A 143,203-nucleotide genomic window follows, 5' to 3' on the forward strand; every position below is an offset into this window, starting at 1 on the left:
TTTTTATTTTTTTATTTTTTGGAGGGGCAAGGCTTTTCACCTCAATGCTCAAACTTTGGACTTGCTCTGTCTACCGTATGCGTGTTACACACATATATGCTTCCTACCTAAGAAATGTTTCTATTGAAGTCTATGCATCGGTATCTTTCCCTACTTCTATATATATATACACTACATTTTCACCACGTGTTTTGCATGCGATTGAAATAATTTCTTAAATATTTATATATAGCGTTGCAGAATTTGTTATAGAAAATGTTTTATTTTTTGGTTTAATAATTTTATGGTTTAGTATTTTATTTTAATTTTTGTAATTTATATTTTTAGACCAAATTTTATTTATGCTTTACAAATAAACTACAGAACAAATAAATTTTGATTGTTTAATTTTTATGTTTTCATTAATAACTTATATATATATATATGTATAATTTCCCCTCTGTGGGTTTAAAGTTTTGTATTTTTACGAGGGCAAATTTATTATTTTGAACTTGCCTGGCCAACAGTGAAAAATATACATCAGTAATAAAAATGTTAAACTGCATATTTTTTTAGGGCTAAAGATAGGTGTGTTTCCTGAAGTGAATTCAAGAGAAATATATAATAGATCTATTTAATTAGTTGAATAACAAATATTCCTGAAGTGTGATTACACGTTTATATTTGCTGACTTTCAATTTCTACTATTGATCCAATTGATAAAATCATACATATTTCTGAACAAAAAAATATAAAAAAAAAATTTAATTAAAATCAGACAGGAAGATCAAAAGAATATGGTATCAGTCATAAGTTTTTCACAAATTTAGTATCACAAGTCCTATCTCACATGATATTTAATTATGTCATCACAAATAAACCACAATATTGCATGCCATTATGAATAATTCATTCATTTTCAAATGCAACATTTTTCATAAATTAGAAATAGAAATAGCATTTTTAAAATCCAAATTAGACCCAAAAAAAAAGTTTTCGGGAACTTAATTATAATCAAATAATCCCTTAAATATTACTGACTATCCCTTGGTATTAGTCAATGAAACAATTAGAAAGTACCACTTAATGTACATTTAAGAATTATATTTTCAGTAAAAATGTCTGATACAATACATGTACTTTTTGCCTACACAACCGGCTAGTTAACTATAAAGCACTTTTCCTTTTGTATGGCATATGGGATCAGCAGAAATTTTAGCTGCCACTTATACTACTTTCAATTTTCTCTCAACTATAGAAACCTAACTTAAACATAGTTAAATACCAATGACAAGATATAGACTAATTCAACCACCTTTTCAAGCCAAAGTGAAGATGAAGCAGACATGGATACATGTCGTACAATCCTCATTATTTGCTTGGTGCAAGTGTTGCAAGTTTTAAGCCACCGGAGGGCGGGGTACATGATCTTGTGTATCTCTATTTGCGTGTGCATCTATAGTTATGCTATTGATTCTAAATATTGGAAATTCTTATGAAAGCTTGTCAAATATCATATAGAAGAAAAAAACACCAAACAATAATAATATGGAATTTAAATAAGAAAAAGAAATACAAGTATAATTGTCGTTTTAGCAATTAATTTAACAACAAAAATTTGCCAAACTAAATTTAGTTACACAATAAACAATTAGACTTTGCATGTGCACAATTGCCACTCAACTGTACGCAGATATATTGTTTTATCCAGATCTAATTAAAACCTTCAGAAAATATTACTACACTTTAATAATAAATCCAAATGTAGTATCATTCAGCCCTATATTTTACTACAAGAAAATATAGTTAGATTTCCCACTATGATGAAAAAAATAAAACGAACTATAGATTTAACTTATGTCCAGCTACCATATTTAACAATTGATCATGCTCAGTGGAATGCCATTATAGATTTACAATTGTGCTTAAATGATGGCAAAAGACTCCACTCATAGTTACAACCTCTAATGTCATCTAGCAACTTCATTTTCTAAGAAGCTGCAGCATGATTTCCATGAAAAACATTGAGTCCCCTACAAGTACTCCACTTGAAAGCTATTGCAAAATATATGCATGTCCACCTAACCTTATGGCATGTGTTTCTATTGACTATCTCTAATTTGTTTAGAAAGACATCACTTAATCCGTGGAGTCCAAGTATATACATCTGAGTTTTGACATTTTGCTATACCATACATTATGCTTATATATAAATGAGAAAACTAATTTTTGAGAGAAATTAAAATAAATTATTTCATTAAAAGAAGGGAAAAAAAAAAAAATATATATATATATATATATCCTATCCAATTGCACATTTGCAGTCTCTAGTTAAATCAATAATAACCTGCATTTCGTCTATGCTGTTTTTCTTTACAAGTTTCTGCTTCTCATCATCAGTTAGCATTTAGTGTTTTGGCTTCAACACATGCTTGTTGTCACGGTCCTACATTTTACGCAGCGGAAATAGACCGTGCGGCGCCAAGACTCTCTAGTCATGGCCAGCGTTTTCACTATCCGAGTTCATATATCGACCCATCTGATACCAATTGTATGCTCATGTGGTTCCCATAGCCATCATGGCTCATGTCGCTCAGCAAGCTAGCCCGATGGCCTCGCGCCCACTCGGTAGCTTGTTACTCAATCTTGTGCCAAGATCTAGCCAGCAACCCATCTCTTCACTCGGGCCTTGGTCCATGTACATCTCGAATAGCATCCGACCCTAGGGCATGCACACCAGCATCGTGTCAACATGCCACCCAGGGTAGCAACACAAGATTGGAAGCCCATATACGAATGTCACCCGATGGCACGGTGTCGCCCCGTCCGTGCCTATTTAACTTCCAACCCTCGTGAGCGAGGCAGAACCCGAGCCCCCGCTCACTAGCACATTTGCCACAGCCTTGTAACAAAGGCCTACGTGTGTTCTTGGCATAGCCGATAGAAAACGGCATAGCGAATGCTACACTTAGCCTCTGACACAGGAGTGACGCGCAATACCAGCTCGTAGCGCCTACCGGTACTGTCCTCGGGACTCCCTGTCCCTCGGAGACATAAGACCACCTCCGTGGCACTTTATGTCCGCCCCATGGCTTGCCGTCGCCCATGGGAGGCTCGCTTAGCCCAAGCTCGAAGCCGGAGCCGGGGGCCGTGGAGAGCCAGACACGGACCACCCCCCTAAAAAGCTTATTGAGCCATTTCCTTTCTGGCACCCATAGATATCACTTTGTGCGAGGAATCATAATGGGGTTTTCTCTAGCAAACCTTCACATCTTGGCTTGCCATTCGATATGCACCATCCTAGTGACATTCTTAAGAACTTCCCACGGCCCGGGATCGAATATCCCGACCTTCAAATATTTACGAAAATGCCACTAGGCCATTCCAAAGGTGCGGACCGTCACACTTGTGATATTCCCAAGCAAGTCAGTAATCTGACAAAGAAAATCATATTTCAGAAGCATCACATCCACAACCTCATCAAATTCACAAATAAAATGATCATCAAAACTATTTGATTGACTAAGCATAACAATTCCCCCATAAATGATTCTCTTAGTTTATTTTTACAACGTAAATTGACAACTGCCAACTTAAAAAGAAAATTTAAGCTTAATTTGCTAGTCAATAACAGACCCAACATGATAACAAACAAAAATATTTTCTTAAAACAGTAAAATTATTATCCACAGGGAAAAAATGCAATCCATAATTGACATCCAGGAAACAAACCTGAAAATTTTCCACTTTACATGGGAGAATATCCAAAAAGCTTTCTGTGCCAGATTTGTCAATTGGTTTTGCAAAATTAAAATAAATCCAATTACATTGTCTCTATGACAATCTGAGATGCAGTACTATGGACGTTGTTAACTTTCAGCACACCATGCCCACAAAAAATGACCCTCATCTGCAATCAAGACAATGAATAACTCAGTTTCTAACAGGGTCAAAGATTACATAGTATTAATAAGCAGATAGCAGCAAGGAAGAGCCCATTGAGAATCATCACAAGACTATTCCTATGATGCTTTTTCATGGCTGGCAGGACTTAAGGAAACACAAGATTTCTTGGAGAATACCAGATACTCATCCAAAGGATTACCGTTCTGAATCTATTTAAAACAAGTTAAATAGATTAATGATAAATCTCCCACTTTAGTAGGCTCCCAGATGCATCATATAGTTATATGCATCAAAACTGCTTTGAAAAACACATATACAACCCCTATTTATTGTTTTAAGCCTGTGTATTCGATCCTTAAAACTAAAGTTACCAAACCCAAACAGCATTAGACCTATGATTTATCCACCCCTTAATCAATTGATATAGGACCAGAAAATGAAGATGATTCAGCACATATATCCTCAGCGAATAATTCAGGATGGGAAATCTACCCCTTCACTTCAACCACATCGCCTGGTTTTAAGCTTGCAAGATGCTGACTCATTTTACCTTCTGGGTACACCTGCAAGCAGCGTAATAGATATGAATTCTTCGAAAGAAATAATCTTAACAACTGGACTTGTTAAGTGCATCACCACGCGCATACCTTAATTAATAGGTCAAAATATCCCTTCGCATCTGGATCTGATATTGTAGCGTACCTGTATATGCAAACAAAAAAATTGTTCCACAAAGTGACATTGAGGGGGAGAACAATCAACAACTTGTTTAGTAAAATCATAATCTCGACTTAAAGATTCAAGTTATATATTGTAGTGGAATCAGTAACCAATAACTTTATAATGAAAGAACATAGAACATGCATGAAGATAAAATTAATAAAAAATGAATATGCAGTTAGAAGGATAAACATAAACCTCCACATATATGAGCCAAAAAAAAAAAAAAAAAATACTAAACTTCTGATGATTTACAATTTCAAACAATCCAGTACAAAAATGAGAAAAACTACTTCAAGAAAGCGCATGTGCATTCGAAGAAAGAGACATACGGACACACAATATATTTAGGCTTCCCTTCAGCAACTTGTCCCAGTGGAGCCCTGCAGTTACTAGAACAACCATAAACAGAGAATAATGGTATAGACTCCTTGCAACTAGGAATTTGAGAACAACATTACTAACAAAAACAGAAGAGTATACCTTGTAAGGAGGCATGAAACAATACCTAAACCCAACTTGGCGGTGTGATCAAATGAAAATCTACATTATGAGTAATATAGAATATTAGTTACTTTGGTGACTGAACTAACTTCTGAAGCTTTAAAATTATATTCGGATATCCTGCCAAAAACTTGAAAAGGTTGGTTAGTCAATGGTGCTATTGATCATATCTGAATGCCTTTTCACAGTTGTGACACATTATTGCATGAATATTTTGTTTGGGCATCTGTAACAATGTCCTATATCAACCAACCACTCATGCAACAACTACCCAACATTTAGATACGAAGTATAAATTATTCAGTGTCTTAAAGCAAGGGTCGCTTCAACAACAATTATATCAAGTAACCAAGTAGAAAACTACACCAATTCCAGATTAAATCATGACATGAGCAAAGAAAAAGTTTTTCATCTAATGAAAAAAGCAAAATTATATACTTAGGTCAAAATGTTGCATGCAAAGTATAAGAAGCAGATTTTTTTCGAAATAGGAAAAGCATTTTCAAAACCAATGTAATGCACACGGGATTAATTTACTTCAATAATTTCTTTCTGGGTCCTCCTATTTCTTCTCAAGTGGTAAGATTTTATTAACGATAAAATCTAAAAACAAACCCAGCACTCCCAACAACCTAAAGCGCAATGTACCAGTAATCAAACAAGTATTGAGCTTCAAAATAGTCATCTGTAGCAAAACTTAAAAAAAATAAAATAAAATCAGCACGAACATACTCATTTTTTCTTCATACATTAAAATCGAGAAAAATAAACACCCATTATCCAAGAAACCCAAATGGGCAAGCCACAAACCCGACTTACAATCACTTTTCTCAATCATCAACAAATCATTTCAGTTATGGAACTACCCTACCTTGCCTCAAACAATGAAAAAGAAGAAAAATCCAGATAAAATCAGCAGGCAAAAATTACCATATCAGGTGAGGAAACATAGTATAGATAAGAGATTCCACCAGAAACTGCTGCAAGTGCTCTGAAAGGAATTCTATAACCGGACTTGGGGTTGGCTCCCAACTGCATTGGCGAATGCTACGGCAGTAGCTTTAGCGAGTCTCTGAAAGAATGTCGCCATTTTTTTGTTTTTTTTTTTGGGCCAACGTTAGAAATCAGCAATAGAACAAAAGCTCAAGCCCAGCAACAATGAATTTACGAAAAGGTTTTCGGCTATGGAGCTTTTTCGTTTCCACTGCCCCTTTGGGGACAAAGAGTGGAGATTAATATATGCTACAGCAAGTCTTTGTTAAATCTTTCAAAGATCTCTTACGTGGATGTTCGTTAAGTCAGCTGGGTGTTGATGATATGCTAATAGAAAACGGCCACATCATTTGAGTTCCATGTGGGAGCCACAGCTGAATCTTGACTCTGATATACAGTTGATCTTCCCTAATTTTTGTTGGGCTTGATGACCTAAGCACAACCAAACTTTTCTCGCTCAACATTAGGCCGTGCAGGCCCATTATATGGATGCTTCTTTCAGAAGGTCACGAAGCTTCCAGTGCTTCTATGTAAGAAATTGGATGACTTCAATGTTTGCTAATGATTCATCAACAATAATAATAGTCCATTTCAAAGAAAGAAAAAAAGAAAGGCAGACCATATGATAGTATTTTACTTCTCTATCCAGTTTTCAATAGACATCTACAAAGTCCATTTTTTAATTTCTTCATGAAATAACAGGCAATAGAGCAATAGTTTGTAGATCTGCTAAAGGAAATTTAATCTTTTGGTTATGGTATTTGGCAAAGTCCATTTTGTTCAATTAATAAGATTTCTTTATTATGCAAATAGATAATATTTGAGATGTAGACTTGTAATTAACCTTTCCCAAATCCAGTTGGGCTTAATTTGGGCTTGGTGACCCAAACATATGACACAGGATAAAGATTATCCAACCAAACTTTACCACAAGTTAGGCCCAGGACGCTCTTTGTATGGTTGGATCAAACATTGGTGGAATGAGAACTCTAGTATCTGGTCTATTCCACCGTTTTGCTGATACAACGAGGTATGGTTCCATTCATACGATAAATTTAGATGCACAAACATTAATTTTTATTTTAATTTTTACTATTTTTCTCAATTATTTATATTTAATTTACTTATAAATTTAATTTAATACACATCACATTTTATTATCCTTAATTCTCTTTTAATTAAATTGATACATTATACTATAGTTTTAATTCTCAAATCCCAATTATTTTCAACAATCTCTTCTAATATTTATTTTGATGTGCAATAATTAAAAAGGCTTGAGCCTACAATCATATTCATTTATCAGTTTGCTCCTTTGGTCCCCTTCAATCAGTTGCTTTTTCAACTTTCTTTTTTTTTTTTTTTTTTTTCAATTTTTCTACAAAAACAAGAATAAATCCAAAAGGGAGAAAATTGTTTTATTGGATTTTGAGTTTTTCATCTTCAATATAGTCTCTCGGATTAGTTTATCTGCAATTTTTTTCTATGATTTTGGTAAAAAAATTAATAATATAGTGTAAGAAAATTTTTATCAAGATAATTATTTCTATGATTCAATTGATAATTCCATGGCCCATACCAGCATTGGAATTCTATTCTCATTCCTCTTTCTATTTCATTTCATTCTCCCTTCCATTTTACATATCAAATACCATCTTAGATTTTAAAAGAATCAACTATAAATATACTAAATAAAGAATTAACTTCTATTGTGTTAAAGAAAAAATCAATAAAGTCTTTGGCAACTTGTATTAACAAAATACTGTAAGGTGTAAAATTACAAATTTGTTTGTTGACTTATTAAATTGTATTGCAATAAATTTTTACAATAATTAGAATGGACATACCATATATATATATATATATATAAGTAAATATTTGGATATTGGATAATGATAAAATATATATATATATATATATATATATATATATTTATATCTACATAATATATAAAAGAAGAAAACTTTGTACCACGTCAGCATACTTTTTTTTTCAAATTATCTCCAAAATCATCTTTTCTATTTTAGTTTTATTTTATTTATTTATTTGTTTAATATTTTATATTTTATAGTTGTACCCAATTATATATAAAATCAATTTTTGTTTTCAAATAAATTTTAAATAAATAAAATATTTTATTTACCAAATAAGTTAAATACGTAAAATGTATTTACATATATATAGTTTCCTTAATTAAGCATATTTTAAATATTTTACATATACAAATATAGTTATATGGAAATTAATAAATATATCTTTTTTATATAAAAAAATATAATATCATACATAATAATTGTTAAACATAGTAAAATAAGATTTACATTAATTCATTTAAATTTGAATTTGAATTTTATAGATAAAAAAATTAAATAGGTAAATATTTTATAATTTAAATTTCATAAACAATTTATCGTATAAGGTAAAAATGTGTATATAGGATAAATAATAATAAATAAATAAATCATTAAATTACGTTATGAGTATTTAATATATGGAAATTAATTATTTGCAAGGAATCAAAAAATATATTTGAATTTGAATTCAAATTCTATAAATAGAAAACATTTGAATTTAAATTAAATTATATAAATACATTTAAATTTAAATTTAAATTTCACAAATGGAAAAATGGGATAGTAAAATTCTATATATGGAAACAAATAGATAGGTAAACATTTTTTACTTTGAATTCTATAATTAAATAGTATTATATATAGAGATCAAATTTATTGTTATTAACAAATTTTTATAGTATAGATTGAAAAAAAAAAAAAAGAACAATCCAAATATATTTATCAACAATAAAATTTGTAAATAAGTTTTCAAGTATAACTAATTGTTACAAATTATTTTTAAAATCTATTTATTATGGTTACATATGCCGTGCATCGCATAAGGATAGATGTTAATAATATATAAAAGAAGAAGATTGAGTGTTACGTTTCAGCATATTATCATTATAATTTCCCTTCAAAATTACTTTTCTAAAAATATCGATAACCATATATTAAATACAATAAAAAGTGATAGATTATTATACTTACAAAATTGCAAACTCAATCTTTTATTATAAATATTATTATTATAATATTATATATGTTTTTTATTTTTATATATAGAATGAAGGAACAAAAATATATATTTTTATTATTATAATAATTTTATGACATAAAATGTATTTGTATAGATATTGTTTGCTTAATTAAACATTTTTAAAATATTTTTACATAGATAAATATGGTTATATAGAAATTAATAAAGATATCTTTTTATTTGGATATAAAAATATAGTATTATAAATAATAATTGTTAAATATAGGAAAATAAGATTTATTTTTATAATATCATAAAATATATTTGCACATATATTGTTTCCTTAATTAAACATATTTTAAATAGTTTTACATATATAAATATGGATATATGAAAATTAATAAATATATGTTTATATTTGGATATAAAAAGATATAATATCATAAATAATAATTGTTAAACATAGCTAAATAAAATTTATATTCAAAATAAATTATTTGATCTTATATTATTTACCAATTAATATATATTTTTATTATTATATTATAATATTATATTATTAATTGAAAAAGTATGAGATTTTTTATTTTTATAGTTGTACTCAAAAATATGGAAAATCAAATTTTGTTTTGAAAAAAAATTAAAATAACCAATTTTTTATTAATATTGATAACAATATATATATATATATATATATATATATTCTGATACGTGGTTAATATGAATACTTAAGTTTCCCTCCCAAAACATAAAAAAAAAAAAATTCATTAATTATTACTCGGTTGTCAAACAATCATGATGGGATTTTATCATATCAAATATGGATATATTTGATTTTATTTATTTTTGATAAAATTAACTGTGAAATTAATGAAATGAATATCTGATTTTGAATATTTTATATAGAAAATTGATTCTTATTGTTTATATTTGATTTTATTTAGTTTTGGTAAAATTGATTGTGAAAACAATGGAGTAAATATTAGATTGTGGATATTTAATATAGAAAATAGTTTAATATTGTATATATTTGATTTTATTTAATTTTGGCAAAATTAATTGTAAAATTATGAAATGAATATTTGATTATAGACATTTCATAAAGTAAATCAATTGGTATTTTATATCACAATAATATGTACATATATATATATATATATATATATAATATTTTATATAAACTGCACTATGATAAGATTATTTGTAGTTATTTACGTAAGCATTATATGAAAAATAATAAAGATATATATAATTTTTTCATGAAAAAATTACATAAATAATGTATTATTTTATTAGTGGAAAAAATTTGAAATATTATTTTCAAGATATAATAGTTAAAAAAAAAAATCATCTTCTTTTTATTATTTATGATTTTATTAAAATATTAATCAGTACCAAATAAAACAACATGAAATTTTTTACCTTTATTTGTTGTATTCAAAAATATATATTTTTATTGTTATAATATTATATAATTAATTGAGAAAGTATAAATTTTATTATCTTTTATGGTTGTATCCAAATATATATGAAATCAATTTTTGTTTTGAAACAAATTTTAAATAAATAATAAATATATTTATAATATTATATATATATATATAAAGAAAATTTTATTATAATGAATATTATCATACACATTAAATATAGGTCATAATCAAATTATATATAATATTAAAATAAAATACATACAACACATTATATGTTATATATAATTTGATTATGATCTATATCATAATGAACCACTTGACACATATAGTATGTATATACACCTCTTTTTAAATCTAAATTATTATTAGTTAGGTTATAATAATAATAATAAATATAATTAAATTATATTATAAAAATTTAACATAGGAAAATTAGTTATTTGGAAAGAATAAAAAATTACATTTACATTTGAATTTGAATTCTATATATGGAAATATTACATAAATAAATTTGAATTTGAATTAAATTATATAAATACGTTTGAATTTGAATTTTAAAATTAGAAAAAATTAAATAGATAAACATTTTTTAATTTGAATTCCATAAATAATTTACCTTATAAGGTAAAAATGTATTTATAAAATAAATAATAATAATAACAATAATAACAATAATAATAATTATTATTAGTATTATTAAATTACATTATGAGTATTTAATATATAGAAATTAATTATTTACAATGAATCAAAAAATACATTAGAATTTGAATTTAAATTCTATAAATGAAAAATGTTATTTAAATACATTTGAATTGAATTAAATTATATAAATGTATTTGAATTTAAATTTAAATTCCATAGATGGAAAAAATTAGATAGAAAAATTTCACACATGAAAAAAATTATATAGGTAAATATTTTTGAATTTGAATTCCATAATTGAACAATATTATATATAGAAGTCAAATTATAGTTATTAACAAACTTTTATTGTATAGATTCAAAAAAAAAATTCAAATATATTTATTAACATTAAAACTTTTAAATAAGTTTTTAAAGATATTTAATTATTATAAAGTATTTTTAAAATTATCTATTATGATTACACATGTCGTGTGTCACACAGAAATGAATGCTAGTCGGGATATTATATTATTATAATATATATTATGGGAAAATAATGTAAATCCCTCTCAATTTCGATACAATATTATTGACCCCTCAAAATCATCATCTTCGCCTAATTTATTTTGTTAAATTTAATGGTTAAAGGTCAATTCGATAAATTTATTTATGGTTGATATGAAAAATGAAAAGAAATTGGATGCTTTTATTTATTTAATTATTTTATTGCTTTGAGACTTTTTCCCCCCATGATTTTATAACCTACAATTTACACTTGGAATGTTGAGAAGCTACTTCTATTATATGGTGCTTGTATCTATCAATGGTGGATTATCTCAAGTTTCCATTCTTTTTTCTTCCTTCTTTTTGGTTAAATTTCTCATCTGTGGTAATAGAAAAATATTTGGATTTAGAAGAGGTGCTGTGTTGCTTTGAGAATTCTAACCTCTTTTTGTATATTAAAGGGGAGCAACCTAGTTTAGTGTTAGTATTCTGGAGGTGTGTTAATGAAATGTAGTAGTTGCATCACATTTAGAGTGATGAAATTCTATCAGTAAAAGTTTTGAAATGTTCCTGTTTATAGTGAAATATTTATCCTGCATGAAATATTTATCCTGCAACTTTTATTCCTTGGGGCCTTGGGTTTGGAGGCTGAAAAATTTCATGTATGTACATTGTTTGGTGTCAACTAAGGGTGGGCTCGGTGCGGGTGGTTCGGTTTTATGGGTTTTTTTTAAACCGAATTGACCAATTTGGTTTGAATTGGGTAGATAACCAAACCGAACTGAACTCCATATGCAATCCAAAAACCTACCGAACCGACCATCTTTGGTCGGTTTGGACCTCGTGTTGGGTTGGGTTAGATTCGCGGTTTGGGTCGGATTGGGTTCGCAGATTGGGCTGGTTTGGACCTCGGCCCAAATTGTATATATTTCAAATTATATATATTTTTGGACCAAAATTGTATAATATTTTACTGGAGAGGAGAAGAGACGAGTGCACTTATGCTGGTGCTGGCTGCTCCTAGGGCTTCATGAGAGGGATTGGGCTTACAAAGTTTTGGGCTTACAAATCTGGAGGAAACTTTTGGGCTTATAAATGTTAATAAAAATAACTTTTAATGCTATATTAGTATATTTATATATAAAAATAAAATAAAATATTAGTTTATTGATGATCGGTTTGGTTTGGGTTGGGTTGGGTTGGATAAAATTTCATCCAACCTGCAATCCGAACCGACCATTTCGGTTTTTTTTTTTATATTTAACCGAACCAAACCAATTAATGAGTTAAAACCAACCCAAACCAAACCAAATATGTCGGTTTGGTCGGTTTGGTCGGTCTAGTTCGGTTTTTGCCCATCCCTAGTGTCCACATGCCAAGGCAGACTAGATATAGTGTAGTAATGTTTTTGACATGGTTCTGAATTAAATACCAAATTAATTATCTTGTGTTTGGTACACATCAACTGGACTATTATTGTAATTATTTAATATATATTCTTTTAAAATATAAAATTTATATTATATATTTTTATTAGAATCAAAGTTTATTTTTAATATTTACCCCCAAAAATTATGTCATACATTTCTTTAAACAAATCAATTAAAATTAAATTATAATCTGGTAAGCAACAAATAATAATAAAATAAAAATAAAAATGCTAAACATTATACTTAACTAAGATTATACAAGTACAAACAACAATAAAAAGGTACCCAAGCCACAAAATAAATTTCGTGCTAACCCAAATTATGCTAATTAGAGATCATGGAGATTGTTCTTCTAAGTCAGAAGATCTAACAGATCATGGAGATTGATTTTAATACTGCTAACCCAAAATATATGCCACGTAGAGACACAGCAGAAGGCTGACAGATAGATACATTACATAATCTAATATTCATAGTGTATATATAAAATTAGAACCCCCCAAAAGCATAGAAAAAGAAGTATAGGTTTTAAATAAACAATAAATTTGCTGCATATTTCTACAATTATATATTTATATCAATTCAATCAGTGTTGGAATAGGAACTACCTTTTTAGCCATTGGATGACAATAGTTTGTGAAGTCCAATATATCATTTTTAACCTATCCTGACGGATATGTATATATGTATATATATATATATATATTGCAGCCTAATTCAACGGTATATATGCATCTTCCCTAAATGTAACTTGTGGGAATGAATACTACTGTATAAATAATGATTCACAAGTCCATGAAAATAATATAGGGGTTTTTGGGTGCTGTCTTGCTTTTTTATTAAATAATAATTGTTTCTTTCCTAAGTTAATATTTGGATGGTGTCTTCCATATCACAATCCCAATTTCCCTAGGCATATGATTAACTCAATTCTCTTGTATTCCAAATTAAATTACACAACAAACAAAGGGAAAATCATCCTAAAAGCTATATATATATCTCAGCAAGCAATTTGATAATGTATCAAGCATTGTAGAAAACGATTGATCACGGTATATATGCTATGAAAACTTAATTAATTTATATAGTTTGCAAGGGTATTAATTAAAGAGAAAATTAACAAGGAAAAGAAAAAGGTAGTTGACTGAAATTGAAATTTATGAAGAGATTGTGTAATCCAATGCAGTTTGGTGAAAATGATCCACGCAAGGAATGGCCATTAAAGAGTAAAATTGATCCTAAGATCTTCGGTCCACAGGAATCAAGAAGCACTGCATAATAAAGCAAGAGATCAAAGGCGTTAAAGAGTTAAAAAACCAGATGATCAAAATCACATATAGGAAGCAATAATGGCAGAAGAAACAATCAGAACACCCATATTAGAACAAACCTTTGAAAAATAGAGAGAAGATCTTGCGAGAGAGAAGCATCCCGAGAGAGAGTGCGAATCCGAGAGAGATCGGCGTGGGTGTGAAGATCAGGAAAATTAGTCGAGACTGGAGAGAGAGGGGATGGTTTTATGAGTGGGTTGACTTGAGCAAGCGAATCAGGCTGTGAGCCATAAGTGGGTCAGATTAGTCTCACAAATCCTTCACTATTCCAACAAGTCTTGAAGCAATTGTCCCATTTAAATCTTGCATTACCAATCACCGTATTAGGACTAATCTTGTCGTACCGTGGCCACTCTCGTGAAACAAGCACATCTTTTTTTAAACTTTTTTTAAAGAAAGCCTTTTTTGTTTCTTGGATTTAATTCTTTTGTTGCCTTAGCTTTTGTAGATATCATGGAAAATTAAAATAATATTTACCATTTCAATGGCTATTTGAATTAGTTATGTTGTCTGTATCGTTGCTGATAAATTTGTTTTATTGACATTTAGATTGATTGAAGGTATGTTGGCCTTATCAATTAGAAATTTTTTAAATAAATTAACAATTGAAATTATATAAAGCTTTGGATGAGTATTCAAAAGTCTAATATTTTTGACATATCAGTATTTCTAACTTCTTTTTTTAAAAATTATTTATCAAAATTATGGCTCTGAACTCGAATCTCGTACTTGACTTCAAGTTGGAGAAAAGAAGAAAATGTACAAACAATAAGGTTCCTAGACTATTATATCGCTAAGCTTTGAAAATCTTATTATTTTATGGTATAATCTTCAAATTATTAAAATGGGAAGTCGAGTTTGGACATGAAATTGATAAGAAGAGTTTTTATCAAAAAAATAATAATAATAAAAAACTTTAATTTTACACCTTGAAATTTTATTATTTTATTTGAGCTTTGAAAATTTTTATCTTTTATATGATAAAGATAAATAAGAAGAGTGGTGTTATTGCCAAAGTATTTGTTTTTTTTATCAAAAAAAGTAATAATAAACTTTAATTTTAAGCTTTGAAAATTTTATTTATTTGTTTAAGAAAAAGTTGTACAATAAGGATCGGAAGAAGAGTGATGTTATTGCCACAAGTGTTTGGTTTTAAAAAAAAAAATTTAATTTTAAGGGCTTTGAAAATTTTATTATTTTATTTAAACTTTGAAAGTTTTACTCTGTTGTTGGTTTTATAAGCTTTCTTTTATTAATTGTATATTTTGTTGGTTGTATAAACATTGAAAATTTTATTCTAGTGTTATTGGTGGTTTAAGATGGTGTTATTAACACAAGTATTTGGTTTTATTAAAAAAAAATTTAATTTTAAGGACCTTGAAAATTTCATTCTTTTTTTAAGCTTTGAAAATTTTATTCTTTTGTTTGGTTATATAAGCTTCTTTTATTAATTATGCATTTTTGTCAGTTATGTAAACATTAAAAATTATATTCTACTGTTATTGTTGGTTTAAAAGTTGTGTTATTATCACAAGTATTTGGTCTTATAAAAAAAAAAAAAAAACTTTAATTTTAGTGTTATTGTTGACATTTATATTGACTTTATCTAGGTTTGCTTTTGAGGCTTGAGACATATACTTATAAAATTTGATTAAGTGCTTTGAAAATTTTATTCTTTTGTTGGTTTTGTAAGTTTTTTTTATTAATTATGTATTTTATTGGTTGTATAAACATTGAAAATTTTATTCTGATGTTATTGTTGGTTTAAGAGTGGCCTTATTGCCACAAGTATTTGATTTTATCAAAAAAAAAAAAAAAAACCTTAATTTTAGTGTTATTATTAGCACTTGTATTGGCTTTCTCTATGTTTGCTTTTGAGGCTAGTGACGTATACTTATAAAATTTTATTCTCGTGCTATTGTTGGTTTAAAATTGGTGTTATTGTCACAAATATTAGGTTTTATCCAAAAAAAAAAAATTCTTTAATTTTAATTTCAATGTTATTGTTGACATTTGTATTGGCTTTCTCTAGGCTTGCTTTTAAGGCTTGAGACATATAAAATTTTATTTTGGTTTATTGTTGGTTTAAGAGTGGCGTTATTGGCACAAGTAATTGGTTTTATAACAAAAAAAAAATTTTAATTTTAATTTTATTGTTATTGTTGATGTTTGTATTTTTTGGTTGACTAATCAGTATTCTAGACATTGAACAGGTAGCACAATATTGTAGTTTACCCCTGTTACCGCTTTATGTGCTTGTTATGATCTTGAACAAAAAACTTGATGCTAGATTTTTTGCAAGTATACAGGTCGCATAAGTAATAAAGTGATAAGTGAGTATCGTTTTCTCAAAGATTGATGTTCGAAATTTTACTAAGTAGCACAATTAATGATTAATTCTTTTTATTTAGGCACCCAATTTGACTAAAAACTAGTTCAAACGTAAATTAAAACTAATATGAAAGTTATACTAAAGTAGTAAGACAAGAAATCAAGATAAACAACACACACAAGTAATGAAAATGACAAATATTGACTTCCCTCTTATTCTTCATATATTGAACTTGATTTGGGTGATTGGGTTTCTAATTACATCCAATTCCCTATCTTTAGAAAAATTAGTATCAATAGATAATTAGTAGAAATTAAAAAAAAATCCTTAAATTAATCTAAAAACCCATTTGTCTTCATCCTTTCACCATTGTCAAGTGTTTTATAGACATGATTCAAGTAACAGAATCAAGTTACTGAGCAGCTAGGGGTAGAAGATTTACAAGTCAATTACAATAAAATGTTGACATCATTTGTTTCTTTCTCAAGGTATGTTCAAGGAAAGGAACATCCCCTCAGGGGAACTCCTTTGGAACTAGCCCCGCATGGAAACCTTGAAGGGAACCGAGTTAGTTGTTACAGGAGTTTAGTAATAAATAGAAGAATGTACTTTTACATGAGTGAACCACGGATGTGGGGCACAAATGATATCTTCTATATTCTACTTGAAAGTGACTCATGGGAGAATGAATCTCGAACATCTAAATTGTTCTTCACACCTGCGGTTAGAGCTTATAATAGGATATTTACCATAACCTTATAGTCTGTAGATTCTTTAAGTCTTAATTTCTTATTAATTAAATATGGGGGTAAAATTTCCTCTAAACGAGTCAATTGAAGATGAGGGCATTCGTTCATCCTGTAACAGAAGAAATAAACTATAAAAAATAGTGAAGTGACCCTTGATACGGGGCACTAATGTCCTCTTCTAATTTCCACAGTTAATCTTAGTATGAGGAAGTTCATGTCATTTGTATTGACTTTCTTTTGGCTTGCTTTTGAGGCTTGAGAGATATACTTATAAAATTTTATTTGAGTGTTATTATTGGTTTAAGAGTGGTGTTATTGCCACAAGTATTTGGTTTTATAAAAAAAACAAAAAAGAAAAATTTTAATTTTAATTTTAACATCAAGTATTTGGTTTTATTAAAAAAAAATTAGTATTATTGTTGGCATTTGTATTGTTGGTTGACTAGTTGATATTCTAGACAAATTGGTATTGTAGGTTGGCCACTTGCTTGACATACATTGCTTGAGACATATGCATTCTATAGTATTATTGTTGGTTTAAGAGTGGTGTTATTGCCGTATTTGGTTTTATCAAAAAAATAAAAACTAAAAAACTTTAATTTTAATTTTGATACCAAGTATTTGGTTTTATATAAAAAAAAATTTGGTTTTATAAAAAAGAAAACTTTAATTTTAATTTTAACACCCAATATTTTGTTTTATTAAAAAAAAACTCTAATTTTAATTTTTTTTAGTGTTATTGTTGGCATTTGTATTGTGACCACATGAGACATATTTTATTACAGATTACTTTTTATAGATACATTAGATTACTTTGACATATGTATTACTACTTTTGATGTATGCATTATATGCATTATAGATTGACATATGCATTATAGATTGCTTTTTATAAAACTCTTTATAGATGCATTACATTACTTTTGACATATGCATATATATTTGGTTTTATTTATAAAAAAAAACTTTAATTTTAATTTTAACATCAAGTATTGGTTTTATTAAAAAAAAAATTTAATTTTAATCTTAACAACGACTATTTGGTTTTCCCAAAAAAAAAAAAAAATAGTGTTATTGTTAGCATTTGCATTGTTGATTGACTAATTGGTATTCTAGGCTTGACAGTTTGGATTTTATGATGACATGAGACATATACATTACTAATTGCTAGATTGACATATGCATTATTACTTTTGACATAAAAATACATTAGATTACTTTTGACATGCAAAATATTTATTATAGATTACAACATGAGGCCTTTGGTTATGAGGCATTTGGTTACTAGATTGCGACAATTTTAATTTTTGTTACTTTGTGATATGAGGTTTTGGTGAGACCTTTTGCTGGATTATAACAATTTTAATTTTTGTTACTTTGTGAGATGAGGTCTTTTGCTATACATTTTTTTGACATTTTTGACATTTTAACAGCAAGTATTAGTTTTATTAAAAAAAAAAATGGTTTTATCAAAAAAACTTTAATTTTAATTTTAACACAAGTATTTCATTTTATATATATAAAAAAAACTTCATTTTAATTTTAACACCAGCTATTTGGTTTTATAAAAAATAAATAAATAAATAATTTAGTGTTATTGTTAGCACTTGCGTTGTTAATTGACTAATTGGTATTCTATGCTTGGCTATTTGGATTTTGTGACGACATGAGATATATATATATTACTAATTGCTAGATTGCAAAATGGGGTCTTTGGTTAATGCATTATAGATTACGACATGAGCCCTTTGATTGATATTCTAGGCTTGGCTGTTTGAATTTTGTGACTATTTGAATTTTGTGATAACACGAGACAAATACTAGTTGGTTGCCTTTGAAGGTGTTTGGTTAATGCATTATAGATTGGGACATGAGGCTTTTTTTGACATTTTCGACATTTTAACAGCAAGTAGTCGTTTTATAAAAAAAAAAAAATTGGTTTTATCAAAAAAACTTTAATTTTAATTTTAACGCAAGTATTTGGTTTTATTAAAAAAAAAACTTTAATTTTAATTTTAACACCAACTATTTGGTTTTACCAAAAAAATAATAATAATAATAATAATTTAGTGTTATTGTTAGCATTTGCATTGTTGATTAACTAATTGGTATTCTAGGCTTGGCTGTTTGGATTTTGTAACCAAATGAGATATATACATTATTGATTGCTAGATTGTGAAATGAGGCCTTTGGTTAATACATTATAGATTGTGACATGAGCCATTTGGTTGGTATTGTACACTTGGCTATTTGAATTTTGTGACCACATGAGACAAATACACTTTGATTGCCTTTGGAGGTGTTTGGTTAATGCATTATAGATTACGACATGAGCCCTTTGATTGGTATTCTAGGCTTGGCTGTTTGAATTTTGTGACTATTTGAATTTTGTGATAACACGAGACAAATACACTTTGGTTTCCTTTGAAGGTGTTTGGTTAATGCATTATAGATTGGGACATGAGGCTTTTTTTGACATTTTCGACATTTTAACAGCAAGTAGTCGTTTTATAAAAAAAAAAATTGGTTTTATCAAAAAAACTTTAATTTTAATTTTAACGCAAGTATTTGGTTTTATTAAAAAAAAACTTTAATTTTAATTTTAACACCAACTATTTGGTTTTACCAAAAAAATAATAATAATAATAATAATTTAGTGTTATTGTTAGCATTTGCATTGTTGATTAACTAATTGGTATTCTAGGCTTGGCTGTTTGGATTTTGTAACCAAATGAGATATATACATTATTGATTGCTAGATTGTGAAATGAGGCCTTTGGTTAATACATTATAGATTGTGACATGAGCCATTTGGTTGGTATTGTACACTTGGCTATTTGAATTTTGTGACCACATGAGACAAATACACTTTGATTGCCTTTGGAGGTGTTTGGTTAATGCATTATAGATTGCGGCATGAGGCTTGAGGCGGTTAATGCATTATAAATTGCGACATGAGGCTTTTTTTGACATTTTCGACATTTTAACACCAACTACTCGTTTTATAAAAAATAAATTGGTTTTATCAAAAAAACTTTAATTTTAATTTTAATACAAGTATTTGGTTTTATTAAAAAAACAAAGACTTTAATTTTAATTTTAACACTAACTATTTGGTTTTATAAAAAAAATAATATTAATTTAGTGTTATTGTTAGCATTTGCATTGTTGATTAACTAATTGGTATTCTAGGTTGGGCTGTTTGGATTTTGTGACCACATTAGACATATACATTACTGATTGCTAGATTGCGAAACGAGATCATTGGTGAATGCATTATAGATTGCGATATGGGCCGTTTGATTGATATTCTACATTTGACTGTTTGAATTTTGTGACACATGAGACATATACTTTGGTTGCCTTTGGAGGTGTTTGGTTAATGCATTATAGATTGCAACATGAGACTTTTTTTTTTAATATATATTTTTGACATTATAAAACTAAATATTGGTTTTATTAAAAAAAAAAAATTGGTTTTACCAAAAAAACTTTAATTTTAATTTTAACACAAGTATGGTTTTATAAAAAAAAATTAATTTTAATTTTAAAAACCAATTTAATTTTAATTTTAACACCAACTATTTGGTTTTATCAAAAAAAAAATAAATAAATAAATAAATTAGTGTTTTTGTTAGCATGTAACATCCCACATCGGTTGGAAAGGGAAACGAAGCATGCCATATAAGTGGGTGTGGATACATTTCCCTTGCGAAGCCTTTTGTGATCCCACCGTGTACCGGGGTCGCAGAGCAAAACCGTGCGGGCTAGGTCCAAAGCGGACAATATCGCATACGGGTGGTCTGGGCTGTTACAGTGGTATCAGAGCCAGTACCCGGATCGGTGTGCCAGCGAGGACGCTGGGCCCTAAGGAGGGAGGATTGTAACATCCCACATCGGTTGAAAAGGGGAACGAAGCATGCCATATAAGTGGGTGTGGATACCTTTCCCTTGCGAGGCCTTTTGTGGACCCACCGTGTACCGAGGTTGCAGAGCAAAACCGTACGGGCTGGACCCATAGCGGACAATATCACATGCGGGTGGTCTGGGCTGTTACATAACATTTGCATTGTTGATGAACTAATTGGTATTTTAGGCTTGGCTGACGACATGAGACATATACATTACTGATTGTTAGATTGCGAAATAAGGCCTTTGGTTAATGCATTATAGATTGCGACATGAGCTCTTAAGCTTGGCTGTTTGAATTTTGTGACGATATGAGACATATACTCTTTGGTTGCCTTTGGAGGTGTTTGGTTAATGCTTTATAGATTGCTACATGAGGCTTGAGGCGGTTAATGCATTATAGCTTGCGACATGAGGCTTTTTTTGACATTTTTGACATTTTAACACCAAGTAGTTGTTTTATTAAAAAAAAAAGGAAAAATTGGTTTTATAAAAAAAACTTTAATTTTAATTTTAACACAAGTATTTGGTTTTAAAAAAAAAATTTAATTTTAATTTGAAAAACAAATTTAATTTTAATTTTAACACCAACTATTTGGTTTTATAAAAAAAAAAAAATGAGTGTTATTGTTAACATTTGCATTTTTGATTAACTAATTGATATTTTAGGCTTGGTTGACGATATGAGACATATACATTACTGGCTAATGACATGAGACATATACATTCATGACGCCTTTGGTTAATGCATTAGCCCTTTGGTTGGTATTCTATGCTTTACTGTTTGAATTTTATGACGACATGAGACATATACACTTTGGTTGCCTTTGGAGGTGTCTGGTTAATGCATTATAGATTGCAACATTATGCTTTTTTTTTGTTGACATTTTTGACATTTTAACACCAAGTATTGGTTTTATAAAAAAAAAAAAATGGTTTTATCAAAAAAAACTTTAATTTTAATTTTAACACAAGTATTTGGTTTTATAAAAAAAAAAATTGAATTTTAATTTTAAAAACCAATTTAATTTTAATTTTAACACCAATTATTTGGTTTTATGAAAAAAAAAATTAATTTAGTGTTATTGTTAGCATTTGCATTGTTGATTAACTAATTGGTATTTTAGGCTTGGCTAACGACATGAGACATATACATTATTGATTGCTAGATTGCGAAGTGAGGCATTTGGTTAATTCATTATAGATTGCGACATGAGCTCTTAGGCTTGACTGTTTTAATTTTGTGACGACATGAGACATATACACTGGTGTTACCTTTGGAGGTGCTTGGTTAATGCATTATAGATTGTGATATAAGGCTTGGGGTGGTTAATGCATTATAGATTGCGATATGAGTTTTTTTTTTTTTTTTTTTGACATTTATGACATTTTAACACCAAGTATTGGTTTTATAAAAAAAAAAAAATTGGTTTTATCCAAAAAACTTTAATTTTAATTTTAACACAAGTATTTGGTTTTATTAAAAAAAAATTTAATTTTAATTTTAAAAACAATTTTAATTTTAATTTTAATACCAACTATTTGGTTTTATCCAAAAAAAGAAAGAAAGTAATTTAGTATTATTGTTAGCATTTACATTATTGATTAACTAGTTGGTATTTTAGGCTTGGCTGATGACATGAGACATATACAATATTGGCTGACAACATGAGACATATAAATTAATGAATCTTTTTTCGCCATGAGACATATACATGGTTAGTGGCACTGCTACATGAGACATATTAATCTGCCTTCTTTTTTGGCCATGATGAATCTTTTGGTTTTAATTTACCTTCTTTTTTATCTTAATCTGCCTTCTTTTTTGGCCATGATGAATCTTTTGGACATGATGAATGTTTTGGTTTTCTTTTTTGGCTGAATTTGTCTTCTTTTTTGGCCATGATGAATCTTTTGGTTTTAATCTGCCTTCTTTTTTATATTAATCTGCCTTCTTTATACATGGTTAGTGGCACTGCTACATGAGACATATTAATCTGCTTTCTTTTTTGGCCATGATGAATCTTTTGGTTTTAATCTGCCTTCTTTTTTGGCCATGATGAATCAGTGGCACTGCTACATGAGACATATTAATCTGCCTTCTTTTTTGGCCTATTTTGCATTCTGACATATTATGATGCAATTACAAATATTTTTGGGTGTAGGTCCTTTTGACTACATGAGACATATTAATCTGCCTTCCTTTTTGGCCATGATGAATCCTTGGCCATGATGGATCTTTTGTGCCTTCTTTTTCGGCCATGATGGATTAGTGGCACTGCTACATGAGACATATTAATTTGCCTTTTTTTTGGGCCTATTTTGCATTCTGACATATTATGATGCAATTACAAATATTTTTGGGTATAGGTCCTTTTGACTACGTGAGACATATTAATAAAATATTTTTGGGTGTAGGTCGTTTTGACTACCTTATCATAGGTCCTTATATTAATCTGCCTTCTTTTCCTTATCATATGTCCTTTTGGGTTTTAATCTGCCTTCGTTCCCTTCTCATAGGTCCTTTTGACTAATATTTTTTGTGTAGGTCCATGATGCAATCACAAAGAGCTATTTAGGTCCCACCAGATATACATTCATCAATTGCAAGATTCAAGTCCACGTGTGTAAAAGAAGTGTTGATTATTATATATTATCTAACCATCTCATCTCCAAGTGATAATGATATGGGATGTTCACTGGCTTTGTCAATATTCACTGATAATGCAGTCCACCCCCATTGGCCTATATATGCACGTGCATATGGCCTTCAAGGGAGAATCATTAACCTGAAAAAAAAAAAAAAAAAAAATGGCAGTTCTTTCGAAAGAAGTGTCAGAAACTGATTACAAATCTAGGTTTTCAGTTCCTACTGAGTTTCATTGTCTTATAAACGGTTGTCATGGTGGAGCAGAGATTGCTGTTAGAGCGTATGACACAGGGTTTAGCTACGATTTTGTCCTATCGGTTCGAAATGGAGCGGGGCAGATATACCAGAAGCCCGTGTTTCAGCAAAGGGGGTGGCAAAGGTTTGTGAAAGAGAACGGAGTGCTAACTGGGGATACCATCACTTTCTGGAAAGACCAGCAAACTGAAGAATTCATGATCCGCTCAGTCCGACCGTTTAAAAATTATATGTGACGATCATGTGAATGACTCTATATAGGTAAACAAACAAAACAAGTATATTGTCCATTTGTCCTAATCCTGACATGTATGGGTTATGTTGTTGGAGTGTGTTTCAAAATCAGGTTTGGGATTTTTGTTTTACAGTTATTTGTTTCAAATGTTATAGGCGAGTACTGTTCCTAGCCTGCTAGCTAGCAGTATCGTTTATTTTCGGTATAAATATATATATATATATATATATAGATAGATATTGTCTCCGTCTTGCTTTCTGTATTAATTTAAATGAAAAGTATGCTGGGAATGGACGAAGTGGGTTGTTTAATTTGTTCCATTTTGGTCCTCTTCCTTTCAATTTTTTATCTGCTTATATAGTACATTTGTTAATTTGAGAAAGTAAATAACGATTGAGTTTTTCTTTTTTAATTTATTTGTTCGGAAAATACTTGAGTGAAATTTCATAGCATACGGATATTCAATCACGTGAACGACGTTATTGGCACTATCCATATGCATGCTTGGATGATGTCACACTCACACCATATGATACAAATCTAACAAACCTTGAAAGCCACCAATCCTCATATTTGAAGCTGAAGAATAGAAGATACTTAGTCCAGCTGAAGAATGAAAACTCATAAACGAGAAGGGAAGAACAGAGATAAAATATGTAAATTTATTGTATTAAACTGAATTCTTGCTTAAAACTGATCTGGTAAATTCGTAATCAAAGATATAAATTTATAGCTAAGTTTGATGAACAACTTCATGTATTACAGTAGATTAACAGAATTACTAAGACGTCATGTGAATCTTGTAAGCTGACGTGTCTTCTAGTTATAGTTCCAGCCAACCCGCACGACAGATTAATTTGCTGAGAGAGCGAACTTCGACAGAAACCCCCTTCGCTCCGCAAGAAGTTACATACATGTATATAATATTACATATATATATATATATATATATAGGGAAATGCTAGATGCATCGCAGGAAATACTTTAAATAGTTCCAAAATTTTTAAATTCCTATAACACCCTTATGGTATCACGTGCCTTCAGTTATCTCCTGTAATCGTAGATTCACTTTTCCCTTTCACTTGACATATCTCCATCTTCCATCTTCACCTGCTTTTCCGTTGATTGATGAGATCTCTCTATGGCAAAATAAGAAACCAACTGAAAGTCAGTAGAGCATATATAAGTTTCTACTAAAAAGACATCAATCAGACGTCAAATTTTAAGAATTCACTTTCCTTTCTTTCCATAGAGTTTCTCGGCTACCAAAAGAACCACTAAGAGGGGGAGAGAGATAGAGAGAGAGAGAGAGAGAGAGAGAGAGAGAGAGAGAGAGAGAGAGAGAGAGAGAGATTACAAGAAGATCAAGGATGTAATCAGATAGGTGAGGAACATCTTCGAGAACGTAGCCAGCAGGACCGGCAACGACGTTAGGCTCGAAATTGATGGGAATTCCCATGCTAGCCTTGGAATTTTCTCTGGGGGTGAAATTGGCAATCGAGTTGGAAAACAAGTAATGCTTGTGATTGGGAATTATATCAGGGAAAGAGTTTGTAGAATCGAAGCAGCGAAAATTGGGATTGGTAATTCTAGCAGAGCTTGAAACGGTGGACGGGCAAGGTGAGGAGGAAGAAAAAATAAAAATAAATAAATAAATATATAAATAAGGATATTTTGGTCTTTTAAAATTTTATGAGACTGTGTAGAATTTATTTTGAATTGCAAAAAGAATTTATTATGAGACTGTCTTTCATCCAAAAATTTTGAACTAATTTTCGTCTAATTCCTAGACATGTATTTTTATTTATGCATATAACCATATTTGGTTGTGTTGTTCCGAATAAAAATTTATTAAATATTTCTAAATCAGAAAATTACTAATATATATGTGTGTGTGTGTGTGTATATATATATATATATATTAATAAGCTAGCGAGCTCGATTGTTATATAGGTATCATATAGGATTAGTACGAGAAATATTGACAGAAAAAGAAAGAATAAAAGGGTAAGATTATTTTTGGCTCATATATGTTGCCCAATTATAGTGTGGTAAAGAAGTTGAGAAGACCCACGTTGAAGAATTCCAATTATAAATAGATAAATTTAACAAAAAAAAAATAATAATCCGGAAAAACAGCGAGGTGAATAAAAAAGATGGCCAAAATCAACAATAATATTAATAAATTAATAAATTAAAAAAAAAAAAAAAGGGTGAACGAAAGAAAGTGAGGTAGAAGTTTGAAAATTCATGATAAGCCAAAATGGAAGTATCAGGTTAGGGATCTGAACATGCCAAGATTCGATTGCCATTAAAAAATCCAAGCTCAAAGCTGCAAAATGAAAACTGAGAGTATGCGAGAGGTGAGTGCATTTTTGTTTTTTTTTTTTTTTTTGGGGGGGGGGGTGAAGCAAGAAGAGGAATTTTTTTTTTTTTTTTAATTTATAAAAGTCTTTGTAGAAAAATAAAACAAAATTTTCATTTAAATAAAACGCTGGATTTAACAAGTTTGATAATCAAAAGCTAACGGTCATTTGAATTTAAAAATAAAAAATAAAAAAATTTCTTTCACTCAAACGACCAACCAAATTGGCATATACTTTTGTATATGTATATGTGTATATATATATTAGGAAAATAAGAAAAAATTGAAAAAAAAAAAAAAAAAGCATAAACTTGCATCAAAGAAAAATTAAGGTAGGAATTCGACAAACCAAAGTGGTCTAGAATCCTAGTTTACTCCAGGATTTCAACATCTTTAGCTGGGTCGGCATGGTTGGAGGAGATAACCTTACTACCTAGTTTGAGACCCCTAGCACGAACAAATTATTTCCCAGCTAGCTTGTACAGTATTTTATTTTTTATTTTTTTTTATTTTTTGTGGGGGAGGGGAAGCTTTTCACCTCAATGCTCAAACTTTGGACTTTTTTTTTTGCTGGAAAGACGAGTTCATTAACCAAAACCCAGAAAAGCTTACACAAAAAGTGAGGTGGTTGAAGAAACACACTCCCAGGAAACCAGACTCGAAAACACACTAGGGAGGCAGTTACTATCTATAAGACCAAAATCATTATTCCTACTACACCACTGCCCAACAAAATGCGCTAAGAAATTATGCTTTCTAGGGGATCAATTAAAACCAACTTCAGTAAAACTGTTTTTCAGCAGAAGAATTTCCTTAAAGACGCCCTCAATCATCCAGTGTAACTTTTGAGAATCATTGTTCAACAAGCTCACAATGACTCTCCTAGCATCAGATTCACTCCAAATGTAGGACCGGCTATCCTCCTTAGCTTTTAACAGCCCTTGTAAAATACCAAAAGTTTCAGCTAACTCTGGATTATCGGAATGAAAAGGAAAGCTCCATATTTTTAGAAGTTCGCCCTCGGCATTTCTAGCAACAACGGCTACTGTTGTGGTTCTCTGACCACTTTAGAGAAGAAATATGAGAAGAAAATAAAAGAATTCTATTAATCTCTTAAAAATAGAATACAAAAAATAAAAACTTCTCTCATGGAGGATTCTCTCGTGGAACCTCTCTCTGCACTCTCCAATTCTCTCTGGAATTGCTCACTCTTCTCTCAAGTTCTCTCTGGAACTTAAACAACTCTCTCTCTTGGAGTTTTCTCTCAATTCTCCTCACTTGGGAGGATTGAGATTACTCTCTTGGCTTAATTTTCATGGAACGGTAAGGAGCCTATTTATAGGCTTACAAGGCCACAATTTTCAACATCTTAGCCCACAATTGTTGATCGGTGCAGCAATGGTGTCAACAATGGTGGCTGTCAACAATGGTGGCTGTGGTTGGTGCGGTTGGTGTGGTTGGTGAGGTTGTGGGTTGGTGCGGCTGGACTTCACAATTCTCCCCCTCCAGCCGCATTTAAAACTGATGGTCATCTGCCATCTATTCCAGCTATGTCTCTGCATAGCTTCAGCTTCTCTTGAGCAACAACTTTTGTTAGCATATCTGCTGGATTCTCTTTTGTGTGGATCTTCATCAGTTTCAGCAACTGTTGATCTATTACTTCGCGTATCCAATGATAGCGAATGTCAATGTGCTTTGTACGGGAATGATACATTGAGTTTTTGCTCAAATCCATGGCACTTTGGTTATCACAATGTATCTTGTAGTCTTCTTGCTTGATGCCCAATTCTGTGAGAAAACGCTTTAACCACAACATTTCCTTACCCGCTTCCGCTGCGGCAATGTACTCTGCTTCAGTAGTGGATAAAGCAACACACTTCTGCAATCTTGACTGCCATGACACAGCTCCCCCTGCAAAAGTGTAGAGATAACCTGATGTAGACTTTCTATTATCAGGGTCTCCGGCCATATCTGCATCTGTATAGCCTTCTAAGATTGGATCACCTCCCCCGTAGCACAAGCACAGCTTCGATGTACCTTTAAGATACCTGAGAATCCATTTGACTGCTTCCCAGTGTTTCTTTCCAGGATTTGAAAGAAATCTGCTCACAACACCTACTGCATGAGCAATGTCTGGTCTGGTACACACCATTGCATACATCAGACTTCCTACCGCTGAAGAATATGGTACTGAAGCCATCTCCTCTATCTCTTCTTTGGATGAGGGGCACAATCTCTTACTCAACTTGAAATGATTTGCAAGTGGAATGCTGACCGGTTTGGCTTTATCCATGTTGAATCTCTTTATCACCCGTTCAACATACTTCTCTTGAGATAGCCATAACCTTCTATTCTTCCTGTCTCGGATTATTTGCATTCCCAAAATTTGTTGAGCTGGTCCTAAGTCTTTCATATCAAAAATATCAAAAGACTTAGACAATTCTTTCTTCAGCTTACTAATCTTCATTGCATCTTGTCCAACGATCAACATGTCGTCCACATATAGCAAAAGTGCAATGAAGTTTCCACCTGAAAATTTTTTAATATAAACACACTGGTCTGCTGCAGTCCTTTTATAGCCTTGACTCACCATAAACGAGTCAAACTTCTTATACCATTGTCTTGGTGCTTGCTTGAGGCCATACAAGCTCTTCTTTAGCTTGCATACGAGGTTTTCTTTCCCTGAAACCTCAAATCCTTCTGGCTGCTCCATGTAGATTTCTTCATGTAAATCACCGTGAAGAAATGCTGTCTTCACATCCATCTGCTCAAGTTCTAGGTTTAGACTTGCTACTAAACCAAAAATGACTCGAATTGAAGTCATTTTTACCACTGATGAAAAAATCTCATCAAAGTCAATTCCTTTCTTCTGAAGAAATCCTTTGACCACCAATCGGGCTTTGTGTTTCACCACCCTTCCGCTGCCATCTTTCTTGAGCTTGAACACCCATTTATTCTTTAGTGCCTTCTTTCCTGTTGGAAGCTCAACCAACTCATAAGTATGATTTTTCTGCAAGGATTCCATCTCATCTTGCATTGCTTGCAGCCACTTTTCCTTCTCTTGATGAGAAACAGCTTCCTGGAAACTCTCTGGCTCCCCTTCTTCAGTAAGCAGAATATACTCAGATTCTGGAAATCTCTTTGATGGAATTCGGCCTCGCTCAGATCTCCGAACTTGTAAACCACTGGTTTCAGGAGGTGTACCATCATCTGATCGCTGTGATGGCCCTGCAGCTGCTTGAGAGGATTGAGTCTCCCCCTGCTCAATATCCCCTTCTTCCTCCTGGTCTGCTTCTGGTATATCTTCATGCACCTCATTATCCTCTGTGGCTATTTGTGCTGGTGCTGGATTAGGACAAAAATTCTCGGCACTAGAACTACAATTAGGAGACATTCTGGGCTTTTCAATGTCTTCCATTTTCTGGTTTTCATGGAATGCTACATCCCTGCTTCTAATAACCTTCTTGGTTTTCGGGTCCCATAACCTGTATCCGAATTCTTCATCTCCATATCCTATAAAGATGCATGGAGTAGATCTTGCATCGAGCTTCTGTCTGAGCTCCTTGGATACATGTACATAAGCTAAACAACCAAACACTCTTAAATGAGAGTAGGAGGGAATCTTACCCGACCACACTTTCTCCGGAATTTCAAAATTCAACGGTACTGACGGTGATCTGTTGATTAAATAGCAGGCGGCACGAACAGCTTCTCCCCAGAATGGCTTTGGCAGCTTAGCCATACTGATCATACTTCTGACCTTTTCCATAATGGTTCGGTTCATTCTTTCGGCTATTCCATTATGTTGTGGGGTGCGAGGGACCGTCTTCTCATGTCGAATGCCGTGTCTTCTGCAGTAGGCATCGAACTCTTTGGAAGTATACTCGCCTCCATTATCTGAGCGGAGACATTTCAGCTTCTTTCCTGTTTCACGCTCTACCATGGTATGAAACAGTTTGAAGTAATCCAGTACCTGGTCCTTTGTCTTCAAGAAATATACCCACACCTTCCGTGAAGCATCATCAATGAAGGTCAGGAAATACTTGTTGCCACCTAATGATTCCACCTCCATGGGACCACAAACATCAGAGTGCACCAGACTAAGCAACTCTGATCTTCTCAATGCAGAGGAACTGAAGGAGACTCTATGTTGCTTACCAAACAAGCAGTGATTACAAGGATCTAGCGCAGCATCCTTGCAAACAGTGATAAGCTTCTTCCTTGCCAAAGTGGACAATCCTTTTTCACTCATGTGACCGAGTCTCTGGTGCCACAGATTTTGAGACGCCTCTCCTTCTGCAATATTGAGGCTGTCTGCACATATCTTCACATGAGTCTTGTACAACGTTCCACAAATATGTCCTCGGGCGACAACTATGGCACCTTTCGTCATTTTCCATGTGCCTTTGCTGAAGTAGTTGTCATAGCCTTTCTTGTTTAAGGCTGCTCCCGAAAGTAGATTAAGCCGAAGGTCTGGAACATGACGGACATCCTTCAAAGTGATTGTACAACCAACATTCGTTTTTATCTGAATATCACCAGTTCCCATAATCTTTGCGAAACTGGAATTTCCCATCTTTACCGTACCAAAGTCTCCTGCTTTGTACGTTTTGAAGAAATCTCTATGTGGAGTGACATGGTAGGATGCTGCAGTATCGACTACCCACTCAACATCTTGGGTTGATATATGAAGGCATGTCTCTTCTTCGGTGGAGCAGAGCGCCACTTCTCCTGTACAAGTGACTAGTGTCTCTCCATCCTTCTTCGGCTGATTACCTTGGAGTCTCTGCTTTCTCAACAACTTTCTGCAGTTCTTCTTCATGTGACCCTCCAGGCCACAATGATAGCACTTATACGATGATTTTCTGCCGTCTGTAGATCTGCCTCTGCTCTTGCTCCTGCCTCTCCCCCTATCTCGACCACCTCTTTGCTGTCTTCCTCTCTCTGTGACGAGGGCATGTGACTGATCCATGCCAATGTCCTTTCTCCTGGCCTCTTCATTAAATAGGGCATCCTTAACCATAGACAGAGTAAGTTTGCCATTCGGGGCCGAATTGCTGAGAGAGACTACCAATGTCTCCCAACTGTCTGGAAGAGAGCTTAGAAGTAGGAGGGCCTGATCCTCATCCCCTAGTTGGTAATCCACAGCAGATAGTTGATTTACCAAGCTCTGGAACTCACTGGTATGCTCGGCTACAGAAGTTCTACTCTGTAATGTGAGATGTACCAATCGCTTAAGCAACAGGGCTTTGTTCCGAGCAGTCTTGCCTGGTACATGTCCTCCAATTTTGTCCAGAGGGCATATGCATCCGTTTCCTTTGCTACATGATGGAAGACACTGTGGTCGATCCATTGCCTGATCTGACCGATCGTTTTCTTGTTTAATTTCTTCCATTCTGCTACTTTGCTGGGATCGGGGTTTTCGCCTTTAGCTTCTATAGGATCAAACAGATCCTTACAATTGAGGAGATCTTCCATCCGAGGTCTCCAAAGTGTATAATTTGTGGCAGTGAGCTTAACCATAGCTCCCGAAGATGATTCTTCCATTGACATTATGGCTTGACCAAAAATGGAGCTGAATTTGGCAAAACGGAGTTAACCGTTGCGTTCGGAACGGCCGAAAATGGTGGACTTGACTCTTCCGGGGTCAAAATATAATTACCAGAAATTTTGAGGCAAAAATGTAATTTCACAAAATTTCTGGGTCAACCTGCAAATACAGAAACTATAGGGGTCAATATGTAATTTCCAATAGTTTAGGGGCTGCACCGTAATTTCAGAAAACTACAGGGGTCAATCTGTAATTTCCAATAACTCAGGGGCTATTCCGTAATTTCCGAAACTTCAGGGGCCGTTCCGTAATTTCAGAAAATATTGCTGACGTGGCAGATGGTGCTGACGTGGCACCACGTGGCAGATGACGTGGCAGATGACGTGGCTGACGACGTGTCGCTGGCGTGGTAGATGACGTGGCAGGGGTTCGCTGACGTGGCTGATGACGTGGCTGCTGACGTGGTCGTCTTCAACCTCCAGACGGCGCGTGCGGCGCGTGGGCGCGTGAACAGTTGCAGAAAAATTTCAGTCGGCGCGTGCGGGCGCGTGGGACGTCCGTTTTCTCTCCGGCGAACTTCGTTGTTCTCCTCTCGTCGGGTACTTTCACCTGGGATTGTCAAATTAATTATTTGAGCAACTTTCCGAAACACCAACTTGAAGAACAGTGGCTCTGTTTCTTCAAATTTTGAACCCAAGCTCTCGATCTGGGGCTCTGATACCACTTGTTGTGGTTCTCTGACCACTTTAGAGAAGAAATATGAGAAGAAAATAAAAGAATTCTATTAATCTCTTAAAAATAGAATACAAAAAATAAAAACTTCTCTCATGGAGGATTCTCTCGTGGAACCTCTCTCTGCACTCTCCAATTCTCTCTGGAATTGCTCACTCTTCTCTCAAGTTCTCTCTGGAACTTAAACAACTCTCTCTCTTGGAGTTTTCTCTCAATTCTCCTCACTTGGGAGGATTGAGATTGCTCTCTTGGCTTAATTTTCATGGAACGGTAAGGAGCCTATTTATAGGCTTACAAGGCCACAATTTTCAACATCTTAGCCCACAATTGTTGATCGGTGCAGCAATGGTGTCAACAATGGTGGCTGTCAACAATGGTGGCTGTGGTTGGTGCGGTTGGTGTGGTTGGTGAGGTTGTGGGTTGGTGCGGCTGGACTTCACAGCTACCACACTACCGTCCTCTCTAACTACTGCATCTGAATTAATTCTGATAAAGTGCTGGGGGATTCTGTGCAAAGCTTACTCAGGGACAAGTACATCTAAGTTGACCATATCAGTTCTTTCAATAGCCGCCTTGGCCTCCCTGAACCTGAAATTTAACAGCTCCATTGTGGTTTCTAACCTAAAAGTCTTGTTTTCGAAAACAGAACTATTTCTAATCTTCCAAATATGGCCTAGAATAAGAGAGCCATAAAGGAAAAAGTTTTCAACATCATTTGGGTGGACCAGCAGGGTTCTACCAGGATCAGCAAGCATAGCCAATTTTTCTTCTAAGGAAAGGTCTGCAAACTCATCCCACCTTATGCTCCAAGGTATCACGAACCAAATTGCTCTAGCCACCTGGCAGTGGAAGAAAAGGTGGTTGTCGGACTCTAGAATGTTACAACCATGTACACACGTTGGCATATTGACTGTTATGCTCCTAGAGAGCAAATTTGAGACAGTTAAGAGCCCTTGGTTTGACAGCTTCCAAAGGAAAAATTTTAATCTTTCATGCAATTTTGATTTCCAGAAGTGTTTCCACCAATATGATTCAGAGCAATCCTTCCAAAATTCCAGCTCGAAGGCCGATTTAACCGAAAACCTGCCATTCCTATTTCCCAACCACACTAACTTGTCTTCCAGGTTACTATTAGTAGTTGGGATCCTTTTGATGTTCTCCACCGAGGTGGTATCAAAGAGGGATTGTAGTTTCTCCTCGGTCCAATCTCCATTAGACATCCTTAGATCCTCAACCAATCCACATTCCTGATTGCTCGCACCAAGAGGTGTCGGTTTAAAATTTGGCATAGACGAAATCCAAGGATCTTCCCATATACTTATATTATCTCCTCTGCCAACTCTATAACAGAGCCCATTCATAATAAGCTTCCTTGAATGCAATACGCTCTTCCAAGACCAAGATGCATTCTTTCGACTATTACACCTCAGGAAACTACTGCCAACAAAGTATTTAGAGTTCAGTGCCTTGGCCCACTGTCTTCCCGAGTCTGTAACAAGGTGTCAACCAAGCTTGCTGAGGAGAGCCACATTCATATCCTTCAGCCTTCTGAAGCCTAACCCACCTGAATATTTTGGCTTGCACACTCTTTTCCAAGAAACTTTGGACTTGCTCTGTCTGCTGTATGCGTGTTACACACGTATATGCTAGCTACCTAAGAAATGTTTCTATTGAAGTCTATGCATCGGTATCTTTCCCTACGTCTATATATATACACTAGATTTTCACCACGTGTTTTGCATGCGATTGAAATAATTTCTTAAATATTTACATATACCTTTGCAGAATTTGTTATAGAAAATGTTTTATTTTTTGGTTTAATAATTTTATGGTTTAGTATTTTATTTTAATTTTTGTAATTTATATTTTTAGACCAAATTTTATTTATGCTTTACAAATAAACTACAGAACAAATAAATTTTGATTGTTTAATTTTTATGTTTTCATTAATAACTTATATATATATATATATATATATATATATGTATAATTTCCCCTCTGTGGGTTTAAAGTTTTGTATTTTTACGAGGGCAAATTTATTTTTTTGAACTTGCCTGGCCAACAGTGAAAAATATACATCAGTAATAAAAATGTTAAACTGCATATTTTTTTAGGGCTAAAGACAGGTGTGTTTCCTGAAGTGAATTCAAGAGAGATATATAATAGCTCTATTTAATTAGTTGAATAACAAATATTCCTGAAGTGTGATTACACGTTTATCTTTGCTGGCTCTCAATTTCTAGTATTGATCCAATTGATAAAATCATACATATTCCTGAAGTGTGATTACACGTTTATCTTTGCTGGCTCTCAATTTCTAGTATTGATCCAATTGATAAAATCATACATATTTCTGAACAAAAAAATATAAAAAAAAATAAATTTAATTAAAATTGGACAGGAAGATCAAAAGAATATGGTATCGTTCATAATTTTTTCACAAATTTAGTATCACAGGTCCTATCTCACACGATATCTAATTATATCATCACAAATAAACCACAATATTGCATGCCATTTTGAATAATTCATTCATTTTCAAATGCAACATTTTTCATAAATTAGAAATAGAAATAGCATTTTTAAAATCCAAATTAGACCAAAAAAAAAAAAAAAATTGTTTTCAGGAACTTAATTATAATCAAATAATCTCACTTCTTTGCGGAATCTACATTAAATATTACTGACTATCCCTTGCGATTAGTTAATGAAACAATTAGAAACTACTACTTAATGTACATTTAAGAATTATATTTTCAGAAAAAATGTCTGATACAATACATGTACTTTTTGCCTACGCAACCGACTAGTCAACTATAAAGCACTTTTCCTTTTGTATGGCATATGGGATCAGCAGAAATTTTAGCTGCCACTTATACTACTTTCAATTTTCTCTCAACTATAGAAACCTAACTTAAACATAGTTGAAGACCAATGACAAGATATAGACTAATTCAACCACCTTTTCAAGCCAAAGTGAAGATGAAGCAGACATGGATACATGTTGTATAATCCTCATTATTTGCTTGGTGTAAGTGTTGCAAGTTTTAAGCCACCGGAGGGCGGGGTACATGATCTTGTGTATCTCTATTTTCATGTGCATCTATAGTTATGCTATTGATTCTAAATATTAGAAATTCTTATGAACGCTTGTCAAACATCATAGACAAAAAAAACACCAAACAATATTAATATGAAATTTATATAAGAAAAAGAAGTACAAGTATAATTGTCTTTTTAGCAATTAATTTAACCACAAAAATTTGCCAAATTAAATTTAGTTACACAATAAACAACTAGACTTTGCATGTGCACCATTGCAACACAACTGTACGCAGATATATTGTTTTATCCAGATCTAATTAAAACCTTCAGAAAATATTACTACACTTTAATAATAAATCCAAATGTAGTATCATTCAGCCCAATATTTTACTACAAGAAAATATAGTTCGATGTCCCACTATAATGAAAAAAATAAAACGAACTATAAATTTAACATACGTCCAGCTACCATATTTAACAAACCCAATGCATCAGTTGATCATGCTCAGCGGAATGCCATTATAGATTTACAATTGTGCTCAAATGATGGCAAAAGACCCCACTCATAATTACAACCTCTAATGTCATCTAGCAACTTCTTTTTCTAAGAAGCTGCAGCATGACTTCCATGAAAAACATTGAGCCCCCTACAAGTACTCCACTTGAAAGCTGTTGCAAAATAAATGCATGTCTACCTAACCTTATGGCATGCGTTTCTATTGACTATCTCTAATTTGTTTAGACAGACATCACTTAATCCATGGAGTCCAAGTATATACATCTGAGTTTTGACATTTTGCTATACCATACATTATGCTTATATATAAATGAGAAAACTAATTTTTGAGAGAAATCAAAATAAATTATTTCATTAAAAAAAAAAAAGAAAAAGAAAAAAAAAGCCTATCCAATTGCACATTTGTAGTCTTTAATTAAATCAATAACCTGCATTTCTGCTATGCTGTTTTTCTTTACAAGTTTCTGCTTCTCATCATCAGTTAGCATTCAGTGTTTTGGCTTCAACACATGCTTATGATATTCACAAGCAAGTCAGTAATCTGACAAAAAGAAAATCATAGTTCAGAAGCATCACATCCACAACCTCATCAAATTCACAAATAAAATGATCATCAAAATTACTTGACTGATTAAGCATAACAATTCCCACATAAATGATTCTCTTAGTTTATTTTTAAGGTAAATTGACAACTGCCAACTTAAAAAGAAAATTTAAGCATAATTTGCTAGTCAATAACAGACTCAACATGATAACGAACAAAAACATTTTCTTAAAACAGTAAAATTATTATCCACAGGGCAAAAAATGCAATACATAATTGACATCCAGGAAACAAACCTGAAAATTTTCCACTTTACATGGGAGAATGTCCAAAGCTTTCTGTCAGATTTGTCAATTGGTTTTGCAAAATTAAAATAAACCCAATTAAATTGTCTCTATGACAATCTGAGATGCAGTACTGTGGACGTTGTTAACTTTCAGCACACCAAAAATGACCCTCATCTGCAATCAAGACAATCAATAACTCAGTTTCTAACAGGGTCAAAGATTACATAGTATTAATAAGCAGATAGCAGCAAGGAAGAGCCCATTGAGAATCATCACAAGACTATTCCTATTATGCTTTTTCATGGCTGGCAGGACTTAAGGAAACACAAGATTCCTTCGAGAATACCAGACACTCATCCAAAGGATTACTGTTCTGAATCTATTTAAAACAAGTTAAATAGATTAATCATAAATCTCCCACTTTAGTATTCTCCCAGATGCATCATATAGTTATATGCATGAAAACTGCTTTGAAAAACACATATACAACCCCTATTCATTCTTTTAAGCCTGTGTATTCGATCCTTAAAACTAAAGTTACCAAACCCAACCAGCATTAGACCTCTGATTTATCCCCCCTTAATCAATTGACATAGGACCAGGATTGATGAATAAAGATGATTCAGCGCATATATCCTCAGCCAATAATTCAGGATGGGAAATCTACACCCTTCACTTCAACCACATCGCCTGGTTTTAAGCTTGCAAAATGCTGACTCATTTTTCCTTCTGGGTACAACTGCAAGCAGCATAATAGATTCTTCGAAAGAATAATCTTAACAACTGGACTTGTTAAGTGCATCACCATGCGCATACCTTAATTAATAAGTCAAAATATCCCTTTGCATCTGGATCTGATATTGTAGTGTACCTGTATATGTAAACAAAAAATTGTTCCACAAGGTGACATTAAGGGGGAGAACAATCAACAACTTGTTTAGTAAAATCATAATCTCAACTTAAAGATTCAAGTTATACATTGTAGTGGAATCAATAACCAATAACTTTATAATGAAAGAACATAGAACATGCATGAAGATAAAACTAATGAAAAACGAACATGTTGTTAGAAGGATAAATACAAACCTCCACATATATGAGCAAAAAAAAAAAAAAAAAAAAAAAAAATTTCTAAACTTCTGATGATTTACAATTTCAAACAATCCAGTACAAAAATGAGAAAAACTACTTAAAGAAACCGCATGTGCATTTGAAGAAAGAGACATACGGACAGACAATATATTTAGGCTTCCCTTCAACAACTTGTCACAGTGGAGCCCTGCAGTTACAAGAACAACCATAAACAGAGAATAATGGTATAGACTCCTTGCAACTAGGAATTTGAGAACAACATTACTAATAAAACAGAAGAGTATACCTTGTAAGGAGGCATGAAACAATATCCAAACCCAACTTGGCGGTGTGATCCAATGAAAATCTACATTATGAGTAATATAGAATATTAGTTACTTTGTTTACTGAACTAACTTCTGAATCTTTAAAACTATATTCGGATATCCTGTCAAAAACTTGAAAAGGTTGGTTAGTCAATGGTACTATTGATCACATCTGAATGCTTTTTCACAGTTGGGACACATTATTGCATGAATATTTGTTTGGGCATCTGTAACAATGTCCTATATCAACCAACCACTCATGCAACAACTATCCAAGATTTAGATACTAAGTATAAATTATTCAGTGTCTTAAAATAAGGGTCGCTTCAACAACAATTATGGAGAACACCAAGTAACCCAGTACAAAACTACACCAATTCCAGATTAAATCATGACATGAGCAAAGAAAATGTTTTTCATCTTATGAAAAAAGCAAAATTATATACTTAGGTCAAAATGTTGCATGTGAAGTATAAGAAGCAGATTTTTTTCGAAATTGGAAAAGCATTTTCAAAACCAATGTAATGCACACGGGATTAATTTACTTCAATAATTTCTTTCTGGGTCCTTCTATTTCTTCTCAAGTGATAAGATTTTATTAACGATAAAATCTAAAAACAAACCCAGCACTCCCAACAACCTAATGCGCAATGTACCAGTAATCAAACAAGTATTGAGCTTCAAAATAGTCATATGTAGCAAAACTTAAAAAAATAAAATAAAATAAAATCAGCACGAACATACTCATTTTTCTTCATACATTAAAATCGAGAAAAACAAACACCTATTATCCAAGAAACCCAAATGGGCAAGCCACAAACCCGACTTACAATCACTTTTCTCAATCATCAACAAATCATTTCAGCTATGGAACTACCCTACATTGCCTCAAACAATGAAAAAGAAGAAAAACCCAGATAAAATCAGCAGGCAAAAATTACCATATCAGGTGAGGAAACATAGTATAGATAAGAGATTCCACCACAAACTGCTGCAAGTGCTCTGAAAGGAATTCTATAACCGGACTTGGGTTGGCTCCCAAATGCATTGGCGAATGCTACCGCAGTAGCTTTAGAGAGTCTCTGAAAGAATGTCGCCATTTTTTTTATTTTTATTTTTTGGGGCCACGTTAGAAATCAGCAATAGAACAATAGCTTAAGCCCAGCAACAATGAATTTACAAAAGTGTTTTCGGCTATGGTGCTTTTTCGTTTCCCCTTTCCATGGGGGCAAAAAGTGCAGATTAATATATGCTACAGAAAGTCTGTGTTAAATCTTTCTAAGATCTCTTGCGTGGTGTTCGTTATTGTTTGAAAAGTCAGCTGCGTGTCGATGATATGCTAATAGAAAACGGCCACGTCATTTATGTTCCATGTGGGAGCCACAGCTGGATCCTGACTCTGATATATAGTTGATCTTCCCTAATTCTTTGGGTTTGATTTGGGCTTGATGACCTAAGCACAACCAAACTTTTCTAGCTCAACGTTAGGCCGTGCAGGCCCATTATATGGATGCTTCTTTCAGAAGGTCACGAAACTTCTAGTGCTTCTATGTAAGAAATTGGATAACTTTAATGTTTGCTAATGATTCATAAATGATAATAATAGTCCATCTCAAAGAAATAAAAAAAGAAAGGCAGACCATAAGATGGTATTTTACTTTCTTATCCAGTTTTCAATAGACACCTACAAAGTCCATTTTTTAATTTCTTCATGAAATAAGAGGCAATAGAGCAATAATGTGTAGATCTGCTAAAGAAATGGTGAATTGGCAATTGGAAAGGAGGAATAGGGCTTATTTCATTTAAGTACTTTTACCTTTCTTTTGTAGTCAAGTTTTCTTTCTTCAAGAGCATCTTCTTGCTAAGCTTAAGGAAATTTCTTTCTGGTGGAAATGCAGCGGGGCGGTAGGCTCTCTATCAACAACAGGGGGGTTGTTCCCCTTTGTCAACTCCTTACCTGTGTCATTGACAAAGGCAACCGAGGCTAACCAAAGGTACCAGCATCCTTTTTTTTTTTTTTTTTTTTTTTTTTTTTCTTTTGGCTAAGAGGTCCGTAGGTTGTACACTAGCCACGGTGAACCCTCAGACGACCTATCTAAGATTAGGGGGGACATCCTCAATAGTGGTGACCCTTTCACTCTTCCACGAACTGATACATGTACCGAATGCTCATACAGGAAAATTGACTCCTGGGTCTGGAACTTGGGGGGTTGCTCCGAGAAAAAAAGGTGTTGTTCGCCTTGTAGACAGAGGAGATATAGAAAGTGTCCCGTGCGTGATTCATAAGATTCTATAGCAGCACCAGTATATATATATTTTTCACTTAGCCTGCCTCTCCCATGACTTTCCAGACCAACCACCGAAAACATGGTCACACCATGGGCACCAATAGAAAGCGAACCCTCGGTCTGTCGAACCACCGCTAACCTTGTCGTGAACAGGTTTCCGAGTCACTAAAAGAGAGCAGCTCCCCTCCCTACACTAATAGATAGGCCTCCCCCAGTCTCTTTGAGAAATGGCAGCTATGTTTGGTGCCTCCTTCTTCACTCCGGGGGCTTTTAGTAGTCAGCTTCCTCCTTAAAAAATGCCTAATGCTCTAGCCTCTGATCATACCAATGAAGAATCTATAGTGTCTCTATTTCAAGCACTCAGGAACCAATCGGAGCAGGATTTGAGGTCTTCGTTTCCCTAGTCGTAGTATTCTTGCTCAACTCAACATGCATTTTATAGTGCCGTGCCGGGCCAATAGGCGCGCCGCAGTCACGCATTCAAACAAGATTGCCTTTCTTCGCTATGTAAATAGAGGGCCGGAATAAGTGCCAGACCCTCAACAAAAGAATGGATTAAGTGGGGCGAGGATCAAGGAGGCCGGATTTACCTTTATGAACCTCAGCGTTCAGTGGTCGGGTTCACTCCTCCTATTGCCTTTACCCAGCGGCAAGACGCTTAGTTTTGTCAGAAAGGGAATGCTTCTTCCCCTCTATTGTGCGGGTGCTAAGACTAGGCGAAGAATTAAAGGAGTGATTCTCTTCTTTCATGTGAATGGCCCTATCTTGTATCAAAAGGTTTTTCGCGCTATACACCACGTTGAGAAAAACTAGCCTCCTATGTACCGTACCATTTTATTACCTCGAAAGGGAGGTCTTCCTTATGATGCTATGGATGGCTGTTCGAAGTGCAAGGGGTAAACTTGGAGTCGGATAGGATAGGATTGTGCGCGTCGGGCCCTTTGGGTGTCATGTCATATTTTGGCCGAGTTTACCGTACCTCCGGCCCTTATGTTACGCGATCGTAATATTTTGTTACGTTCCACCACTGTTACGCTAGAAATAAAAGGTTCCACATGAGCTCTAGTTTTGCAGCATGGCGACAAGACCAATAGGGGATTGGCTCCGGGTGTAGATAAGGTAAAATCCACAGGGGTCATGCAAATACATAGGCCCCTTCCATTCTCTTTTGGATGAATGGGGTGGTTTAGAAGGCGCTTTCCGATCTACGATCCCTCGGAGCGAGGGGTTAGGCAAGTAGTATGGGCCCTCTGACTTCCAGCTATGTGCTGTGCGGCTCCTACGAAGCGAATGAAGGGAAGCCCTTCGAGCTTTCTCTGCTAGCGGCTTATGTAGTGGTCGGCCCTATAAAGCTCGCTAAGCGAAGCTTACCTCCCCCCTCCCCCTATTAAATGAAGTGGAAAGTCTTTACTTAGTAGTCGGTTACAACACTATTTCCCCTCCGATCCGGGGCTAGCTTGCTTCCCTCTTCCTCAGAAAAGACCTTGATTGAGAGTAAAGGAATAAGAATTAGCGAATTGGCTTTCTTTGAGAATATATGAGATATCACTTTTAAGAGCTTACATGATCTTAGCCACACAAAACTTTTAAGCATTGGGTCTTAGCACAAGCACTACTACTACCTTATTTTAATAACAAGGATGAGTGAAGGGCTTCCTCGCGAACGAATACCTTCTATTACTGAAAGAGCTACTAAGGACTCATAGTTCTACTACTAACGGTAATTCATTAGATAGTTTAAATCCTCAGGTCTGACTACTTAAATAAGGGGCATAAAGAACAATGTCTATACTATATTAAGTTGGATCACTCTTTTGATTAGGAAAGCGGAACATACCAGGGGGTAGCGACTGTTTATTAAAAACACAGGACTCTGCTAAGTGGTAACATGATGTATAGAGTCTGACACCTGCCCGGTGCTGGAAGGTCGGAAGGAGAAGTGTTATAAGCTTTGAATGGAAGCCCCGGTAAACGGCGGTAGTCATAAGGCGTGGTTTCTCACAACCTAATGATGATCAAATCACGATCATGGGGTAGCCCGGTTCTAATTCCATATGCGGATTCTAATTGAAATCAAAACCGTGAAGCTTATTTAGTTGCTGCGAGCAATCTACGTTTGTGATCTCGTATATTTCGCTTCTCTGACATCTTACTGAGTTTCCCCCTCATATTTTTACAAAAAGCCGCTCCACGGTGGTAAAGTCTCATCTTGTGTGTTGGCTGAAGTGGTTTACTTGACCAACTACCTAATACTATGCAGGCTCATCAAACAGCACTTTTTAGCGGAAGAATCTCATCTCCTAAGCTATACCTATAACTTCTGAAAATGTAGATTTGCCCGAACTTATTTAATAAGGCGAGATGGAGACCCTGATTTGGACCCTCATGAACTAGCGCTTAAGGAAAACGTGTAGAAGCAGGCAAGTTGATTCCCAGGAGAGGCAACTCAATAGGAGCTGCTTCGATAGCTTTGCAGAGGAAAAAGATTGATCTTCTTATCCCCTTACCTGTCTTTGACTGAAGTCGGGCATTTCCTTCTCTTCTTTGATCGTCGTTGCTCACGAGCCAGTTAAGATCGATGGGCTTGAAAAAGGACCCACGAGAAGCGTTGTGCACCAAGCTAAGGAATGCAAAACTCGGCTTGGATCAAGGATGGGCTTTTGGTCACAAAAGCGAATCTACTTTTTTTTCTTCCAAAACCTTTCTTTTTTCGATTTAACGACATGATCACTATACCTTTTGTTTTTCTGTATCTCTCCTCTATAGAAACAGAGGATGACAAGTGGCGTGGTATACCTGACCATTTGGTAAACGAGACATACATAAGTCGACACAGATCCAAGTATGTATATGTTCTTTGGAGCTAGTAAAGTAGGGTTTTTATCCCCTCTATAAGGTAAGAACGGTCGAGTAATAGTTTCAGGACACACAACATATGCTTCAATAAATCCATACAAGTCGGACAATTCTTCATTTTCCAATTTATTTAAACAAGGCCTGGGCAAAGATGGGGATAAGGAATAATGAAGCCCCCTTAGCTCTGCCAGGGGCTGGACAGGGCTTAGCTCTGTAGATGTGTAGAGCCAACTGAAGTGTGCTGTAGTCGTAGGCACTTCTAGGCCCCTTCCCGGCTACTGGATCACTCCAGTGCTTTGGGTACTACGGACCCTCTGCCATCCATTGCAGCAGCACCGTTTCATGAGCGGGGGGGCTAAGCGAAGTTCTTTGAATGAATCAAACGTTGAATGAAATTGATTCATTTTTAGATATCAAAATCAAAATAAGATAGGATAGATGGATTGATCTATCTTTCTATTCATATATATTGCTAAAAAAAAAAAAAGGATTTTTTTTTATAGTTAAATAGAGTAGCGTAGCAAGAATCCCCAAATCCTTGATTTGTCCAGGAAAGACTGCACTGCTTTGGGCCTAGGAAGCAAAGGGAATGAGCGCGATTGCTTCTCCTCCACCGTTTTTTTTCTCCATGCCCGTTCCGCGTGCTTAAAAGCTTAATCCTGTTCCGGTCCATAACCGTTATACCTTTCTTCTGCAATGATTCCATTCCACGCTTTGTAAAGTGTTTAATGATGCTTCTGTAATAGCCTATGTGTCCCACCGTGCTTACGGCTCTATACCCCAACCCAACTTGCTCTGGCCCTAGGTCCTCCCTTTCTATTCCTTGGGGAGCGGACCGTGGGAGCATGGGGGGTGGTATCCGCTTTTGACTGATAGAAAGCATCTCTCTTTTGTCCTTCCTGACCAAACCCGCCAAAAAAATCACAATAGAAAAAGTCGTTCTTGCTGTATCGGAGACATCTTTATCTGAGGAGGAGGCTAAGGAGCCGAGTCAGGCCGGCTTTCGAGTTGAAACTCCACTCCTCGGCTTAAGAGCTTAAATAGCTCCTCTTCGAAGGTTTCTAGCTTTTTTCTTTCTAGGTTTTAAGGTGAGGTTTGGAACCCTCGCGTTAGGCTTTCCAGTTCGATGTGATGTTGCAAGCCCCAATCAGAGAAGAAGAGCAAGGCTGAAACAGCATTTCTAAGAATTCCTTCTGCTTGAAATGAAAGTAGATTAGGGGGAAAAGGAACCGTCTACCAGTTGGGAAGCTAGACATCAAGTAAGTGGCTTGATAAGGATAACTAAGCAAACACGCCGGAGTTGGCTGCTAGCACAACAGGCACTGAATCGAGGTATTCAGGAAGAACAGGTTGTTCTGGCTCGATACCGTCAAGAATTCCTGACTATTGAATGGGAACAGGTTCATCTTCGAAGTCTTTTTCTCTTCCACTTTCTATTGGAGCTTCCCGCATTCCTTTTATCGAGCATAATGATTCATTGGCGCAATCTTCTTTGAATTCAATAAATAAATGCAATTTACTTTTATGAAAGATATATCCTCGCTTAAATCTAATCACTATATTACTTATGAGTAAGGCATTCTCCGAAAGGAAGGAAGGTAAACAGGGGTTCATGGCAGGTGCAATAGAAAGGCAGTTGGAGGCAGGCGATAGGCGTAGATCAGAGAACTAGAACAGAGCATAATTTTATTCTTCTTCATTCCAGCACTACATTTATACATGGGAGTACATCCAATAGGAAGCTTACGCACACATAGACAAACCAGCCAAACAACTAAACACAACAAACCAAAGGACACTAAAAACATATGTTGTGAACAAAAGACATAGAATAACATGAAACATAACAAAGAAAGCCATGCATTAAAACACACTACTTTGCATCGACGAACTCTTCTCTTCTAGTTTCCCTTGTTGTTTCCATTTCCCCTGCGGTTGCTTATGCCCCCCTCCACAATGAGCGCTTGCTTTTCTATGAGCAGCGCCCTCCTCCTTTCCTCTAGCGCACGAATGCGGTCCTGGATTTGTTGCATTACTCTTCCTATTATCTCCGGATCGAGAGCGGGAGGATGCTCCCATAGCAGCCCTAGCATTTGCTCTTGATCGAACTTTTTGCTTTCGACTTGACATATTTCTTGCTGAATTATTGAAAGTCTAGAGACGCTATCCATGGCTACTCAAAGTCTTTCTTTCTAACTTCGTTGTTCGATCCCATCTCCCTTTGCTTTACCAAATAGAAACTGAAAGAAGCTTCTATTTATAGGCGTTGGAGGCCCTTAACCCTTTCTTATTATGCTTAACGCCCTTTCAACTTATTAGTAAGAATGAACAACAAGGTTTGATTTTGGAAAAACACCATCATTATGGGAATGTACACGCGGTAGAAAAATTACGACAATCTATTGAGATATGATATGCTACAAGTGACCATTTGCGACAAGAAATGAATCCTAATTTTAGGATGACTAACCCTTTTAATCCAGTCCAAGAAGGGAAAGGGTTCAATCTTCTTTCTCAAGATGGTGTGGTGAGGTTTAGCCCTTCCGTCCCCTAAGCACCCGAACACCAATAGCGCACTAGCCGTAAGATAAAATAGTAGACAAGAAAGAATGAAAGTCATGATAAGGCTTAGGTTCTACCTTTTCTTGTGCGCTCGAGGAGAAAGAAAAACTTTCAATCTAAATGTATAGAATACTCTCGATTGATCGGTTGTAATGTTCACGATATATAATCCAATATTCAGTGAGATGACTTTCTTACTGACTAAATCGCTCGAATTAGCCGAAGGAAACGAGGCTTTTGGTTCGGCTGGTCTCACTAGAGAGGATAGTTTTGACTGCGAGGGAGGCAAGGGCGTGTATGATGGTATTGTATATAAGATCACGGTGACATTTAGGAGTGATCTTTCCCTCTTCTTAAAGCCGGTGACAGTGGAGAGATAGAGTTTAAAGCCCCTTTACGACGATGGAAAAAGAAGCTGACTATAGATAAGATTTTAAAGAAAATAGGGTAGGGTAAAACATTTTAAAGATTTTGTGTTACTTTGCTTAACATACTGCTTATCCGAGTTTCCTATTGTTTTTGCTGTACTCGCCACCTTAAATCTGTCAGGACCGGTCCAAAATTCCTCACCGGAACCCTAGACAAGCCCTGATCTCAGGGAAACCCTACCGGACCCTCCAATGGAAAATCCGGCAGAACCTCCCCTAAGGGTTGGACTTACCACAAATTTCCTACACTGAAAACACACTTCTATATTCATCCCCTTATTCCTCCCACAATACTACAGATTGATTCCACAATTTTACAGCACTTCACATGAATAACAGTAACCCAGTGCATAAATAATACATAAGTGTCCAGAACAGTATACAGAGCTTCATGAAGTACTATTAAGCATAGAATACAACAGGGATGAAAGAAGTAATACAATTGAAATAAACGAATACAAAGGTACTTCTCGAACTACGATAGCGGCGGAGATTTGGTTCGCTCCGGAAGAACGTCTACCACCCCTTACACCTAATGGAACGAAATTTAAAAACGTGAGATGCTAATCATCTCAGTGAGTGACCCTATCTACTGAACACTTTTAATATTAATTATATAACAAATAAAGGAATTTAATTAATACCGACAATTAAATAGATAAATAAATAATAACAATGGAAAGTAATAATTTCTCTCAAAACCTTCACTATTCACTTCGTTGGAAATGTTCCCTTTTTAAAACATTTTCACAAAACCCGATAATCGTATTTTCCGAAAACCAAGGGATCAATTAATTTAATAAACAATAGATAAATACCCTAAATATAAATAAAATGTAATAAAATATAATAAATAATTTTTGAACACTTTGGGGTTTGAAATTTCCATCCGCAAATTTATACTTGACGCACCACACCATATACCAGTGATGCCCTCCGATATCCAATGTCCCGAGCACCAACTGGCGAGGAGATTAAAGAGAGAAACTTGCAAACGGCACTTCGGCGTCTCGACAATAACGCTGCTAAAACCGTCATCCCGGTCAAGGAGGGGAGCGGCTGTGCTGTGGCCAATATCAAACTTGCCTGCCCTCGGTTCAATGGCAACTCACGGGAGACATAATAACTTGCGCGCTAACCACATATACACCGGAACACCAATACTGTATGAGTGCGTCTAAAATAATTATTAAATTAATTATTACCGTACCGATTTTTCAAAAATCATCGTGGAAAATATACCAGTTTTCAATTTCACCATCCCACATATTTTTCTTTAACATTTCCGGTACGAAACCATTGATAACAATATAAAAATAATTTTTTTTTTCTCGCAACACGAGGTCCAACAAAATATATTCCACGGGCATAATTATCACATTTGAAACCACCAATTTAAACAAATATTTTTCTTAAAATATTTAAACCAATTATGCCCAAAAAAATAATATTAAAACCACATACGATTTATTACTGAAAATACCTTGCTCATGCGTAATAAATAAAATTAAATCACAATAAAATAATAATTTTCCACAACTATAATTAAATTGCACCACATGAGCATAATTCCAAATATCAATTAAACACCAATTAAATATAATTAATTGCCCAAAATATTTTTTTAAAGGTGGGTCACTCATCTGGAACACGCAATTAAACCACGATCCACCATAGGATCGATTTCACCATGCACACGTGCTCCTAGAACAACGATTCACACACAGTCAAATAAATTAATATTTTATTCGGGCAAATAATACCCGGTACTCGGGGGGTTAAACACAAACGTTAACCAAAATTGACGGGTGATATACCGAATCAAAGCTTGAGTGACGAGGATCACGAATCCGGTCTTACTTCCCTGAGATCGGACCCGAGGCGGCCGGAATCTCGCCGGAAAGCCTTTGGGATTCAACTCTTCGATCCTCTCAAATCGTCCCGAATTGGAGGAAAAGGACACCGGATATGGATTCAGGGGGTCAGAATTAGTGGAGAGGGATCGGAGGTGCAACTGAGTACTCGCCGGAACAGTGATTTCCGGCGAGCCGCCGCGGTCACCGGCAACCGTCGCCCGCTGCGGCGCTTCCGGTGGCCGATGGCTGAGATTTTTGGGAGTTTTGTAGATCGAGGGGAGAGGGTTCCAACTGGACCGGCGGTGAGGCAAACGGAGGCCGGACGGCAAAGAGATCTGGGTTTGAAGATTTTCGGCCCCTCGCTGGAAAATACTCTGATCCCGGCGTGTCGGAGGTCCAGTGGCCGTGAAATTTGGTGGGTAGGCTGGAATTCCCATGGGTGAGAGGCCGGTCAGGCGCGTGTAGCTTGGGGTGACCGGAAACTGGGCAAATCGACAGTGGCCGATGGTGGAGGGGAAAAATCACCGTCGCCGAAAAACGCTCCGTCCGGGCGCATCACAGGTCGGTTGGCCGTGAAATTTGGGTGGTCGGTCAGAAATGGAGAGGCTCTCCTGCCTGGCCGATGCGTGTGGCCCTCCGGTGGTGGCCGGTCGTTTCTCTCTCTAGCTCTCTCTCTCTTTCTCTCTCCTTCCCCGGCCGTTTTGCCAAAATAAAAGCCACCGTGGGTGACACTGTTCACCCACGTGGACCTCTCAAACGTCGACATGTGGTGTTGCACTGTTCACCGATTCAAAAATATTAAATATTACGGTAGTCGAAAAACTTCACACGTCCATAACTTTTTAACCGTACGTCCAAATTAAGCGTGCCGCTAGTCTGTGGACTCGTATCGACGAGCACTTTACAACCATACAAAAGTCAAAGCAAAATTCTACAATCATAAAAAATCAACTCCCGGCACCTTTTGGACAGTTTGAATCTCGACTTGTTTTGCCCATAACTTTCAAACCGTACCTCCGTTTTCAACGTGCTACTAGTCTACGAACTCGTGCCAACGTGTACTTCGTAACGGTACCTCAGTCAACCTAGAATTCCATCCAAATCAAGAAGTCAACTTTTGACCCCTTGGTCAACGGTCAACGGTCAACGGTCAACTGTCAACCTCGGTCAAAGTTGGAAAATTTCCGTTGTACTTTGGGACGGGGTGTTACAAATCGTTTTTTTTAGTCTTCATCATTTACTCCCCTTTATTTTAGTAGGCGCTAGTCTTCTTCATCTGGCAGCATTGCATCAATATGGATCAAATAATCCATTGGGTGTACATTCAGAGATGGATAAAATTTCTAGCAAAAAATCCTTCTTTCGTGATGCTTGGTAAAATAGCTTGAATCCTAATAGCGTGAGATACTCCTTCCCCTACTGATATCTTTCTATTCTTGTTGTTCCGCTCGATAGAATTGTTTAGAATCCTCTCCTAGCTTCCTATATCCCTAGAGATGCATACTTTAATACGTTGATCAGAAAGCAGGGTTATTCTAAGATATCTAGGTAGTTAAGGGCTTGACTAAGTAGTAGATATGGGATTGAAGGGCACAGGAGTAGGGGTTTACGAAAAGAAGGCTCCAGCTATCTTTATTGGGATCATACTCCCTTAGACTTTCAATCTGGGATCATCCCTTGGGGTTAGTTCATTCTCTTGGTTAGTTGATCTCTTGCTTAGTTTATTCCATTTACTGCCCCTCTTTTGCTTGATGAAAGACATCCTGGCAAAGCCCTTGTATATTAGTAAAAGAAGGGGACTTTCATGGGTCCGATGAAGAAAAGGTCTGTAACGTGGGGCTTTCATTAGCCAAAAACTGGAATTTCGGGTCGGTATTACGTCCAGGAAAAAGATCGAAAATAGGCATTTTTTGAAACATCTCAAATGATAAGATAAATAGGATGCCTGTTAGGAGTAGGGGCTCGCCCTTCCATCTTTCTTTCTTCCTTCCCCCATCAAATGTGGATTGGATTGGTGCGGAAAAGAAAATACGGCGGCCCCTCATTTTAAGAGCCTTAACGAAAAATACCCCTTCTCTTTCAAACATTTTTTTATCTACCCATCTTCTTTTCGTTATTCCAACCCTACCCTTCTCTTTTACCAATGTCTCACCTACCACATTTCACATCCAATTTCCCTCTTTCTCTTATTGGTAACCCTTCTCATATTCGAGTTCTTTCTCTTGTTAGACTCGAAGGACGATCTCAAAGCTATGGAAGGAGGTTTTATGCTCAATTTCAGGTCCAGCAAATAGGATGATTGATTTGTCGCTCATAAATGTTCATTTGAATGTTTCAACAATGAGATAGACATGGTCGTGGGACACACAAATAAGAGAAAAGGAGAGCGAAAAAAGAAAAAAGAGAAAACTCATTTCCCAAATTTGCTTCTCTCAATTTTCAACGAACCTTGATAAATCTTTCATTCATCTCTCTCTCTCTTTCATTTCGCTTTTTCTTCTTTTATTTTTTATTATATAATTTTTTTGGGTGTTTTTTCATCTATAACAAACAACCCATCATACAAAATTATTCAATCTTTCTTTGTGGATTACTTTTGTCTTTATATTTTCTCTATCTGAGAAGTTTTGGCTGTTTGATTTTCATTTCTCACATATTTAAAGCCACCTTTCTTTTCATTTTCCCTTATTTTTCTCTCTTCCTTTTTATCCTCTCCAGCTACAAAATTCATAAATTATCTTTATTTTATTAAAATTCAAAATTCAATCTGGGTTCATTGCCTACCTTGGGTTTGTGAGAATTTTTTTTTTTTGAGGATGTCAAAAAAAAAATGATGATGAAGATGACGTGGGGGACGAAAGGGTTTCTGTTTGTTTTGAATGGAATGTTTTTTAAAAAGAATGGTGAATAATGGACGTGGGGGATGAAAAGGTTTCTGTTTGTTTTGAATGGAATTGTTTTTTAAAAGAACGGTGAATAATGGACGTGGGGAATGTAAAATAAGGATATGCAACTCAATTGTAATTTTTTTAAGGTTAAAATAGACATTGAAGGGTAAAATAAAAAAGATCCAAAATGTGTTGGTAAATATCCTTAAAGCTTCCAAAACAGGGGTGTTGGGCCAAATTCCCCTTAACCTTTCCCAAATCCAATTTGGCTTAATTTGGGCTTGGTGACCTAAACATAAGACACAGGATAAAGATTACCCAACCAAACTTTTTCTACAGCAAGTTAGACCCAGGACGCTCTTTGAATGGTTGGATCAAACATTAGTAGAATGAGAATTCTAGTATCTGGTCTATTTCTGGTCTATTCCCACCGTTTTGCTGTTACAACTAATGATGAAAATATCGATATTGACGGAAATGTCAAGGGTAAGATTTTATGGAAATATCGATATCGATAGAAATGTCGACAAAATTATGGAAACTATTAATATTTAATTTAGAATACAAATTTTTACATATGAGATAATTAATACAGTAAAACAATATAAAAATATAATAATTAAAATACAAAATTAGTAACATAGTCCATAAATATTAAAATTATTGTAACTAAAGAAAATACAATGTTTGTTATCATCAAAATGTAGAAACTTTAACAAATAATGTTAAGATATATGAAATTATCAAACATAATTTATAATACATTATTAATACCAAAAGGAAAACACAGAGGAGGAGGATTTGGAAGTAGATTTTTCTTTTTTATTTCTCAAAATTAAAAAGAAAAATATAGTGAGTTGGATAATTTAATATAATAAAAAGATATAACAAATATTTCAATAGATGATAATAAACTAATTGGAATGGTACCATCTGACGTGATACCAAGGATAGTAAACTATTGTATTTGCAAAACACACAATTAAAAATCATCTCTTTTTTTTTTTTTTGGCAAGTTGTTACTGCAATTTTCCCAAATTTTACAACAATTAAAATTTATTTATTTTTAAATAGAATGCAATGCCTATTTATTTATTGAAAAAGTCCAAACTTTTAAAAAATTAAAATTTAAGTTTACCATAACAATAAATATGCAGCCAAAAAAAATAAATTAATAAATAGAAATCTACAACAAAGAGTAACACATGGCTATAGCTCATAGCTATTGATCCAGTCCTCGCACGAGTTTCTCAACTTCTTCGGTCATGGTGGGTCTTGCATCTTTGTCATCCTCCACGCATTGAAGAGCCACATCTATTAGTATTTCTACTCGGCTCCTGTTGTACGTGTCATCAATCAAGGACTCCACGATTTCACTAATTACTAACTACCCTTCATTCTTTCTCTGACCCATGTCACTAACCTCCTGTGCTCTGCTTCTCCTTTGTTGCTAAGACCCGATTTCATTCACAAAAAAATAAAAGCTACAAGACGAAATTTCGCCGGCTTTCCATTGATTTCGGCGATATCTCAGTAATTTCTTCCGACAATGGCGATAATGAACGGCACCAGCGACTTTCTGATGACATCACTGACGAAAACTTCTTCCTCCCTCTATCGTTGTTGGCGGTCGGCGATACTCGACATTGTCGGCGATATCTTGGTGACTTTTTCGACTTTTTCTTCCTTGGTTACAACGAGGTAGGGTTCTACTCATACGATAAAATACGATAAATTTTGATGTATGCACATTAATTTTTATTTTAATTTTTACTATTTATCTCAATTATTTATATTTAATTTACTTTTAAATTTAATTTAATACACATCACATTTTATTATCCTTAATTCTCTTTTAAATTAAATTGATGCATTATAATATAGTTTTAATTCTCAAATCCCAGTTATTTTCAACAATCTCTACTAATATTTATTTTTATGTGCAATAATTAAAAAGGCTTGAACCTACAATCATATTCATTTATCAGTTTGCTCCTTTGGTCCCCTTCAATCAGTTGCTTTTTCTACTTTCTTTTTCCTCTTTTTCAATTTTTCTACAAAAACAAGAATGAATCAAAAAGGGAGAAAATTGTTTTATTGGATTTTGAGTTCTTCATCTTCAACAATCTCTCTTCGATTAGTTTATCTGCAATTTTTTTCTTTTCTTATTTTAGTCCAGTGTATATTATCCGGATAGATGCATTTACATCCACATTACATAACTCATATATAAATGAATAATCCGATATATGCAACCCGAACGGATATAATTTATCTAGATTATATTTCTTCATCCATATTATATATATTGAACATTTCCGTTGTGTTTACATTACATAGCCCAAATATAACTGCGTAATTATATAACTCGGTCGAATACAATTCATTTAAGTCATGTATATTGGATAACTTCAATATTTTTGTGTTTTTATTTAAATTATATAATTCGAATATAACTAAAGTAATTGGTATATATAACCCAAACTTGTTCAATTTATTTAGACTATGTATACCATATGTCTTTATAAATAGTTCAAACAATTATTTTCTTTGGTCTAAAAAACTTGGACATGATCAAACTAGTTTGAAATTTATATACCGAACAACTTTAAAATGTATACAAGGAATACAATTGGTTAGAATAATTAAAAAAAAAAATGAAACTTAATAAAAAATAATAAATATATATATGTATAAAGATTTTTAGGAATGAAATAAATAACTTGTCAAATATTTTTGTCCATTTTTTTCTATGATCTCACACATCTTTCATTCCATCATTTTATGATACAAAGTGTACTATTTTACCTCTCAACTAATACACCTTAAAAAGTAAAATTAATATCAATTTTTTAATGTCTATTTTCTCTCATTAAAATTTCTCTCTCCACTTCCCGACTTTGCATTTTCCACCTCACTTTTTCTCTCTATATTTTCTTATTCTACAATTTCCATCCCACTTTCTCTCTCTACTCTCTCTCCATATTTTTCCATTGACTTCGAACCAGAGTGTTTTTCCTTTTTTCTTCTACCAAAAAAATTACGAATGTTTGACATAATTGTTATATTTGAATTTTTAACATAATTGTCTATTATAAAAACTTTATTATTTTATGATTACACAAAACAATTATTACTACCCAAGCCCACTGCTTAATTAGCATATAATTAAGATATTAAAAAAATATAGAGAGAAATTAGTAAATATTTAATATAAGTAATTAGAGAGATGAATTATAGAAATGAATTATGGAATACCAAAAATGAAAAATGAAAAAAAATAGAGAGAGAGTTAAGAAAGTAGATGGCTACTGTGGTGAGAAAGAGGAGAGAGAAAGTAAAGAGAGTTTTTTGGTAAAAAAACATTAGTAATATAGTGTAAGTAAATTTTTATCAATATAATTACTTCTATGATTCAATTGATAATTCCATGGCCCAAACAAGCATTGGAATTCTATTCTCATTCCTCTTTCTATTTCATTTCATTCTCCCTTCCATTTTACCAATCAAATTTTAAAAGAATCAACTATAGATATGTTGAATAAAAAATTAACTTCTATTGTGTTAAAGAAAAAATCAATAAAGTCTTTGACAACTTGTATAAACAAAATACTATAAGGCGTAAAATTACAAATTTGTTTGTTGACTTATTAAATTGTATTGGAGTAAATTTTACAATAATTAGAATGGGCATATCATATATATATATATATATAAGTAAATATTTAGACATTGGATAATGATCAATATATATATATATATATATATATCCATATAATCTATAAAAGAAAAAAAGTATATGCCATGTGTCAGTATACTCTTCTTTTAAATTTCCTCCAAAATCATCTTTTCTATTTTATTTTTATTTTACTTATATATTTATTTAATATCTTACATTTTATAGGTGTATCCAATTATATATAAAATCAATTTTTGTTTTCAAATAAATTTTAAATAAACAAAATATTTTATTTTTCAAATAATTTAAATACGTAAAATGTATTTGCATAGTTTCCTTAATTAAGCATATTTTAAATATTTTACATATACAAATATAGTTACATGGAAATTAATAAATATATCTTTTTATTTGGATATAAAAAATATAATATCATAAATAAGAATTCTTAAACATACTAAAATAAGATTTATATCTAAACAAATTATTAATTTATTTGAATTTCAATTTCAATTTTATAGATGGAAAAAATTAAAAATAGATAAATATTGTATAATTTGAATTTCATAAACAATTTATCTTATAAGGTAAAAAAGTGTTTATAGGATAAATAATAATAATAAATAAATAAATAAATAAATCATTAAATTACATTATGAATATTAAATATATGGAAATTAATTATTTGGAAGGAATCAAAAAATATATTTGAATTTGTATTTGAATTCAAATTCTATAAATGAAAACATTTGAATTTAAATTAATTAGATAAATGCATTTGAATTTGAATTTAAATGTCACAGATGGAAAAAAATTAGACAAGAAAATTTCATATATGGAAAAAAAAATAGATAAATAAATATTTTTTAATTTGAATTCTATAATTAAATAGTATTATATATAGAGATCAAATTTATAGTTATTAATAAACTTTCATAGTATAGATTAAAAAAAAAAAAAGGACAATCCAAATATATTTATTAACAATAAAATTTTTAAATAGGTTTTCAAATATAATTAATTATTATAAATTATTTTTAAAATCTATTTATTATGGTTACATATAGAAGAAGAAGAGTGAGTACTACGTGTTAGCATATTATACTTACAAAATTGCAAACTCATTCTTTTATTATAAATATTATTATTATAATATTATAATATTTTTATAGTATTATATATGTTTTTTATTTTTATATATAGAATGAAGGAATAAAAATACATATTTTTATTATTATAATATTTTTATGACATAAAATGTATTTGTAGATATATTTTTTCTTAATTAAATATTTTTTAAATATTTTTACATATATAAATATGGTTTTATGGAAATTAATAAAGATATATTTTTATTTGGATATAAAAACATAATATCATAAATAATAATTGTTAAACAAAGCAAAATAAGATTTATTTTTATATATAATAGATTTGTTTTTAGGAATGATGGAATAAAAATATATATTTTTGTTATTATAATATTATGTATATCACAAAATATATTTGCACATATATTGTTTCCTTAATTAAATATATTTTAAATATTTTTATATATACAAGTATGGTTCTATGAAAATTAATAAAGATATGCTTTTATTTGGACAAAAAAAATATTTTAAATAATAATTGTTAAACATAGAAAGATAAGAGTTATATTCAAAATAAATTATTTAATCATATTTTATTTACCAGTTAATATATATTTTTATTATTATATTATAATATTATATTATTGATTAAAAAAGTATGAGATTTTTATCTTTTATGTTTGTACTAAAAAATATATAAAATTAATTTTTGTTTGAAAAAAATTTAAAATAAACATATTTTTTTTATTAATATTGATAACAATCTATATATATATATATAAATTTTGACACGTGATTAATATGAATACTTAAGTTTCTCTCCCAGAACATGAAAAAAAAAATCATTAATTATTATTAGGTTGTCAAAAAAACTATGATGAGATTTTATCATATCAAATATGTATATATTTGATTTTATTTATTTTTTGTAAAATTAATTATGAAATTAATGAAATGAATATGCGATTATGAATATTTTATATAGAAAATTGATTGATATTGTTTATATTTGATTTTATTTAATTTTTATAAAATTGATTGTGAAAATAATGGAATAAATATTTGATTGTGGATATTTCATATAGAAAATCGATTAATATTCTATATATTTGATTTTATTTAGTTTTAACAAAATTGATTGTGAAAATAATGGAATGAATATTTGATTGTGGATATTTCATATAGAAAATCGATTAATGTTGTTTATATTTGATTTTATTTAGTTTTGGTAAAATTGATTGTGAAAATTATGGAATAAATATTTGATTATGGTCATTTCATAAAGAAAATCAATTAATATTGTATATCACAATAATGTAGATATATATATATATATAATATTTTATATAAAATTCACCATGATAAGATTATTTGTAGTTATTTACGTAAGCATTATATAGAAAATAATAAAGATATACATAATTTTTCTATTAAAAATTACATAAATTATGTATTATTTTATTAATAGAAAAAATTTTAAACATTCCTTTCAAGATATAATTGTTAAAAAAAAAATCATCTTTTTTTTTATTATTTATGATTTTATCAAAATATTAATCAGCACTAAATAAAACAGCTATTTTTACTTTTATTGGTTGTATTCAAAAATATATATTTTTATTATTATAATATTAGATAATTAATTGAGAAAGTATAAATTTTTTTATCTTTTATAGTTATATCCAAATATATATAAAATTAATTTTTGTTTTGAAACAAATTTTAAATAAATAATAAATATATTTATAATATTATATATATAATTTTACTATAATGAGTATTATCATGCACATAAATGTAGGTCATAATCAAATTATATGTAATATTAAAATAAAATACATACGACATGTTATATGTTATATATAATTTGATTCTGATCTATATAATAATAAACTAGTCGACACATACAGTAGTGAAACTGTATATATATGGTATGTATATACACTTCTTTTTAAATCTAAATTATTATTAATTAGGTTATAATAATAATAATAATAATAATAATAAATATAATTAAATTATATTATAAAGATTTAACATACGAAAATTAGTTATTTGGAAAAAATCGAAAATTACATTTGAATTCGAATTTTAAAGTTAGAAAAAATTAAATAGGTAAATATTTTTTAATTTGAATTGCATAAATAATTTATCTTGTAAGGTAACAATATATTTATAAGATAAATAATAACAATAGTAGTAGTAGTAGTAATAATAATAATAATTAAATTACATTATGAGTATTTAAAATATATAAATTAATTATTTGCAATGAATCAAAAAATACATTAGAATTTAAATTTGAATTCTATAAATGGAACATATTATTTAAATACATTTGAACCAAATTAAATTATATAAATACATTTGAGTTTGAATTTAAATTTCATAAATGGAAAAAATTAAATAAGAAAATTCCATAGATGACAAAAACTATATAGGTAAATACTTTTGAATTTGAATTTCATAATTGAATAATATTATATATAAATGTCAAATTATAGTTATTAATAAACTTTTATAGTATAGATTGAAAAAAAATCCAAATATACTTATTAACATTAAAACTTTTAAATAAGTTTTCAAAATTAATTAATTATTATAGATTATTTTTAAAATTATCTATTATGGTTACACATATCGTGCATCGCACAATAATTGAAATATTATACTATTATAATATATATTATGGGAAAATATCATTAGCCCCTCTCAATTTCGATAAAATACTATTGATCCCTCAAAATCATCATCTTCTCCTAATTTATTTTGTTAAATTTAACAGTTAAAGGTCAATTTGATAAATTTGTTTATGGTTCATATAAAGAATGAAAAGAAATTAGATACTTTTATTTATTTAATTATTTTATTGCTTTGAGACTTTTTTCCCCCCATGATTTTATAACTTACAATTTACACTTGGAATGTTGAGAAGCTACTTCTGTTATATGGTGCCTGTACCTATCAGTGGTGGATTATCTCAAGTTTCCATTCTTTTTTCTTCCTTTTTTTTTGGTTAAAGGCTTGGAAACAATCTGACTTCCTATGCAGAAACTATATTTTAAATTGTTTAGAGAATGGCTTATATGATATTTATTTTTCATATAAGATTGCAAAGGAGGGAAATGCTTGAGAAGAACTACAAAATTGAAGATGCTGGTGCAAAGAAATTTGTAATTGGTAAATTTCTCAAGTTTTTTATGATTGACTCTAAAACTGTTGTGAAACAGGTTGAAGAATTGCAAGTGTTGATTCATGAGTTACATGCTGAGGGATGTTCTATCCATGAACAATTTCAAGTTGGAGCAATTATTGAGAAATTGCCACCATCATGGAATGACTTCAAAATTTACTTAAAGCACAAACATAGAGAGATCTCTATGGAGGATTTGATATTAAGACTACGAGTAGAAGAAGATCACAAAAAGGGAGACAAAGTTGATGGAGAGAAAGCCAACATCATTGAGGGAGCCTCAAAGCCTAAATTCCATAAGTTTAAAGGAAAAAAGATTGCTGCGAAGGGTGTTAATCCACATGCTCCAAAAGGCAAAGACTTAAGGAAAATTAAAGGAAGTTGTTGGGTTTGTGGAAAGATAGGACACAAAGCACAAGACTGTCGCAACCGCAAGGACCAGAAATCTACACGCAATTATCAAACAAATGAATTACTTAGTTTAATTCATAGTGATTTATGTGACTTTAAATCTATTTCCACACATGGTGGAAAAAGTTATTTTATAACTTTTATTGATAATTGCAGTAAATATTGTTATGTATATTTAATACATAGCAAAGATGAGGCTTTGAATATATTTAAGACATATAAAGCAGAAGTTGAAAATCAATTGAAAAAGAAAATCAAAATAATAAGATTTGATAGAGGTGGAGAATATGAATCAATTGCATTTTCAGATTTTTGTGCCTTACATGGAATTGTATATCAAATAACAGCTCCATATACACCACAACAAAATAGAGTAGCAGAAAGAAAAAATAGAACTTTTAAAAACATGATCAATTCCATGTTGAATAGTTCAAGGCTTCCACACAATTTATGGGATAAAGCATTACTTACTGCTAATTTTATATTAAATAGAATTCCAATAAAGAATTCTAATAAATCACCATATGAAATATGGAAAAGAAGAATTCCATCATATAAAATGTTGAAAATGTAGAGTTGTCTTGCAAAAGTGCTTGTTCCATTGCCTAAGGGAACTAAACTAGGTCCTAAAACTATAGATTGTGTATTTATTGGTTTTGCCAACGCTAGTGCTGCATATAGACTTTTAGTTTATAAATTTGAAATTTCTGATATACATGTGAATACAATAATTGAATCTATTGATGTTAAATTTTTTGAGAATATATTTCCTTATAATGAAAATAATATTAATGTTTCAAAGAAGATAGTTCTTAAGGAACCTTATACTTTAAGAGTCCAAGATCAAGACTTGGAATCTAGAAGAGGTAAAAGAATTAAAATGCCAAAGAATTTTGGACCAGACTTTATTACATATAACTATTGGAGAACCACAGACATATAAAGAAGTCATGTCTTCACCTGAGGCACCTTTATGGAAGGAAGCTATAAACAATGAAATGGAATCCATTTTACAAAATCATACATGAGAATTGGTTGATTTACCACCAAGTAATAAGCCAATTGGTTATAAATGGATTTTTAAAAGGAAACTTAAAGCAGATGGGTCTATAGACAAATATAAAGCACGTTTGGTTGCTAAAGGATATAGACAAAGAGAAGTGTTGGATTATTTCGACACTTATTCTCCTGTTTCGAGAATAACATCAATTAGAATGCTAATTGCAAAAGCATCTTTATATGATATGGAGATACATCAAATAGATGTTAAAACAACCTTTTTAAATGGAGAATTGATGAAGAAATATATATGGAACAACCTGAAGGGTTTATGGTTAAAGGTCAAGAAAATAAAGTTTGTAAATTGATTAAGTTTTTATATGGACTTAAACAAGCACTAAAACCGTGGCATGAGAAATTCAACCATACAATGTTATCACATGGTTTTAAAATTAGTGAATGTGATACATGTATATACATTAAGAATTATAAAAATTCTTGCATGATAGTATGTTTATATGTTGATGACATGCTAATAATGGAAACCAATAAAGATGTGATTATGTTAACTAAGAAAATGTTAAATACTAGTTTTGACATGAAAGACTTAGATCTGGCAGATGTTATTTTGGGAACTCAAATTAAAAGAAATAATGATAGTTATATTCTCACACAATCCCATTATGCAGAAAAAATATTAAATAAATTTGAGCAGTCTAATTGTAAGATTGCTGTAACTCCCTTTGATACAAGTTGTAAATTAAAAAAAATTACAGGAGATGCAGTTTCTCAATTAGAATATTCACAAATAATTGGAAGCCTAATGTATTTAATGAATTCTACTAGACCAAATATAGCTTATTCAGTAAGTCGGCTTAATAGATACACTCATTGTCCAGGACATGATCATTGGAAAACATTAATTAGAGTTTTAAGGTATTTAAAATATACCTTAAACTATGGGTTACATTATACAAAATATCCACCAATAAATGATGCTAATTGGATTTCTGACAACACAAAAACCAAATCAACTAGTGGATATGTATTTACATTAGGTGGTGCTGCTATTTCTTGGAAATCTTCAAAGCAAACATGCATAGCACATTCTACAATGAAATCTGAATTTATAGCACTTAACAAAGCTGTTGAAGAAGCAGAATGGTTAAGGAATTTTTTAGAAGATATTCCAATGTGGTCTAAGCCAATGACAACCATTTGTATACATTGTGATAGTATAGCAGCTCAAGCTAGAGCCAAAAGCAATATATATAATGGTAAGTCAAAACATATAAGATGTAGGCATAATACTATTAAGCAGTTGCTCTCTAATGGAGTAATCTCCATACAATATGTGAAATCAAAGAAAAATATCGCTGATCCTTTGACAAAAGACCTACCTAGAGAGCGGATAGCATATATTACAAGAGGAATGGGTTTAAAGCCAATAGAATGAGTTAATCTGGGATGGAAACCTAACTTAGTTGATTCTAGGTTCAATAGGCAAACTGGCTTGGAGAAACTCAAAAGGTAGACACACAAATCCATTCTTGAAAAAATTGGTGTGTTGATAATATATTATATAGTTGGTTAGGCTATGTTATGCATTTAATGATTTATTAAAAATCACCTATATGATAGTAAATGTGGGATCGCATTTATGAGAATTAATGGCTGAATTCTCTAGAGCTATCATGAATACTGGGATATATTTAGGACCAAAAAGAATATAAACGAATGAACAAAAAATGTTTAAAATGTGTTGTGTGAAACATATTGCCTTGATTTACTAAATAAAGAGAACAATTCAAGATCCTTTATATCCACTGCATCACTGTGTAAATTGAATATGTTTCACAAGTAAGTTCAAGTCCAAAAGACACTTTTCCTGAAGCATGACACATCTATTTCCTCTCTGATTACATTGCATACATTCATCACATTATAATGTTTTGTTTCAAAATGTGGGATAATGTTGAAGTTATGAGTCTTTTGAAACAAAAACACAGTCCCACATGAAAAGTTCGAGAACCTTTTATGCTTTATAAGCATATGTGATATGAGCTAAACTTGAACATGGGCTCCCCAATGGGGACCTACCTAATTACCCATTATATGCATATTAAAATTGAACAAGGCAAACTTAAGCAAGGCTCCAACGGATAGAAACAAGACTGCCTACTGATTACCCTATATATATATATATATTATTAAAATAAAATATTATTTTATTTTTATTTTTTAGAAATCTGTTAGAAGATTCAGGAAAATAGAAGTTATTTTCTGTTACAAGTTCCACCTATACATGGAATTGCATCTTTCCGTGAAATAGTACAAAATAACTTATATACAGAAGATAGATTTCATTCATTTATAGACATAATAATTGAAATACACAATCTGCAAAAACATTCAGAGAGGAAAAATATTTTTGTTCTAACATTGGGTTTGGAATTGAATGCTCAATTTCAAACATCTGATAATTTAATCATAGGAAGCAATCTCCTACAAAATTTCAAGCACAGAAAAAGGAAGAAATACTATCTTTAGGACATTACTACTAGCAAGACTCTATCATCAACTCTTCAATCAACTCTTCAATACAGGTTTTACTAATTTATTTTGTTTTGTCTTACTGTACAGGTTTTCCTAACTTATTTAATTTCCTGTATATCATTATTTCTTCTCTTCTTCTTTATTATACATCATATTAAATATTTATTTAATATTTATACTTTGTTTCTATATTGTTTGTGCATTTCCAACACAAGCATCATAGAGACATCAAATAAACAAACAAAGCAGAAATCGTAGAATCCGATGTTCCATATTCCAAAACTGATATAACTAAAAAAAATACATAAACAACTTTTTGGTACAGAAACTTTTAAGTGAAATACGATAATAATTTTAACAAAGAAAAGCCCAATGACTACTAATAGAAAAGAAAGAAGACAGATCCATGAAAAAAAAATTTAAAGAAAATTTCAGAAAGGAAAACGTAGCTGCTTGGCAAAGCAATAGAAATCTGGGAAGTAGCTGAACAAATAAACTTATCAACTTCCTATCCAAACCACCAAACAAAAGGCAAAAGCCCAAAACCCAATATAATCTTTTTTCTGATAATAAATGAGGAAAAAAATTCGAAAACCAAAAGACATTTGATTAGCATACCTTTCCTTAGGAATAATGTAGAAGCTTTTAGAGCCAAAGCCAAAGCCAAAGGGTCCCTTCACAAAAGAACCACTTGACAATGGAATAATAAAGCTCCTCGAACTATAATTACAATTCAAGTGAACCCCAGTACTCAAAGAAGCCATAGCCACAGCCATTTCAAACTCAATCCGGAAAAACAGAAATATGTGAAAAATTTCAACAATATACAAGGAACTAGAGTGAACCCAGATTAAAGAACATCAAGAATTCAAAGAAGAAACCAGAATGTGATATCAAGGAATCGCAGCTGAAGATGGGCAGTATTGGCCTTGGCCTTAATATATCCGTCATGACAAATGAGATATATAGTAAGCGAAAAAACTGAAAAAAGCTCAATCTTTTATCTCTTCCTGCTCTGCTCTCTTTCACTGTTTTTATTATTATTTTTTTTAATATTTAAAAAATATAAAATTTGTTAAAAAAATAAAAATTTCAGTATTTTGCTCCATCAGAATTTTCTCAAACGCCCGTTCGTCATCTCCACCAATGATTTCCAAAATTTCTTTTTTTTTTTTTTTTTTTTTCCTTGGCCACTCAGCCACGATTCTCTCTTTAAGCATTGAGACAGTTGAGGCCGGTGAATATCACCTTAAATTATGCCCTGGAAATAAAAATAAACAACAAATTAGAAGAAAAAAAATAGAAATAAAAGTAGAAATCTTTACCATAAGAAGCATCAAACAATGGGCAGGTTACTCCAGTGTCGGATAAGCTAAGCCAGATGCCGGAGAGTTAGACGGTGGGAAGGAGCTAACAAAGGGGTGGTAGTCTGATAGAGGCAGAGGGGGGCAATTTGAGACACTCCGATGATCATCAGGGGTTAGGGTTTGAATTGGGACTCAAACATAGAGAAGTACAGATTCTCTTAGTGCCATTTTCTCTCACTTTTTTCTTCCCTATTCTCTTCTTTATTCTCTCTGACTTTGAAATAGAGTTCTCTCTACGACAGCGAGAAGATGTGGGGGAAGGGTCGGCGGTCACCGGGGAGAGGGGAAAGAAATGGTAAAGAGACTAGAGTATGGTATGGCCAAATGTTTTTAATTAATTAATGAGCCAAAACTCATTGGCGTCAACATAAAAATTTGGTTTAAAAAAAAGTTAAAATAAAAGTTTTATTATGTATAAAGTAAAAAATTTATAGTTAATATTATAAATATCAATTTTATTTTTTTTTTTATCTATGATATCTACAGTTATATGCACATGTTACGGATTTTATTTCTAAATAAATTTTAAAAGTTAAAACTACTATAATAGTGGATAGGATGAAAAATATAATTAGTCAATCTAAAATTAACCTTTTTTTATGAAAAATATAATTAATCAACCTAAAATTAATCAATATATGTGAAATTGCTAGTATGTCAAGTTATGTTGGCTTAATTGGTTAGTTACCTACTGAAGAGAGATTATTATAAATATAAAATTATCGGTATATGTTAACAAAATAATTAAGTAAAAGATTTTATTTGATACTATTAAAAGTATCTTAAATGATTCTATCTATTTCTAAATTATTTTTAATATATCAAACTGGTAAAATTGATGTGCCAAGAAAAAATAAATACTGCAAAGGTAATCTTTATTTTAGGAGATTCTGTCAATTATTGTAAAGGTTTTTTAAAAAGAAATATTTTTAAAAAGTCGATTTTTTTTTAAAAAAAACTTAATAAAATATGTGTAATTAATTAATAACTATAAATATCATTCTGCACATTATTATTGAAAAATAATTTTAAAATTAACTATACATTTATGCCATCTAATTTAGAAGATATCAATTTTTATATCATATAAGTAGCATTTCACATTATCCATTAAAAATGCTCTAAATATATTTAAAAAAAAACATAATGAACGCTATATATATATGTTTTTGAAAAATATAAGCATATATAATATAATTTTATTAGCACTACTACAGATACCAAAATATTTATAAAAAATATTTACCAAATGATACGTGTTAATATAATGATTATTGACATATTTATATATCTTAAATATAAGTAATGATCCCTTAAATATATAAGTGAATTTAAAAAATAAATTAACTAATTAAATATTGTCATATACCAAATCATTTTATAAACATTTTAATATCTCTAGCATTATTGATAATTTTATAGTCACGTTAGTTTTTTTTTTTTTTTTTTTTGTGTTAACTCTTAGATGAAAAAGAAAACTCATAGATCATTTTTAAATTTAATTTTTAAAAATAATAAATAGACTAATATAGATTTAATAATATATTAAAATAAACTTTAGAAAAAAAAAAAGGAATTTTGTAGAGATTCAGTGAATTATATGTTTTTAAATATCAATAAAAAATGGTTATGGATAAATGAAATTTTGATATAAGTTTGCTTTTATAAAAATATATTAATTGTTATAATATATATCGTAAAAAAATCTATTATAAAACACATAGATACACACTAATACATACACCTTTGCCATACACCATTAATTATATAAAATGAGAATTTGATATTAGATATTATTTTGGAAAGGTTAATTTTGTACCAAAGCAAATACTTTGTCATACAACAAGCCTACATAGTAGATCTGACTACTTAAACACAAAATTAACCCTCCCAAAAAAATATTTAATGTTAGCTTCTTTTCATATAAGTTTTAAATAGAATTTTATTTTTACTTTTTAACCATAAACTATTCTAATTATTTATTCTAATTTTTTATATATAAAATAATATATATTATCAATAAATAAGGATGTTTTGTACATATAATTTTTATTATACAGTTACTTTTCTATGTTGTCACCTTTATAGATTTTTCTCAAGATTATAATTTGAAGTTGTTAAGCTTTTCCATTCCTTTAGTATAATACTATTGTAATTCTAACGAGGAAAAAAAAAAAAAACACAAAAATCAATTGCAGATTCACATGGATCAACTTTTTTTACCTTTCAATTTGTTTAACCTATTCATTATTTTACTCATAAAAGCTCAATTGTGCTCCTCAATTTCTCTCTCTCCCATTAGCTTTTTCAATTTTTTTTTTCTACTTTTAAATGTTTTTCACTTGTATACTTTATTTCATCTACAATTTTTCTACAATTATAATGGTTTAAAAGAACCAAAACTATTTATTTATAAATATTCAATTATAGTTTTAAATACAACTACTTAAAAACTAAAAGTTATTGAATATTATAATATCTATTTATATTTTTTCTAATTTTTCTGCCTTTTAATTTTTTTACCTATTCATTATTTCAGTGATCAAATTTAAATAGTCGTTCAAGGTTTTTATATGTATGTTTTTCTTTTCAAATTTTCTATTATTTAAAATATTAGCAACCATCCAATTGGTCATTAATATGTAGTTTCAATAACCAACAATTATTAATTGCTATAAATCAAATATTTATATTATTTTAGACTATCACTGACCAAACCATTGGTCATTGATGATAACTAGCGACCAAATATATTTTGGTCATTGAACGATTTTCTTCCCGTAAAAAAAAAAAAAAAAAAAGGGGGGATCAAATTCCTGCCCTTACCTTTAGTGACCAAAAATTTATTGGTCATAGAAGATGGTCATCATTGACCAATTATTTGATGACTAAAAGTGGTTGACCAATGTTTTCCATACATCAACTACTAAAGATTTAGCAACTAAAATTTGGTTGCTCATTGATTCTTTTAGTGACTAAAAAAATTTGGCCATTAAAAACTTAGTCACTAATTCCCTTGTTTTTTTTTTTTTTTCTTTTTTTTTTTTTTTGTAGTGTAGGCGTATCATTAACTCAATTGTTGTATTCCAAATTAAATTACAAAGAACAAACAAAGGGAAAATCTTCCTAAATGCTATGTATATATCTGGGCAAGGAATTTGATATTGTATCAAGCATTGTAGCAAACGATTGATCATGGAATATATGATATGAAAACTTAATTAATTTATATAGTTTGCAAGGGTATTAATTTAAGAAAATTAACAAGGAAAAGGTAAAGATAGCTTATTGAAAATTGAAAATTGTGAAGAGCTTATTGATAAATTCTTTTCAAATCTAGCTCTTAATCAAGAACAAATTATCAGCACTGATTGATGGAAAGCCGTTAGAATCTATTCATCATTCAAATTCAAATTTGGCAACATGCTCTCCTCTAGCTGCTATATAACAGGGGATAAAACATTCAAGGGTTTCCAAATAAGTCTTCATCAGTTTAGGAATGATTTGTATATATATACTCATAGCTTTAATAGAAAAAGATAGACAATAGAATATTTTGTTTTCAATATTTATTTATTTGAAATTTTTTTATGGTATCAGAGACAGAGATTTAAGAGGTTTTGAGTTCAAAACTCAACAATTCCATCCAAAATAAATAAATAAATAAATGAAAAACATATGTAAGGATCCAAAAAAAGCCCAAAAAAGGCTGACCTACATGTGAGGAGGAGTATTAGAAAAAAATATAATTCAAATGAAAGCCGATTAGGGCATCTTCTACAATTTGGCATGCCCGATTGGGGCATCCAAATTTAAAATTCCTCTAAACTTTAAAAAAAAAAAAAAAGTCATTAATGTTTCCAATTGGATGACCAAAAATACTTTATGTAGTAGTTGCCAACTTGGAAAACATTGTAAACTTTCTTTTAATAAATCTAGCTCTATTTCAAGTTTTCCTTTAGAAAAGATTTATAATGATTTATGGGGGCCTACCCCAATTATTTCTTCCCAAAAATTTAAATATTATGTTATTTTTGTAGATGATCTCACTTGCTATACTTGGCTATATCCACTTAAAGCTAAATCTGATTTTTATAGTTGTTTTCTTAAATTTCAAATTTTTGTTGAGAAACATTTTGATAGGAAAATCAAGATTTTTCAAAGTTAATGGAGGTGGAGAATTCACATCCACAGCCTTTCCAAATCATTTGTCTTGGTGTGGCATTGCACAACAACTTTCGTGTCCTCACACACCAAAACAAAATGGACTTGCTGAGTGCAAGTATCGTCATATTGTTGAAACGGGTCTTACCTTACTCTTTCATGCAAACTTACCATTAAAATTATGGGTAGATGCTTTTTTAACTACTGTATATATTATTAACCAATTACCTATCTCTTCAATTGGTAAGGAAACTCCATATTTTGCACTTTTTGTTAAAAATCCAGATTATTCTAGATTACATATTTTTTGTTGTCAATGTTTTCCTTATTTGAAAACTCAAAATATGCATAAATTTTGAAAAAAAAACTATCCCTTGTGTATTTATAGGTTATAGCCTATTACATAAAGGATATAAATATTTTGATCACCACACACATAGAGTTTATATATCAAAACATGTTGTATTTAATGAAAATTATTTTCCTTATTTGTTACGTGATAGGTCCACTCCTTCACCCTCATATGATCTTTCACTTACTTCTTTTCCCCATATAGATGAATGGGTCTCAAGAAAATCTTTTGACAATCCTTCTTGCACGACCTTACCAGAACCTTCCCAAACAACTTTAGGTCCTTTTCTTGATGATTTTAATGAGCCCACTCAAAAACAAATCTCTCCGATCAATGGTCTTTCAAGTCAGGACAAAAGCAATGACTTAGATTCCAACCCGCCTTCATCCCATTCTAGTTGCAATTCTTGTAATCCACCTTTAGAGTCTACACCCATATTGGATCAAAATCATAATTGTCCTTCTCCCACTTTGGAACCTCATTCAGATCCTATACTCCCTTTAGACCAAACTCAAAGTTCAATTTCTCCACTCATTCGACCAACCCATGAAAGACGCCCACCTACTTAAAAGATTATGTTTGTTCAGCATCCAATAACAATTCTGCTTTCATTGTTTCTACCGTAGAACCCAAGACTTTAAAGACTGCTCTCAAGTTTACAAATTGGACTGCTGCCATGAGAGATGAACTTGATGCCCTTCATCAAAATAGAACATGGTCCTTTGTTCCTCACCCTTCTAATGCAAATGTCATTGGTTCAAAATGGGTATATCGTACAAAATATCGAGAAGATGGATGCATTGATTGATTCAAGGCTCGCTTAGTTGCTAAAGGCTACACACAACTTCCTGGTCTGGACTTTAGCGAAACCTTTAGCCCTGTAGTCAAACCCACTACTATTCGTGTGGTCCTCTCTCTTGCTGTCCATTTTCAATGGCCTCTCAAGCAACTTGATGTTAAAAATGCATTCCTTCATGGTGTTCTTCATGAGCGTGTTTACATGGAACAATCTTCTAGCTTTGTACATCCAAAATTTCCTAATCATATTTGCCTTCTACACAAGTCATTATATAGGCTTAAAGAAGCTCCCCGTGCTTGGTTTTCTAGACTCTCTACTTGTTTATTTTCTCTTGGTTTCATATGTAGCAAAGTTGATGCATCTTTATTTATATATCATTCTGGCACTAACATAATTCTTTTACTTGTCTATGTAGATGATGTTATTGTCACTGGTAATGCCACTTTATTAATCTCTCCTCTCATTACACGCCTAAGCAAAGAATTTGCTCTCAAAGACCTTGGCAAACTTCATTATTTTCTTGGCTTATAAATCAAATATTTTCCAAGTGGACTCACACTTTCTCAAACCAAAGATGCTCGAGATCTCTTAGCCGAATTTCATATGCTTGATGCTTCAAATATAAATACTCCCATTGCTTAAAAATCATGTCATTTTCCAGATGATAACGAACCCACAGATCCTACTGAATATAATCAACTTTGTGGCTCCCTTCAATATCTTACATTCACTGGACCGGATCTCACTCATGCTGTCAATCTTGCTTCTCAACATTTTCAAACTCCCACCAAGAAGAACCTACGAGCTATCAAACGAATATTGCACTGCATCAAAAGAACCTTGACACATGGTCTTCGATATTTATCTCAAAGCTTTCTCACTCTTAATGCTTTTGGTGATGCAGAGGGCTGGTTGTCCTTTTACTCAAAGAAGTACTACAGGATATTGCATCTTGTGTGTCTTGGGCATCTAAGAAGCAACCCACCATCTCAAGGTCTAGTGCCGAAGCTGAACACCAATCGTTAGCCACCACTGTAGCTGAAGTTACTTGGCTTCAGTACCTTCTAAATGAACTTGGCATTCACCTTGTCCGACAACCACTTCTTTTATGTGATAATCAAAGTGCTCTTCACATGTCCCATAACCCAATCTTTCATGCCCGCACCAAACATATCGAGTTTGACTATCACTTCATTAGGGAAAAAGTCATTACTAGTACTCTCAAAGTTCGCTACATGCCTACCTCACAACAAATTGCTGATATCTTTACCAATGGCCTACCTAAAGAATCATTCTTAAATTTTCGTTTCAAGCTTGGCGTTCACCCCTTTTCACCGCCAACCTTGAGGGGGCCTGATAAATTCTTCTCAAATCTAGCTCTTAATCAAGAACAAATTATCAAAACTGATTGATGGAAAGCCGTTGGAATCTATTCATCCTTCAAATTCAAATTTGGAAACATACTCTGCTCTAGTTGCTATATAACAGGGGATAAAACATTCAAGGATTTCCAAATAAGTCTTCATCAGTTTAGAGATGATTTCCTTCTAAGAAATCAATTCTTTCCTAATTTATTTATTACCATTGAAAATATGTATATGTATATATATACTTATAGCTTTTATAGAAAAAGATAGACAATAGAATATTTATTTTCAATATTTATTTATTTGAAATTTCTTTACTTATGTAATCCAATGCAGTTTGGTGAAAATGGTCCACACAAGGAACGGCCATTAAAGAGTAAAATTGATACTGAGATCTTCGGTCCACAGGAATCAAGAATCACTCCAGAATAAAGCAAGAGATTGGAGGCACTAAAGAGTAAAAAACCAGATTATCAAAACCACATATAGGAAGCAATAATGGCAGAAGAGAAAATCATAACACCCATATCAGGACAAACCTTTGAAAAACAGAGAGAAGATCATGCGAGAGAGAAGCACGCCAAGAGAGAGTGCGAATCCAAGAGAGATCGGCGTGGGTGCTAGGTTTACGGCGTGAGTGCGAAGATCTGGAAAAATTAGTCCGAGACTTGAGAGAGAAAGGGGATGGTTTTTTGCGTGGGTTGAGTTGAGCAAGCGAATCAGAGCTGTGTGCCATAAATACTGGTGGTTAGAGTGCTCTTCCAAATCCTTCACTATTCTAATAAATATCTCGAAGCAATTGTCCCATTTAAATCTTGCATTACCAATCATCGTATTAGGACTAAGTCTTGTCTTAGCTTGCCATTCTCCTGAAAAAAACACATCTTTTTTAACTTTTTTATTTTTAAAGAAAACTGTTTTTGTTTTTTGGATTTACTTCTCTTGTTGCTGCAGCTACTATAGATATCATCAAAATTTAAAATCATATTTACCATTTCAATGGCTTTCTGAATTCGTTATGTTATCTATATCGGTCGTGATAAACTTATTTGATTAACATTTAAATTGATTGAATGTATGTTGCCCTTATCAATTAGCTATCTTGTAAATAAATTAACAATTGAAATTATACATAGGATGAGTATTCAAAAGTCATATATTTCTAACTTCTTTTTACTTTTTTTTTTTTAAACTTATTTATCAAAACTATGACCATGAAATTGAATCTCATACCTGAGAAGTCGGAGAAAAGAAGAAAATGTATAAACAATGAGGTCCAGAGACAATTATACCATTTTAAATTTTAAGCTTTGAAAATCTTATTCTTTTGTTGTATAATCTTCAAATTATTAAAATTGGAAGCAGAATTTGGACATGAATTGGTAAGAAGGGTTCTTATCAAATAATAATAATAATAAACTTTAATTTTAAGCCTTCAAAATTTTATTATTTTATTTGAGCTTTGAAAATTTTATTCTTTTGTTGTATAATAAAGATGGGCAAGAAGAGTGGTGTTACTGTCACAAGTTTTTGTTTTTTATGAAAAAAATAATAATAATAAACCTTAGTTTTAAGCTTTGAAAATTTTATTTATTTGTTTAAAAAACAGTTATCTAATAATGATTGGTAAGAAAAGTGATGTTATTGCAACAAGTATTTGATTTTATAAAGGAAAAAAAAAAATCTTTCATTTTAAGCGCTTTGAAAATTTTATTTTTTTGTTGGTTGTATGAGCTTCTTTTATTAATTGTAATTAATTGTGTATTTTGTTGTATTGTATATTTTGTTGGTTGTATAAACATTGAAAATTTTATTCTAGAGTTATTGTTGGTTTAAGAGAGTGGTGTTATTGCTTTGAAAATTTTATTCTTTTATTTAAGCTTTGAAATTTTATTCTTTTGTTGGTTTTATAACCTTCTTTTATTAATTGTAATTAATTGCATATTTTGTTGGTATTGTGTATTTTGTTGGTTGTATAAACATTGAAAAAAATTTATTCTAGGGTTATTGTTTTTTTAATTCTAGGGTTATTGTTGGTTTAAGGGTGGTGTTATTGCCACATGACTAATTGGTAGAATTCTTGAATTATTGTTATTGTGGGTTTAACTTTGTTCTTTTATTTAAGTTTTGAAATTGAATTAAATTTTATTCTCTTATTTAAGCTTTGAAATTTTATTTTATTTTTATTGGTTTGTAATCATTTGTTGGTTAGTGAATGTTACTTTCGAATATGCTCTGCTTTTTGCTACTCTGCTACCTTCTATGTTACTTTGGCCTTTTGCTTTGCTACTTCTTTTCTATTCGCTCCGTTACTTTGCTTTTTCTGATTTGCTACGCTTTGCCTTTTGCTACTCTTTGTGATTTGCTACTTCTGTTCTATTCTTTTATTTAAGCTTTGATACGCTTTGCCTTTTGATACTCTTTGTGATTTGCTACTTCTGTTCTATTCTTTTGTTTAAGCTTTGAAATTTTATTATTTGGTGTTTTTGGAATATAAGAATTGTTTTTTATGTGCAGATACTTTGTGCTTTGCTTTTTACCATGCTAGTCCTTCTTCCTTCGCTACTTCTGGACTTGCTCTACCTTTGTGCAGCTTTAACTTTATTTTGATTTGTTGTTGGCTTTTTTAGATGGAATCTGAGGTCATAGCACGATTCAAGTTCGCGAAAAGAAAAAAGAGTGTCAATATTTATATATCATCTAACCATGTCATTCACAATGATGTGGGATATTCACTGACTTTGTCAGCTGATCGTGTGAAAAAAAAGAAATGGAAGTTCTTTCGAAAGAAGTGTCATCAACTGATTACAAATATAGGTTTTCAGTTCCTACTACACTTCATAAACTGATAAACGGTTGTGATGGTGATGCAGAGATTACTGTTAGGGCGTATGACACAGGGTTTCGCTACAATTTTGTCCTATGGGTTCGAAAACGAGATCGGAAGAAACGCCGGAAGCCTGTGTTTCAGCAAAGGGGATGGAAAAGGTTTGTGAGAGAGAACGGAGTGCTACCTGGGGATACCATCAATTTCTGGAAAGACGAGGAAACTGGAGAATTCGTGATCCGCTCGGTCCGACCCTATAAAACTTATCTGTGAGGATCAGGTGAATGCTATATTGTCCATTTGTCCTAATCCTGACAGGTATGGATTATGTTGTTGGAGTGTGTTTCAAATAAATTTGGGATTTTTGTTTTACAGTTATTTGCTTCAAATGTTACAGGCGAGTACGGTTCCTAGCCTGCTATCAATATCTGTTTAGTTTAATTTCGGTATAAATAAATATATAGATATTGTCTCCATTTTGTTTTCAGTATTAATTTAAGTGAAAAGTGTGTTGGGAAAGGACGATTCATTTTTGGTTAAATCAATATTTTGTTTGTCTGGTAAATTTTTGTCGGTCAGAAATCATCATAATAATAATGATAAAACATAAATAAAAAATAAAAAACTCCAGTATTCCTGGGGTACTGAATGAGTGGGTGCTTCTTCTCTCTTCCAATCCTCCTCCACGTTAGTTTATCTGATTTTCCATCCCTCTTTTATTTTTTTTTATTTTTTATTTTTTACCTGTCTATTTTCTATCGTGAGCATCTTCAACAGGATTGTTTACGATCATAGGATTGAGGAATCAAAATATAAAAAGAATATACAAAAATTGAACATATATACTAATCCAAACAAAGCATATAAAAAAGAAGTGAAAACATGCGAATTCAATTTAGAAGATTTTCAAGATTACGAACTGTTATCCGTAAGCCTAAATCAGCCCCCAAAGATTTGATATTCCCATAGATTATCCAATCTATTTATCAGAAAGATGAAACCCTAATCAGTCAAAAATAGCCGCAGGTGTTCTGCTGCAGAGAATCCAAAAGGCAGCGAGCGAAAAATCGCTGGAGAGTTTTCTTCAAAAAGCTTGCAATTTTAGGTCTCAATTTTGCGAGCCAAAAAAAAAAATAATAATAAAAGAAGGAAGTTTCCGGGTTTATTTGATTTTGAAAAATAATTTTATACCTTGGCCACTTTCATTACGAAAGTGTCGAAAATACCAGATTTTTAGAATTTTTTTTAATTTGTATTTTAGAGAGGAAAAAAAAAAAAAAGAACAGATCTCGCCATAACAAAAAAAAAAATCGGTGGACGGAGGAGAAGAAGTTTAGCTAGACAAGCAGACCTGGTTTAAGTTGGTCTAAATGTCACTAAATAAATTGAAGGACCACTGAAGCACTTAGTACCGTGAGTTTCTTCCCACACTCACATGGTGTTTTCTTTGCATGGAAGGATAATGTTGCACCTCACTTCATAGATTCTGTTTTCCGTACGTAGCACCTGCCAATCAATGTCTTTTCCTTCTTTTTTTTTATTTTATTTTTTAAGTCGAAAAAGTAGCAAAAGTTGTACATAAAATATGCTATAAAAGTATTGTTTTGTTTGGGGAGAGAACAAAAAAAAAAAAAAAAAACTAATATCAGTACGTCATAGTAACATGTGATAGTAACGTGTTTGATAAACTTTGTTTTTGATAGAGACGTGTTTGACAAACTTATGGCATAGACATGCATAAAAATTAAATTTGTTCTTATTTATTAAACCAGTAGTATAATTTTAGCAAAAAATAAAATAAAATAAAATTAAAAAAACCACATTGTCTCTCTCTCTCTCTCTCTCTCTCTCTCTTTCTCTCTCTCTTTCTCTGGGGGAGGGTTTTGTCTTTAAAATTTTAAAAACAGAGGATGGTCCTAACTAAGTAAAGAGACAATTATATTATTGTTTATACACCCAAAAAAAAAAAAAACAATCCATCATCCAGGTGAATTAATTTGATCTTTACCGAAAGATCAAGACAAATAAATAAATACACCAAAGCAAAAATTTCGTTAAAAATTTGAATATGCGGGCATAATTATAAATATTATGGCTTTTCCTATGAAAATTTATAAATACTAAATGTTAGTTCAATCTAGAAAGTACCATTATTCAATGTACAGTAAAAGATGCTTAAATATATTACTTGAAAATTTATCTAATAAAATTATATATATATATATATATTTGCAATTTTTAAAATAAAATGGAGGATTTTTGTATTTTTATTTAAAAATTATTATTTGAAACGACTAGTTTTTAACTTAGAAGACCAAGTCTTATATATATGTATATATGTGTATATATATATATATGTTGTGGACATTGATAGTATTAAGCATTCCTCTCTTATTAACGTTGGATAAGTTCTTAGGTGTCTCGCCATAAGTGAGTTTCCTACTCTTTAGCCTCATTAACGTATATATTAGTATTGTTGATTGCTTTATACAGTCTATTTTTTTTTATGGTTTTTTAGTCGAATAAAATCAGCTTTGTTGATTTTGCAACAGTTTCTTTTTCTAAGGGTCTATAAATAGGAGGCCATTTTCCTTTCGGAAACACAACCATCAAAATATTCTACGCTCTCGTCTCTAAATTCTCCTATTCTAGATAAATTCTCCTATTTTTATTATTTATAAAAATACTAAATATTTTTTTATACTATAAAATATATTTTGGTGTTTAAATATGTTTTAAACATTATAAGTATTCTAAAAGGACTCATGAAAAATTCTATTGCTACAAATTTTTGGAGAATTATTATATCTTTAGAAACGAAGGTATTAAGATTGCCAATGCAAAAGGGGACAATTCTTCTCTAAAATGAGCGCATTATACATGTTTCAATCTACTTCCATAGGTTATGATTTAATTAATTATGTTTATTCCAAAATGAGCGCATTATGCATATTTCGATCCATTTCCATAAGACTATGATTTAATTAATTATGTTCATTTCAAAAGAAGCACATTATGCATGTTTTGATCAATTTCTATAGGCCGTGATTTAATTAATTATATTTATTTATTTGTTATTTATTAATGATCAATGTCCATGTGTAACATTACAGGACCAGCCCTCAGGAATCTCTCAAGGACTCCCAAAGTAGCCCTGTCTAAGAGAAACTCTACTTGACATTTTATAGAAAATCCGGTAAAACCCACCTTAAAATATAAATATTCCCCAAAAAGAAAAAATTTCAACTTGCAAAACAAACACACTTCTATATCCGCAACCACCATACAACTCCCAGTAATTACAATGCTATAAGTTTACAACACTTCTAAGTAAATATATATAATTCATCACAATAACATAGGTCTCAAACCTTAATATTTAACGAGCAGCCTCCGATGTCTTTAGTGTAATAAGAGCAATTCTAAAGTACATAGTAATAAGTTTATACAACTAGATTTAATGATCTGAAGGAAAAACAAAATAAAATGAAATGAGATAAAATAAATGAAAGGGGTAGAAGGTTCTGCACATCACTAGTAACGAAGGTGGTGATGCGTGAAGAATAGAGAATAGCTTCCTAGCTACCTAGACTTAGGGGAAACAAAAGTAAAACTAATAAAGAATGAGATAAAAAAATCATCCCGTAAGTGATGGAATAACAGTAATAGTAACATGATAAAATAATTTAACTTTGAAAATTCATTTTTACTCAAAATCTCATGTTGTCACCCTTTTGAAAAAGTTCCTGCATTAAAACCATTTCACAAAAACCAATTTACCAGTCCTAAAAGATTTAAACGAAATAAATTCAATATTCGACAAATCAAATAATATAAACCATAAAGTCATCGTGTATTCGACAATATGGTAAAACTAACCTTAAATTCATCATTAAGATTAGAAAATATTAAAATATCATTTAACCACTTATATATGATTATGACATTGTTGAACCACAAAATAAAAGTAATTGATCAAACAATAGCCATAATAATGCGATTAAATGATTAAACAATAAACATAATTATATTTGATCAAGAGTCTATGAAATCTTATTAAATTTATAAATGAACCCATGGAAAGAAAATAGTCAAATAAAACAATAAAACTATGTAAATTATAATAGAGAACTAAAGACCATAATGTGTATCATACTATATCATGCGTTGTCCAATAATATTTGACACCCCAAACACCACTTGATGTAAATAGGGAGAAAATAAATCTTCATATGACCCCTTAGCATCCTAAAGGCATCACTGCTAATTAACGTGTTATACTACGGTCCAAGGGGAGGGAAACTAAATGATCTCACTGCAGTATATAATTAATCTATCACCCCGCACCCCCTAGCTCCCGTAGGATGACTAAAATGACCTGCATGCTAATATCACCATCCTGGTCAATTCTGTCATTTTATTGCCATGGAAAGGGTGACTAAATGATGCTATAGCTCACGTAGAATGACTAAAAAACATGCACGCTATAATATCATCACTAAGAACATTGATATTGTATGATACATCTCAATACAATCAACTGTATAAAATTACATAAACCTATATTTTAGCGAATACCACATTTCTCAAAATAATAAATAACGATTTATATTCAAGCTAACCCATTTAAACCATAACATGGATTTAAATATCAAACCTTAAATATTAAATCTATAAACATTTAAGTGTATATATATATATTCTAATATTTATCAAATCCTATTTAACGAAACCATAGATAACCGTGTATATATATATATATATATATTTAAACCGGGCTAACCCAATTTAAACCATAAGATGAAATTAAATACTAAGGCTTTAAATATCAAACCTCGACTTCCAAATACACCATAATCATGATCACATAATTGATGTTATCAATTCCACAATAAAATTATCAATAAACGTATAAGACTAAAGCATTCAAAACATATCTAAAATCACATAAAAACACTTATATACACCAAAGCAAAGATTTAATTAATTATGTTTATTTATTTGTTATTTATTAATGATTAATGTTTATGTGTAACTTACAGGACCGGCCTCAGGGATCCCTCCAGGACTCCCATGGTAACCCTGTCTAGGAGAAACTCTACCGGGCATTTCATAAAAAATGGGGCAAAACCTCCCTTGCAATATGAACATTCCCCTATGCAAAACCTTCCAAAAAAGATCTTCTCATTTTCAATAACAAAACTCCATACCAACCAAAACTTTAATACATTAGCTATCATGCTAAAACCACACACACACACACAAACATATATAGAAATATATATATATATATATACACATGTAGACTCGTATGCTTGCAAAACTATTCAAAATTTCACATAATATTTAAATTCAAAAGGTTACCAAATTGCCATGTCTAAAATATATTTAAAGACTGATATACACTCACTATACAATTTTTTTTTATACACCAATAATTCAACCTATATGCAATTAAAATAGAAATAAATAATAATAATTTACATCTTAAGTCCATCACATAAACATAAATATCCAATGCACAAAATTAAATACTAACAAGCCCCAAAATAAGTTTAGAAAGATAATTCAATCACATTTTAAAGTAGATCACTCCTGCTTAGCTGCAGAGTCAGTTTCAGGCTCCAACTTGGTGCCTCAAATATACCAGAAACGTTGTTTAGGTAACTAAACATTTACCTAGGACATTTGTTATCAGGACCCTCTAGAGTTTATTTTTACATTTGTCAGGACATTTGTTGACTAAGCATAACAATTCCCACATAAATGATTCTCTTAGTTTATTTTTACAAGGCAAACTGACAACTGACAACTTAAAAAGAAAATTTAAGCTTAATTTGCTAGTCAATAACAGACTCAACATGATAACAAACAAAAACATTTTCTTAAACCACTAAAATTATTATCCACAGGGGAAAAATGCAATACATAATTGACATCCAGGAAACAAACCTGAAAGATTTCCACTTTAAATGGGAGAATTTCCAAAACTTTCTGCGCCAGATTTGTCAATTGGTTTCGCAAAATTAAAGTAAGCCCAATTAAATTGTCTCTATGACAATCTGAGATGCAATAATATGGACGTTATTAACTTTCAGCACACCATGCCCACAAAAAATGACCCTCATCTGCAATCGAGACAATGGATAACTTAGTTTCTAACAGGGTCAAAGATAACATAGTATTAATAAGCAGATAGCAGCAAGGAAGAGCCCATTGAGAATCATCGGAAGACTATTCCTATTCTGCTTTTTCATGGCTGGCAGGACTTAAGGAAACACAAGATTTCCTCAAGAAATACTAGATACTCATCCAAAGGATTACTGTATTGAATCTATTTAAAACAAGTTAAATAGATTAATCATGAATCTCCCACTTTAGTATGCTTCCAGATGCATCATATAGTTTACATGCATGAAAATGCTTTGAAAAACACATATAAAACCACTATTCATTCTTTTAAGCCTGTGTATTCGACCTTAAAACTAAAGTTACTAAACCCAACCAGCATAAGACCTATGATTTATCCACCCCTTATTGAATTGACATAGGATCAGGATTGATGAAAAAAGATGATTCAGCGCATATATCCTCAGCCAATAATTCAGGCTGGGAAATCTACCCCTTCACTTCAACCACATCGCCTGGTTTTAAGCTTGCAAAATGCTGACTCATTTTTCCTTCTGGGTACACCTGCAAGCAACGTATAGATATGACTTCTTCAAAAGAATAATCTTAACAACTGGACTTGTTAAGTGCATTACTACGTGCATACCTTAATTAATAAGTCAAAAATATCCCTTCGCATCTGGATTTGATATGTGTACCTGAATATGTAAACAAAATATTGTTCCACAAGGTGAGCATTAAGGGAGAGAACAATCAACAACTTGTTTAGTAAAATCATAATCTCAGCTTAAAGATTCAAGTTATATATATTGTATTGGAATCAATAACCAATACCTTTATAATGAAAGAGCAAAGAACCAAAAACAAGATGCAAGAATATAAAATTAATAAAAAATGAACATGCAGTTAGAAGGATAAACATAAACCTCCATCTATATGAACAAAAAAAAAAATATATATATATATATATATAAAATAAATAAATACTAAACTTCTGATGGGTTACGATTTCAAACAATCCAGTTCAAAAATGAGAAAAACTACTTAAAGAAACCCAATGTGCATATGAAGAAAGACACTTATGGACGCACAACATATTTTGGTTTTCCTTCAGCATCTTGTCCCAGTGGTGCCCTGCAGTTACAAGAACACCCATAAACAGAGAATGATGGTATAGACTCCTTGCAACTAGGAATTTGAGAACAGTATAACTAATAAAAACAGAAGAGTATACCTTGTGAGGAGGCATGAAGCAACATCTAACCCATCTTGGCAATGTGATCAAATGAAAATCTGTAATATGAGTAATATAGAATATTAGTTACTTTGGCGACTGAAGTAACTTCTGAAGCTTTAAAATTATATTTGAATATCCAGTCAAAAACTTGAAAAAGTCGGTTAGTCAATGGTGCTATCGATCAGATCTGAATGCCTTTTCACAATTTCGACACAGCATCTCATGAATATTTTGTGTGGGCATCTATAACGATATTCCTATATCAACCAAAAACTTGAAAAGTTTGGTTGGTCAACCATGCCATTGATCAGATCTGAATGCCTTTTCACAGCTGTGACACATTATTGCATGAATATTTTTTTTTGGGCATCTGTAACAATGTCCTATATCAACCAACCACTCATGCAAAAACAAATACCCAAGATTTAGATACTAAGTATAAATTATTCAGCCTCTTAAAACGAGGGTCGTTTCAACAACAATTATGGAGCACACCAAGTACCCAAGTACAAACTATAACAATTCCAGATTAAATCATGACATGAGCAAAGAAAAAGTTTTTCATCCTATTAAAAAGCAAAATTATATACTTGGGTCAAAATGTTGCATGTAAAGTATAAGAAGCAAATTTTGTTTGAAATTGGAAAAGGATCTTCAAAACCAATGTAATGCACATGGGATTAATTTACCTCAATAATTTCTTTCTGAGTCCTCCTATTTCTTCCCAAGTGGTAAGATTTTATGAACGATAAAATCTATTTAAAAAAAAAAAAAAAAAGCACTCCGAACAACCTAATGTTATAATTGATTTTAAAAAAAAAAATTTATTAAATATTATTTTATATATTATAAGAAAGCATTTTACTGAAACACTAAGTTAAGCTGATTTTTAATGTTGTAAATTAGTTCTTATAAAATAGTACCTTTTAACGTGTGTGTGTGTGTATATATATATAGTCATTTAGTAAAAATCAGTTTTTTATTTTATCTACTGTTTCAAAGGATATATTAATTTATTAACGTTAAAAAAATTGGTTTCTAAAGTTTATTTTTGTTATTAACTTACTATTTTTATTATTGAAAATCATCCAAATCCACAACTGTCTCTTACTCCAAGCTCGATAAATAGGAGCTTTCTTCCCCATTTGGAAACACACAGCAACAGAAAGTTATTTATTCTCTCTTCTTCTCTTTAAATACTACACTCAAATCCTCTATATTTTTTTATTATTATCATAAAATTATTTTATTACTATCAAATATATTTTAGTATATATATATATATATGTATATATTGAGCATTACATTACAGGAATTCTAAGAAGTTCGTGGAAATTCTTAGCTGTATACAAGATTCTTAAAGGATCGTTGTATATTAGGAGAGGAAGAACGTTAGACAACCCAATGCAGAAAGGGACATATCTTCTCCACGGACAATGCTATTGCGTATCTAAATCCAACTAAACAGGCCATCCTAAACTCTAAATAATTGTTTATTATTTTATTATTGTTATTTGGTATTTGTAATTATAATTCAGTTTTCCTGTTTGTTTTATTTCTAACACCTAATGCGCAATGTACCAGTAATCAAACAAATATTAAGCCTCAAAATAGTCATCTATAGCAACACTTAAAAAAAATATAATAAAATAAAATCACTACTCATTTTTCTCAATACATTAAAATCGAGAAAAACAAACACCTATTATCCAAGAAACCCAAATGGGCAAGCCACAAACCCCAATGGGCAAGCCACAAACCCCATTTGCAATCACTTCCCTCAATCATCAACTTATTTCAGCTATGGAACTACACTATCTTGCCTTAAACAATGAAAAAGAAGAAAAACCCAGATAAAACAGCAGGCAAAAAGTACCATATCAGGTGAGGAAACATAGTACAGATAAGAGATTCCACCAGAAACTGCTGCAAGTGCTCTGAAAGGAATTCTATAACCGGACTTGGGTTGGCTCCCGAATGAATTGGCGAATGCTACCGGAGTAGCTTTGGCGAGTCTCTGAAAGAAGCTCGCCATATATATATATATATATATTTTTTTTGGTTTTTTTTTTTTTTTTTTTTTTTTTTTTTTTTTTTTTTGGAGGGCAACCGGAGAAATCAGCAATAGAACAATAGCTTAAGCCCAGCAAGAATGAATTTACAAAAGGATTTTTGGCTATGGTGCTTTTTCGTTCCTACTTTCCATGGAGGCAAACAGTGGAGATAAATATATGCTAGAGCAAGTCTTTGTTAAATCTTTCTAAGATCTCTTACGTGGATGTTCGTTATTGTTTGAAAAGTCAGCCGCGTGTTGATGATAGCTAATAAGAAACGGCCACGTCATTTGACCTTCACTAATTATTGTTGGGCTTGATTTGGGCTTCATTACCTAAGCACAAGAAATGGGTCAACGGTTACCCAACCAAACTTTTCTAGCTCAATTAGGCCGTACAGGCCCATTATATGGATGCTTCTTCTTTCAGAATGTAACGAAACTTCCAGTGCTTCTATGTAAGAAATTGGACGACTTTAATCTATGTTCATGATTCATCTATAATAATTATAGTCCATTTCAAAGAAAGAAAAAAAGAAAGGCAGACTATATGATAGTTTACTTCTTTTATCCAGTTTTCGATAGACATTACAAAGTCCATTTTTCAATTTCTTCATGAAATAAGAGGCAATAGAGCAAGTGTGTAGATCTGCTAAGGGAAATTTATTCTTTTGGCTATGGTATTTGGCATATTGTTTTGTTCAATTAATAAGATTTCTTTATGATGCGAACAGACAATATTTGAGCTATAGACTTGTAATTAACCTTTCCCAATTCCAGTTGGGCTTAATTTGGGCTTGATGACCTAAACATAACAAACAGGTCAATGATTACCCAAGCAAACTTTTTCTACCACAATATAAGCCCTGCAGGCTTTTTATATGGTTGGATCAAACATTGGTGGAATGAGGAGTCTATTCTCCGGTCTATTCACCTTTTTGCTGAAATGGTTGGAGGAATTCATTATTGGTTCTATTTATACTATAAATCTTGATATCCATATTATATTTTATACATATTATATTTTATTTTAATTTTTTCCAATTTATCTTAATCATTCATACTTAATTTTTTCATAAATTTAATTAAATACACATCATATTTTGTTATCTCTAATTCTCTTTTAAATTAAATTGGTACATTATACTATAGCTTTAATTCCTAAATCCCAATCATCTTCAACAGTCCTATTATTTCTTCTTATGTATAGCAACTAAAAACTTTGAACTTACAGTCACATTCACTTATCAGTTTGCTTCTTTGTTTCCTGCCAGTCATTTCCTGGCTTTTTATACTTTCTTTGTACATTACTCATCAGCAACAATCCTTTGTTGGTGGTTTTATTAACACTACTAATTTTGATATCCATACTAACATATTAATTTTTATTTTTATTTTTACTATTTACTGCAATCATTTGTACTTAATTTACTCATAAATTTAATTAAATACACATCACATTTTACTGCCCCTTGTTCCCTTTTAAGTAAAATTAGTACATTACACTATAGCTTTAGTTCCCAAATCCCAATGATCTTCAATAATCTCTACTGTTATTATTATTTTTTTTTATATGGAACAACTAAAAACGATTGAATCTACAATCACATTCATTTACTCTTTTATTCCCCTTCAGTCGGTTTCCTGGCTTTTTCTATTTTATTTTTCTACAAAATCAATAATAAATCAAAATGAGAGAAAATTGTTTTATTGGGTTTGGTGTTCCTCATCCTCAATAATCTCTCTCAAATTAGTTCATCTATAATTTTTTTCTTTTCTTAATCTAGTCCAGTATATATTATCCGGACGGATATATTTATGTTTGAAATACATAACTTAGATATAAATGAGTGATTCGGTACATATAATTCAAAAGAACACAATTCACATGGGTTATATTTATTAGTCCAAATTATATATATTAGATGTTTCTATTCTGTCCATATTACATAACTCAAATATAATTATGTAATTTGATATATATTACTCGGATTGATATAATTTATCTGGACTATATATTAGATAGTTTTATATATTTTTATGTTTTTGTCTGAATTATATAATCCAAATATAATTAAAATAGTCTAATATATATAACCCAAACATGTTCAATTTATTCAGGCTATATATGTCATTAGTCTTTACAAATAGTTCAAACAATTATATTCTTTAATATACAGAACTTAGACATGATCATACCGGGTCAAGGTATATATGCCAAACAATTTTAAAATGTATACGAAGAATACAATTGATTGGAAGAATAAATAGAATGAAACTTAAAAAAATAACATATAAACATTTTTAGAAATGAAATGAATTATATGTCAAATAATTTTGTTGATTTTTTTTTTTTCCATTATTTCACACATCCGTCATTCCATCATTTCATGATACAAAATGTACTGTTTTACCCTTCAACTAATGCATCTTGAAAAGTAAAACTAACATTGATTCTCTCACTATAATTTCTCTCTCTCTCTCTCTTTGTATTTTCCACCTCACTTTTTCTCTTTATATTTTATCCTTCTACATTTTCCATCCCACTTTGTATTTGGGTTGGTTTATATTTTAGAGGCCCACACAAATAGAAAATATTTTTTTTATTAATTTATAATTTTAATTTTGCATCTTTATCAATCTTACAAAATATCTTTAAAATAATCATCATACTTAAGCATCTCGCAACCATAATTGTCTATTGAATATTTTTAATAAACACTTTATTACATTCTGATTACGAAAAACAATTATTAATGGGCAGGCCCACTGCATACTTAGTATAATTAAGATATTATAAAAAATTAGAGAGAGATTAATAAATAGTTAATATAAGTAATTAGAGAGATGAATTATAGAGTAACAAAAATAAAGAAAAATGAAAAAAAATAGAGAGAGATAAGAAAGTATATTGATAATGTGGTGAGAAAATTATGGAAAAAAAGAGGAGAGAGAAAGTAGAGAAAGATTTTTGGTAAAAAAATTAATAATATGGTGTAAGGAAATTTTTGTCAAGATAATTATTTCTATGATTCAATTGATGATTCCATGGCCCAAACAAGCATTGGAATCCTATTCTCATTCCTCTTTCTATTTCATTTCATTCCCCCTTCCATTTTACCAATCAAGTATCACCTTCGATTTTAAAAGAATTAAATATAGGTATGCAAAATAAAGAATTAACTTCAGTTGTACTAAAAAAAAGAATTAATAAATTGTTTGACAGCTTATATTAACAAAATACTATAAGGTATAAAAGTTACAAATGTATTTGGTGACTTATTAAATTATATTGCTACATTTTACAATAATTAGAATGGACATATCCTATATATATGTATATATAAGTAAATATTTGATTATCGGGTAATGATCGAAATATATATACATATATATTGGAATATTATATTATTATAATATATATTACAGGAAAATCTAATAAACCCCTGACCCTCTTGAGGTGTCCCAAATTATCATCTTTCCCTCAACTGTCAACTTATTTTGTTAAATTTAACTGATAAAGGTCAATTTGGTAAATTTATTTTTGTTTGATATAAAAAATTAAAAGAATTTTCTTGAATCACATAAATAGTTGAAGTTTAATTTTTTATTTTGAAACAAATATATGAAGTTTAAATTGCTTTACATTTTCCGGTGAATATTTTATTATGTACTTCATTCATGTTCATAATTAAAAATATAAATATGAAAAATAGAATTTTCTAACTTGGTAGACTTGTATTTTTTTTTTTTTTTTACAGAAGGTAATATATTCATAATTTATGGCGTATAATAATAAAAATCTAACTATTAAATTAATAGGTTAATTTCATTTAAATTCCCTTAATTTCAATACTCATTAAAAACTCATTTAAAACAAATCATTCACACTTTAATACAAAAAATGTTACATTGTCTTCAGGAAGCCTAATTACTGTGGGTTGTAAATTTTGTTTTTGTGAATAATTAACAAAAGTTCTTGATTTTTGTGAGTAATATTGTAATTTCCCTTGTATATTTTATAAAATGGAAGATAAAAAACAAAGGAGCTGTTTTTTTGGTGGTTTTTGAAACACTTTGAGACTAAACCAATTGAAGATCAGCAAGTTTCACAAAAATAAAAGCACTAAGACTCGTGAATTGATTAGAGAGAAAAAAGCGATTTGAAACTGGAAAATTAAAAAAAAAAAAGTTGGGAGAGTATTAGAGTAGTTGAAAGGACAGTTGATTCCTTTTACCTTTTCCTCAATCAGCAGTTAAGGCAACCAAGTTTTTGTCAGACAATGACTTGTAAGGCAATTTTGCCAATATCCAATCGCCTTGCATATTCAAAAACAAGAGAAGCAATCACAAAGAAATCTGTGATAAAGCCAATTCTAATGGCATGATTATGTGTGATTTTGGGTTAATATTTTCTAAGAAAAGGCTGACTACGGTCACGTAATTTGCTTTCTCACTCATCATCATCGTTGGTTTTTTTTTTTTTTTTTTTTCGAATCAGTCATCATTGTTTTGAACGCAAGCATTGCCTCGTAGCATACGTTATAGATTGTAGGCGTAAATGTCCTCTTCTTGATTTGATTTGATAGACTTTAATTTTCTCTTTAAAAATAATTTTTTTAGTGACTAAAAAAATTATATATTTCAAATAAAAATTTTATTTAATATGTTTTCACCAAAAATATATATATATATATATATAATATATATGTTTTTTTAAGAAAATATAATAAAATCAAATTTAATATTTCTGAATATATAGATATACAATTAGAAACGAATATTTATGAACAACTAATTAATACATATTAATAATTATAAAAGAAATGGTAAAAGAAATAAATTAAAAAAATGATAAAAGAAATGAATTTTTTTTTGTGTAAAGGCACTTAAGTCATTTTATCAATGCCACGAAGGAGAGAGAAAATTTTCGAACAGAAGTTAACTTTTAAGGGTTGTATTTGAAATCTTACAAACTTTTAGAGCCAATTTGAATTAGGGATAAATTTTAGGGTGTAAGGGAAATGAATCCAATTAATATTTATTTTAATCAATATGAGGACAAAATAGACTTTTAAAATTCAAATAGATCTAAATAAGAAATTTTTTAACAGGTTTTAACGCCTACTTAGGGCTGTAAATAAGCTCAAGTGGCTCATGAGCAGTTTAAATTTGGTTCAATTTTAGGTATCTCAAACTCAACTCATAATAAAAATGAAGAAGTCCTGATAAGAAATGAAGCATTACTATTTATATCTATTTTGATATAAATATTATATTAAAAATTTAATCAAATTAAATATTTATGATGCATAAATAATATTTGTTATATTTTAAATTTATAAACTTTTTAAAAATAAATTAATTTTATAATAAAATTAATAGAATAAACAGAATTTATCAATTATTAATATTAAAATTATTATTTAAAAAATAAATGTTCAATTTTTTTTAATTTTTATTTTGTAATGAACCGAGTTGAGCTAAGTTCATGTTTTTAATTAATAAGCTGAGTCAAGTTTAAACAAATTATTACAAAATTTTGTAAGCTTAAGCTGAGAGCTGAGTTTAAATACTTCTAAAATCATGTAACCGAAGTTTAAGAATGTTAATATTCACCTCAATTTGGCTTATTTACATCCCTACAAGTAAGAGGGTAAATGATGAATTTGTAACCTTTGGAGGGGGTGCATAATGTTTAACCAAACCTGAGGAGAAGAAGGAGAGAGGAGGGGGGGGGGGGGGGGGGGGGGGGTGGTGTGGTGGGGGGTTGGGGTTTGTTGTATGAAATTTTACTCATATGTTATATTTGTTTGGATATTAAAGTAGTTGATTTATATTAAACGTTTTATTTGATTTTATATTTATAAAAGAATTTTAATTTGAATATAATTATTTAATAGCATAAAAGATAAATATAATGTGGTATTATATTGATTAACTAAGGATGTTTTAGGATTTAAATTCTTTTTTCTTGATTACGAAATAATTAAATTTTTAAAATTACCTTCCTATCTGATTCTAAAAGCTGTTGTCTAACTTAATTAGAGATAAATATGTTGTTAGTTAAGAGTTTATCACTTTATATTTTTTATATGTATTGTTCACTTGTTTGTTTTTGATAGAGGGCAATGTTATTACCATGGGCATAAAGTTTTCTTCCAAGGGATTTAATGCCAACTTTTGTAGACTTTCCAATTTGCCCTTTACAATTAGTGTGGAAGCCTTCAGCTTTGAACCAAGATCAGACTTCTTGTCTCTCTTAGTCGTGTGCCCATTACTTTCTTTAGGTTATCATTGACGAAATGAGCTAAATTCTGCTGAATAAAACATAAAACTTATACATATAAATATACCCACAGGAAAAACCAATTTCCTATAGATGTTTAGTGGTACTTGAAGCCATATGGGTTTAGATTCAAAGCAGCTACTCATTGTCACTATCATAGACACGGTATAGATATGAGACGCCGCCATCGTATTTTGGTTGGCACCTAAACACCACCATTTTAATAAAATGAATCCATTTAGGTGGGATCTGTAAGTCTTCAAACTTCCTATGCTTATCAAAATAGAATCGAACCAAGGAAATCCATGAATGTTGTTGTTATAATGGTAAAAGAAGCGGCTTTGATTACCAGCTTAGTTGTGATTGAACTTACCCAAAAATGATCAAAATCGTAGATAACCCAGTCGAGGAGCTAAGTTGCTAGAGAATCGTAAGCCTTGTTTATTCAAGTGGCCTTCTTTCTTTTTGTATATATGTGATGGCCTTTCCGTGTACTTAAAGCTTCCAGGCTAAATGTGAAAAGGCAAATTGGGAAGTTAACAAAAAAGTGAAATTAAATCCCGTGGAAGGAAATTTTATGCCCGGGGCAATAATGCCACCTCTGATATGGCTTATCTTTTATGATAATGATAGCTGAGACACTTGTATTTTACTTATCCTTTGTTTTCTTACTTATCAGTTTGTGTCTATAGAAGGATATACCGCACGTCATTAATGACGTACAAGACTACTTTGTTTTATAATATAGATTCTTGATTCAATTGTCAAACTTCTCAAATAATTTGAATTATTTTATCTTTTACTAAACACCTAATTCTTTTATAATTGATTTTAACGCCCAGAAGCATTTACAGACTAAGCCTAGAAAAATCTCGTAACTTTCAGTGCTTTTGTGTAAAAAATTGGATGACTATTTTATTTATTTATTTATTTTTTATAGTTATCCTTTTTTTTTTTTTTTTTGGGTTAGAAAATGGATGACTATAATGTACAACTAATGATTCATCAATAATAATAGTAATATACACTAGTTAGTTTTTATTGACTATATGGTAGTCTATTTCAAAGGACAAAGTGGGAAAAAAAAATATTGTTTTACTGTCTTGTACTACTCTATCCAGTTTTCAACAGACATCTACAAAGTTATTTTTCATTTTATTTTATTTTTTTGGCAATGGAAGTCAATTTTTCAATTTCTCGATGAAATAAAAGGCAAAAAAGTAATAATATGTAGATCTGCTGGAGGAAATTGATTCTTTTGGTTATGATTTTTGACATAATATTGTTTTGTTCAGTTAAAAAGATTTCTTTGTATGATACCAATGTGTACTATTTGTACCATCTTGTGTTATCGTCCTTGAGAGGACAGCCGTCACAGCCCACAAACTTTTTTCGAACAATGATCTCGACAAATCTTCATGTCTTCAAATTAAAATAAATAAATAAATAAATAAAGCGTCATGTATGATCATCAATGCATAAGTTGTTACCTTAAAAAAAGAAGGCATATAAGTTATCTGCCAAAGGACACAAAATGATAAAACTTGTTACAAAAAGGATAAATAAAAATGTCCAAAGTCAAAACCATTCTCACCGACCTTCTTATGTTTTAACCATGACGATCATCCTATACTAGTGATCTTTGAGAAGTACCTTTTAACAGGAAGAAAAAGAAAAAAGATTATTGAGAAAAACCTCAACTTGTAAAGTTTAGATTTAATTAAAGATAAATTTAAAATAATTAAATTTTTTTATTAAAATTTTGGCATCTATGATTTAGTATTTTTTAAATAATTTAATTTTTCATGAATATAAGACAATATCTATTTAGTACTATTTAAAAAAACTGATACATAATCAAAATTTGATATTTTTTAAATTGTTTATTTTTCCATAAATATAAGATAATAATTATTTAACATCATTAAAAAATTAAAATATAATTAATTACTAAAATTTTAATAAAAAAATTTGATACCAATAGTATTGTTCTTAATTAATCATATTCTCTTGATACATATTTGTCCTGGTTTGAAAGCAATAATTTGTTGACACATATTTGTATTTTTAAAACCATAATATAATAGTTTAACATAACAGCCAAACATTGCTCTGATTAGAAGGGTCGAAGATGGACGTTCCAAATGGATTTAGCCCTTGAGTCACGAGTGACATGGTGTTTTGGCAGCTATCAACTTAATTTTGCCAAGGACATAATGACACGCAGGATTTATATTTTTAATTAATTATATGTCAATTTCTGAGAGAAAGCAAAACCCATTAAAAAACTCATGGAGATAAAGATGAACTCGCCTCATCATCTAGTCTAAAATCTTCACCTAAATCTTAATGACATATATAACCTAAATAATTCAAACTTATAATTCTTCTAATGAAATTACCAAAGATCCAAGATTCTAGATCTCAACGCTCGAAAAGATTTTCCCACTCACCATAAGGATCAAAATTTATTTATTTATTTTTTGTGAATAAGTCAAGCTTTAAATTGATTGAGCAAGACATGATATCTAGTTGTCTTACTGTACATTTTGTTTGTGGTTCAACAAAATTCCACGTGCCATGGTCTCGTTAGTTGCTATGTCTTTCGCTGTTTTTGAAGAAAATACAAGTTTTCAATCATTTTTTAGTATGATCCAATACTATGATTCCTCGTAGCCCAAAAACTCTGTGTATTATCATTCTTTAATTGACTGATAAAGATAGTTTGTTCTTTGTGTGTGGAAATGATAGGTGGTGTTGAATAGCAATAGCCAATATCAACACTCAGCAGAAAGAAAGTGAAAAAAATGAAAAAAAAAAAAAATGAAAAATCAGTCTAGTTCATACCTTGAAACAGGAAATCATTGTATTAGAGGAGCTTACATGTTTTTGCGACGTAGTTGTAACTTGTAAAGTTAAGCAACAACACGATGTTGTTTCTTATAAGCTCGTAGAGTGTGTCGTTGCTTAATTCAATATCACACAGCATCGAAAGTATATAAACCATTTAGGACCAACTTTTTATAAATTTGAAATTTTAAAAACAAAATGGTACATTAAAGTATCATATTAACATGAGTATCATATCTTTTCGTCTATATAAATTATTACGCACCACTTATTATAAGCTGGAACTTTTAAAATAAATGGTGCTTTACCAACAATAATAGGCAACCTAAATGAGACATTAAAATAAAACAATTTTGATAGGAGAATTTGAGTGGTAATAATCATCCTGATTGATCATCATGCTAAATGTAGCAGGTATTTGGTCATCATGCTAGATAGACTATGTTCGAGGGCTGTTGAAATTTGAAATGCTTAAATTTAGTGCAATTAGACGGTACTCATTTTCTGAGTCATGCCACACTGCAATCCTTGTCATATTTGTCAGATAAAAGGATAAAATAATTCGGGTCAAAATTATGTCCTTGAGGCAGTCTTTAACAATTTTTTATTTTTTGTTTTTTGTTATTTTTGGACAAATTTCTAGCAAAGTTATTTATATTATCTAGTGTTGAATGGTTGACAACGCTGCCGTGGCAAAAAGCTGTGACAATTATAAAGATTCCTCCTGTCATTTTTTATGAGTGGAAATTCAATATGTTTATTGTGCATATTTAAGCCCCCTTTCTTTCAAGTTCATTATGGTGTTCTTCAGATATATCGTTAGTCTTTTAAAGGATCTTGTTTGCAGAAGCTGTAATACAGCAAACAGGAGCATAAATAACCGGTGAGTCTTGAGAGTAGCTAAAATGCCTAGTTAGGTAAAAGTTTCTCAAAGTTTTCCATCATATGAAATGGGTTTTCTCTGTAGGCAATTTTGGTATGCAAGAAGGTCAATTATATGCCTCTTTTAGGATCTATTCCACTGGGTTTGATGAGTTTTAGTCTTTAAAGCTGGAAGTGCCCTGGGATTTCTCAAACTTGTGGGAGTGAGTTTGGTTTTCCAAAATCTGGCATCTTTGGTCTTCTGCTAGAATTTGTAGCTAAAAAAGCTGAAAGTTTGAAAAGATCATACAGATTTCTCAAGCTTCTGGGAGTGAGTTTGGTTTTCCAAAATCTGGCATCTTTGGTCTTCTGCTAGAATTTGTAGCTAAAAGAGCTGCAAGTTTGAAAGAGCATACAGAGAGAACAGGATTGAAAAAAAAAAAAAAAAAAAAAAAAAAAAAAAAGAAAGACAAAAGCTTTTTAGCTACCAATCAATTAAAATGTTTGATTGGGGCATCGCAATGTCCTTTCACAAACCATCTAGTCCACAAATTTTTGGTGTTGTAAACAAGAAAATTACCCAATACAGAACAAGATCTAATCTGTCTACACTAGTATCTTCAGTCCTCGTGCAGACTAATCCGGGTGGAGATTCACCTGAACCCAACAAAATTTTCCACTCCAACATAGCTCCATCAAGATGCAAAAACCCAAATCATTTGCTCAGCCAACCAAACACCATTGGTATCATTGGCGGGGTATCCACTTTCTCCACTCTAATTTTCCTGGAAAAGCTTGTCAGGTGGAGTTCCAAGTCTGGAGAATGCCCGCCATTTGTTGTCTGCAGCGACCCGGCTTCATATTTGGAGCTTCCCCGTCTGGGTTCCTACCACTCATCGGACAGCAAGATTGTTGAAATACAATCCAACATGAACCGCCTTGTGGTCGAAAACTTGCAGAGGAAAAGGGCGTTTCTTGAGAAATCCGGAGCTGGCTGCGTAGTCATGCCATGCCACCTATCTCATGTGTGGTATCGTGAGATATCAGAGGGATGTTCTTTACCATTCCTTCATGTGGGTGAGTGTGTTGCAAGGGAGCTCAGGGAAGCCGAGTTGAAGCCTGTTGAAATTGGGTGTAATGTGAGGATTGGAGTGCTTGCGAACAACCCAACTTTGATGGCCGGTTTTTATCAGGATAAGCTGCAGGAACAGGTAAATAAAATTTTAACTATTCCATGACCTTTTTGTTGAGTTCAATATGGTGTCTAAGATGTTAAAAAACTTATGACTTTTTAGAGTAAATGTACTCAAAAATTTTTGTTTATGTATGAGAGATAAGAATTATGTACAATATGCTAAATGGAAATTGAATGTGCAGGGCTTTGAGGTTGTATTGCCAGACAGAGCAACAATGGAGCACATTGTAAACCCTGCAATACAAGCAGTGAACATAAGGGACTTCAAAGGGGCAAGGAATCTGTTAAAAATTGCAGTTCAAGTTCTTTTGGTGAGTGGTGTGAACACGGTCATCCTTGCCTCCAATGAGATGCAAGGACTTCTACCTCACAATGATCCTCTTCTTAAGAAATGCATCGATCCCATGGATGCTTTAGCCAGATCAACCATAAAATGGGCCAAATCCTTGGAAAATGATTGATAATAAGGCTCTCATCTGCTTCTTCTTCTTCCATTTTTTTAATCATAATATTTATAAGTTTGCGGCTCGGACAGGTATTAGAATTAAGGTTTACCTTATAAAGGGGATGCCTTAGACTACCTGGACTGTCCGTTGAAGAGAATTAATAAGAAGGTTCAGTACTCTGATATATTTGTTGTCATGGTTGTAGATTTATATTTATAAAAATGAAATATGCTGCTGCTGAAGTCTTATTTCAATGAAGTGATTTAAGTAAAGAGAGCCATAGAACTCTTTTTTCCAAGTATAAAGAGGATGGAGGTTGGAACTTTGCGATAGTTGGGAACATTATAAAACTCAATTCGTAATCTTGTAAACATGTCCAACCAAGTAAAGAAAATGTAGTTCCTCTTTCTATAAATCTTTTACAGCAAAAATCAGGAAAAAAAAAATGCTTCAACAAATGGATGATGCTTTAAATCCTTAACAATCATATAATATAACAATATCTGTTGAGGAAATTGCCTTGTTTCTGAAAGCAATATCTGAACCTGAAATAATTAACAATATGATGCACACAATAAGAAAGTTGAAATAGTAAGAAGAAAACAAATAGGTCCCCTGATAAATTTGCTTTCAAATACATCATAAACAGTTAACATATGAATATAAGCAAATGGGATATTCCAAAGAAGAAGAAAAAAAAAATTTTTTTGAAAAAAGAAAAAAAGCTACTCCTTTTCTTCATGGATACTAGATAAACTATAATAACCTCAATGCACTGGTTGTGTGATAGAAAGAAAACCAGCTGCATTCAAAGCTAAGCACCCCCATCCATCCTATGAACTAAAAATATAATGATATCTTCCTTCTTCGACCAAGAAACAAATTCAAATCTGGGTTTCAATGCGTTTGGGAATGAAACAAGCCACTGCTACAAATTTGACAAAGAACCACTAGGTTGTTTCAGAAGATGATCGACTTCCTGGTAGGCCCAAGAAGAGATGAGATGGTGAGCAATTGCAAATGGTCCAGGGACAAACATAGGAGCAAGTTCCCCACTTTCCACATTGAAGTCTGCGGAGAAGTTCTGTCCTTTTTCAACTCCCTTGCACATTTGTTCTACCTTGGCTGCGGCTGTTTTTTGTGCCTTCTTGTACTCGGCAAACGTCAAAGCTTTTTTCACATCTTCCCTGCTGTGCCACTTGGCATCTAGACAAAGAAGGAACGAACAATGTTAAAACTTTTACCAGAAGCAATTTCCATATAACTTTATCAAATGCATATCAGCAAATGCGAATGTCCATCTATGGTATGTTCCATAAATAAATATATTGACCAATAATGACCAATATGTACAAAATGCAGAAAAGAAAATGAGCAAACTTTGTAACCAGCAATGCAACTTTCATGACAATTATGTGAGAAATAAGAAAAACTGAAATGAATTACAAACAAAAGGTTCCCAAAAAATATTTACATATGAATATTCGCATCAAGCATACTACATCACTTGCATCATCGTGAAAGTGCCTTGTTATTGCATATACGCATCTTTAAATGATGAACACATATTATATAGTTATGTATATATCTATATAGATAGTATCTTCCCAGTTTCACTTCAACGGAATACAAAAATCTAACATGGACATAAACATTAGAAGAGAAGTTCAATATAAAGAATGGAAAATTTGACGGGGGTAATATAGATTCAGGGGTATGCTGGATGTACCTTCCAACTCTTCCTTATCCACCTTTATTTCAAGTGATTTTGCAAAAGCAAAGAACCCAATCATCAACTGGCATGGCATGCTACTCGGTCCAACTGGAGAAGAACAAGATGGGGGTGAAAAAATGAATCAGTAAGGCAGAGTAATCCAAGAAGGGTACAAAGACTGCATGAAAGGAATGTCTGTTATAAGTAAGGAAACTCCAACAAGAATTAACTGAGAATTTTAGACAATACAGATGCTAGGGCATGTGCAAATGATGTGCCTTAGATAACTCATAAAATTAACAGCAAACTTTAGTAGCTTATAATTCACCATTTACAAGGTTTCAATTCACATTAACTTCTATCCAAATCTGAGGTGTCTGATCAAGATTTAAACACCGTCAGAACTCATATGTACATCTTCATATCACCAGACAGTTAGTATACAAATTAACAAATACAATTCTGTTGCTGCATAAACAAGCTTAGAATGATCACCTATGTGGTTGATCCATTAAGCATGAGTAGATATGAGAGAAATTATGGAGCCTTAAAAGCTAGAATTGGAGGAAATGTGTAGAAGGATGGTTATAGATAAGATTTGTTCTATATTAAGGTACAATAATGGGTATGCTGCTAAAACATAGGCACAAAATCGCAGTTGAAAAGTAGAAGACGCTTACATAAAATGCAGTGAATGATATAAATAACTTAGAATATGTAAGTCATAGCTAAGGATCCACAAGAACATCAGCCTTATTATGTTGTTGTAATAGCAACTGGATGAAGATAGGAAGACAGTTTGATACCAGGCCAGGGTTGAGAACTATGGTAGATAACTTCTCCTACTTCAACACCAGTCTCCTCCCATGTTTCTCTCCTCACTGCCTCTTCTAAACTTTCTCCTGGCTAAGGACAATAGAAAGGTTCAAAATAATGAAATTTAAGAAAAAGACATGGACATATATGTTTCTGAAAATGCAATACATATATGGCTCGCTTAGGTCTAGGTTACAAAGACATAAATAATCCTCAATTGGTGAAAAGGAGCTCACATGTTTTGAATTCATAAAAAAAAAAGAAAAAAAGAAAAAAAAGAAAGAATAAATAAAATAAATAAAAAACCTTTTTGTTTTTTGGTTGGGTACATCAACAATTGTAAGGAAGGCAATTTAAGGATCTCCTTAACGGTATCTAAAACATGAAATAGACCAAACGTTGGCCAAGGTACATACCTCTATAAAACCAGCTAAGCAACTCCACATTCGGGGTACAAATCTAGATTGTCTGCTTAAAAGTGCACGATCATTCTCTCTATCAATTACTAACATAATGACAACCTGTTCCAAGAAAACTTGAGTCAGAAAAATCAAATAAACATTCAAAAGCATTCAATATACTATCTACAATATTGAAGCACTGCATCGAATAAATAAACAATGGCAAGGATAACCATACCGGATCAATACGAGGGTAGATTCTCTTTTTGCACAACTCATTTGAACATTGCTTCCGTAACCCAGCTTCCATGGGAACTGTTTTTCCTCCACAATGTCCACAAAATTGTGATATACCATGCCATTCCAGCAAAGCTCTTGCCTGATCGCGCATAAAAAACCCAAAAAAAAAAAAAAAAAAAAAAAAAAAAAAAAAAAAAAAAAAACATTTGTGCAACTCTCGGGAAAATGATGATTGCAAGTGCTACTATGGCTTAAAGATTCCTGACCTTTTATGGGGAATTTGCTAAAAAAGCACCTACAAAGTCTACTTGATAAAGAGAAATAAAATAAGAGCTTGATCTTTTGAGGTTTATACCTCCCTTCCCTCTTTCTATATGACTTGAAATATTTCTTAGGAATTACTTTAACATTGCATGAATTCTAAAATCATTAATTAACAGGATCAAAACATTGATTGTCACATAATTGTTATGCTAGCAGGCCAACAAAATGAACAATTGGTTTGATTCCTTTTTATAAAAAGTTACCAACAATTTTATGACAAACAACAATGAAAAGGCAAGCCAATAGGCTATACCCATGAGATAACTTACATGGCCAGCAATAGCCAATTCAGCCATAGCCCGATCATCAGCCCAATCAGTGGCCACCATCAGCGTTCTAAGCTCAACAAAGCAAGATTGTTGGCTACCCAATTCAGGAACCAAACTACCCTCACTGGAAACATCAATTGCCCAGTAAATCACACCGTCCTCGACACGAAAACCCAGATAGACCATCGAGTCTCCGGTGAGCTGGACACCAGAATTCTCCAACAATGCCTTGCAACGGTCCAAACTGATCCAACCCAGTTGCCAATTTGGCTGGGAAGCACCGGTCTCAGCATTGGAAGACGCCAAAGGCCTGCCCTTTCTGAAAGGCAAGACCTTGAAATTGAAAACAGGGAAAGAAGAAGAAGACGGGGATTGGGCATTAGTCTCTAAAAGCAGCTGGGCTTTGAGGGCTTCAATGGCTTGGGTGGGTGAAAATGGGTTTCCCAGTTTGGATCGCAGAGGATTGCCTGCAAAGGCATGGGACTGAAGGGTTATAGACATGGTGGTCGAGATGCAAGAAAGAGCTCTTCGTCTTGTTGTCGTGAAGCTGCGGAGAGAGAGCTTGTTGGAGAGAGAAAATAGGTAAGAGGTGGATGTGGAAGATAGGAGAGAGAGCATGACTACGTCTCTCCATCGGGTGGTTGCTTCGGTTTTTAGGGGGGAGAGAGAGAGAGAGAGAGAGAGAGAGAGAGAGAGAGAATAAACAAGAGTTAGGTGGCGACTCAGGAGCTTCATGTACCGACAAGTGTCCCGTTCGAAATTTTTAACTATTATATTATAATTTTTTTATTTTTTTTCTGTTGATAGGTATTATATTATTATTATTATTATTTTTTGCTGGAATAGGCATTATATTAATGTTTTCTATATTCACCACCCTTGATATTAAATTGCTCGCAGTCTGATATCAAGAATATCTAAAGGCTTTTTTTTGAGTTCATGATGGCATTTGAGTGTAAAAAAATTATGTAAAAGTCTTATGTTGTAGAAGGAAATATCCACAGTTGGCTGCTGTTTTATGCTTCTTTTCTATTGTAAATTCTAACCATTTCATTTGGTTTTTATGATTTGGAACGTAGCTGATGTTGGAAAGATTGAAAATTTGTAATTATGATCCATCATAGCTACCAATTCATTAATGGTACATATTTCAAAAAATAAAAATAAAATATGTTGCTTTCTTTTGAATATTGACATTGTTGAATATTATAACAACTACCATAGTTCCAAATTGCAATTTTATATAACGCATTTTTACTTTTCCCTATTTAGTCAATTTGCAATGTACCAATTTGTGAGACAATGAACTAAGAAACAGAAACAGAAACAGAACATGACACAAAATCTTGTAGGCAGTAGAAGCCTTGGAAATAGCTTGACCACCAGGAAGAAGACTCAAAGTCTCCAACCATTTTAACTTCAACCCAAACGCAGCTATCTACTTCTGCTTGGTAAGTTGTTCACCAGCTTCAGCTCATAAAGCCCAATCTGCATAGATTTGATTGAGCTTCTTGGGTACCTTACACATCGGCAAGCACCCCTATGTCTTCCCTTCTTCATCAACAATAGCCACACCTCTCATTGCAGTTGGAGTTGAACCATTACCAACAACATGGGCTGTTGCTGGAAAGAAGCAACTATTCCTGGCTTCTGCTTCGATTCGTCCACCGGAGCACTAGCAACTCTGATTTTAAAAACCCAACATTACCAAAACAAAAATAGGAACCCAGGAAATTCACTTTTTAGGTCAACAAAAGTGGCTTTCAAATTTCAATCAAACTCAGTAAGTAGAGATGATTAAAACTAATAGCAACTCAAACAAAATCTATCTTGAACACCTCAACAACATGCAATCCACTTTTTGGAGCCAATCATATTTGATGGAAAAATACTGATTCAGTTGCACGTTCATACTTACAGGGGCCAATCTCAATCATACAGGGTTCGATGAGTGGATGCTAACATAAGTTTTATCCAATAATAAATTATGTAACAAATTTAAACATGTAGAAAATTGTTGCAACCAATTAAACTAGTATCTGCAAATTACAAAACACAAAACACATACAGATCAGCAATAAATACAGAGCAGCAACAAATACACATGGATGTGCACTTTCTTCTTTTTATTTTTTTCTTTTTTCCTTTTTTTATTTTTTTATTTTTTTTTTAATTTTTTTGGGCCAACATTTTGGTTCCAAAATCATGAGCTGACATAGGACATGCAACCATAGGTAAATTAAAAAAGCAATACATTCTGACTCTATCCTAAAAAATTTACTTCAATTTCATCAACCATTTGATAAGGAGAAAACTACTTAAAACTTTCCATACCCATCTAAACTACCTTATCCTATTCCAACTTATAAAACACTACTATCCAGTCAGTTTAACAATGTCTGGAATTAACTTCCAGACGGTGAAAGCATTTTCAGAAACTGGTTACCCAAAACTTTCATTATCCACGGTTGAAATCCGGATAGGTTCAATACCGATATGAATGTAAACATGGAATTATCTTTCAGCCTTCAAACCTAAACAGTGGGGATAAGGTGCCATGTGGTAAGCCCAAAAAGAGTAGAGCTTAGAAATTCAGATATCTATAAAGATAAAGACTCCAACAAACATGGTTGCTAAGAGTCTTATTAAGAAGCCTGGAGACAAAACCTGAACTTTTCATTCTGTTAAGAACTTGTTCATCATAATGGGCATAGTCACGCATGTTCTATCCAATACAATGGTGTATACGTAAAAGTGCACAATTCTTTATGTATAATAACAAAGGGTTCCTCAATTTACGGCACAAGGCAAATATATTATATGTATGTATATTTTCTTATGTTCACACTACACTACGAGAGGTCCCTTCGTTATTCTACTTTGCTTTTAATACGTCAATCTAATATCAAATAAAAAATTATGCTAAGCAGGGCACAAGTGCATACCTTCTTGCCCATGAGCAAAGTGACACTTCTCTCCTAAAGAACATAGTCCTCTTGTCTCCCACTTTTTACATAACTTCGTTTTCCAATATGCAGGATTGGAATTTACTCGCAATGAATCTGAACTGGTATTATTCACAGACCTATTACCTTCAGAACCATTACAGCCTCTTCCATTCACCGTGCCTAACACTCTGCTCTGACTGAACCCGCCCAGTTTGTCCCCGACCTTTGCCGGATGTTCATGAATAAAACTACACCTTTTCATCCAGTGGATTAGTTCCTGGTCACCATCGCAGTTACCCAATGGCAATCGATCTTCAGCAAGTTCTTGCGAATTGGGAGGAGGCTGTCGCATATCCTCGATCCCATGTGCAAAGTTGCAGTTTTCACCGTTCCGGCACAAACCCACTTTGAATTTCGCACTCACACTGGGCTTGAAGAAGATAGTGTCTGTTCTAATCCCACTGCTGCTTGGGCCACTTGGTGGAGGGTTTATCGAAGAAGCCAGAGGTGGGTAACGCAAAGAATTTGATTGGGTTTCTTCAGAAATCCTGGGTTTCTTGAATGGAGGAGGTGGGTGTTCAAATTGAGAATTTTGGATCCAGAAACCAATATCATCAACGCTCATGCCGTTGTTCACAGGTGGGCAAGGCAAACAATTTGAACGGCATTCTTCAGAAATTCTGGGTTTTTTTAAGGGAGGAAGAATCTGATGTTCAAATTGAGGATGTTGGTCTTCGTTTTTGGTTGGAAATTGAGGCCAGCAATTAATTAGGGAATGATTGCTCATAGATGGGTAAAACAAAGAATTTGAATGAATTTCTGAGAGAGAATTTGAACGGGAGGTTTTGAGTCTTTTGAAGGGAGGACCTTGGCCTTGAAAATCATCGTTGATGGGGAATTGATGAGGACAGAGACCAACTGAAGCACCACTGCACGCACTCTGAGGTCCAAGAGACGGCATAAACGGGGAGCGCAAATCAGGAAAACTCATATCTCACAAAGTTTTTCGTTTCAATTCCGATAATTTTATTCTGAAACAAGCGAAAAAAAAAAAATATATATATATATATATATATATATGATTTATTTGATTGAAAGAACAAGCGGGGCCAGAGGAAGGATCCAAGTTCAGAAGTCCATCGAAAAATATCAAAATGGTATCTGCTACAAAAACTTAAAGAAATTTTAATGGTCAAGGAAACTTAAAAGATTGGATGTTCACCCTTTTTTATTTTAAATAATAATAATAATAATAATTAATTATTGTTCCTATTATTATTATTATTATTATGATTAATGTATATTAGTAATTCACGATCGGATTGAAGCTCGAAAAGTTTTTTTCCTTTTTTGATCTAATACAATAATAATTGAATTTATAATCAAAGTTCATATAATTTTTTCACCAATCTTATACTCCTCTTTTCTTTTCTATTTTTTAAATTTCGTTTCTTCTTTTTCTTTATTTTCAAAGATATAAAAGAGTCAAAGATCATAGGACACATTAAAGTCTGTTTTTTTTTTTTTTTTTTTTTTTTTACCTTTATTATTGGTATACAGTGTTATGAATGTTTCTACATATCGATGACCAAAAACAAAAAAATTATTCCCAGTTCCCTATGCGACAAAAAGAAAACAAAGCCCAATTCCCTTTTGATGAATCACTGCTGTTTAAGGTTGTTTCTCTTTTTATATACTTATTTTTTGTGAACAAGGTTCTTTTCCTCTGCAGAGAACTCAATCCCTTTCATAAATGATCACATTTGTATTTATCTTATTTCACAAAACATTGTAGATTGGCCAAATTTTAAAACAAAAATGTTGCTTTTGATAGAATAATCACATTTGCCATCAACGATTCTTATTCAATGTTGTAAAAACAATATCAGAGTTCCAATTCACAAAAAGATATATCTCACATATCTATAATGAAACATGTGAGCAAAAATATAATGGAAAAATTAAAAATATAATAATAACAAGATGAAACACAAACATATCGAACCCCGTTCACAACAATCAAAAAGACCCAATAACATAAACAAAACATTGCCGGACGCAGATTTTTCATACGGCAGCATACACTCTCTTTCAAAGCTTCAACTCAAAACTCAGCCCTCCACTTTGCTTGGTAAGTTGTTTCCTAATGGCAGATCATCGAGCCAATCTGCATAGATGCGATTGATATTCTTGGGTCCTTTCCACTTTAGTAAGCACTTCTTGCTCTTCCCTTCTCCATCAAAACTAGCCACATTAGTATTTACACTTGGAGACAAATCATTTGCAGCAACGACTTGAGGTTTCGTTGGAAACGAGCCACTATTCAGTGCTTCTGCTTCAATTCGTACAACGTGCAATTGCAACTCTGATTCAAAAAAACAACCAAGATTACCAATACTGAAAGTAGCCACAAAATTACTGTAAAGATTACGAAAACTCGTAGCAACTTTAACACACTTTGAGATCATAAAGTAAAAAAACTTAAGCTAGCTCAGGAACATAAATCACTTATGGAGCCAATTGCTTAAATTAAGAGGCAACTCTCAATTGCATAAAACCTCAAATTTGAGAAACTAATGCTCTCGTATCAGTGTTGTCGAATTAAAAAATTCATTATCAAATATAGGACACAAAAAGTTACAAGATGCACAATTCTCTTCTCTATATTTAGGATACACAAACACACTCACATACCACCACAAAAGCAGATCCTGCATCTTTTCTATATGATGGAAGGACAGCATCTTAACTACAAAGTCATACATGCCACTAGCTAAATTCTAAAAGAAAAAATAATTTTCCTCAATTATGTGTTTCAATTTCGTCTGCCTACAAGAACCCTGCATAACAACTAAACTACCCTGTGAAACTAATACACAACACCATTTTAGGATGTTTAACAGAGTCCAGCATTACTTTCCAGATGGTACAACTATGTTGGAAAAAAACAGTTGCTATTATGGATGGGTTCCACATTAATATGAATGTAAACATGGCATTATCCTTCAGTATTTAACCAAACTATGAAGGGTATCGTACCATGGGGTAAACAGAACTAATGAATCTTTCTCCCTTTAACCAAAAAGGAGCAGAGCTTATTCTAAATATCTATGAACATACTTAAGATTGCAAAGCTCTGAAGATGATAACAATTGGGGTTCACCAATTCACAACACAAGGCAAACTGGTGTATTCCATATATCTAAACATCAAGTTATGTATGCTTATACTATCAATTAGACCAAATCCCAAATCAAAATTTGGAAGTAAATAATACTCACAAACACACACACAAAAAAAGAAAAGGGAAACAAAAAAAAAAAAAGTAGAGTAAAGGTGTCAGTGTTAACACCTGCTTGCCCATGGGCAAAGTGACACTTCTCACCGAAGGGGCATTGTCCCGTGATCTCCCACTTGTTACATATCTTCGTCTTCCAAGATGCAGGCTTGATGTTTACAGGCCTGTTATCTTCAGAATGAATAACGCTGGTTGTTCCATTCACTACTGGTGGTCCTGTGGTTCCAATGCTAATAGCTGCGCTCTCTCTGAACCTACCCATCTCATCCCTGAACTTTGATGGATCTTCATGAAGAAAATTACACCTATCCCCATAAGGACATTCCTCCCCATTATAAAACTTCTTGCAAAGCTTCATCCTATGGATTATCTTCTGGTCATCATCCCAGTTATTATTACCTGATGATGATCGATCTTCGTCGCCAAAGCGTGTCCCAACAAGTTCTTGCCAATTGGGAGGAGGTTGTCTCATATCCTCAATGCCATGTGCAAAGTTGCAGTTTTCACCATTCCTGCACGAACCCACTTTGAATTTGGCACACAAACGGGTCTTGAAGAAGATGTTACTCGTTCCCTTGTTGACTGGAGCATTTGGTGGGATCATCCTAGTGTTCATAGGTGGTGGTGTGAAAGGCAAAGAATTAGATTGAATACCCTCTTCAGAAATTCTGGGTTTCTTCTGCTGCTGATGATCAAATTGAGAATGTTGTTGGTCTTCATTGTTGATAGGAAATTGGGGCCAGCAAGCAATGGAATCAGATGATGATGGGTAAAACATAGAAGTTGATTGGGTTTCTTCAGAAGATGTTTTGGCTCTCTTGAATGAAGGACCTTGATGTTGTTCCAACTGAGAGTATTGATCTTCATTGTTCATTGGGAATTGAGGCCAGCAACCAATGGCATCGCTTCCCATACCATATGGCCTCATAAAAGGAGGTCGAGGATCAGGAAAACTCATATCTTTGAGACTCTGAAACCCAGTTTAATTTTCTCAAAATTTCTTTCCAACCAATCAATCTAAGGTTAGAAAAAATAAATAAATAAATAAATAAACTTTTTTCCACACCAACTCTCGGAAAAGCAATCCAAGTTCAGAGCTTTATCAAGAATTTTAGAATTGGTATTGAGATCAAAATAGGCGATCCAAAACCCCCGAATCAATGATCAAACAAATTATCACAGTATAATCAAGGAAATCTAGACGAATATTTGGGGAAAAAATCGAGCTTTTAGGGGGGGAAAATAAAAAATAAAAATAAAAAAGGTAAGAAATTCTTCAAGATTGAAGCTTCAAAGGAAACAGAGTCCAAAGAGTCTAGGATACGTGTGTATATATAGGTATATATTTGTTAAAAACCCTAGAAGTTTCTATATAAGATTATAAATACTAAATGGTGAAAGAAAAAAAAAATTTTAATTTTTTTATAATATATAGAGTGAAGAGTCAAAACCCTAGCCGCCCACCACAAAGAAACCTAAACAAAAGAAAGAAGAAGGGAAACTTTGGTGAAGTTTAAAGAGTCCCACCCCAAAAGCCAAATAGCATAGCAGTGTGGGCAGTACAGAGTGGGAAACCTCCTAAAGCCCTAAACCCCAAACGCGTTCCAAAACCCTGAATTCACGCTTTTGTTTCATTTGACTTGGCTTTTTTGTTTCTGCTCGCACGTGTGCATTTTCAAATTTTTTTTTTCTTTTTTCTAGATCTTTTTTATAATTATTTTCATTTGGATCTCCAATCGGTAATGTGAATAATTTATTAATTTTAAGAATAAAAAATTTTTATAACCTTTTTTTTTGGGGACAATTTTTTTTTTTTATAAACTTTATAACTTTATTCTAAAAAATTGCTAATAAAATTATTTGAATGCACAAGTATAAAAATACTTCTTGTTCTCCTACATTTGAACATAATTTTTAAAATATCATACATTTTTTTATTATTAAAATATCATACTGTTAGGGAAACGAAAATACAACTGCAAAATTTATTGTTATTAAAATATTTTCATTTTATATAATAACATTACAAATTTATATATATTTTTTTTTATAAAAAGAAAATTTCAATAAAACATTGCTTAGGGTAAAGCTGATGTACAGAGTAAACATGCTTGATAAACTAAAGAATAATTATTCATATAAATAGAAATTGAAAAAAGAAATAATAATTCATAGTTTAGTAAAAATATTGAATTAAAATCAAATGTAACCCTTATAAATATTTTTTCCAAAAATTTTCAAATTTACTAAAAATTAATTAAAAGTTAAATTTCATATTTATTTTATATATTTTTAGCATATGTGATAATTAATATAAATCTAAACATGATAATAATGTTTTAAAGCTTATTTAAATTAAAATATAGAAGTAGAAATTACAATGTTATAATAAAGAATTGTTATTTCTTAAAAAAGAGACATATTTATTCATATAAACAGTTATTTCTAAATTAAAAAACTTACCAAATATATAAAAAAAAAAAAATCAAATCTATGGAAGTAGTATCCTATTACTATATTTATTTTATAAACCAAACATGATCTTAGTTCTTATTAAATTTTTATTTCCTACATTCATGAAATACATTTTAAAAGAGTTGTAGCAAAGAAAAAAAAAACAAAAAAAATGGATTAGTTTCTCTAATTTTCTATTGTTGGAAAACATAAGAAGTTTTATTCTTTTGTAGACAAAATTAGGACTATAAATAGATATAAATAGCTCGATTCAATTTTAGTTAACTCAAATTTGATTTGCAAAGAAAATGAGCCAAATTGAACAGGAAATGAAATTGGTGAGTCGACATTGAATAATAAATGAAGTTCAAGAGAAATTTAAGAATATTAAATATTTATAATGCACAAATTATATTTTTATATTTTAAATTTATATAGTTTTTTAAAAATAAATTAATTTTATAATAAAATTAGCAAAATAAATAGAAATTTTTAACAATTAATGTTAAAATTTTTTATTTTAAAAATTAATTATAAATTTTTATATTGTAACGAATTGAACCAAATTAAGCTTTAGCATTTCATGAACAAGTTAAGTTGAGTACTAACATATTATTTTAAAAATTTATATAGTTTTTTAAAATTAAATTAATTTGATAATAATAAATGAAATTTATTAATAATTAATGTTAAAATTTTTATTCTAGAAATTAAATATAAATTTTTATATTGTAATTAATTGATTCAAATTAAACTTCAGCATTTCATGAACAAATTAAATTGAGTATCAACATATTATTTTAAAATTTTATAAGCTTGAATTAAACTTTAGCATATATATATATATTTTTTTGCAACCAAAAATACTAATATTCAGCTCAACTTAAGTGTAAATTTCATTTACACCGCTTCACATGATACATGTATGTAAATAATTGTTTTATTGTGGCATAAAATATTATTAATAAGCGGTTTGATAAATAAACAGATTTTTAGGATACAAATTTGAAAGACAGTCTTTTACTGGGCCACAAGTAGTAGTGCGTTTGTAAGTGATGGGCCTATAAGACACCAGGTGGGTCTTGAATGGCCCTAAAAAGTTTGGTAGGTTACACACTTTTCTTCCTTTTGTTTTCCATTTGTCGTAGTAAGAGACTACTTATGATTATGAACTTAAAAAGCATCTTGGGTTGTTTTATTAGAATAAGAATGATAATAATGACTAAATGTATATTAGCATATGCTATATAGATCAATTACAATTTATATATATTCTATTCCGATTATCTTTAATAGATATATTGAAAGAAACAACTTAATAACAAAGTTTTTATTTCTTCCAACGATAATTCTAAATAGAAGCCTTATATTATTTATATAATTAAAAAAAAAAAACTTTGTTTTTCAATGGAATTAGTTTGAATTACATGCTTTACCTAAATAAACTCATGCGGCAAGAATCATCTCGTGCGTAATATTATGTCTTAAAATTGTTCTTGCATTAATTTTGAAGAATCTTTCAATCTAATAAAGATATCAGTTAATATTGAATTCTGTTTAGTAAGCATATTTTATTTAATTATAGCCCCATGCTCTTTGCCATGCTTTTTGTTTATGCTCGAATAGCATAAACAATTAAACAAATAATTCCAATTTAAATATAGAATTTCGTTTGCACTAATCATTGTACCAGCCTGTACCAGCTAGCCAACATTGAGATCATCATGGGAAAGAATCGGTAGCAATTTGGTATGGCCAAATTTGCTTTGAAGGGAAAAGAAAATAATTAGTTAAAACATGGCCCAATTCAACTTATTTTCAGGTTGACCAAACACCTTAACTAACCAAAAAGGAACAAGCTAGGAAAACTCCAACGCAATTTATGATCTTATAAAAAAAAATAAAAAAATAAAAAAATAAAAAAAATAAAAAAAATAAAAAAAATAAAAAAAATCAGTATAAAGCCAAGATCTCTCTGAAACTGACCCCCTTGACTACTGCATCACATACAATGAACCATGATAATATAAATCTGTCATTCCCTGAAGGAAAATAAGAAAAAAAAAATAAACATATAAATAAATGCATGATTTGCGGCAAAAAAATGCTTGAAGATGATAGAACTTTTCAGGGCCATGATGTAAACCATATGCACCAACCAGTTTGGTGATTGGTTGGCTTCTATAAATTTAAAATTGAAGTTTTTATTTTATCAAACATGTTGTGTGTATACAAGGATCAATGGTCCCACGTGTTTCACTCCTGTGGTAAAAGGAGACAGGCCAAAAAAAAGTCACAACATGATATAAATAAATAGTTTTTTTAGCCCGATTGCATGAATCATAGCATGCATTTCCTTTTTGGCATTCATGGCAAGCTCTTCATGCATGACTCATATATGTCATGGGCTAGTACTAGGTTTTTGTAGCCTGATTTTGGTTTTCCACATATATATAGCTTGTTTGACTAACATTTATAATAGAGTTTTTTTATGAATAAATTAGTGATCTAATATTTCTTAATGATTTTGACAATGAGTGTAGTTTGATGTCTGTTAAAGAGAATATCTGCTCCACGTATTATTCCCACCATTGGACACCCAAAGATGATGGCTATAGGGAAAGTATAGTAATATGGGATTTTCAAAGAGAATTTGATTATTAAAAAATTACTAACTATCTAATCTATTTTCAGATATCAAAGAATACAACTGAAGAAAGGGTTTTTATGCTTGAAGAGACAGTAATTTGTTTCTTTTATTCTTTCTCTTTATTCTCAATTTTGATTTATAGAGGTCTAGGTCTAGCTAGCTAGGTCAAATACTCAATAGCTGTCATATATAGTAATTACAGTGTGCAGGAGAAAATAGATCACTTTGTCTTTGTCAGTGAAATAGATCAACAATAGATCAACTCAAGTTAACTGCTGATGTATAAATTATGTTCTTTTATGTTTAAGAACCTAGTAAGTTATACCTGAAACAATGCAAATAAAGCAAACTTAAATCATTAAAGGCAATATCTAAAGCCCTTATGCCAATCCTAGCGTATATATCCAAATGGATAGTCATTAGCAAAACTTTTTCACTATGCCACAAATGCTATCAGTGCTAGCTAATCGCAACTCCAACTTGAAAAAGTGAAATAGTAAGTTTTTATTTATTATTTTACTTCATTAACCCTCGGCAGGAAAAGAAAAATCAGAATCCAAATACAAGACTTCATGGTCACCTAATTCTGATATCAATCATATTTCAAAGTATACAAAGTGAGATTATAATCACATATAGCTTCATGGAGCCCAAAAAAACAAAAAAAAAAAGAAGAAAAAAATGGTGGCATTAACAATATCATGGAAAATAATGACATACTACTTAAAACATGTCTAAGATATATATGTTGATGAAATGGAGGAATAACCCTGAGATAATGAGTTGAGAATCCAGGGCGGGCGGTTTAAAATAATATGCTCCTCAACTTGTTACCTTTTCCTTGATGAAGATCCCCCCCAGAAAGGAAAAATTCAAAATAGCACCACTTATAATAATAAAAAAGCATTCAATATATATGCAGATGGTATGGACCCCTTGTTTTGTGGTCGGGGAACTAATTCACTAGACTTGCTTAACATCTGAAAAGCATATAGACATGAAAAATAGCTTAGAGCAGGCCTTGCTATAATATTTTAAAAGCTGAGTAATGGAGTGTAGAAGGGAAACCATAACATGCATTTATGGTTACTTTTTTGACCAACAGTATTACAATACTATATATATTTTGGCATTAAGTCAATCACGAATACATATTGGATTCTGTACGATGGGTTTTATTGAGTTTTTAAGTACCATTTCTGGTTTTTCTATCCATTTTTGGTAAGGATATAGCATGGATCCAAGAAAACAAGAGCATAAGAAAATTCAAGTTTGAGTTTGTGGAATTCCATGAAAGAAAATCAAATTCTATATATAAAGATGAAGGAAAAAAGTTCAATTTGACTTGCTTTGATCTTAGATATTGCATCTATACTTTTGAAGCAGGCATCCAATTCTTATCTGCATAATTGTTTTATTTCTTAGAGATTTGATGCTTAAAGGGATCATAAATTATTGTACTCAAGGATAGCCTGTCTTTCTAAAGTTCACGACTCATAGAGATTCCATGAATCCAAAGTCTCATTGTATTATTATTTTCTTCCTTTGAACTTTCCTGTTGAATCCAAAGTTCTAATATTGGTGGTCCAAGATAAATACAATTTTTTTTTTTCTTTTTTTCCCTCTGATGATATTAGCAACCACTAGTAGCGTTGGACCACCTCACATAAGTCATATTGTATTATATTTATGTTCCCCACAAACACACACAAAACCCTAGAGAAGAGAAAAAGAGAGAGGAAGAGAATGTAAAACACAGTATCTCCATCAATTGAAAATGGAAAAGAAAAGAAGGGACTTTCATTAATTCCATGTAAGAATACATTGCAACATAGAACTATAGAATGCCCTCCCAAGTCCTAGTACAAAAGTACAAGTCTTTTCTTGGAAAAAAAAAAAAAAAAAAAAAAACTGCCTTCAATCTGACTTGGCTTATTAGTCTCTAAAAAGAAAGTGAAAGAGCAGCATTTTGTGAGACATCACATAAATCTTTTCATAGCCCTTTTTTTCTCCCTTAAAGTGCACCACCTGAAAATACATATAAGTATTATATGTATTACATACCTGCAATAAAAAACAAATAAACATTGGCAAAAGATCACCTGCTGAACCATTATTAGATGAAAACCCAAAAAAATGCTTTTTCTAGGACCCAGAGGCGGAGGGTTTCTCACCATAATCCCTTGGTGTTTTGCATTTGAAGCATTCCATTCTGCTTGCATAATTGTGCACACCACATCCAACTCTGTCACATTCCAAATGCAATGAATATCAGATTAATTAAGAACCACATTTTCAAAGTACAATCTTAATCAGCAATATGCAGTATGTTTATTATCTTCAATGACCAAACAATTGTTTCTGTAGTCATGGAGATATATGGAGAGACAATGCAGGCTATATTTTCTTGCATTTTGTTGAACATGTTTCTGGTACACTATTTTGAGAATATGCTTCTGAAGTTTGTGCTACAGTTTTTCTACACAAATCTCAGAAAAATTTCTCAGAAAAAAGAAAAAAAAAGAAAAAGAAGACTCAAATGTAATGAGCTTACCTATTGCAAATCCAATCACCTGTTTTCCATCCAGGAGGGACACTGGCATCAGATCCATAATCAGCGGAACCAATCATGCCAGCTTCATAAGCACCAGAATAGTCATTTTTCAGTGCACCACAGCGATAGCAGTTGGAACGGCTAGCGTAATTGTGAACACCACAGTTGATAGCATTGCAATACCAGTCCCCTGCCAAAACCTCTGTCCTGTTGCAACCATATGTTGATGGGTCAGGACCACCATACTTCGGGTACTGGCAACGTTGGCATGCGTCTCTCTTCTTAAAATTCAAGTGCTGGCATGCACCACACATCCAATCTCCTCCTCCCCAGCTCATTCTTATCTCTGTCTAGATCTTCAAACATGTTAAATAGAAAAATTCAGAAAACAAAACCTTCTTTTTTGACTAGTTTATTATTTTGCAATAGAATATCATAGACCAAAATCCAAATCAAAAAGTACCTGATCCTATTTTATTTATATTCTTCTTGCATAATATAAAAACAGCGGTGTGGAGGCATGCTAAAACTACACTAGCTAATCAGAGCTACTCCTTGCGCTTTTTTTATAAGGGATAAAAATAGTAACCATAATATCTAATCTTTATTGCTTTTGCCAGAATTTCAATTCAATAACACCCATTTTGTTGTACTCAATGTACAATATAAGTGCCTAGTGCAAGTATGATATGCATAAAAAGGATATGGAATTCAAAAGAGAAAGAGAAAGATAAAAGAAGTGCTGCAACTCACCTTGAGTAATAAGCAAAGGGCTTGAAGTAAAGAAACTTTGTTTTTCTTGGTATTTGCTTGAAGAGAAGGTTTTTGTGAATGAGTTGGTGATCCTTGTTGTTGGAGCTAGGAGGGTTTATATACATGTTCAAAGCCTCATTTGTGGGGGCCATGGCCCATGGATGTTTCCTTCATATTCCCTCCTTTCTCGAGATGTTATTTTTTTTTCTTTTTTTTTTTGTTTTTTTGGCTGCCCTTAATGGGGATTCCTTAATTAAGATTTTTTCTAGATAAAATGTTAATCCTGAACTCAACTAGCTAGCTAGTTACTTCCCCCTTTCACTTCTTCTTCTTTGATTTGGTCTTTGAAGTTAGAAGGGTAGAGAAGGAAGTAGGATTTATTTATTTATTTATTTATTTTTTCTTCTCTAAAGGTGGGAATTAACTAGTAGAATGCATGCACACATACAGCCTCCAAAATAAAATTCCAACACATGACCCATGCCATGCCCTTACCCTCTCTTTACATGATTCCTCATGAATTATTGCAAAAACAAACTTTGAAATATTATTCTCAATGTCCTCCATCACCATGTTTCCAAATACTTGAAGTCGTCGAGGTCTTATGAGGGGAAGTTCTATTTGAAAGAGGACCATAGAATAATTTACTTTTATCTCTTTCCTTTCCTCTTCTATTTGGCTCACGTGTGCGCTGTGCTGACATGGCGGCACACGTGTCACAAGCACTCTCCGAGGTCTAGAAGATCCAACTTGGCAATTAAATGTACCTTTCCTAAATAGATTAATACAGATGATCAAGATGTATCAATGTGAGAAAAGAAATGAAAGAAAACCAAGAGCTAAAGTAGGAGATAATTTTGTTTTAGTGTTTTAGTTTTCTTTTCATTTGGAATAAGTTCCCTTCTACCCTTTGTTTTTTTATTTCCCCACTTTTTGCCTTTTCGGCAATAATTGAAATGCCATTCGAAGATTCATATCCATGTTGGTTTAAAATACACTTCACTGTGTTAAACAAACCTGCATATGCAATGTCCAATTTTCAAATTGTGACACATATATATATGGTGGGCGTGCCACGTGCTTAGAACATCATTCTTGAGAGAAAGCTAACAGGGGTATATAAACAAGACCCTCCTCATCAAATCCCCTAATTTTTAATCTATTTATCTTTTTTAACGAAAAGGAATACCAGCTTGCTTTAAAGAAAGGTTTAAAAATGGAATAAGGATCGCGGCGGACCGACGCCGGGCAAGCAGATAATGGGCTTGGAGAACCAGGTATCAGGAAAAAAAGGTGCTGCATTGGAGGCAGGCTTATCTGGGGACTGTTTTGCTGACCTTCTTTTTAAGCAATTTGCTTTTGAGAACAATTTTTATTAAAAAAAATAAAAAAAAGAAAAGTAGTCCCCTTGATGCATGAATTTTGTGTCTTTGTTTTTTTTAGGCTTTTTAATTAAGTACTCTATTTATTCACAAGCATCAGGTTCAAATTCTTAAGCCAGCCAAAAAGACCGTATACATTGGACAATAAAACACAATCATTTCTTCTAAAAATTGCAACTAATTGGAGGAGCTCAATCAAATTCTAGTAATCACTCAAGATCATGCTAAGAGCAAAATTTGTAAATCCCAATGGTTAGTATGCAGACCTTACTGGCTTTATTGGATTCTCCTTCACCCTTTGTTTGATAATTCTCTTCCATAATTGTTTCTTTCTCCAAGTTTTTGAATTTTGGGACAAAAGCACCCACAAATTAAATTTCAGTACCATACCTCCCAAGTTGTTTTAAGTAGTATAAAAGTGTATTGTCCAATTCTTATCCACCTTCTACAAATTCAAGCTTTTAAATATAATGATGTCAGATTGTGATTTAATATGGTATGGAAACTGCAAGTTTTAGGCTCAATCCTTATTTATTTTAAATTTTTATTTTTTTATTTTTTTATTTTAAATTTTTTTTATTTTTTATTTATTTATTTTTGCAAAGTAGAGGGAAAAACCTCATTCAGAATATACCCAAGTAAAGGGATTCATGAACATGGGAGAAATTGATCTCTGACCATGGCATGCAGGAGAGGATCCATGTCAGCAGAATTTATGTCCATGCAAGAACAGGGTTGGCTGAGATAAATGGCTTGTTGACCTAGGATTTGATAAGGAGGAATCCTAATCACGATTGTTTTACCAGACACAATGAATATTCCCTCACAGGAGGAAAAACCTTAGACAGTGCCCCTCTTTAGCACTCTTTATTCCCCATTGTGTGACTATTTTTGAAAGGGGGCCATTTTCTCTTCAATAATACTTGGAGAATCCACATCCTGACGACATTACAAGCAAAAAATAGCGTTGGCTTTTGAAATTTTGAATATTCTCCTTTTATTTATTTTTCTTTTTTGTTTGTTTTCGTTGTAAAGCTAGCACTAGAAACCTTAATCATATATATAGTATACATTCCTAATATTTATGATTGAACTTTGAGAATGTTTTTGCAAAATTGGAAATGATTTTGAGAGAGTCTCTTCTCTCCTACCAAGTTGGGTGACCATGTGATTTTAACAAGTGACAGATATTTTCAAAGTCATCCAGATTTTAAAATGGGAAAATGGAGTGTGTGAATGCTATCTTTTTCATGGTCAATTATGGAATCGATATTTCAGCACAAGTGTTGTGCTAAGGAATGACTTGGAGTTTAATTTACGTTAACTATAATCCTAGGTTTTTCATCAATCACACATCAATCTATATATGGTTTCAATAGTCTCACTTCGTTGGCCTTCTAGGATTCTAGGGGACATACATTAGACTTGTTCAATTTCCATGTAACATATATATATATATATATATATATACACACACACGGTTAGATCTAATAAAATTTACATTATTTTATTCAATTAAGGTACACAATTAATGGTATTGAATTACATAAAAAATTATGAATTTAATTTAAAAAAAGAAGAATATCAAATATAGATTTAATAATATATTAAAATTCTATTTAAAAAAATATGGTGCGGAAAAGAAAATGGATATGAGGCTTGTACTGCAGAGCAAGCGAAGAATTAAAAAAAAAAAAAAAAAAACTGTATCATAAACTCTATCAGAATTTGATGGTTAATAAATATAATTTTAAATTTCAATTTTTTATACAATTTAAAAGTTGAAAAAAAAAAATACCTTATCATTAGTGTTAACTTTCATGTCTTGAGTTCAATCAAGTCTAGAGCTAAAAATTTCTCCTCCAGTTTAACATATGTCTAAAAAAATCAATAATTTTAGAGTCTATTAAAGCTGACTATATGATAATAAATTATAGCTCAAATTTTGATTGAAACCTAAAACAAATTTTCAAGTAGGTTGGAATAGATGAAATTAAGATTGGAATCTTTCTATAACTTGGGAACTTTTGATAAGGATTAATCCTAATATTAGGAGTTTAATATATGAATGTTATATTCTAGGAGATAACATATTCAGGCAAAAATTCAACTAGTAGAAAGTGACACTTGTAAGATTGCACAATGACATTACGCCATAATTCCATTCTCCTTTTTTTATTTTTTTTCCACTTTTTGGTAGCCAAAATGTTAAAATAAGAGAGGGTTCTTTATTAAATTTGGAATTAAGGTTTAATTTTGTTTTTATTACTATTGTTTTTTTCGTTTGAAGTGAAAGTATCCATTGCCAATTTGATTGGGGTTGTAATCACCCAGTTACTGTCAGGGATTTTTATTTTTGTGTTTACCATTGGATGATGGATAAGGATGGAAAAGAAGATATTCTAGCATACATTCTTTTGTTCCAAACATCCCCACCGATGATGCATATGCTTTCTAACCCCTCTAAGGGACAATGATTTTCCCCTTAACCCAATGATATTCCACAACTCAACCCACATCTAATCAATAATTAATTTTGAATCTTTTAGATCTATATATCTTATTTTCATTTGATAAATGTCTTTTTAAAAACATGTTTCGAAAATGAATTTGATTTTATAATAAAAAGATTTGATATAGCGATTGGTATATAAACTGTCTTTTTAAAAAATTATTCTTTTTCTTTCTTATATATAAATTTAATTTGAGAACAAAAAATTTATATATTGAAATTGAGCACAGAATCAATTACTAACTTTTAAAAATAAAAAAATAAAAAGTTGTTAAGGAATCAACACAAAAATTTTGGCGGGTAATTCTTTAACGGCTAACAAGCAAGGGTATTTCAAATTGTATTCTATCTTAACCTTATCTTCTCCAAAGTCCCGCTCATCACACACACACAAAAAAAAAAAAAAAAAGGCTCTGCAGAAATGGTGTTTTCTTCATCATTCTCGCTGCCCATTTCAGCTTCCACTTTCCATGTCCTACCGGACTCTGATCCGCCATACAAGCTCCAGGCTGTCTCAACAATTTTTGAGGTCCTAGGCCGAAAACAATTTAGGATTGTAATTAAATATTATTTTTTATAAACTAGATTTTTTTATATAAAATCTATATTTGTTTTTGTTTTTTTATAGAAAATTACTAATTAAATTTTTATATTCAAAATTCGATAATAAATAATTTTTTTCAATTTATAAAATTATTAATTATTTAATCATTTTGAGATATAATTGAATATAAATAAATTTTTATTAGTTTCAATATTGAAAAACTTCTTTCCACTAAAGTTGCACTACCAAAAATTAATAAATTTATGCATAGAAAAAAAATGTTATTTTTTCTTTTTAAGTTTTAGTTCTCAAAATAAATCTAATTAATTTATTTGAATTAAGATATAAATAAAAAAATAAAAAGAAAAACTAGAGGAATATAAAATTTAATTTTTTACAAACAGTAAGAATAATTAGTGAATAACTAAAATCATAAATTCATAAATAAAAAAACAAAATTAAAACTAATATGAGAATGAACAATACAAATTCGTTAAATTAAATTATCATTTACGAGCTTGTCTTTTATTTTAAAGCTATTTGCATCAAAATTGCAAAAGATATAAGTTGGATATTAAAATTAAACAAATATAAAATATGAGTGAATGATAAAGAATAAAAATAAATGAGTAAGATGAAAAAAAATACATAAACAAATAAAAAAAGTACATAAATTAGGGGAATATTTAACATATATTTTTTTTATTATTAAAATATAATCAATTATAGAATATAAAATATTTAATTGAATTTAATTGGTATTATTTTTCAAAAATAAAAATACCTAAAGATGATTATTCCAATAAATAATCAATTAGATAATTCATTTTTTTAAGTCAAAATTTTTATACTTTTAAAATAAATTAATTATATTTTATCTAATATATATATATATATATTATATGACTTTTTTTATTTTTTATTTTTTATTTTTTGAGGGGTCCAAGAAAATGGGGCTAGGCATGGGCTTTAGTGGCCTATGCCTTAAGCCGGCCCTGACAAGCTCTGCAGAGCCACCCATCTCTGGAGCTACTCTCCAACTACAAAAGCACTCAGGGCCTGAAACAAGTCCACTCCACAACACCCAATTCGCTCTTGGCAAGCTGGTCGAATTTTGCGTCGTTTCCCCGCTGGGCGGCGGTCTATCTTACGCACTCTTGGTCTTCGAAACCATTGAAGAACCCAATCAGTTCATCTGGAACACGATTATTCGAGGCCACTCGTTGAGCTCCTCCCCGCTTCTGGCAATTCTTTTCTATGTTCGCATGCTTCTCCCTGGGGTTGAGCCGAATTCTTATACTTTTCCTTTCCTTTTGAAGTCCTGTGCGAAAGCTGTGGCTACCCATGAAGGAAAACAACTCCATGCTCAAATTTTGAAGCTTGGTTTTGAGTCTGATCCTTTCATACACACATCTCTCATCAATATGTATGCTCAAAATGATCAGTTGGACAATGCACGCTTGATGTTTGACAAAAGTGTTCTTCGGGATGCAGTTTCTTCACGGCCTTAAGCACAGGATATGCTTCAAGGGGTAGTATGGATGATGCTCGACGCCTGTTTGACGAAATACCCATTAGGGATGTGGTATCTTGGAATAATATGATTTCGGACTATACTCAATGCGGTCGATTTGAACAGGCCCTAACGATGTTTCATGAGATGAGGGAAGCAAATGTGCCACCGAATGATGGTACCATGCTTACCTTGCTGTCTGCTTGTGCTCAGTCGGGGTCCCTTGAATTGGGCAACTGGGTAAGGTCTTGGGTTGAAGAATATGGTCGTGGATCGAATCTTCGGCTTGTTAATGCACTTAGTGTTATGTATGCAAAATGCGGAGCTTTGGACATAGCTAGAGATTTATTTGATGATATTAACCAAAGAGATGTTATGTCCTGGAATGTTATGATAGGTGGCTATAGTCACATGAGCCACTGCAAAGAAGCCTTGGCACTCTTTCGGCTAATGCTAAGATCAAATATAGAGCCTAATGATGTTACCTTCTTAGGTGTTCGTCCAGCTTGGGCACGCCTAGATGCATTGGACCTTGGCAAGTGGATTCATGCTTATATAGACAAGAACTTTAAGAACCTGACCAATTTCTCCCATGCGATGGATGGCATGTATGATTGCAATAGATGATTTTGAAAATTATTTATATTCAAATCGAATCAAATTAATTAACTATATAATTTTTATTATAACAAAAATTCAAATTAAAGAGAAAATATTGTTCAATAATTATATATATGATTGATTGGGAGTTAAAGATCACTTACTGATATATAAAAGAAGAAGCGTATGCATTAAGTGTATGCATACCCTCCTTTCAAATTTACTTCAAAAGCACCATTTTTATTTTTATTTTATTTTATTTATTATTCATTATCTTATCTTTTATTAATATAACCAAATATATATAAAATTAATTTTTGATACAAATATCCATAACTATCAAATAATTGATAAAAGTACATATGGTAATAATTTTGAAATAAATTGAAAATAAATAAAATATTTGACTTTATCTTATTTACCAAATATATATTTATGGCTTGATTATGGCTTAATTAGTATACATATATATTATAACAGAGTTATACATATATATAGCCTAATATTAGATGGCCTAAATATATAGATATATATTATAATAGAATTGTGGCCTAATTGTGGCCTAATTGTGGCTTAATATATATTTTAATAATGTATATTTAAAAAATATAAAAATAAAATAAGGAAATTAACTACTAATAAGGAAAATATTGACCTATTTAATTAATCTTAAAACTATTTAAATTTTAATTATTTTACTTGAGGATAAACATCAATTTACCAACGAAATCATCTCTTTTAATGATTATTTGATTTATAAGCATTGTTTATCATATAAATTTATTGATACATAGATTTCTTCAAAATATATAATAGTTACTTTTATTATTTTTTTTTATTTTTTCCTTTTAAGATGTCATTGAAGAAGCAAAATCAATTAAGCTTCCATATTATGCCTTAGATAAAGGAAATAAATTTTACAGAAAATAAGAATCACAATTTCAAAACTTTACCAACGAAATCATCTCTTTACATGATTATTTGATTTGTATATTTGTCACATAAATTTATTGATACATAGATTTTTCCAAAATTATATTTGTGTTCAGAATTTAATCAGATCTCCCCACCAACAAAATTTTAATATTTTTATTAAATGTAAGGAATTATCTTACCAGAAGAAATAAAAGCTAAGGAATGGGAATGTAAGGAATTACTAAGGCCCCATTTGGAATACTTTTTGATGAAATATGTAAAATAAATCAGTTTATAATTCAATTTTAAGGCATTATTATGATCGTGGTATACATTTATCCCCATTTGGAATAATTTCCGATGAAATATGTAAAATAAATCAGCTTATAATTCAATTTTAAGGCATTATTACGGTTGTGGTATACGTTTATATACCCTGTAAATTTATTCTCTAGCCTACCATTTTGAGATTTTCCTTTTAAAAATTAGATATCAAATATTAATATAGAAAAACATATTATTTTTTTTCCTTTTTACTTTGTTGTCTATAAATTCTTTTTTTCTTTTATTCTTTTCTTATTTTGCTTTTGTTGGGATCTAAACAAAAATAGATGCCACAAATAGAAAGTTTAAAATGCACAAAAAAAGGGTGCCCCAAATGAGTTGGTGGTCAAACATGTACGTAAATAAAAATAAGCGAGACAATTAATTTCTATAGAGTATTTAATAGGATAAATAATAATGATAGTGATAATAATAATATCATAATATATATAAAAATAAGAGAGTCAGCAAAACAATTTGCCATGTATCATCCTCATGTTCATTCTGTTCCTTCCAAAATCATCAAAAAAAATTAAAATTTAAAAATAAAATTACCTTAAAAATTTTACAATCTTAAAATGATTGCCATATTAGATAATGGAAGAGATATAGAGGATACTATTATTTTATTTAAATTAAAATTTTTATCTAAGCAAATTAAATATAAGGATGTAACATACGAAAATTAATTATTTACAAAAAATCAGAAAATATATTTGAATTTTAATTTTAATTTCATAGATGAAAAATATTATATAAATACATTTGAATTTGAATTAAATCATATAAATGCATTTGGATTTGGATTTGGATTTGAATTTTATAGATGGAAAAATTTAAATAGGTAAACATTTTTTAATTGAATTCCATAAATAATTTACCTTATAAGGTAAAAATATATATATATATATATATGTAGGATAAATAATAATAATAACAATAATAATAAATAATTACATTACATTATGAGTATTTAATATATGAAAATTACTTATTTGCAAGGAACCAAAAAATACATTTGAATCGGAATTTGAATTCTATAGATGGAAAATATTATTTAAATACATTTGAATTTAAATTAAATTATATAAATGTATTTGAATTTGAATTTAAATTCCATAGATAGAAAAATTAAATAGAAAAATTTCATAGATGAAAAAAATTATATAGGTAATTTTTTTAATCTGAATTTTATAATTTAATAATTTTATATACAGAAGTCAAATTTATAGTTTTTAACAAACTTTTATAGTATAGATTGAAGAAAAAAAAATTCAAATATACTTGTTAGTAATAAAGCTTTTAAATAAATTTTCAAATATAATTAATTATTATAGATTATATTTATTATCATCTATTATGGTTATATATACCATGCATCGTATGTGAATGAATTCTAATTGCATATAAAAGGATTGGGTTCTGAAAATACTAAAAAAGCGAATTGAAGAGTATAGATATAAAATCAGGAACGGTGAGTTTTAAGGCACGCCTCTTTCATCATCTTCTTCTTCATACCAACAAAAGGAATCATCTTCTTCTTCATACCAAGGGGAAAAAAAAAAAGGGGGAGCTTTTCTATAATAGAATCAGGTATAGCAAATATAGGGCAAAGGAAAGAGAAAGGAGGGAGCTTTCTTACAATAAAATTGGTTATGGCGAGTTTAGGGCACACCTCCTTCAAGAAAAAAAAAAAAAAAGAAAGGAGGGAGCTTTTTTACAGCCTAGGAGAGAAAAACAAAGTTTTTTTTATAGCATAGAAGAGAAAATGAGGAGCTTTGTTTGCAATATAGGAGAAATTATTTCAAAAATTTCAATTTCAAGGATCTAGGACTACAGATCTGAAATCTAAATCTACGACATAATAATTTTTTTTTCCAATATATTTATTTATATATATATATATATATTATTTTTTTCTTCTTCTTCTACCCCTTTCTTTCTTTCTTTTTTTTTATATTTTTTTCTTTTCTTTTTTTCTCTTTCCAATTTTTGTTTTTATTTTTTATTTTTACTTTTTTTCCTTTCAATTCAATTCCTAAAACAATAACTAACATTCAAAATTTAGAAAATTTTTCTAATTATGAAAAATTTATTTACAAAAGCTCCGCAATTCTACATTATAAGCAACAACTTAATTTTTTATTTTCTAGAATACAATCCATGAAAAATGCACCATAAATTTTATCTACGTTATAAATACGAGCTCAAAACACCCTTGGTCCTGAAAATTTTCCCTCGGCAGTTTTATAAATACTAGTGATCCGGTAGGTGATAGTGTCTCTCTCACAACATTGCAATTTTAATATGATAACACGTGGCAAGCTGTAGATGGCAGATTAAAACGTGGCATGAAGATAAGCCACCACTTGTAGGGTTTTGGTAGGAGATAAAGCACAGGAAACATAATGGTAAATGACTAACTGAGTTCACATTTTCACAAAGAGTCAGTCATCTCTTTAATTTCTTAGCTCTTTCTTGCTATTTTTAGTCTTTGAGGGGCGTTTGGTACGTAGGATAAGTCCAGATCGGACAGAGCAGGTTCGGCTAGGACATGATAGAATAGTATAGTACTGTATTTGGCATAGTTCTGGATTGAATAGTGGACTGGTTGTCTCATGTTTGGTATAGAATCGGACTGGATTTGACTATTTTGTAATTATAGTTTTTATTTTGTTTAATATGAAAAGATTTATTATTTACAAAAAAATTAAATATTATATTTAATTAAAGTTTTATTATTAATTATGAAACAATATTTTTTTTATAGATATTTATATGTTCAATTAATTAATAATAAAAATAATTTAATGATATTTATAAGACATTTGTAATTTTTTTTTTTACACCCATAAACTACTTAAAATATTGTTTTCAAAACCAATTAAAATAAAATTACCAATCATGGTAAATCATGAATAACAATTAACTACAAATAAAAAAATTAACATAATTTTTAATTAAGAACTTGTTGATAGCATAAAACGTTCTGTTCTTATTATTATTATTATTATTTTGAAATATATGGTTTTTTTCCTTTTTTTTTTTACTACAAAATATAGCAGTTAGTTCTTAAGTAGTTTGTTACATTTGAGATAACATATATCTCGTATATAACAGAATATCGGAAGAAATTAAACTAAAGTTTGTAGATGGGCAACCAATAATCTTCTAATTGACAGCTCAAATGCACAGGAAGCCAATTTATATTAATGTGAATCGGTCTTTAGTCAAATTAAACAAAGAAATCATATATATTTTGGCTTTATAGATGGACAGCCACATTAACAGAATTGTATAACTAGAATGTGTATATATATATATATATATTATAATTATCCAACTAAAATATTATGATTTTATATAAAATCAAAATATAATATAAAAAACTCAAGGTGAATGTTAACACTCAGACCATATTATGATAAATCAAAAGATCAAAAATTAATAATTAGAAGAATATATATATATATATATATATTTTGGCAATAATTTTTAGTTTAAATTCCCAAATTCTTAATATAATTATACATATTAGTAATTACTCTTTTAGTATGGCTTAGTGACAAAACCCACTTGGAGAGACAAAGTCCATGGGAAAAGAAAATTGGTGTTTCCAATTTCTCATTACAGGGATAGTTACTATCATCCCTCACAGCAAGCCTACAAAATTCTAACCTCTCTGGTACCTGATAAAAAATCCACAAATTTTTCTAACTATTCTCTCTCCAAATTATTATAAGCCTATCTTAATATTTTCTATGGCTTCTCATACATGAGATAAGTAATAAATATTTTTACTACTTTACAATAAGTAACGCAGCCTTTCTGGATGCTACTGCCAAATAAAAGTTTGATATGGTTTCATTATTTAAAACTAAACATACCTTAGAATCATCTTTCTTTTCCATACGAAGTAAACCACAATGACATCATAACAACAACCCCGAAATCAGTCTAGCCCACTTACCAAAATCAGAACTTCAACCCCCCAAAACCTGCAAGCCCGTCTAAGGTGCAATTCATATATATGCATCTAATTAATGAAGACATAAATAATCAAACTATATAAAATGTTTTTGATATTATGCTTTCATACTTAATTTCATGCACAAGGACAAAATATAAAGACATGAGATATCCACCCACCAGCTTAAAGCATTAATCTAAGGAGCACTTAAGTCAATAGGCAAATATATATAATATAGGATAACTACATTTTACCCTTCTAAAACTATATAACTTTTTACACTTTATCCCATACAGTATAAAATCTCTCATATTGCCCCTGAATTGTTTTTATTATTGTCAGTTTAAGTTCAAATGACTGAAATGATCAATATATATGGCTACTATAAATCAACGGAAGACACAAACAATTAGGCTGCGGCTTAAGCTGATTCTAAACTTAGCCATTGACAGAGAACCTTTTGGTGGTATATATGGAAAGTTTCAAAGGTGGTAATTTAGAGGTCAAATGGGTTAGTGATTGACGAAAGAAAAATTATTATCCACCAATAACCATCTATATGTAAATTTTTTGAAAATTGTTAAGGAAATATGATACTGGGACAAAAAAAGTTGGTTTTTTAAAGGGATAAAATAACATAGTACAAGTTGAATAAGACAACGGATGAAAACTTTGATAAAAGAATAGCAGCTAAACAAAGTCTCTTTTGGGAAGCAAGAAAAGGCAAGTGTCGTCCCATATGATATTAAAACATGCTCTTATACATCTTTTCCATTTTCTCTGTTTTTTTTTTTTTTTCAGTAGTCTTTTTCTTCATATAAGTACTACTAGAAACAAAAAACCAGTATGTAGTTACAATGTACCTAAGTTTTGGCATATTCTGACAATTGCAAAGGGAATCAAAACAAACCCTTGCAGGCATGTAAATGGTGATGTGCATGGAACTTATCAAGAAAAATTTATTAAAGAAGAAGAGGCAACATATTACAACCGAGCATATATATATAATAATTAACAACCATGAACACAAATTCATATATTCTATGTAGTTCAAACTATCAGTATATGAGTTTTTTTTCTTTTCTTTGAACAAAAACTAAACAAGTCTCATATGGGTAATTTTCCAGATTCCATAATATACAACAACAACCGCCAGAAACACCTCAAACAACAACCACCAGAAATGCCTAATGGCAAAACTTGACAATCTTTACCGTTCAAATTTGTAGAAGTTGCACTATAGACGTAGGTAGATCCCAAATTTAAGCCTTTTCCTCACAAATCCAAGCCCTAATTTTGCAAATCTTTGCCCTAATTGGTGCGGAATGGAAGCCCTAAAATGTTGTGAACCAAATCCCTAGACAATTCAAACGGAGAAGAAGAGGCAGAGGAAAATGAAGAAGAAGAAGAAGAAGAAGGAGAAGAAGAAGCAGAGACTAGAAGAAGAAGAAGAAGAAGGAAACTGAACAGATCAAAGATGAAGAACATGAAAAGGAACAGAGCAAAGAAGAAGACTCACCGGGGGTTTCAAACTGAAGAGAAGCGGCGAACGATCCGGCGAGATCTCGAAGAGAGGCGGCAAACGGTTCGGCAAAATCAACTTCGCGTGAGAGGAGAGGTTATTCACGAAAGCTTCGGGAGAAAGTAGGACAAAAGTGACCCAGGTGTTTTGGTGGGTCAGCTTTGTCCCCTTCGAAGCGGATAAATTGGTTAACGGGATAAGTTTGTCCCGTTCTCCATTTTGCTTCCCAAACACCAGATTGGGACTATAACCCATTCGGTCCTAGCCAATCCCACGTAACAAACACCCCCTGAAGAAAAAGAAGTTGCCTGCCACTTCCCAACTCTATTCCGTCCACTTAAAAAAAAAAATTATTATTGTTCCTAGGCCCACTTATAGACCCTTTATATACCCACTCAAATATATCCATGGTAAGCGATAACAAGAAATCCAGTTAAAAAAAAAAAAGAAGTGATTAACAAGAAACCAAATTGAAGATTTTCTTGCAAAATCAATAAAGTTTCCTTACATTGAGTTGCAGATAAAATAGAATAATAACTCCAATTATGGTAAGTTGGCTCAACTTGAGGAGTCACATGATTAAGTTGGGTTGACCATCTTTGGCAGTGGGAGTGTAACATTATTAATGAGAGAAACTACCAAGCATGTGTTAAGTCCCTAGAAAACCCTTTTAAATTTCTCCATAAAAATCACATATGAGAATGCAACAATCATGCATGCTATCGATGTGCCAGATCTGAGCGACCATATGGAATAGGAACCAGTAGGGCACTTGGTTCCAAATGAACGCCCCTTCCCTCTTAGCTCTCTCTTTCTCAGCTGTCTCTCGTAGATAGGTGCGCAGGTGATTGAGAGAGACACGATCACCAGTAGGATCATTGTCGTGATCATCAGACGAAGGTGAAAAATTACCATCACCTCTCCGATGGGAGTTGGCTTGCCGCTAGCATAGTTGCCAATATCGTTGGCAACAACCTCAGCGACGAACTTGATGGCTTGTCCTATAGTTTGGAATATTGATGAAATGATTGATGACATTTCGTCGGAGGGGAGAGGAAGAATTGAGCGGGTATTTATAAAATTGCCAAAGTCAATTTTTCAGAATGAAGAGTGTATGTTTTGAGCTGGTATTTATAGCGTAGCATAAAATTGACGAGGCATTTTTCATGGGTTGTATTTCAGAAAATAAAAAATTAAGTTGTTGTTTATAGTGTAAAATTGCTAGCTTTTGTAAATACATTTTTCATAGTTGTTAGAAAATTTTTGTAAATTTTGAATGTTAATTGTTGTTTTGGGCGAATTGAATTGAAAGAAAAAAAAAAAAAAGTAGTGGAACTCAAACAGCTAGATATTGGTATATAAACTGTCTTTTTTGGAATCAATTAATAACTTAAAAAAAAATAATAATTTGATAAGGAATCAACACTAAAATTTTGGCGGGTAACCCTTTAACGGCTAACAAGCAACGGTATTTCAAATTGTATTCTATCTTAACCTTATCTTCTCCAAAGTCCCGCTCTGGCATCAACCAAAAAAAAAAAAAAAGGCTCTCCAAAAATGGTGTTTTCTTCATCATTCTCGCTGCCCATTTCAGCTTCCACTTTCCATGTCCTACCGGATTCTGATCCTCCATACAAGCTCCTGCAGAGCCACCCATCTCTGGAGCTACTCTCCAACTGCAAAAGCACACAGGGCCTGAAACAAGTCCACTCCCACATCATCAAGACCGGCCTCCACAACACCCAATTCGCTCTTAGCAAGCTTGTCGAATTTTGCGTCGTTTCCCCGCTGGGCAGCGATCTGTCTTACGCACTCTTGGTCTTCGAAACCATTGAAGAACCCAATCAGTTCATCTGGAACACGATTATTCGAGGCCACTCGTTGAGCTCCTCCCCTCTTCTGGCAATTCTTTTTTATGTTCGCATGCTTCTTTCTGGGGTCGAGCCGAATTCTTATACTTTTCCTTTCCTTTTGAAGTCTTGTGCGAAAGCTGCGGCTACCCATGAAGGAAAACAACTCCATGCTCAAATTTTGAAGCTTGGTTTTGAGTCTGATCCTTTCATACACACATCTCTCATCAATATGTATGCTCAAAATGATCAGTTGGACAATGCACGCTTGGTGTTTGACAAAAGTGTTTTTCGGGATGCAGTTTCTTTCACGGCCTTAATCACAGGATATGCTTCAAGGGGTAGTATGGATGATGCTCGACGCCTGTTTGACGAAATACCCATTAGAGATGTGGTATCTTGGAATGCTATGATTTCGGGCTATACTCAATGCGGTCGATTTGAAGAGGCCCTAACGATGTTTCATGAGATGAGGGAAGCAAATGTGCCACCGAATGATAGTACCATGCTTACCTTGCTGTCTGCTTGTGCTCAGTCGGGGTCCCTTGAATTGGGCAACTGGGTAAGGTCTTGGGTTGAAGACTATGGTCGTGGTTCGAATCTTCGGCTTGTTAATGCACTTATTGATATGTATGCAAAATGCGGAGCTTTGGACATAGCTAGAGTTTTATTTGATGGTATTAACCAAAGAGATGTTATATCCTGGAATGTTATGATAGGTGGATATAGTCACATGAGCCACTACAAAGAAGCCTTGGCACTCTTTCGGCTAATGCTAAGATCAAATATAGAGCCTAATGATGTTACCTTCTTAGGTGTTCTTCCAGCTTGTGCACACCTAGGTGCATTGGACCTTGGCAAGTGGATTCATGCTTATATAGACAAGAACTTTAAGAGCCTGACCAATATCTCCCTTTGGACGAGTCTCATTGATATGTACGCAAAATGTGGAAACATAGAAGCTGCAAAACAGGTCTTCGACAGTATGAAATCCAGGAACCTGGCTTCTTGGAATGCAATGATATCTGGGTTTGCTGTACACGGTCATGCATATATGGCCCTTGAGTTCTTCTCCAAAATGATAAATGAAGGATTCAAGCCAGATGATATAACATTTGTCGGTATTTTATCTGCTTGCAACCATGCGGGCCTGCTAGATCTTGGATGGAAATATTTTAATTCAATGGTTAGAGATTACAACATTTCGCCAAAGCTACAACACTATGGATGCTTGATAGATCTTCTAGGCCGAGCTGGAAAGTTTGATGAAGCAGAGACGCTGATGAAGAACATGGAGATGAAGCCGGACGGTGCCATCTGGGGGTCTCTGCTAGGAGCTTGTAGAGTACATGGGCGTGTTGAATTGGGCAAATATGTTGCTGAGCATCTTTTTGAACTTGAACCTGAAAATGCAGGGGCTTATGTGCTGTTATCAAATATCTATGCTGGAGCTGGTAGATGGGATGATGTAGCAAGAGTAAGAACCAGACTAAATGATCAAGGAATGAAGAAAGTTCCTGGATGTACCTCTATAGAGGTGGATAGTGTCGTCCATGAGTTTCTTGTTGGTGACAAAGTACATCCCAAGAGCAGAGATATCTATAACATGTTGAACGAAATAGATAGGCTTTTGGGTATGGCTGGTTTTGTGCCAGATACGTCTGAGGTTCTGTACGACATGGACGAGGAATGGAAGGAAGGAGCTTTGAGTCATCACAGTGAGAAGTTGGCCATTGCTTTTGGTTTGATCAGTACGAAACCGGGAAGTACAATCAGAATTGTGAAGAATCTTCGTGTATGTGGAAATTGTCATTCAGCTACAAAGCTAATATCCAAGATCTTCAATAGGGAAATTATTGCCAGAGATCGTAATCGTTTCCACCATTTTAAAGATGGTTCTTGTTCATGTAATGATTATTGGTGAAACCTCTTAGCTTGAAATTGTGCTAAAAAATTTGCTATCTTAGCCATATTATTAAAAGCCCATATTTAATCATTTCCATTAAGTGATTGGATTTACTTGTTTATATTATTTTGGCAATAAAGTAACACAAAGAAGATGGAGGATAATATTTTCACATGGATAAGCTGCATATTAAGCAATGAAAATATGAAATGTAGTCTTGCTGATAGAAAATCCGTCTTTATTTATCAATAAAGTTGGAGTTACATACTAAATTTTCGTCATAATCGAATGAAGTACAACCAAACTTATAACCCATGTTTGTTTTGGATTCATGCTTCCACGTTAGTGTGATGCTTGAAGGAGTTCCTTCTGGCTGTAGCCAGGACAGTCTTATCAGCAACTATGAAATATGCTGCTCCAGCCACTGCCATCAAATTCAAACTCACTTTCAGAACCTAAAAATAAAAAGGGACAACTACAAAGCTTATACTGATTATAAGGATGGTGATGTACCTGTGGAGATTATGAGGGCTTGTGCAGTGTGATTGAGGTGGGCTTTTGCCCAAGGCAACATCCTCACACTGGCAAGCTGCATATTGATCATAATGTGAGATTGTGAGTCAGAGTTTATAAGCATCTAAGATAATATATTTATGTAAAGGTTATGAAATTGTAAACTTACGGTTGGAATGGCAGTAGCAATGCTAGCAAGAACAGCTGCTTTAGCTCCTGCTTTCACACCCTCTGTACATTTTTTTTTTTTTTTTTAAAAAAAAAAAGGAAAATTCACTAAGCTTCACGGAGGCAAATTATAAAAGAAAAATGGAATATCATCTACCATACACATCTATTGTTCCATGTCTTAATTCTTTTTTTCTTTTTCTTTTTTTTTCCTTTCAATAATCAATGAGATTTTTGAATCAGCTAGTTTCAGTGATATGATTATGATATGCAGATATAAGCTAGGCTTGCAGTAATAATAATAACAATAATAAACATCTAGTGGTTTATCATCAGTGTGGTCCCTACTCCAGAAGGGGTAGGGGCCTCTTTTTATCCATTTGAAGATGAGAGAGAGTTTCTTTGTTAGCTCCTTGATGGTATGGGGGGACCATCAAAACACCAAATAGGCAACTCTTAATCACATAATCAGGATTTCTTTTTCAAAAATGGTGTTTTCCAGGAATTCAATCAACACAAGTTTACAATCCCATGATGGATTTTAAACATTATGAAAGAACCGAACCTAAATGAGATTCAGAGATCATCATGATACTAAATTATGACACTGAATGGAATTCCCCAAACTAGATCAAGTTGGAAGACCAAAAAAAAAAAAAAAAGAAAAAAAAAAAGGAGAGAATTATGTGTTAGCTAGCACTGAAAGCAAAAAGTGAAATAATAATAATAAGAATAAAAAGCAAAAAACATACATACCATGAGAACAGCGCTTAGCCATGGCCAGCCTCTGGTCTAGTGAAGCCAAGCTATTCCTCTCAAGTGGAGACTGAGCTGTATTTTTAGCCATTGTAAGAATGAAGAAACTGTAAAATGAATTAGAAGAAACTGGTAAAACACAGAAGAATGAGAATGTGATTTGGATGAAGAAGCTGTGGGATATGGTTGGATATTTATAGGCATTTGAGTGATATATGAAGTGGTTTGTTGGTTAATGTATGACTGAAAGGCTATCAGGTGATGTGGGAGAGAGTTCGATGGTTTCCTTCTCAATTCCAGTGTTTTGGACGCTTGTTTTCTCTAAAACTTCCTGCTTTCTCTGTTTATTTAATTTGGAGTTACTGTTCCTTTGAATCAATGCCCCTGGTTTCTTCGGATAGAATCCGTACAATTGATTTGGACCATACCTTTGTCTTTTTACCATATGACCCTTTCATTATAATTATTAAAACTCTCATAAAGTTGTTAAAAGATACCAATGAAAATGCACAAGGAAAATACGTAGCATAGCAATAAAAATAAATAAAAAGTGTTAGGTTTCAGAAGGAGGCAAAAGTAATTTCGTGCACCGACTGATGAGGGTCATTGAAGGAAGTATTGGTGTAAAAATGCAGAAACCAGTGGGCACATATTGAAATCTGCTGATCTCATTATCCAGTTTTGGTTTCTTAATCTCTGACACAAGAAATCTTTAAACTTACACAAAAACCAAAACAGTTTTTGTGACCCTTTTTATTTTAGTTTTATTATTATTATTATTATTATTATAATAATTTTTTATGACCCTTTACCTTTTTGAAAAAAGAGTCTTTTTTATTCTCCCTCTCAGTGCAGATTTTGCAGAAGCCAGTGGTTTACGACAAAGAGGGATCTGGAAACCATGGGTAACTAGTACTACGTTGGTTAAGCTGCATTAATATCATTATTATTATTATTTATCTTTTTTTTTTTTTTTTTGGTGATGGTTAAGTTGCTCAATAGTTTATTAAGATTGAAGCACGTGTCCTAAGATGCAGGACTAAGATCTGGGAGTGATGTGATGATGTGGACTTTGCAGAATGAAGAGAGAGAGAGAGTAGCACTCCAATTTCGAAAACCTCTCTCTGTCTCTTTTAAGTTGATGGTTTTGTCATTCTGGAGTCTTGAGTGGGTGGCACATTGGGGTGCTGGTTTCTAATCAATAATCCTTTTGCTGCATTGATTATTTTGAGATTTTGCATTATTTTCTCTTTCAAGCCTAGATTATTACTTGAAAATAAATATATACATATATATATATATATATATATCATTATTAGTGATCATTATAAATAAGATTTATTATTTAATAATGTAAATAGTTTGCATTTTTTAAATTAAGATTTCAAAACAAAATTTATTAGAGCTCCTTTGATAATATTTTTTTTAAAATTAAATATAATTTATTTATTTCAATGTTTTATTAATATTAATTAATGGTAGTTTGAATTTATTAAATATATCAATTAATTATAAATGTTAAGGGGAAAAAAAACTAAAATCAATAAAATTTTAAATTGTGTTTTATTTTTTTAATAATTTTTCTTATTCATATTTATAGTTAATAGAAATATTTAACTATTATAAATCAACATTAACAAACTATTAAAGTAAATAACCTCTATATAATTTTAAAAAATAAAAATAAAAATTAATAATGAATTTGTTATCGAATGGATTCTAAATATCATGTCAATTTGCAAATTTCAAATCAACAATATATAATTGTTCTTAATTATGATCATCATTACTGATAACAAATAGCAAAATATATTTTTAAATCAACTTGTAAATTTAATTTTATAGCATGAAATATTTAGCATAACTACCTTCTATTTACTTTAATTATGCTTTTTTTTTCTTTTTGGTATTTTGGCTCCTTATAATGTAAAATCCCCTCTCACATTGCTCTGATTTTATCATTTTCTATCAATTAAATTAAATAATATATATTGACAGTTAAATTGGATGAAATTAAGGATGCACAACATTTGTAATTTTATTTACTTTGTAACTTTGTCTTATTTTATTTTTATTTTTATTTTATTTTTGGACTGTAATTTTGCCAAATCTATTTAAAAAATTGCATGTACTTAAGTGGAAGAAAAAATAGTATAGTTGAAGAGGCAAAATGTAGTTGATTCAAATATTTAAAATTAGATTTTTTTTTCTTTTGGGGTGTCTTCATTGAAGAGATATTGAATGTGCTATGGCTTGGTCTTTTGTTTTTGGTAATATTGAACGCACTTTGTTTGGTCATCATATTGAATGGACTTTGATACATAACCTAACTTTGTTGAAATTTACTAACTACTACTTAAGTTTTGTTTTTAGCTAGATGTGTCCGTTAGTGGATTTTGATTCAGCTTCCAATATGATTAAAAAAATCGAAAAAGAAAAAAAAAATTAAGAAAAGCAAAATAAATGTACGAGAAGTACATATATATTGGTTCCGATGACCAAAATAAAAAGAGCAAAATATATATCGGCCTTGCTAAACACTTTGAAAACTTTGTTTTTTTTCTTGGATTTTAGTTTTTAATTAGATTTTTGGTTTTTTGAAAAAAAAAAAAAAAGGATTCATTAAACTATTTCTTTTAAGAAAATAGAATTAAAATAGATATGTTTGGTTTTGTTTAAAAATAAAATATCCATGTAAGATCCCACATCGGTTGAAAAAAGGAACGAATCATGCTTCATAAGAAGGTGTGAATACTTTTCCCTTAAAAAACCTTCCTATCAGGAAACATAAAACTGTTATGGGTAGGATTGGGCTCACCACCTAGCTTCCAAAGCAAACAATATCTCGGTTGGGCCTAGGAGGCCCATTCCAGTGGGACAGGCAGATGAAGGGGTGGGATCCCTAATCATTGAGAGGCCACGGTTGGTATTAGAGTTAGTACCTAGATTGGTGTGCCAGCGAGGACCCTGAGCCCCCCTAAGGAGGGTGGATTTTGAGATCCCACATCGGTTGGAAAGAGAAAGAAACGAAGCATGCCTTATAAGAGGGTGTGGATATCTTTCCCTTGGGGGTGTGAATATCTTTCCCTTGAGAGGCCTTCCTGTCAGGGAACGTAAAACTGTGAGGGTTAGGATTGGGCTCACCGGATTGGGAAAGAGGAACGAAGCATGTCTTATAAGAGGTCGGTTGGAAAAAGAAACGAAGCATGTAACACCCCGTCCCGAATCGCACCGGAATCCGTGCACGTTGACCGAGGTTGACCACTCAGAAGCTGACACGTGGCATTTCACTGTTCACGACCCCAAAACATTAAAATAATACGGTATCCGGTAAACTTCAAACGTCCATAACTTTTTAACCGGATGTCCGATTTAAGCGTGCCGCTAGTCTATGAACTCGTATCGACGAGTACTTTACAACCATACAAGAGTCAACTCACAATTACATCACAAGAAAAAGTCAACTCCCGGCACCTTTTAGACAGTTTACACTTCAACTTGTTTTGCCCATAACTTTCAAACCGTAGCTCCGTTTTCGACGTGCTACTAGTCTACGAACTCAGGGCGTCATGCACTTCGCCACGGTACCCTGGTCAACTCGAAATTCCAACCGAGTCAAAAAGTCAACTTTGACCCCTTCGGTCAACGGTCAACCTCGGTCAACGTGCACGAATTCCGGTGCGATTCGGGACGGGGTGTTACAGCCTTCCCCCCTTACAAAAATTTCGTCCTCGAAATTTCCGCACGTCACTGGAACAGATACGGGTACTGCTCACGCATCTGTGCTTCGGGTTCCCACGTTGCTTCCTCGACCAAGTGGTTCCGCCATAAGACCTTAACTAGAGGAATAGTCTTGTTGCGTAGCGTGCGTTCCTCGCGATCCAAAATCTGTACTGGCTGCTCCACATACGAAAGATCTTCCCTTATCTCTATATCCGGACTCTCGAGTACGTGCGAAGGGTCTGCAATATACTTCCGTAGCATCGACACATGAAACACGTTGTGTACTCGAGCTAGCTCTTCCGGTAACGCCAACCTATACGCCACCGGGCCAATCCTCTCCGTAACCTCGTAAGGCCCAATATAACGAGGACCCAACTTACCTCGTCGTCCAAAACGTACTACTCCTTTCCATGGAGATAGTTTTAGGAATACCCAATCTCCTACCTCGAATTCCAAATCCTTTCTACGCACATCGGCGTAACTCTTCTGTCTATCTTGGGCAACCTTCAATCGATCCCTAATGATCTTCACCTTGTCCAAGGTCATCCTTAAATACTCAGATCCGACCGCATTAGTTGTTGCAAGGAGCCTCTCTTCTCCTACCTCACTCCAACACAAAGGTGTCCGACACTGCCTCCCATATAAAGCTTCATACGGGGACATTCCAGTACTCGCTTGATAACTGTTGTTGTAGACAAACTCTATCAGTGGCAGTTGTTCATCCCAGCTACCGCTAAATTGCATAATGCAAGACCGTGAGGAGAGCAATCCAACGGGACCGACGGTGAGCAAAACGGAGGTCGGACGGCGGAGAAATCACCGTTTGAAGATTTTCGACCCCTCGCCGGAAAAGGCTCCGATCCCGGCGCGTCGGTGGTCCGATGGCCGTGATTTTTGGTGGGTAGGCCGGACTTGAGGAGAGGATCAAGGCTGTCAGGCGCGTGTGGCCGGAAAATGGCCGGAACAGTGCCGATTCGCGGTGGCCGGCGGTGGAGGGGAAAAATCGCCGCCAAACTTCGGACGTCCGATCCGGGCGCGTCCGGCGGCCGTTCGCCGTGAAATTTGGAGGTTTTGCCGGAAACCTCCTGAACCCAAATCCGACTTCCGTTTCCACCAATTCGCGACGGTTTGGGAGAATTGCGGAGCCGAAACCCGAAAAGCTTCCCGATAAAATTCCGACCCCGTCGGGTACGATCATCGGAAATTAAGACCGGATCTGTGATTAGCATCACTCGAGCTTCGATTCGGTATATAATTCGTAAATTTTAGTTATCGTTTGGTGTTCGCTCCTCGGGTACCCATTTGGGGATTACCCGAATAAAATATTAATATTTGTGGTTTTGGTACTGTGGATGTTTTAGGTGCACGTGCAAGTAGCGGAGTCGATCCTGCGGAGGATCTTGAGTGAGATACGTGCACAAGGTGAGTGACCCACCTTCAAATTAATTTTGGGGAATTTAATTGATGAATATATTATGTGTGAATTAAATATTTGGAATTTAATTTCTATGTGCCAAATATTTATTGGATTTATTGTAGAATTATTTATGAATTTATTGGATTTAAGAAAATGCGAATTCTACAAAATTATGCCGTGTGGAATTATTTTATGGTTTTGAGGATTTTGAAATTGGTGTGGTTTTAATGGTAAATTAGGCATGATTTGATTTTCAAATATTTCAAAGAAAATATTTGGTTATATTGGTGATTTCAATTTTATAAAATATGCCCATGGAATATTATGAGATTTGATTATGATATTTCGAGAAATTATTTATGTTATTGGGAAAATGTGGATATTTGAATTGATGGATTTGGAAGTTGGTGGATTTGAAAATCATGGAATTTATGGTATGGATTATAAGGAAATTGTGGAGAATTTCCCGGTTCAAGCGGATGGATTATGCCCGCTATGCTTATGAAAAATGTGAAATTTGTTTTATGATTTAAATTTATGGATTTTATAATTTTTAGATGCACCGTGCACGTACTGGTGTTCTGATTATGTGATATGGTATATGTGATATGGTTAGTGTGCACACGGTTGTGATTAGCGCGCAGGTGGGTGTGAGTAGCGCGCGGTTGATATTATGAGGGTGTCCTGTGGATGCCATCGGAGAGGGCGGCCACCCCCCTTTGGCCGGGACACCAGGTTAGCAGCGGCGCAGTGGGACGCCACGCGACCGTATGCCGGTTTCTTTCTATAACCTCCTGTCTGGCGGTACCTTGGGACGCTGGGTACTGTTGGCGCCACTGGTATATAGTGGGTGCATCAAATGATTTTCAGAACTGTGTTTTAAAAATAAAATGTTAATGAAAAATATAATTGTTACCGCTTCTGGTATTTAATTGATGTCTTGGTTTTCGGGAAATATGAATAAAGGGTTTCGTGAAAATGTTTTAAAAGGGGAACCTTTCCAACTGAGAGAATTGTAAGGGTTTTGAGAGACATTATTATTTCCAAATAATTATTATTTATATACCTATTACCGTGGTATGATAGTGTAGAGTAGTAGGGTCGCTCACTGAGATGATTAGCATCTCACACTCTTAAATTCCGTTCCTCTAGGTACCAGGTTGTCGGTGTTCACTCGGAGCGGACTTGATCTTCCTCGCTGTATTTGTTCGCGCAGTACCTTGTTCTTCTTTTACTGCAGTTGTAATATTTCGTTCACTTTTGCTGTATTCTGTATTTTGTAGTACTTCATAAAGCTCTGTATACTGTATGGGACACTTATGTATTTGTATTGCACTGGATTACTGTATTTTTATTTTGGAGTGCTGAAATTTGTGGAACCAGTTCGTTGTACTGTGGGAGGAATAAGGGAACAATTATAGAAGTGTGTTTTCAGTGCAGGAAATTTTGTGGTAAGTCCATCCCTTAGGGGAGGTTCTGCCGGATCTTCCACAGAAGGGTCCGGTAGGGTTTCCCTGGGATCAGGGCTTGTCTAGGGTTCCGGTGGGGAACTTTGGACGGGTCCTGACAAGCATGCCTTATAAGAGGGTGTGGATATCTTTTTCCACATCGGTTGGAAAGAGAAACGAAGCATGCCTTATAAGAGGTTGGTTGGAAAGAGAAACGAAGCATGCCTTATAAAAGGGTGTGGATATCTTTCCCTTGAGAGACCTTCCTGTCAGGGAACGTAAAACTGTGAGGGTTAGGATTGGGCTCACCGGATTGGGAAAGAAGAACGAAGCATGTCTTATAAGAGGTCGGTTGGAAAAAGAAACGAAGCATGCCTTATAAGAGGGTGTGGATATCTTTTCCTTGAGAAGCCTTTCTGTCAGGGAACGTAAAACCGTAAGGGTTAGGATTGGGCTCACTGGATTGGAAAAGAGAAACGAAGCATGTCTTATAATAAGTCGGTTGGAAAAAGAAACGAAGCATGCCTTATAAGAGGATGTGGATATCTTTTCTTTGAGAGGCCTTCCTGTCAGGGAACGTAAAACCGTGAGGGTTAGGATTTGGCTCACCAGATTGGGCTCACCACTTAGCTTCCAAAGGGGACAATATCTCGGTTGGGCCTGAGAGGTCCGGGCCAGTGGGACTGACAGGTGAAGGGGTGGGACCCTTAACCACTTAGAGGCCTTTTAAAACCTTAAGGGTTAGGTTGTAAGAGGATTCTCCAGGCGCAAAGAGGACAATATCTCATGCAGGTGATCTGGGCTGTTATATCCATCTTAGAGCTTGTAAATGCCCTATTTCCACTCAATTGCCTTAGCGATGTTATTCCCATTGTATTTTAGATGGTATGCATTTTTTTTTAATATCTGATTTCCTAAGAGGTTGTTCATTCTAAAATTGCTCTCACTAGCCTACGTTTAAGTTCAAAGTTTTTTTAAATCATAAAGTCAACTATTCTAAAAAGACTTCAATCTACATAATTATAACTTATAACAAAATAAAATAAGTAGACAAAACATAATATTATTTAATAAAACTTTCCTAAACTCAAGTAGAAATGATGAACGAATTGTGAGTAAATTATTAGACTAAGAAAAACAAAAAAATATATTTAACTTAATTTTTCAAAATATAAGTCAGTATCTGAAAATTAATTTTTAGTACAAAACATATTTCGACCAAAAATCAATTACTCACAAAATATGAATTATTTAGTCCCAAAATTTTAATACAAAAAAAAATTAGAGATAGAAAGGAACCAATATATCAAATTTCAGGAATTTCGAAGCTCATTTGACCCGTTAGCAAAAATAAACAAAACCAATTACCAATCTCATTTTAAATTTTCAGCATACAAATTCAAACTTATAAATTTTATTTTGGAATGAATATAAGTTCAAATGTTATGGAATAAAATCCTAAATTTTTCTTAGGATATGCAGTAAAAATATCATATCAAAACTAAGTTATAAATATATTAAAGGGATCATTGCTCAAGTGAAAATAGCATTTTTCAATCAAATTCGATCAAATTCAAAAACTTATAGTTAATTCTCCAAAATCAATGATCTTTAACTCAAAAGAAAAGTTTTTTCACCTATTCCAAAAATAATATGTCAAGATTACAAACCTAATACAGATTCACGGACAGTGTTGAAAACTAGAAAAATCGTTTGTAGGTGATTCAGATTAAAGTTCATCGATCAGTTGAGTCTATAGGATAATTTAAAACTAATTTCATTAAGAGTCAAAATAGTTTCTATTTAAGTGAATCAAAAAGCTATTTTACAAATAAAAACTTGTAAACCTTTATCCAAAAGGAGTCATATCACATGGATATCTTATACAATAAAAAGAAACCATCTTATAACATGTCTATGTCTATTTGATTCATATAAAAACATAAGTAAACACTGTCTAAACAATACAAAGACAATCAAATCAAAACAATATATAAAAACTAGATCAAATATATATAGAATATATCCTAATTATCCTTTATAACAAAAAAAATTATCTTAGTTCTTCACAAATCAAAAACCATTCTTCATTTTGATTTCCAATTAACAAAACAAAAATCAAAATAAAACAAATCTAAGGATCCGCTTGGTATAGCTGATGAAAATAGAATTTTAGTTTATAGAGTTTTATATAATAGACTTTTTTAAAAAAGAACTTTTATTAAAAAGCTAATAATGTTTGGTTGTAAATTGAAAAACTGCATTAAATGCTTATTAAACTATATTAAATGCTTATTAAATTTCCATATAAGATAAAATAAAAGAGTTTTTTTAAAGAATCTCAAAATTTGGGTTTCTCTAAAACAGCTTAAAAAATCTTATTTTTTGGTCAATAAATACTTATTGACTTTTGCCAAACACTTTTATTTTTTAATAAAAAAACTTTTAACCTTCCAGTAGAGCTTTTAAATAAAAATAAAAAATCTTACCAAACAGAGCCTGACTCGTAAAATAGGTTATAACACTAACTACCACACTTTAGACGTTATGGAGTTTCTTATATTATAAGATTTTTTTTTATTTAGACTTCATAAAAAATTATCCATCCTAAAATTGCTTGTACTTAAGCACATTTAACCTCATAGTTTGTACAAACTCTAAAACCAATTATTCTAAAAAGGTCTTAATTGCTAAGAAAATGATTATCTCTACATTTTTGGAACCATTAGTTTCTTCTTGTTTGACATTCTTTAAAACTCGTAAATCTTACAGTTCACCCCTTAATTGGTCAATCCTCTCTTTTCACTAGATGTAATTGACAGGCGTTACATAGCATCATCATGTTAGCACCAATTTTTACTATATTTCCGAGCCCCATGCTGTAAAATATATATAGGGCAAATTAATTGAATTTGTTTGTTTATGCACTCCATAATGATGTACACTTATTTTTTTTTTGAAAATAAAATAAAAATAAAAATAAAAAAGGCACCTTTTATTTATTTATTTTTATCTAATACCCAAGATCAACAGAGTTTTAAAAGTTACTTTAATTGACTTTTTCTTTTCGGGCCATCAATTAATTTTTTTAGAGTTTAGAAAACCTTTTCTTTCGATAAGTTTGGAAAACCATTTCGATCGTACTACTCTTGAAAAAAGAAATGCCTAATGGTTTAAAAGGAAAAAACTTTATAAGCCTAGATAGGTAGAAAAAACTTTTTTTTCCTTTTAATATGTAAATTTGCATGTGCTTCACTAATTAACCAAGGTTTTTGTTAAATTTATAGGCTGATACTAGAGGACAAGGTTCCTTGGTCTATGGATCATGCATAAGGCCCATGCTACAAGAAAAAAAAGCTAGCTTCTGCTTTTTAATTACTAAGAAATTAAATAAAAATAAAGTTAACAAAGGCCATTTCCGGTTAATTAATTTGAATTTTGTAAGGATACAATGTATTTTCCCATTAATGTCGATAAATAAATAAATAAACAAGAAAAGAATTGTTATGCCATAGCCAATCCGTTGATGCATAGCATCATGAGATTAATTACCATAAGCCAATTAACCCATCATGTCTATTAACTCATCATGATTTCTTAGCATTGAAATACATACCCAATATATTGATTAATGATATTATCATTGTTTACCCAATTTCCCATTAATGTTCCTTCAATGATATGGTTGGCTTGGTTGGAATCATTGTTTTGTTCCAATAATGCCCCTGATTATAAATCAAGAAAAAGTCTTACCAAAAATAATAATAATAATAATAAATAACAAAAATTAAGTCAAGAAATTATAAAGTGAAACCAATGGAAATGTTGTAGACTTGTAGTAACCTTAACGTATGGTCCCCACTCCCTACAAATTTTTCTCTTTGACGAGTTCGAAAGAGCAGAATATACTTTTCTGATGCCAAACCAAAAAAAAAAAAAAAAAAAAAAAGC

At 32.0% G+C, this 143,203-nt stretch overlaps 8 protein-coding genes, 3 long non-coding RNA genes and 1 pseudogene across 28 annotated transcripts; 3 read left to right on the forward strand and 9 right to left on the reverse strand.

Annotated features, from left to right (window-relative positions):
* Positions 1-2,251: 2,251 nt before the first annotated feature.
* LOC132800367 (uncharacterized) lies at positions 2,252-6,350 on the reverse strand. 8 transcript variants are annotated; one of them, XR_009635431.1, is made up of 6 exons: positions 5,089-6,346; positions 4,938-4,988; positions 4,533-4,587; positions 4,378-4,448; positions 3,712-3,889; positions 2,252-3,413 (listed from the first exon to the last, which is right to left on the reverse strand). It is a non-coding gene; the product is annotated as an uncharacterized LOC132800367 (long non-coding RNA). The 8 variants fall into 8 exon arrangements; XR_009635429.1 differs by having other exon boundaries at positions 4,533-5,229; positions 6,040-6,350; XR_009635428.1 differs by having other exon boundaries at positions 4,533-5,239; positions 6,040-6,350.
* Positions 6,351-35,950: 29,600 nt separating this feature from the next.
* On the reverse strand, positions 35,951-40,312 carry LOC112489641 (NADH-cytochrome b5 reductase-like protein). 5 transcript variants are annotated; one of them, XR_009637647.1, is made up of 6 exons: positions 39,967-40,312; positions 39,007-39,066; positions 38,857-38,907; positions 38,445-38,499; positions 37,638-37,802; positions 35,951-37,338 (listed from the first exon to the last, which is right to left on the reverse strand). XR_009637647.1 is itself a non-coding variant. In XM_060815208.1 (3 exons), the coding sequence occupies exons 1-3, from the start codon at positions 40,123-40,125 to the stop codon at positions 38,884-38,886; spliced, it is 243 nt and encodes an 80-aa protein (XP_060671191.1). In that variant the 5' UTR covers positions 40,126-40,310; the 3' UTR covers positions 38,482-38,883. The 5 variants fall into 5 exon arrangements, 1 of the variants encoding a protein (XP_060671191.1); XR_009637665.1 differs by having other exon boundaries at positions 35,957-37,338; positions 37,638-38,367; XR_009637659.1 differs by having other exon boundaries at positions 35,953-37,338; positions 37,638-38,367; positions 38,445-38,907.
* A 24,106-nt stretch (positions 40,313-64,418) lies between these two features.
* Positions 64,419-65,537, reverse strand: LOC125421838 (uncharacterized). Its single transcript, XR_007240214.1, has 2 exons — positions 65,158-65,537; positions 64,419-65,093 (listed from the first exon to the last, which is right to left on the reverse strand). It is a non-coding gene; the product is annotated as an uncharacterized LOC125421838 (long non-coding RNA).
* Positions 65,538-77,972: 12,435 nt separating this feature from the next.
* LOC125421833 (uncharacterized) lies at positions 77,973-84,286 on the reverse strand. Of its 3 annotated transcripts, none has more exons than XR_007240192.2 (6): positions 83,951-84,286; positions 82,072-82,130; positions 81,929-81,971; positions 81,484-81,535; positions 81,187-81,401; positions 77,973-80,836 (listed from the first exon to the last, which is right to left on the reverse strand). It is a non-coding gene; the product is annotated as an uncharacterized LOC125421833 (long non-coding RNA). The 3 variants fall into 3 exon arrangements; XR_009634122.1 differs by having other exon boundaries at positions 77,973-79,874; positions 80,661-81,401; XR_007240190.2 differs by having other exon boundaries at positions 77,973-81,401; positions 83,951-84,285.
* Positions 84,287-93,942: 9,656 nt separating this feature from the next.
* On the forward strand, positions 93,943-96,022 carry LOC107407550 (uncharacterized). The gene is made up of 2 exons (XM_016014841.4): positions 93,943-95,338; positions 95,505-96,022. The coding sequence occupies exons 1-2, from the start codon at positions 94,628-94,630 to the stop codon at positions 95,781-95,783; spliced, it is 990 nt and encodes a 329-aa protein (XP_015870327.1). The 5' UTR covers positions 93,943-94,627; the 3' UTR covers positions 95,784-96,022.
* A 312-nt stretch (positions 96,023-96,334) lies between these two features.
* Positions 96,335-100,210, reverse strand: LOC107407551 (nudix hydrolase 19, chloroplastic). The gene is made up of 6 exons (XM_016014842.4): positions 99,533-100,210; positions 98,938-99,078; positions 98,715-98,819; positions 98,289-98,388; positions 97,498-97,590; positions 96,335-96,974 (listed from the first exon to the last, which is right to left on the reverse strand). The coding sequence occupies exons 1-6, from the start codon at positions 100,148-100,150 to the stop codon at positions 96,697-96,699; spliced, it is 1,335 nt and encodes a 444-aa protein (XP_015870328.2). The 5' UTR covers positions 100,151-100,210; the 3' UTR covers positions 96,335-96,696.
* Positions 100,211-100,671: 461 nt separating this feature from the next.
* LOC107429522 (zinc finger CCCH domain-containing protein 39) lies at positions 100,672-103,661 on the reverse strand. The gene is made up of 2 exons (XM_016040229.4): positions 102,478-103,661; positions 100,672-101,216 (listed from the first exon to the last, which is right to left on the reverse strand). Exons 1-2 carry the CDS (start codon positions 103,469-103,471, stop codon positions 101,170-101,172), a joined length of 1,041 nt encoding a protein of 346 aa, XP_015895715.3. The 5' UTR covers positions 103,472-103,661; the 3' UTR covers positions 100,672-101,169.
* Positions 103,662-104,324: 663 nt separating this feature from the next.
* Positions 104,325-107,361, reverse strand: LOC107429658 (zinc finger CCCH domain-containing protein 39). Its single transcript, XM_016040390.4, has 2 exons — positions 105,833-107,361; positions 104,325-104,845 (listed from the first exon to the last, which is right to left on the reverse strand). The coding sequence occupies exons 1-2, from the start codon at positions 106,734-106,736 to the stop codon at positions 104,592-104,594; spliced, it is 1,158 nt and encodes a 385-aa protein (XP_015895876.1). The 5' UTR covers positions 106,737-107,361; the 3' UTR covers positions 104,325-104,591.
* A 5,292-nt stretch (positions 107,362-112,653) lies between these two features.
* LOC107429132 (uncharacterized) lies at positions 112,654-114,492 on the reverse strand. Of its 5 annotated transcripts, none has more exons than XM_048464064.2 (4): positions 114,190-114,492; positions 113,437-113,786; positions 112,985-113,127; positions 112,654-112,910 (listed from the first exon to the last, which is right to left on the reverse strand). In XM_048464064.2, exons 2-3 carry the CDS (start codon positions 113,772-113,774, stop codon positions 113,028-113,030), a joined length of 438 nt encoding a protein of 145 aa, XP_048320021.1. In that variant the 5' UTR covers positions 113,775-113,786; positions 114,190-114,492; the 3' UTR covers positions 112,654-112,910; positions 112,985-113,027. The 5 variants fall into 5 exon arrangements, with proteins under 5 accessions (XP_048320021.1, XP_048320019.1, XP_048320014.1 ...); XM_048464062.2 differs by having other exon boundaries at positions 113,437-113,782; positions 114,190-114,486; XM_048464057.2 differs by having other exon boundaries at positions 113,437-113,792; positions 114,190-114,430.
* Positions 114,493-118,504: 4,012 nt separating this feature from the next.
* On the forward strand, positions 118,505-120,858 carry LOC107428950 (pentatricopeptide repeat-containing protein At1g08070, chloroplastic-like; annotated as a pseudogene).
* An 8,011-nt stretch (positions 120,859-128,869) lies between these two features.
* LOC107429013 (pentatricopeptide repeat-containing protein At1g08070, chloroplastic) lies at positions 128,870-131,327 on the forward strand. Its single transcript, XM_016039629.4, has one exon. The coding sequence runs from the start codon at positions 129,029-129,031 to the stop codon at positions 131,243-131,245; it is 2,217 nt and encodes a 738-aa protein (XP_015895115.3). The 5' UTR covers positions 128,870-129,028; the 3' UTR covers positions 131,246-131,327.
* Positions 131,328-131,448: 121 nt separating this feature from the next.
* Positions 131,449-132,987, reverse strand: LOC107429095 (early nodulin-93). Its single transcript, XM_016039748.4, has 4 exons — positions 132,665-132,987; positions 131,910-131,971; positions 131,741-131,816; positions 131,449-131,651 (listed from the first exon to the last, which is right to left on the reverse strand). The coding sequence occupies exons 1-4, from the start codon at positions 132,753-132,755 to the stop codon at positions 131,557-131,559; spliced, it is 324 nt and encodes a 107-aa protein (XP_015895234.1). The 5' UTR covers positions 132,756-132,987; the 3' UTR covers positions 131,449-131,556.
* Positions 132,988-143,203: the final 10,216 nt, after the last annotated feature.

The sequence above is a fragment of the Ziziphus jujuba genome, chromosome 1 (assembly GCF_031755915.1).
Source record: "Ziziphus jujuba cultivar Dongzao chromosome 1, ASM3175591v1".
Lineage (NCBI taxonomy): Eukaryota > Viridiplantae > Streptophyta > Magnoliopsida > Rosales > Rhamnaceae > Ziziphus > Ziziphus jujuba.

What these genes read in the sequence shown, in the direction of transcription:
- LOC112489641 (XM_060815208.1), bottom strand. Translation starts at nt 40,125, where the DNA reads ATGGCGACATTCTTTCAGAGACTCTCTAAAGCTACTGCGGTAGCATTC. An exon ending in ATGTTTCCTCACCTGATATG is followed by an intron (nt 39,067 to 39,966) that starts GTAATTTTTGCC and finishes CTCATAATGTAG; the next exon opens with ATTTTCATTGGATCACACCG. An exon ending in GTTTCATGCCTCCTTACAAG is followed by an intron (nt 38,908 to 39,006) that starts GTATACTCTTCT and finishes TTGTAACTGCAG; the next exon opens with GGCTCCACTGTGACAAGTTG.
- LOC107407550 (XM_016014841.4), top strand. Translation starts at nt 94,628, where the DNA reads ATGTTTGATTGGGGCATCGCAATGTCCTTTCACAAACCATCTAGTCCA. An exon ending in AGGATAAGCTGCAGGAACAG is followed by an intron (nt 95,339 to 95,504) that starts GTAAATAAAATT and finishes TTGAATGTGCAG; the next exon opens with GGCTTTGAGGTTGTATTGCC.
- LOC107407551 (XM_016014842.4), bottom strand. Translation starts at nt 100,150, where the DNA reads ATGCTCTCTCTCCTATCTTCCACATCCACCTCTTACCTATTTTCTCTC. An exon ending in AATTGGCTATTGCTGGCCAT is followed by an intron (nt 99,079 to 99,532) that starts GTAAGTTATCTC and finishes ATGCGCGATCAG; the next exon opens with GCAAGAGCTTTGCTGGAATG. An exon ending in TAGTTCTCAACCCTGGCCTG is followed by an intron (nt 97,591 to 98,288) that starts GTATCAAACTGT and finishes GTTCTTCTCCAG; the next exon opens with TTGGACCGAGTAGCATGCCA.
- LOC107429522 (XM_016040229.4), bottom strand. Translation starts at nt 103,471, where the DNA reads ATGAGTTTTCCTGATTTGCGCTCCCCGTTTATGCCGTCTCTTGGACCT. An exon ending in CTTTGCTCATGGGCAAGAAG is followed by an intron (nt 101,217 to 102,477) that starts GTATGCACTTGT and finishes TTTTAAAATCAG; the next exon opens with AGTTGCTAGTGCTCCGGTGG.
- LOC107429658 (XM_016040390.4), bottom strand. Translation starts at nt 106,736, where the DNA reads ATGAGTTTTCCTGATCCTCGACCTCCTTTTATGAGGCCATATGGTATG. An exon ending in CTTTGCCCATGGGCAAGCAG is followed by an intron (nt 104,846 to 105,832) that starts GTGTTAACACTG and finishes TTTTTGAATCAG; the next exon opens with AGTTGCAATTGCACGTTGTA.
- LOC107429132 (XM_048464064.2), bottom strand. Translation starts at nt 113,774, where the DNA reads ATGAGCTGGGGAGGAGGAGATTGGATGTGTGGTGCATGCCAGCACTTG. An exon ending in GGTGATTGGATTTGCAATAG is followed by an intron (nt 113,128 to 113,436) that starts GTAAGCTCATTA and finishes GGAATGTGACAG; the next exon opens with AGTTGGATGTGGTGTGCACA.
- LOC107429013 (XM_016039629.4), top strand. Translation starts at nt 129,029, where the DNA reads ATGGTGTTTTCTTCATCATTCTCGCTGCCCATTTCAGCTTCCACTTTC.
- LOC107429095 (XM_016039748.4), bottom strand. Translation starts at nt 132,755, where the DNA reads ATGGCTAAAAATACAGCTCAGTCTCCACTTGAGAGGAATAGCTTGGCT. An exon ending in TTGCTACTGCCATTCCAACC is followed by an intron (nt 131,817 to 131,909) that starts GTAAGTTTACAA and finishes ATCAATATGCAG; the next exon opens with CTTGCCAGTGTGAGGATGTT. An exon ending in AGCCCTCATAATCTCCACAG is followed by an intron (nt 131,652 to 131,740) that starts GTACATCACCAT and finishes ATTTGATGGCAG; the next exon opens with TGGCTGGAGCAGCATATTTC.